The following is a 144,179-nucleotide window of genomic DNA, read 5'->3' on the forward strand; positions in this document are numbered from 1 at the left end:
GATGTTTGGGGCTTTGATTATATGGGACCTTTTCCTGCCTCTAATGGATACACACATATTCTAGTTGCTGTTGATTACGTTACTAAGTGGGTAGAAGCTATTCCAACTAGTAGCGCTGATCATAACACCTCTATTAAAATGCTTAAGGAAGTTATTTTTCCAAGGTTTGGAGTCCCTAGATATTTAATGACTGATGGTGGTTCACACTTTATTCATGGTGCTTTCCGTAAAATGCTTGCTAAATATGATGTTAATCATAGAATTGCATCTCCTTATCACCCACAGTCTAGTGGTCAAGTAGAGTTGAGCAATAGAGAGCTCAAATTAATTTTGCAAAAGACTGTTAATAGGTCTAGAAAGAATTGGTCTAAGAAACTTGATGATGCATTATGGGCTTATAGAACTGCATATAAAAATCCTATGGGTATGTCTCCGTATAAAATGGTTTATGGAAAAGCATGTCACTTACCTCTCGAACTAGAACATAAGGCATATTGGGCTATTAAAGAGCTCAACTATGATTTTAAACTTGCCGGTGAGAAGAGGTTATTTGATATTAGCTCACTTGATGAATGGAGAACCCAAGCTTATGAAAATGCCAAGTTGTTTAAAGAAAAAGTTAAAAGATGGCATGACAAAAGGATACAAAAGCGTGAGTTTAATGTAGGTGATTATGTATTGCTATACAACTCTCGTTTAAGATTTTTTGCAGGAAAACTTCTCTCTAAATGGGAAGGCCCCTACATCATCGAGGAGGTCTATCATTCCGGTGCCATAAAAATCAACAACTTCGAGGGCACAAATCCGAAGGTGGTAAACGGTCAAAGAATCAAACATTATATCTCAGGTAATCCCATAAATGTTGAAACCAATATTATTGAAATCGTAACCCCGGAGGAATACATAAGGGACACTTTCCGGAACATTTCAGACTCCGAAAAGGAATAAGTATGTGGTACGGTAAGTAAACTGACTCCAAAACAATTTTTAAGGCAATATTTCTCCGTTTTGGAATATTTAGAAAAATAGAAAAATAAGTAGCAGTCCGGGAAGGACACGAGGGCCCCACGAGGGTGGTGGGCGCGCCCCCTACCTCGTGAGCACCTCGTGCGCCTTCCGAACTCCGTTTTCTTGCACGTTACGTATTTTGGTCGGTAAAATTTCATTATATATTCTCCCGAACATTTTGACTCCTGTATCACGCAAATTTTCTCTGTTTTTGTTTTCGAGCTGTTGCTGCTGCAGATTAGAGCAAGATGTCTTCTCAAGAGTCAATCAGGGAGAGCCGGGTATCTAATCCGGCACCGGAACCAAGGGCAAACAGCGATGCTGACCACTTTGGGCCAGCAACGGAGGAAGAGATGGAGGCTGACTTGATGAGAGTAGATGCCATGGAGGATCAAGAAGTCACCTCTTGCCTCCGAACTGGGTTCACAATGGGGGAACCACAGAGCTCAGCTATTCCAAACTCGGTTATCCCTTCTAATGTTAGATTTCTTTCTTATGAAAATATGAAGAGGAGTGTCACTTGTTCTCCCGCAGCTATGCAACACCCTTGGGTGCAAGGAGCTTTAGCTGTCACAGGAAAGCTTCGTAAGGAAATAATGGACCTCAAACAGCAAGTCAATAAGCTCGAGGAGGAGAACCGCATCCTGAGGGGAATCATCGCCAAGAATATTACACCGACAACAAAGAAGGAGACATAATCACATTGGTATGGGCACTCCCCTTGGCAACTGCCAAGCTTGGGGGAGGTGCCCCGGTATCGTATCACAATCACAACTCCTATCTTTATCATTTTTCTTAGTTCGATCCTATTAGTAGTATCTTGATCTAGTAGAATAAAGTTTATGGCATGATCTAGTTTTGAGTTTTGCTTTATGATCTCTCTATGTAATCGAGTCCGTGAGCTATATATAATAAAGATTAGTGTTGAGTCAAGGGCTTGATTATTTTGCCATGATCTTGGGTGAATAAAAGAAAAGAGAAAAAGAATAAAAAGAAACAAAAAGTTCATATTGATCTTATTGAGAGTAATGACTTCACATAGAAAGAGTATGATGATTAAAAGTTGTTGGGAGTTGGCAGACATAGCTTTGGTCATTGTTGCAATTAATAGGAAGTAATAAGGAAAGAGAGGTTTTCACATATAGATACATTATCATTGACATCTTTTATGATTGGGAGCACTCATTAAAATATGACATGCTAAAGAGTTGATGTTGGACAAGGAAGACAACATAATGAGTTATGTCTTTCTTATATCTGAGATAAAGTATGTTGTCATGGATCCTCTAACTTGTTGAGCTTGACTTTCCCCCTCATCCTAGCCAAATTCTCAGCACCAAGTAGAAATACTACTAGTGCTTCCAAATACCCTTAAACCAGTTTTGCCATGAGAGTCCACCATATCTACCTATGGATTGAGTAAGATCCTTCAAGTAAGTTGTCATCGGTGCAAAGCAATAAAAATTGCTCTAAATATGTATGATTGATTGGTGTGGGAGAAATAAGCTTTATACGATCTTGTGATGTGGAAGTAATAAAAGCGACAGACTGCATAATAAAGGTTCATATCACAAGGGGCAATATAAAGTGACGTTCTTTCGCATTGAGATTTTATGCATCCAACCATAAAAGCGCATGGCAACCTCTGCTTCCCTCTGCGAAGGGCCTATCCTTTATTATTACCTTCTACCTTATGCAAGAGTCATGGTGATCTTCACCTTTTCTTTTTCATTTTATCCTTTGGCAAGCTCAGCATGTTGGAAAAAACATGATATATATATCTAATTGGATGTAGGGGAGCATGAACCATTATTGTTGACATTACCCTTGAGGTAAAAGGTTGTGGGGCAAAACTATAAAGCCCCTATCTTTTCTGTGTCTGATTAAAACTCCGTAACCACAAGTATTGCGTGAGTATTAGCAATTATGGAGGACTAAATGATAGTTGAGTATGTGGACTTTCTTTTTAGCTCTGACATAGACTCTTTCCGATGTTATGATAAATCACAATTGCTTCAATGACTGAGATTATAGTTTGCGGAGCCCAATAAGGTTTATGATTTATACTTTTGCATTGTGAATAGATCATCACTTGAACATAAGTAATCATATGACAAAATCTATATATGTTGTTGTTATGAGAATAATCATGATGCCTTCATGTCCACATTTTATTTTTATCAACGCCTCTACCTCTAAACATGAGGACATATTTATTGTTATCGGCTTTTCGCTTGAGGACAAGCGAGGTCTAAGCTTGGGGGAGTTGATACGTCCATTTTGCATCATGCTTTTATATTGATATGTATTGCATTATGGACTGTTATTTCACTTTATGTCACAATACTTATGGCTATTCTCTCTTATTTTACAAGGTTTACATAAGGAGGGAGAATGTCGGCAGCTGGAATTCTAGGCTAGAAAAGGAGCAAATATTAGAGACCTATTCTGTGCAACTCCAAAAGTCCTGAAACTCCACGGAACATCCTAAAATAAATAAAGAAAAATCCTCGTCAAAGATGAAGGCCAAGGGGCCCACACCCTGCTCACAAGGGTGCCCCCCCAGGGCACGCCCCCTACCTCGTGGGCCTCCTGGTGGCTCTCCGACGTCCATCTTCTCCTATATGAGGTATTTCGATGAGAAAAAAATGAGGAGGAACTTTTCGGGACGAGACTCCGCCGCCACGAGGCGGAACCTTGGCGGATCCAATATAGAGCTCCGACAGAGTTGTTCTGTTGGGGATACTTCCCTCCGGGAGGGGGAAATCATCACCATCGTCATCACCAATGCTCCTCTCATCGGGAGAGGGCAATCTCCATCAACATCTTCACCAGCACCATCTCATCTCCAAACCCTAGTTCATCTCTTGTATCCAATTATTCTCTCAAAGTCCGGGATTGGTGCTAGTAGGTTGCTAGTAGTGTTGATTACTCCTTGTAGTTGATGCTAGTTGGTTTATTTCGTGGAAGATCATATGTTCAGATCCTATATGCATATTATTACCCCTCTGATTATGAACATGAATATGCTTTGTGAGTAATTACGTTTGTTCCTGAGGACAAGGGAGAAGTCTTGCTATGAGTAGTCATGTGAATTTGGTATTCGTTTGATATTTTGATAAGATGTATGTTGTCTAGCCTCTAGTGGTATTATGTGAACGTCGACTACATAACACTTCACCATTATTTGGGCCTAGAGGAAGGCATTGGGAAGTAATAAGTAGATGATGGGTTGCTAGAGTGACAAAAGCTTAAACCCTAGTTTATGCGTTGCTTCGTCAGGGGCTGATTTGGATCCACATGTTTCATGCTATGGTTAGGTTTACCTTAATACTTTTGTTGTAGTTGTGGATGCTTGCAATAGAGGTTAATCATAAGTGGGATGCTTGTTCAAGTAAGAACAGCACCCAAGCACCGGTCCACCCACATATCAAATTATCAAAGTACCGAACGCGAATCATATGAACGTGATGAAAACTAGCTTGACGATATTCCCATGTGTCCTCGGGAGCGCTTTTCCTATTATAAGAGTTTGTTCTGGCTTGTCCTTTGCTACAAAAGGATTGGGCCACCTTGCTGCACTTTATTTACTTTTGTTACTCGTTGCTCGTTACAATCTATCTTATCACAAAACTATCTGTTACCACTTATTTCAGTACTTGCAGAGAATACCTTGCTGAAAACCCCTTATCATTTCCTTCTGCTCCTCGTTGGGTTCGACACTCTTACTTATCGAAAGGACTACGATAGATCCCCTATACTTGTGGGTCATCATACAACTCCTGATAAGGAATTTACTTGAGTCCTATTCGGCACATGCCGCGATACATACTTGATCCTTCTTCCTTCTGGGGTGGTAAGAAAAATCGACTTACTGGCGCAGTCAATGTTCCCTTCATACTCCGATAACCAATCCATGCCTAATATCACATCCAGTCCTTGTGACTCCAACACTATTAGGTCTGAGGGAAACAGGTAGCTACCAATCCTTAATGGTAACCGATCACACCAAAGGCTAGCCATATACTCTGCTCCTGGCGAGGTTACTAACATGGGTGTCCTAAGGGTTTGGGTTGGCATTTTAAACTTATCCACAAATCCCCTTGATATGTATGAATGCGATGCAACAGTACAAAAAGAACGATTGCAGTAAATGACTTAACCAAAAACTTACTTATTACTGCATCGGGTTGCGCTTCAATCTCCTCCACGCTAACGTGATTCACTTGTCCCTTGTTGCAAAGGTTGGGCTTCTTCCCAGAGCTTCCATTGCCATTTCCATTGTTTGCTTCAGAACATTCTATGGCATAATGTCCATTCTTCCCGCACTTGAAACAAGTAATGTGACTTAGATCCTTCTTAGCGGGTGTTGTGGGGTTGGTACGGTTTTGGTGGTTGCTTCCTCCATTACCATTTGCATTCCTGGGGCCACTATGGTTGTGCGTAATCCCTCTATTGTGGTTGTGACCTCCATGGTTATGTTGAAGGGGTCCTCCCGAGTTTGGAGTAAAACGGGGTCTCTGCTGAGCTCCAAAATTATACTTCCCGTGTCCATGCTTCCTCTTATGGTTGTCAATCTGCTGCTGCTTCCCTTCAATCATGAGAGCTCTATCTACCAACTGTTGGTAGTTATTAAAGGTTGCTACCATCAACTGCATGCTCAGCTCATCATTCAGTCCTTTGAGAAACTTCTCCTGTTTAGCTGCATCCGTAGCAACATCATCTGGGGCATAACGTGCTAGTTTGCTAAAGTCATCCACATATTGGCCAATGGTGCGTCCTCCTTGGCGTAAGTTGCGAAACTCGTGCTTCTTCATGGCCATAGCTCCTGCTGATACATGGGCTGTGCGAAAGGCCTGCTGAAACTCGTCTCATGAAACAATGTCGATGATGACCCACAAGTATAGGGGATCTATCGTAGTCCTTTCGATAAGTAAGAGTGTCGAACCCAACGAGGAGCAGAAGGAAATGATAAGCGGTTTCCAGCAAGGTATTCTCTGCAAGTACTGAAATAAGTGGTAACAGATAGTTTTGTGATAGGATAATTTGTAACGAGCAACAAGTAACAAAAGTAAATAAAGTGCAGCAAAGTGGCCCAATCCTTTCGTAGCAAAGGACAAACCTGGACAAACTCTTATATGATGTAAAGCGCTCCCGAGGACACATGGGAATATCATCAAGCTAGTTTTCATCATGTTCATATGATTCGCGCTCGGTACTTTGATAATTTGGTATGTGGGTGGACCGGTGCTTGGGTGCTGTCCTTACTTGGACATACATCCCACTTATGATTAACCTCTATTGCAAGCATCCACAAATACAACAAAAGTATTAAGGTAAACCTAACCATAGCATGAAACATGTGGATCCAAATCAGCCCCTCACGAAGCAACGCATAAACTAGGGTTTAAGATTCTATCACTCTAGCAACCCATCATCTACTTATTACTTCCCAATGCCTTCCTCTAGGCCCAAATAACGGTGAAGTGTCATGTAGTCGACGTTCACATGACACCACTAGAGGAGATACAACATACATCTCATCAAAATATCGAACGAATACCAAATTTACATGACTACTAATAGCAAGACTTCTCCCATGTCCTTAGGAACAAAAGTAACTACTCACAAAGCATAAACATGTTCATAATCAGAGGGGTATTAATATGCATATAGGATCTGAACATATGATCTTCCACCAATTAAACCAACTAGCATCAACTACAAGGAGTAATTAACACTACTAGCAACCTACTATCACTAATCCCGGACTTGGAGACAAGAATTGGATACAAGAGATGAACTAGGGTTTTGAGATGAGATGGTGCTGATGAAGATGTTGATGGAGATTGCCCTCTCCCGATGAGAGGAGCGTTGGTGATGACGATGGCGATGATTTCCCCCTCCGGGAGGGAAGTTTCCCCGGCAGAATAGCTCCGCCAGAGCCCTAGATTGATTCCGGCAAGGTTCCGCCTCGTGGCGGCGGAGTTTCGTCCGAGAAGATGGCTTATGATTTTTTTTCCATCGAAAGACTCCATATAGCAGAAGATGGCCACCGGAGGGCCACAAGGGGCCCACGAGGTAGGGGGCATGCCTTGGGGGGTAGGGCGCCCCCCACCCTCGTGGGAAGGGTGTGGCCCCCCTGGTGAGGTTCTTGCGCTCAGTATTTTTTTATATATTTGGAAAACATCATCCGTGAAGTTTCAGGACTTTTGGAGCTGTGTAGAATAGGTGACCAAAACTGTGTTTGTCAACCCTCAATAACTTCTATTCATCATACTCTTTCTATGTGAGCTCATTACTCTCCATAAGACTCATATGATCTCTTTGTTTCTTTTTATTTCTTTCTCTTTTCTTTTATTCCTTTAGGATCATGGAAAAATAATCAAGCCCTTGACTCAACACTAATCTTTATTATATAGCTCACGAACTCGATTACATAGAAGGATAATAAAGCAAAACTCACAACTAGATCATACTAAGAACTTTTATTCTACTAGATCAAGATATTACCAAAAGGATCGAACTAAGAAAAACGGTAAAGATAAAGTGATGGTGATACGATACCGGGGCACTCCCCCAAGCTTGGTAGTTGCCAAGTGGAGTGTCCATACCAGATACTCAATTCTTCTTTGTTGGTCGAGACGGTGGTGATTTTGTTGATGGCGTAGGCTTGCCGTCCTCCTTCCAAGGCATAGGCTCACCATCATAGAAGGATGACCGAGTCTCCGGGATCCACAAATCTGCAGCCAAACTCATCCTTTTGAATCTATATTCATACTCACAGTTTTGGTTTTGCAGGTCATAGATTTGAGCTTGAAGGTGCTCGATTTTCTTGTGAAGCTTGAAGATGGTCTCCCCGATGTTGTCGGCATCCAGCTTGTTTTTTTGGTGAATCCTATGATCATCATGTAGTTGGAGTTGAGTCCATGCTCCACCATCCCCTGACACTTGAAAACTTGTTGCTCCATTGCTTCAAGCCTCGTCTCCACGCTTCCGGTCCCCTTTAGTCCCTCGGCATCACGGATGTGCAGCAGCCCATCACGCATATCAATGGTTTGAGGGTGTTGCTGCACCTTCGAAAGGTAAAGGTTGATGACCTTCTCGAAGAACTTGTCCTTGGTGGCACTTGGAGATGGCATGATAACCTAGATCTGTCAGAAAAACAGCTTGAAACAAAGATAGGATATTTTTGCGTGATACGGGAGTCAAAACCCCCGGGAGATTATATAATGAATTTTTACCGACTAAAACATGTGTCATGTACGAAAATGGAGTCTGGAGAGCACACGAGGTGCCCATGAGGTAGGGGCGCGCCCAGTAGGGTAGGGCGCGCCCTCCACCCTCGTGGAGCCCTCGTGTCCTTCCCGGACTGCTGCTTATTTTTCTATTTGTCTAAATATTCCAAAACGGAGAAATATTGCCTTAAAAACTGTTTTGGAGTCGGTTTACTTACCGTACCACATACCTATTCCTTTTTGGAGTCTGAAACATTCCGGAAAGTGTCCTTTATGTATTCCTCCGGGGTTACAGTTTCGATAACATTGGTTTCAACATTTATGGGATTACCTGAGATATAGTGTTTGATTCTTTGACCATTCACCACCTTCGGATTGGTGCCTTCGAAGTTGTTGATTTTTGTGGCACCGAAACGGTAGACCTCCTCGATAACGTAAGGGCCTTCCCATTTAGAGAGGAGTTTTCCTGCAAAAAATCTTAAATGAGAGTTGTATAACAATACATAGTCACCTACATTAAACTCACGCTTTTGTATCCTTTTGTCATGCCATTTTTTACTTTTTCTTTAAACAACTTGGCGTTTTCGTAGGCTTGGGTTCTCCATTCATCAAGTGAGCTAATATCAAATAACCTCTTCTCACCGGCATGTTTAAAATCATAATTAAGTTCTTTAATAGCCCAATAAGCCTTGTGTTCTACTTCGAGAGGTAAGTGACATGCTTTTCCATAGACCATTTTATACGGAGACATACCCATAGGATTTTTATATGCAGTTCTATAGGCGCATAATGCATCATCAAGTTTCTTGGACCAATTCTTTCTAGACCTATTAACAGTCTTTTGCAAAATTAACTTGAGTTCTCTATTACTCAATTCTACTTGACCACTAGACTGAGGGTCATAAGGAGATGCAATTCTATGATTAACATCATATTTAGCAAGCATTTTACGGAAGGCACCATGAATAAAATGTGAACCACCATCAGTCATTAAATATCTAGGGACTCCAAATCTTGGAAAAATAACTTCTTTAAGCATTTTAATAGAAGTGTTATGATCAGCACTACTAGTTGGAATAGCTTCTACCCACTTAGTAACATAATCAACAGCAACTCAAATATGTGTATAACCATTAGAGGAAGGAAAAGGTCCCATATAGTCAAAGCCCCAAACATCAAATGGTTCAATAACAAGTGAATAATTCATAGGCATTTCTTGACGTCTACTAATATTACCAATTCTTTAACATTCATCACAAGATACGACAAACTTATGGGCATCCTTGAAGAGAGTAGGCCAATAAAAACCAGATTGTAGTACCTTATGTGCAGTTCTATCTCCAGCATGGTGTCCTCCATAAGCTTCGGAGTGACACTTGCGTAGGATCTATTCCTGTTCATGCTCAGGTACACAACGTCTAATAACACCATCTACTCCTTCTTTATAAAGATGTGGGTCATCCCAAAAGTAATGCCTCAAATCATAGAAGAACTTTTTCTTTTGCTGGTATGTGAAACTAGGTGGTATAAACTTAGCAACAATGTAATTATCATAATCAGCATACCATGGAGCAGTATGAGAAGTATTTATGACATTTAATTGCTCATCAGGAAAGCTATCATCAATAGGTAGTGGGTCATCAAGCACATTTTCTAACCTAGACAAGTTGTCTGCAACGGGGTTCTCAGCTCCTTTTCTATCAACAATGTGTAAATCAAATTCTTGAAGCAAGAGAACCCATCTAATAAGTCTAAGTTTAGCATCTTTCTTTTCCATAAGATATTTAATAGCAGCATGATCAGTGTGAATAGTTACTTTAGAATCAACAATATAAGGTCTAAACTTATCACATGCAAATACAACTGCTAAGAACTCTTTTTCAGTAGTAGCATAATTTCTTTGAGCATTGTCTAGAGTTTTACTAGCATATTGAATAACATTTAGTTTCTTATCAACTCTTTTTCCTAGAACAACACCTACAGCATAATCACTAGCATCACACATAATTTCAAAGGGTAAATTCCAATCAGGTGGCTAAACAATAGGTGCAGAGATCAATGCTTTCTTAAGTATTTCAAATGCTTCTACACAAGCATCATCAAAGACAAATGGTATATCTTTTTGTAATAAATTAGTCAGAGGCCGAGAGATTTTTGAGAAGTCCTTAATGAACCTCCTATAAAATCCGGCATGACCAAGGAAACTTCTTATACCTTTGATGTCCTTGGGACATGGCATCTTTTCAATAGCATCAACCTTGGCTTTATCAACTTCAATACCTCTTTCAGAAACATGATGCCCCAAGACAATACCTTCATTAACCATAAAGTGGCACTTTTCCCAATTCACGACAAGATTAGTTTCTTCACATCTCTGCAAAACTCGATCAAGATTTCTCAAGCAATCATCAAAAGAAGATCCATAGACGGAAAAGTCGTCCATGAAAACCTCACAAATCTTTTCACAAAAGTCAGAGAATATAGCCATTGTGCATCTTTGAAAGGTAGCAGGTGCATTACATAAACCAAAAGGCATACGTCTATAAGAAAAAGTACCAAAAGGGCATGTAAAGGTAGTCTTTGATTGATCTTTAGCCGACACATGTATTTGAGAGAAACCAGAATAACCATCTAGAAAGCCGTAATGTGTATGTTTGCATAATCTTTCTAGCATTTTATTGATAAAAGGTAAGTGGTAATGATCTTTCTTAGTAGCCTTATTTAATTTGCAGAAATCAATTACCATCCTATAACCTGTAATAATTCTTTGTGGAATCAATTCATCTTTATCATTAGGAACAACAGTAATACCTCCCTTCTTAGGGACACAATGGACAGGGCTTACCCACTGACTATCAGCAACGGGATAAATTATACCCACCTCAAGGAGCCTTAGTATCTCCTTTCTTACCACTTCTTTCATTTTAGGATTCAGCCGGCGTTGATGATCACAAACTGGTTTAGCATCTTCTTCCAAATTAATTTTATGTTGACATAGAGTGGGACTAATGCCCTTAAGATCATCAAGAGTATACCCAATAGCAGCAAGGTGCTTCTTCAGAGTTTTCAATAATCTCTCTTCTTCATGCTCTCAAAGGTTAGAGCTAATAATAACAGGATATATCTTTTTCTCATCAAGATAAGCATATTTAAGAGTATCAGGGAACGGTTTAAGCTCAAACTCGGGATCACCCTTGGGTGGAGGAGGATCCCCTAGGATTTCAACAGGTAAATTATTTTTCAGAATAGGTTCCTATTTAAAGAATACTTCATTTAATTCCCTTATTTCATTCATAAACATATCGTTTTCATGGTCTAGCAAATATTGTTCTAAAGGATCACTAGGAGGTACGACAATAGAAGCAAGACCAATAATTTCATCCCTACTAGTTAATTCTTCTTCACGGTCTTGTCTACTAAATTTAGAAAAATTAAATTCATGAGTCATATCATCTAAACCGACAGTAACAACATCTCTTTTGCAATCTATGGTAGTGTTAATAGTATTTAAGAAGGGTCTACCAAATATAATGGGATAAAAGCTATATTGTGGGGAACCAAGAACAAGAAAATCAGCATGATATTTAGTTTTCCCACACAAGACTTCAACATCTCTAACAATTCCCGTTGGTGAAATAGTATCTCTATTGGCAAGTTTAATTGTGACATCAATATCTTCCATCTCAGCAGATGCAATATCATGCATAACTTCTTTGTATAAGGAATAAGGTATTGCACTAGCACTAGCACCCATATCACATAAGCCATGATAACAATGATCTCCTATTTTACCAGAAATAACAGGCATGCCTACTACAGGTCTAGGTTTATCTTTATCACGGGGTTTAGCAATTCTAGCAGTTTCATTACAGAAATAAATAACATGCCCATCAATATTATTAGACAAGAGATCTTTAACAATAGCAATATTAGGTTCAACTTTAACTTGCTCAGGACGTGTATATGTTTTAATATTGCTTTTACGAACCACAGTTGAAGCTTTAGCATGATCCTTTATCCTAATAGGGAAAGGTGGTTTCTCAACATAAGAAGTAGGAACAATTGGATCATTATAAGTAATAGTCTTTTCTTCAACTTTAATAGGTGCAGCTACTTTTACTTCTATGGGAGGATGATATTTAAACCACTTCTCCTTGGGGAGATCAACATAAGTAGCAAAAGATTCATAGAAAGAAGCTACTATCTCAGAGTCAAGTCCATATTTAGTGCTAAATTTACAAAAAATATCGGTATCCATAAAAGATTTAACACAATCAAAACTAGGTGTCATACCTGACTCCTTACCATTGTCGAGGTCCCAATCTTCAGAGTTGCATTTAATTCTTTCCAATAAATCCCATTTGAATTCAATAGTCTTCATCATAAAAGAGCCAGCACAAGAAGTATAAAGCATGGTGCGATTGTTACCAGAAAGCCGAGCATAAAATTTTTGAATAATCATTTCTCTTGAGAGCTCATGATTGGGGCATGAATATAACATTGATTTAAGCCTCGCCCAAGCTTGAGCGATGCTTTCTCCTTCACGAGGCCAAAAATTATATATATAATTGTGATCACGATGAACAATATGCATAGGATAAACTTCTGATGAAATTCCAATTTCAATCGTTTGTAATTCCAAGACCTCATATCATCACATAGCCTATACCATGTCGATGCATCTCCCCTCAAAGATAAGGGGAAGACCTTCTTCTTAACAACATCTCCGGGTACACCTGCAAGCTTAAATAATCCACAAACTTGATCCACATATATCAGATGTTCATCAGGATGTTTTGTTCCATCTCCTAGAAAAGGATTAGCTAGCAGTTTTTCTATCATACCCGAAGGAACTTCAAAGCAAGCATTTTCATATTCATATTCATTTTCAGTAGGTTTAGTAGGTTGAGGAGCAACTCTTTTCTCTACTGGTCGGGGTGAAGATACCCCGAACAAGCCCGTCAGAGGATTACTTGCCATAGTAACAAGTGGAAGTAAATTTCATCACACTATATAAATTTTTCCTTACCAAATTCCACCTACCAAAGGCGCTTCACTCCCCGGCAACGGCGCCAGAAAAGAGTCTTGATGACCCACAAGTACAGGGGATCTATCGTAGTCCTTTCGATAAGTAAGAGTGTCGAACCCAACGAGGAGCAGAAGGAAATGATAAGCGGTTTCCAGCAAGGTATTCTCTGCAAGTACTGAAATAAGTGGTAATAGATAGTTTCGTGATAGGATAATTTGTAACGAGCAACAAGTAACAAAAGTAAATAAAGTGAAGCAAAGTGGACCAATCCTTTTGTAGGAAAGGACAAGCCTGGACAAACTCTTATATGATGTAAAGCGCTCCCTTGGACACATGGGAATATCGTCAAGCTAGTTTTCATCATGTTCATATGATTCACGTTTGGTACTTTGATAATTTGGTATGTGGGTGGACCGGTGCTTGGGTGCTGTCCTTACTTGGACAAACATCCCACTTATGATTAACCTCTATTGCAAGCATCCGCAAATACAACAAAAGTATTAAGGTAAACCTAACCATAGCATGAAACATGTGGATCCAAATCAGCCCTTACGAAGCAATGCATAAACTAGGGTTTAAGCTTCTATCACTCTAGCAACCCATCATCTACTTATTACTTCCCAATGCCTTCCTCTAGGCCCAAATAATGGTGAAGTGTCATGTAGTCGACGTTCACATGACACCACTAGAGGAGAGACAACATACATCTCATCAAAATATCGAACGAATACCAAATTCACATGACTACTAATAACAAGACTTCTCCCATGTCCTCAGGAACAAAAGTAACTACTCACAAAGCATAAACATGTTCATAATCAGAGGGGTATTAATATGCATATAGGATCTAAACATATGATCTTCCACCAATTAAACTAACTAGCATCAACTACAAGGAGTAATTAACACTACTAGCAACCTACTAGCACCAATCCCGGACTTGGAGACAAGAATTGGATACAAGAGATGAACTAGGGTTTTGAGATCAGAAGGTGCTGATGAAGATGTTGATGGAGATTTCCCTCTCCCGATGAGAGGAGCGTTGGTGATGATGATTGCTATGATTTCCCCCTCCGGGAGGGAAGTTTCCCCGGCAGAACAGCTCCGCCAGAGCCCTAGATTGATTCCGTCAAGGTTCCGCCTCGTGGCGGCGGAGTTTCGTCCGAGAAGATGGCTTATGAGTTTTTTCCATTGAAAGACTCCATATAGCAGAAGATGGCCACCGGAGGGCCACCAGGGGGCCCACAAGGTACGGAGCGCGCCCCCACCCTCGTGGGAAGGGTGTGGCCCCCCCAGTGAGGTTCTTGCGCTCAGTATTTTTTTATATATGTGGAAAACATCATCCGTCAAGTTTCAGGACTTTCAGAGCTGTGCAGAATAGGTCTCTAATATTTGCTCCTTTTCCAGCCCAGAATCCCAGCTGTCGGCATTCTCCCTCTTTATGTAAACCTTGTAAAATAAGAGAGAATAGGCATAAGTATTGTGACATAATGTGTAATAACAGCCCATAATGTAATAAATTTTGATATAAAAGCATGATGCAAAATGGACGTATTAAGCGATGGGATAGGTGACAGTGTAATGCTCCCACCATTCTGCTACGGGTCCATCAAGCTGATGTGAAGCAAAACACACTCTTTCCGCATCTGTTCATTCTGCAGTGGTCAACTCCCTTCCAATCTTGCAGAGCCAATCATCTGCAACTATCGGCCCGGTGCTACTGGAGAACACCGGTGGATTCAGCCTTAGAAAACGGGCTAAGTGATCAACAGGTGGTGGTGGTGGTGGGTTGTTGTTATTGTTGTTGTTCCCCTGATTCTGATTCTGGACTAGTATCTGCATCAAAGCATTCTGCTACTGGATCAACTGGGTGAGCTCCGGTGGGAAAGCAAATCCATTGTCGCGTCTCGGAGGCATCTGATGGGTTTAGAAAAGATGAGAAAACAGAGTAGAATGGGGTCTAGGGGGAAAAACACTACCCATATGCACATGAGACAAACACAATCATATCACTTCAATCAATTCAAACAAGGGCATACAATCGGTCTAACTATCGTTACAGAAGTGCTCGGACTATACTATATACATGGGGGAATACTACTACTGTTATGGTGGTCGCTGGAAAAATTGATCAGTAGAAGACTCCATAATATCTGCTCCAGCTTCATCAACAAAGTCATCATCGCTATCGTCGGGGCCCGAGTCGGTGTCGTCGATGATGATGTAGTTCTCCGGGCAGGTGGAATCGTCATCTTCTCCTCCTGGCGCGGGGTCTCCCATGAATACTCCTAGCTTCCTTGTCAGGTCGTCATTCTTCTCCACTAGTACAACGATTTCCTCCTCATAATCTTCACGAGTAGCCTTGAGTTCTTCCTCCAGCTCCATGATCCTTGTCTTTGCCTTCTTCAGATCTATCATGCCTGCGCACATCTGATTCTCCTGGCGACGAACATGCTGGTTTAACTCCTGGATGAAAGATGCAATAGATCTATCCTTCCTGGTGCTGATCATCTCCCAGTGTTCATCTCGGTGCCCACAAATCTGGTAAATAGTATCCTTGAGATCCTTGTCGTAAACTTCTCCAATGCGTCCCATGGTGATGTGGGCGGCCATGCTCTTGCCTAGACTCCAGGTGGGTGCATCAAAGGAAAACTCTATGGGCTCGGTGACTAGCATGACGGCGGCGGCGGCAGCGGCAGCAGCAGCGGCGGCGGCGAGTGGGACCGGTGGCAGCGGCGCGCAGCGCTGGCAGCGGTGCACGACGCTGGCGGCGGCGGCGGCGGCGAGGCTAGGGTTTGGCGGGGCTGGCGACTTGGGCCTCGGGGTCGCGGGCCTTCGGCTTATAAAGTAACCCGCGCGCAGTGTCCAGGTCGGACACGGCCCAGTAAGTCGGTTGACTTTCTTTTAAATAATTCCGCTCAGAAAAACGAATAAAAAAATATTAAATGGACTCCGAAAATCCTGAAAGAAATTTTCCCCGTCCTCTTAAAATCTACCGGACAAGGTGAACATTTATTTGGGCCTCTAATGCAATTTTAAAAAACACAAACTTTTCCTAATTCAAATAAAATAGCCATAAAAACTCCGAATAAAATCTTATTTGATTTTAATATGAAATCTCCAATATTTCTTTATTTTGGGGAAGTCATTTTATCCCCTCTCTTTTATTTTTCATAAAGGAAATATTCGAAGAGAAAATAATTAAAATCAAATGATCCTCTTCTCAAAATTTGAGAAAACTCAAATATGAAAATAACGAAATCCCCAACTCTCTCCGTAGGTCCTTGAGTTGCGTAGAATTTCTAGGATCAAACCAAAATGCAATAAAATATGATATGCAATGAGGATCTAATGCATAACATTCCAAATTGGAAATTTGGGATGTTACAAATGTTCCATCTCCTACAAAAGGATTAGCTAGCAGTTCCTCTATCATACCCGAAGGAATTTCAAAGTAAACATTTTCATTTTCGGTAGGTTGAGTAGGTTGAGGAGCAACTATTTTCTCTACCGGTCGAGGTGAAGATACCCCGAACAAACCCCTCAAAGGATTATGTTCCATAGTAACAAGTGACAGTAAATTTCAGCACACTATATACTTTTTTCCTTACCGAATTCCACCTATCAAAGGCGCTTCACTCCCTGGCAACGGCGCCAGAAAAGAGTCTTGATAACCCACAAGTATAGGGGATCTATCGTAGTCCTTTCGATAAGTAAGAGTGTCGAACCCAATGAGGAGCAGAAGGAAATGATGAACAGTTTTTCAGTATGGTATTCTCTGCAAGCACTGAAATTATCGATAACAGATAGTTTTGTGATAAAGTAATTGGTAACGAGTAACAAGTAACAAAAGTAAATAAGGTGCAACAAGATGGCCCAATCCTTTTTATAACTGAAAGTGCAACTATCCCTGGGTGGTTTTGGTAATTCCTAACAACATATAGCTCATTGAGCTAACATTATTCCAAGATTAATATTTCAGGAAAAGCTCAATGAATGGCATGGCATGGATGAGGAAAGTGGATCCCTCAAAATTCTAAGGACAAAAAGTTTGGCTCAAGCTTGAAGCTCAAGACTCTACATTTTATATTTTAGTGATCCAAGATCACATTGAGTCTATAGGAAAAGCCAATACTATCAAGGAGGGATGAGGTGTTGCTTAATGGCTTGCTTGCTCAAAATGCTTAGTGATATGCTCCAAAATCCTCAACTACCTTCCCACATCCACATATGACCTAAACCAAAAGTCAAACTCGGCCCCACCGATTCTTTCTATCCGGCGCCACCGATTTTCAAATGTCATAGCCACTGCCACAAACCCTAGGCAAATCGGTCTCACCGATAGGGATCTCGGTCTCACCGAGATGGGATTGTAATCTCTCTGTTTCCCTTTGTAACGTTTCGGTCTTACCGAGATGAGCGATCGGTCCCACCGAGATTGCAATGTAAACTCTCTGTTTCCCTTTTGTAACATTCCAGTCTCACCGAGATGAGCGAATCGGTCCCACCGAGTTTACCTGACCAACTCTCTGGTTAGCTTATTACCAAAATCGGTCCCACCGAGTTTGTGTAATGGTCACACCGAGATTATGTTATGCCCTAACCCTAACCATATCGGTCCTACCGAGTTGCATCTCAGTCCCACTGAAAATCCTAACGGTCACTAGGTTTGCTGAATCGGTCCGACCGAGTTTAACCATTCGGTCCCACCGAGTTTGGCAAATTGTGTGTAACGGTTAGATTTTGTGTGGAGGCTATATATACCCCTCCACCCACTCTTCATTCATGGAGAGAGCCATCAGAACATACCTACACTTCCAATACACATTTTCTGAGAGAGAACCACCTACACTTGTGTTGAGGTCAAGATATTCCATTCCAACCATATGAATCTTGATCTCTAGCCTTCTCCAAGTTGCTTTCCACTCAAATCTTCTTACCACCAATTCCAAATCCTGTGTGAGAGAGTTGAGTGTTGGGGAGACTATCATTTGAAGCACAAGAGCAAGGAGTTCATCATCAACACACCATTTGTTACTTCTTGGAGAGTGGTGTCTCCTAGATTGGCTAGGTGTCACTTGGGAGCCTCCGACAAGATTGTGGAGTTGAACCAAGGAGTTTGTAAGGGCAAGGAGATCGCCTACTTCGTGAAGATCTACCGCTAGTGAGGCAAGTCCTTCGTGGGCGACGGCCGTGATGGAATAGACAAGGTTGCTTCTTTGTGGACCCTTCGTGGGTGGAGCCCTTCGTGGACTCGCGCAACCGTTACCCTCCGTGGGTTGAAGTCTCCATCAACGTGGATGTACGATAGCACCACCTATCGGAACCACGACAAAAACATCCGTGTCTCCAATTGCGTATCCTCCAAACCCTTCCCTTTACATTCTTGCAAGTTGCATGCTTTACTTTCCGCTGCTCATATACTCTTTTGCATTCTTGCTTGAATTGTGTGGAGATTGCTTGACTTGTGCTAAGATAGCTAAAATCTGCCAAGAACTAAAATTGGGAAAAGGCTAGATTTTTATTTGGTTAAGTAGTCTAATCACCCCCCCTCTAGACATACTTTCGATCCTACAAGTGGTATCAGAGCTTTGGTTTCCATTTGCTTTGATTTCCATAGCTTTTGGCGGTCATAGCCTTGGTTTCACAACCTAGGAGAGTATGGCGTCTAGCGAGGGAAATTATCACCGTAGAGGTCCTTACTTTGATGGCACTAATTTTGCTAGTTGGAAGCATAAGATGAAAATGCATATTCTTGGACATAACCCCGCCGTTTGGGCTATTGTGTGTATTGGCTTGCAAGGTGAATTCTTTGACGGGAAAGAACCGAACCGTGAAGCCACCGCGGAAGAGTTAAAAATGTTGCAATACAACGCTCAAGCTTGTGATATCCTCTTCAACGGATTGTGCCTCGAAGAATTCAACAAAATCAGCCGTCTTGAGAATGCAAAGGAAATTTGTGATACTTTGATTGATATGCACGAAGGTACCGACTCCGTCAAGGAATCCAAATTGGATGTGCTTCAAAGTCAACTTGACTAGTTCAAAATGAAGGATGGTGAAGGTGTTGCTGAAATGTACTCTAGGCTTGCTCTTATCACAAATGAGATTGCCGGCTTAGGGAGTGAAGAGATGACAGATAGATTCATCATCAAGAAGATCCTAAGAGCCTTGGATGGAAAATATGATACCGTGTGCACATTGATCCAAATGATGCCAAATTACAAAGATCTCAAGCCAACAGAAGTCATCGAAAGAATTGTTGCTCATGAGATGTCACTCAAGGATAAAGAGGAACTTCACAACAAATCAAGTGGTGCTTACAAAGCCTCATGTGAAGCCCCCACATCATCGAGTGAGAAACAAACCTTCAATGAAGAATTGAGCTTAATGGTGAAGAACTTCAACAAGTTCTACAAGAGTAGAAGCAAAGAGAGAAGCTCCAAGTCAAGGTCCTACAATGACAAAAGATCTTCTAGTCGAGAGCGAAACTGCTATAATTGTGGAAGGCCCGGATACTATTCCAATGAGTGTACGGCCCCCTACAAGAGAAGAGAAGATTCTCCCAAGAGAAGAAGTAGAAGAGAAGAATCACCATCTAGAGAAAGAAGGAGTAGAGATGATCGTTATGAACGAAGACCCTCACGGAGAAGCAAGGATTCGGAAAGAAAGGACACGTCATCAAGGAGCTACACAAAATGAAGACATCAAGCTCATGTTGGTGAATGGGTATCCAGCTCCGACTCCGACAACCACTCCGAGAGAAGCTATCACTCTGACTCCGAATATACTCAAGATGAAGGTGTTGTCGGTCTAGCACTTGTGACAACCAACTCCTACGACATATTTGACTCACCAAATGAAGGAGTTGGAACATGCTTCATGGCTAAAGGCCCAAAGGTATCACACCCCGAGTATGTTGATTTCAATAGTGATGAAGATCACTTGTTAGGTGATGATGATTTACTTGTTGACAACTCTAGTGATGAATACTATGATGAAACATCAATTAATCATGCTAATCAAGATAAAACGAATGACAATGATAAGGAGAAGATTGAGTCTCTATCTAAAGAACTAAACACTCTTAAGTTAGCTCATGAAACTATCTTAGGAGATCATTGAGAACTTTTAAGGACTTATGAGAAATTACGCTTTGAAAAGCTCAACCTTGAGCAAGAGCATGAGTTCTTAAAAGCAATCAATGATGATCTTCGTAAGAGAAGTTCTTCTTACATTGCCAAGCGTTTACTCTTATCCACTTACATGCCTCAAGTCAAGTCTAGTAGCAAGAACAAGAAAGATTCTTCCTCTAATAGTAAAAATAATCATGCTAAATCCAATATTGTTGCTTCTAGTAGTTCTCTTGATTCCACTAATGATTCTCTTAGCCAAGTTACACTTGAGCAAGAAAATAACTTATTGATGGGAGTTATAGGGAAAGGTGTTTACAAGAGCCTTGCCAGAAGTAAGCAATTCGAGGAAATTGTACGCAAGCAAGGAAGGCACCGGAAGAATCAAGGTGTTGGTTTTGAACGAAAGTTCAATGCCAATGGAGTTGAGTGGGAAGAAGATCAATACCCCAAGACGAAGTTTGTTCCTAAACAAGAGAAGTATGATCCTAATTCTTTCAAAGGGACACAAGCTCAAGATGATCTTCCACCACAAGACCACAAGCAAAAAGGCAAGGACAAGCTTCAAGAGGAAATTGATGCATTTGAAGAAGCTCCTAAGGCCTTGGTCAAGTGGGTTCCCAAGACTACTTCAAGTTCCACTTCATCAAGTACAACTACAACACCGAGGATTCCCATCAAGATGGTGTGGATCCCGAAGAAGAAGAACTAGAGAGTTCTTGAGGGTGACTCCGCCAACATACTTCACTCTTATCATCTTGGCAAGAGCAAGTGCAATCAACTTCCACATCTTGCACTAGTTCAAGGAGTCACAAACCCTCTTGTTGGTAAGACAAGGGACAAGGTAACCTAAAAGCTTTCATAGACATCATCTTGTGTGTGCATCACTTTATGTCTATGGATATCCTTGTTTGTTCCTTGTGGGACTAACCCGTGTAGGTATTGAAAGTGCAACTCACTCCAATGGATAGCTTCAAATGATCTACATCAACATTGAGCATCCACATCTTCAACATCTACATGAAGTCATCATCGACAAAACCCAAGGTTAGTTCATACCTCTTAGGGGGGATCTCACATCTAGGGGGAGCTTTACTCTAAGAATTGAGCTAAAGCAACTCTAATGGTTTGAACACAACAATGCTTTATGTAAAAGTGGTAACCCCACTTGTGCTTAAACAATGAGTATGACCTATGATCAAATGTTCTCATTTGACTCCTAAGTCAATATACTCATATATAGATGACCTAGTCATCGCAAATTGTTTGATAGATGCTAGAATTGGTTGTGCATGCCTTGCCACATATTTCAATTGCCATTTTATTGTGTGAGCATGTTGATTGCATATTTTACTCATTCGAGGACATCCACTTGTTGTTTTGATTGATTGGTTTTCTTTTCTTTTGCCAAGTGGATGGACAAGAATGCCTAAGAACACTCTCTAGCTATCTATGCTTTTCTCGTCTCAAACTCTATTCATGCTACATCACAAAATTTGATCAAGTCAGATTCGAACCACTCTGTGTGAGGAGCACTCGGAGTCCCCGATTCGTCATAGACTTAAACTTACAAAACTTCTTTGTGCGTTTCGGTCTGACCGATTCATCCATTTCGGTCATACCGAGATCACTAAGTCGATCTAGGTTTTCAATCTCGGTGCCACCAATTTGAACCTTTCGGTCACACCGAGTTTCAGTAACTGATTGCAGTTATGAATCTCGATGCCACCGAGTTGTTCCACTCGGTCACACCGACAGGGTCGGGCTATATGTACCCACGGGTCAAATTTTGGAAAACTTTACGAACCTCCTCGACCTGCGCTTAGCCCACTCTGCCTCCAGGGTCTCCGGATCGTCTTCCTCGTCGCCAGCCGCCTCCTGCCACTAGTCTCCGCCGCCGTCAACAAGAATCATCCCCGCCGTTGCCGCCGTAGCGAGTTCATCGCCGAACTAGGGTATGAACTCGATCACTGTGCTATCCCTATCTGATTCCTAGCACATTGTGTTCGCCATGTATCGTGCCACGATTGAGATCATTCTTATCTAGTCAAAACACTCTGTAGTTTAGTCGTGAATTGAAAATTTAGGGTTAGGTTTCCGCTGAAACCATCTCGGACCCACCGAGTTGTGGAACTCGGTACCACCGATTCGGCTCAGGCCATTGCACATGTAATTTTCAGTCTGACCGAGAATTGCAAATTGGTGTGATCGAGTACAGGACTTTGTGAAACCCTAGCAGTCTTGGTGCCACCAAGCTGTGACTTGGTCTGACCGAGTTCACTAGTTTAGGTTCCAACAGCTGCTTCGGTATCACCGAGTTTACAAATCGGTTGATCCGAAATGCTTTCTGTGGAAAACTAAAACTAAGTTTTTGACTCATTCTTTTTCAAAAACCTCTGCATTTTGTGATGCTCATCCACTCTATCTCATCTATATTTATTCATAGGGTATGCTGTCAGTGTTTGCAATATTTCTGGTCAGAGTGACAGCCAGAACAGGTCAGAGGAGCAGGTTCACCTGAGTGAGGGCACTAGTCCCTCTAGCAGTTCAGATGATGGTAGCAGGAGCACCCCAAGCAACTTACCCAAAGCTGCCACCAGGGCCAGAAAGAAGAAGACCTCTGAATCTGAGGATGAAGACTATGTGGCAGTTGAGGATGAGGCCACTTCCAAGAAGAAAGTGGTTAAGAAGGAATATAGCACTGCTGCTGCCACCAAGCCAGGCATGAAGCAAAAGGTTCCTGCAAAGAGAATTCCAATGTCTAAGGCCAGAGCATCTACTCAAGTCCCTTTGGGATCTGAACCCAAAGAGGTTGCTGCAGAAGGGAAGAAGAGGAAGGAGAGGGTCAAAAAGGCCACTGCTAGAGTGCTTGGGAGATCCTCAATCATGAGAGATTCTGAAGAGGAAGAGGAAGAAGAGGTTGCTGCACCAGCACCCAAGGCACAAAAGTTGATGGGTGATGCTATAAAGTCAGGGGCTGCAACATCAAAGCCCAAAGAAGCACCCAAAGCAGCCTCCAAGCCCAAGAGTGCACCTAAGAGGAATACCAGGAGTATACCAGCAGCTAAGAAGAACAAGGGCCCAGTGCCTGAAGTTGCTGCTGATGAAGATGATGAAGGACAAGTCCTGAGGAAGCTCAAACCCAAAATCCCAGACCACAATGATGCTCATCCAGTAGCTGAGAACATGAAGATAAGGAAGGACTCAGGTCTGAGGCTATGGAGAGAGTCAGATCCATATGCCACCAGGAGAAGGACTGCTGTTGATTACAGGTTCCACACAAAGGAACAGCAGGACTTCTATGAGACAGTGTTGCTTGACAAGAAGCCCATAGTGTGTGACATGAGATGGGTCGACTGGGACTACATCAAGGAGAATGAGGATCACTATCCAGGTGTACATGATAGTTTCAAGGCTTGTGGAGTCGTTGAGTTTGTGGCTCAGAAGCTCACAAAATGGAATGATGGGCTCATCATGCAGTTCTACTCTACAGCTCATTTCTACCCAGATGGAAGGATTGTCTGGATGTCTGAAGGTACGAGGTACCAGTCCACGGTTGCTAAATGGGCGAAGTTGATCAATGCCCCAAAAGAGAGTGAAGATGACTTGGATGTCTATGCCAACAAGAAGAAGGATCACAACACAATGGCACACAAGTACAAGGAGATCCCAGATGCTGCTCTTGAGACACATAAGTTTGGATCTGTACATTACCTTCTGTCAGGCTTGCCAACCATCAACTGGATCCTCAGGCACACTCTCTTGCCAAAGTCAGGTGATCACAAGATGATCAGAAGCCATGCAATTAACTTGCTTCACATCTTGATGTCCCACAGAAGTTCAAAGTCATGAGCCTAATAGTTGAAACTATCAAGAGGACAGTTGCAGATCAGAAGAGGAGTTGTGGAGTATGCCCCACAGATCCAGGAGCTAATCAACTCCAAGATGGGCACTGGTACATATTTGCTGGACAAGGAGCACATGCCTATCTATCCAGACTTTGAGGACAACATTGTGGTTATGAATGAGGATGAACCATCTTCTGTGCACGCACAAGCCAAGAAGGAGAAGGCAAAAGCTGAAAAGGCTGGAAGGATGCCAACTACTGAAGAAGCATCTCAGTATCTCCTAAAGAGCAAGCAAGATCAGCTTGGCTACCTGATTGCATCCACTCTGAGGATTGAGAAGGGACTGGCCACCCTGACTCAAAACCAGGAGAGCTTGGAAAGAATCGTGGAGCAAAAATTCTATGACTTGGATGTGAAGGTAACTGAGATTCAGTCTGTTGTGGAGCAACTTCAAGATGATATGCAGGAGTGGAAGGGCAAGACAACCACTGATGCATTTGCCAGAGTGCCTAGAGTTCAGAGGTCTGCTACAGTGCATGTTCCAGACACCAGAGCCACGTCATCTGCACCAGCTACAGCTCCAGTGCAACCAGCTCCAGCACCAACTCCTTCAGCTCCATCCACATCAACTGAAGTCTTCGTCCAAGGAGCCATCTCTATGCCACCACCTGAAGACCAAGCTTGACATACGTTTTAGTGCTATGCATTTTCTATGAACTTTTTGGTAACTTGTTGCCAAAGGTGGAGAAACATGTATAGATCATAGGCTTCGAGAGAGAGAGCGTTGCTTTTTATTCTCTCTTGCTTTGATGGTTGAACTTTGTTTACTTTTGATTGCTTGAGATACTATGCTATTATCTGTGAGACATTGATGATCATGTGATTGATCATAAGCTATACTTATGCTTGTTAGATGATATTATCTTACTTATCCTTATATGATCATTCACTTTGCTTGGTGATGAGTGCATGTATTCAATCTTTATTATTTTGAGCGCTCCACCAAGATGTATGTGACATGGAAGAGTAACCCATGATCCTAACTCATTGTGCATTTGCAGTCCAAAGCAAATCTTAAGATATGCACAAATTTAGGGGGAGCTCTTGCTTTTCACATACTTCTCAAATCGACAATATCTTTCACTCTTATTATCATTTGTCGAAGCTTTGATCTATATGTTGTCATCAATTACCAAAAAGGGGGAGATTGAAAGTGCAACTATCCCTGGGTGGTTTTGGTAATTCCTAACAACATATAGCTCATTGAGCTAGCATTATTCCAAGATTAATATTTCAGGAAAAGCTCAATGAATGGCATGGCATGGATGAGGAAAGTGGATCCCTCAAAATTCTAAGGATAAAAAGTTTGGCTCAAGCTTGAAGCTCAAGACTCTACATTTTATATTTTAGTGATCCAAGATCACATTGAGTCCATAGGAAAAGCCAATACTATCAAGGAGGGATGAGGTGTTGCTTAATGGCTTGCTTGCTCAAATGCTTAGTGATATGCTCCAAAATCCTCAACTACCTTCCCACATCCACATATGACCTAAACCAAAAGTCAAACAAGGCCCCACCGATTCTTTCTATCCGGCGCCACCGAGTTTCAAATGTCATAGCCACTACCACAAACCCTAGGCAAATCGGTCTCACCGATAGGGATCTCGGTCTCACCGAGATGGGATTGTAATCTCTCTATTTCCCTTTGTAACGTTTCGGTCTTACCGAGATGAGCAATCGGTCCCACCAAGATTGCAATGTAAACTCTATGTTTCCCTTTTGTAACATTTCAGTCTCACCGAGATGAGCGAATCGGTCCCACTGCGTTTACTTGACCAACTCTCTGGTTAGCTTATTACCAAAATCAGTCCTACCAAGTTTGTGTAATTGGTCACACTGAGATTACGTTATGCTCTAACCCTAACCATATCGGTCCTACCGAGTTGCATCTCAGTCCCACCGAAAATCCTAACGGTCACTAGGTTTGCTGAATCGGTCTGACCGAGTTTAACCATTCGGTCCCATCGAGTTTGGCAAATTGTGTGTAACGGTTAGATTTTGTGTGGAGGCTATATATACCCCTCCACCCACTCTTCATTCGTGGAGAGAGCCATCAGAACATACCTACACTTCCAATACACATTTTCTGAGAGAGAACCACCTACACTTGTGTTGAGGTCAAGATATTCCATTCCAACCACATGAATCTTGATCTCTAGCCTTCCCCAAGTTGCTTACCACTCAAATCTTCTTTCCACCAAATCCAAATACTGTGAGAGAGAGTTGAGTGTTGGGGAGACTATCATTTGAAGCACAAGAGCAAGGAGTTCATCATCAACACACCATTTGTTACTTCTTGGAGAGTGGTGTCTCCTAGATTGGCTAGGTGTCACTTGGGAGCCTCCGACAAGATTGTGGAGTTGAACCAAGGAGTTTGTAAGGGCAAGGAGATCGCCTACTTCATGAAGATCTACCGCTAGTGAGGCAAGTCCTTCGTGGGCGACGGCCGTGATGGAATAGACAAGGTTGCTTCTTCGTGGACCCTTCATGGGTGGAGCCCTCCGTGGACTCGCGCAACCGTTACCCTCCGTGGGTTGAAGTCTCCATCAACATGGATGTACGATAGCACCACCTATCGGAACCACGACAAAAACATCAGTGTCTCCAATTGCGTTTGAATCCTCCAAACCCTTCCCTTTACATTCTTGCAAGTTGCATGCTTTACTTTCCGCTGTTCATATACTCTTTTGCATGCTTGCTTGAATTGTGTGGAGATTGCTTGACTTGTGCTAAGATAGCTAAAATCTGCCAAGAACTAAAATTGGGAAAATGCTAGATTTTTATTTGGTCAAGTAGTCTAATCACCCCCCTCTAGACATACTTTCGATCCTACAATAGCAAAGGACAAGCCTGGACAAACTCTTATATGATGTAAAGCGCTCCCTAGGACACCTGGGAATTATCGTCAAGCTAGTTTTCATCACGATCATATGATTCGCGTTTGGTACTTTGATAATTTGATATCTGGGTGGACAAGTGCTTGGGTACTGTCCTTACTTGGACAAGCATCCCACTTATGATTGACCCCTATTGCAAGCATCCGCAACTACAACAGAAGTATTAATGTAAACCTAACCATAGCATGAAACATATGGATCAAAATCAGCCCCTTACGAAGCAACACATAAACTAGGGTTTAAGCTTCTCTCACTCTAGAAACCTATCATCTACTTATTACTTCCCAATGCCTCCCTCTATGCCCAAACAATGGTGAAGTGTCATGTAGTCGACATTCACATGACACCACTAGAGGGATGACAACATACATCTCATCAAAATATCGAACGAATACCAAATTCACATGACTACTAATAGCAAGACTTCTCCCATGTCCTCAGGAACAAATGTAACTACTCACAAAGCAGATTCATGTTCATAATCAGAGGGGTATTAATATGCATAATGGATCTGCACATATGATCTTCCACAAAGTAAACCAACTAGCATCAACTACAAGGAGTAATCAACACTACTAGCAACCCACAGATACCAATCTGGGGTTTGGATACAAAGATTGGATACAAGAGATGAACTAGGGTTTGAGATGAGATGGTGCTGGTGTAGATGTTGATGGAGATTGACCTCCTCCCAATGAGAGGATCGTTGGTGATGACGATGGCGATGATTTCCCCCTCCCGGAGGGAAGTTTACCCGGCAGAACAGCTCCGCCAGAGCCCTAGATTGGTTCCGTCAAGGTTCTGCCTCGTGGCGGCGGAATCTCGTCCTGAAAGCTTGCTTATGATTTTTTCCTCAACGAAAGACTCCATATAGCAGAAGATGGGCATCGGAGGGCCACTAGGTGGCCCACGAGGCAGGAGCGCGCCCCCACCCTCGTGGCCAGGGTGTGCCCCCCTCTGGTATTTCTTGCGCTCAGTATTTTTTATATATTCTGGAAAGTGCTCCCGTGGAGTTTCAGGACTTTTGGAGATGTGCAGAATAGGTCTATAATATTTGCTCCTTTTCTAGCCAAGAATCCTAGCTGTCGGCATTCTCCCTCTTTATGTAAACCTTGTGAAGTAAGAGAGAATAGGTATAAGTATTGTGACATAATGTGTAATAACAGCCCATGATGCAATAAATATCGATATAAAAGCATGATGTAGAATGGACGTATCACACGGTGTTACGGGACGCAAGAGCACGGTACCCCATGCCTCAGAAGCTCCTACTCGCGCTCCTAGTGGCCTCACGAAAGCTGCGGCACTACTTTCAAGGCCACCCCATCAAGGTCGTCTCAGCCTACCCATTGGAGAGAGTGCTCAGGAGCCCCAACTCTGCTGGAAGGGTGGCTAAGTGGAACATCGAGTTGCAAGCATTCCAGTTGGAGTTCAGCACTAGCAGGGTCACCAAGGGAGCCGCGCTCACTGATTTCGTGGCAGAATGGACAGACGCCCTGGCTCTTGAAGTAGGCGAAGACCGGTCCCTCTTTCGGGGAAGCGAGGCACCCGATGGCTAGGTCATGTATTTCGATGGTGCCTGAAAGTGCAACTATCCCTAGGTGGTTTTGGTAATTCATAACAACATATAGCTCATTGAGCTAATGCTATTCCAAGATGATTATTTAAGGAAAGCTCAATGATTGGCATGGCATGGATGTGAAAGTGGAACCCTCAAAATGCTAAGGATAAAGGATTGGCTCAAGCTCAAAAGCTCAAGACTCTTCATTTTATATCTTAGTGATCCAAGATCACATTGAGTCCATAGGAAAAGCCAATACTATTAAGGAGGGATGAGGTGTTGCTTAATGAGCCTCTAGCTTCATGTGCTTAGTGGTATGCTCCAAAACCCTCAACTACTTTCCCATATCCACATATGACCTAAACCCTAAGCCAAACTCGGTCCTACCGATTCTTCCTATCCGGCACCACCGAGTTTCACTTGTCATTAGCCACTGCCAAACCCTAGCAATTCGGTCCTACCGATAGGGATCTCAGTCTCACCGAGATGGGGTTGCAAACTCTCTGTTTCCCTTTCGTAACTTTTCGGTCCCACCAAAAGAGCGAATTGGTCCCACCGAGATTGCAATGTAAACTCAGTGTTTCCCCTTTGTAACTTTTCGGTCTCACCGAGTTCCACTCGGTCTCACCGAAAGAGCAAATCGATCCCACCGAGTTTGCCTGACCAACTCTCTGGTTAGCTAATTACCAAATTCGGTCTCACCGAGTTTGTGTAATCGGTCTCACCGAGATTACGTTATGCCCAAACCCTAACCATATCGGTCCTACCGAGTTGCATGTCAGTCCCACCGAAAATCACCAACGGTCACTAGGTTTAAATTTTCGGTCCGACCGAGCTTATTGATTCGGTCCCACCGAGATTGGAAAACTGTGTAACGGTTGGATTTTGTGTGGAGGCTATATATACCCCTCCACCTCCTTCTCATTTGATGAGAGAGCCATGAGAACACACACACCATTCCAACTCATATGTTCTGAGAAAGAACCACCTACTCATGTGTTGAGACCAAGACATTCCATTCCTATCATATGAATCTTGATCTCTAGCCTTCCCAAGTTGCTTTCCACTCAAACCCTCTTTCCACCAAATCCAAATCCTATGAGAGAGAGTTGAGTGTTGGGGAGACTATCATTTGAAGCACAAGAGCAAGGAGTTCATTACCTACACAGCATTTGTTACTTCTTGGAGAGTGGTGTCTCCTAGATTGGCTAGGTGTCACTTGGGAGCCTCCGACAAGATTGTGGAGTTGAACCAAGGAGTTTGTAAGGGCAAGGAGATCGCCTACTTCGTGAAGATCTACCGCTAGTGAGGCAAGTCCTGTGTGGGCGATGGCCATGGTGGGATAGACAAGGTTGCTTCTTCGTGGACCCTTTGTGGGTGGTTGCTTCTTCGTGGACCCTTCGTGGGTGGAGCCCTGTGTGGACTTGCGCAACCATTGCCCTTGGGTGGAGCCCTGTGTGGACTCGCGCAACCGTTACCCTTCGTGGGTTGAAGTCTCCATCAACGTGGATGTAGGATAGCACCACCTATCCGGACCACGGGAAAAACATCCGTGTCTCCAATAGCGTTTGAATTCTCCAAACCCTTCCCTTTACATTCTTGCAAGTTGCATGCTTTACTTTCCGCTGCCTATATACTCTTTGCATGCTTGCTTGAATTGTGTGATGATTGCTTGACTTGTCCTAAATTAGCTAAAATCTGCCAAGAACTAAAATTGGGAAAAGGTTAAGTTTTTATCAGGTCAAGTAGTCTAATCACCCCCCCCCCTCTAGACATACTTCGATCCTACAAGTGGTATCAGAGCTTTGGTCTCCATTTGCTTTGATCTCCATAGCTTTTGGTGGTCATAGCCTTGGTTTCACAACCTAGGAGAGTATGGCGTCTAGCGAGGGAAATTATCACCATAGAGGTCCTTACTTTGATGGTACTAACTTTGCTAGTTGGAAGCATAAAATGAAAATGCATATTCTTGGACATGACCCCGCCGTTTGGGCTATTGTGTGTGTTGGTTTGCAAGGTGACTTCTTTGACGGGAGAGAACCAAACCGTGAAGCTACCGCGGATGAGTTGAAGATGTTGCAATACAATGCTCAAGCTTGTGATATTCTCTTCAACGGATTGTGCCCCGAAGAATTCAACAAAATCAGCCGCCTTGAGAATGCAAAGAAAATTTTGGACACTTTGATTGATATGCACGAAGGTACCGACTCCGTCAAGGAATCCAAGTTGGATGTACTTCAAAGCCAACTTGACAAGTTCAAGATGAGGGATGGTGAAGGTGTCGCTGAGATGTACTCTAGGCTTGCTCTCATCACAAATGAGATTACCGGCTTAGGAAGTGAAGAGATGACCGATAGATTCATCATCAAGAAGATTCTAAGAGCCTTGGATGGAAAATATGATACCGTGTGCACATTGATCCAAATGATGCCCAACTACAAAGATCTCAAGCCAACGGAGGTGATTGGAAGAATTGTTGCTCATGAGATGTCACTTAAGGATAAAGAGGAACTTCACAACAAATCAAGTGTTGCCTATAAAGCCTCATGTGAAGCCCCTACATCATCGAGTGAGAAACAAGACTTCAATGAAGAATTGAGCTTAATGGTGAGGAACTTCAACAAGTTCTACAAGAGTAGAAGCAAAGATAGAAGCTCCAAGTCAAGGTCCTACAATGACAAAAGATCTTCTAGTCGAGAGCGAAACTGTTACAATTGTGAGAGACCCGGACACTATTCCAATGAGTGTACGGCTCCCTACAAGAGAAGAGAAGATTCTCCAAAAAGAAGAAGCAAAGAATCATCACCAAGAGAGAGAAGGAGTAGAGATGATCATTATGAACGAAGATACTCATGGAGAAGCAAGGATTCGGAAAGGAAGGAAAAATCATCAAGGAGCTACACAAGACGAAGACATCAAGCTCATGTTGGTGAATGGGTATCCGGCTCCGACTCCGACAGCCACTCCGAGAAAAGTTATCACTCCGACTCCGAAGATACTCAAGATGAAGGTGTTGCCGGTCTAGCACTTGTGTCAACCAACTCCTACGACATATTTGACTCACCAAATGAAGGAATTGGAAGATGCCTCATGGCCAAAGGTCCTAAGGTGACACACCCCGAGTATGTTGATTTCAATAGTGATGAAGATGACTTGTTAGGTGATGATTTGCTTGTTGACAACTCTAGTGATGAATACTATGATGAAGTGTCAATTAAACATGCTAATCAAGATAAAACGAATGACAATAATAAGGAGAAGATTGAGGCTCTAACTAAAGAACTAAAAACTCTTAAGTTAGCTCATGACACTATCTTCGAAGATCATTGAGAACTTTTAAGAGCTCATGAGAAATTACGCTTTGAAAAGCTCAATCTTGAGCAAGAGCATGAGTTCTTAAAAGCAATCAATGATGATCTCCGCAAGAAAAGTTCTTCTTACATTGCCAAGCGTTTACTCTTATCCACTTACATGCCTCAAGTCAAGTCTAACAAGAAAGATTCTTCCTCTAGCAGTAACAATGATCATGTTAAATCCAATATTGTTGCTCCTACTAGTTCTCTTGATTCCACTAATGATTCTCTTAGCCAAGTTACACTTGAGCAAGAAAATAGTTTATTGAAGGGAATTATAGAGAAAGGAGTGTACAAAAGCCTTGCCGGGAGTAAGCAATTCGAGGAAATTGTGCGCAAGCAAGGAATGCACCGGAAGAATCAAGGTGTTGGTTTTGAACAAAAGTTCAATGCCAATGGAGTTGAGTGGGAATAAGATCAATACCCCAAGACAAAGTTTGTCCCTCAACAAGAGAAGTATGATACTTCTTTCAAGGGGACACAAGCTCAAGATGATCTTCCACCACAAGACTACAAGCAAAAAGGCAAGGACAAGCTTCAAGAGGAAATTGATGCATTTGAAGAAGCTCCGAAGACCTTAGTCAAGTGGATTCCCAAGACTACTTCAAGCTCCACTTCATCAAGTACGACTACAACTCCAAGGATTCCCATCAAGATGATGTGGATCCAAAAGAAGAAGAACTAGAGAGTTCTTGAGGGTGACTCCACCAACATACTTCACTCTTATCATTTTGGCAAGAACAAGTGCAATCAACTTCCACATCTTGCACTAGTTCAAGGAGTCACAAACCCTTTTGTTGGTAAGACAAGGGACAAGGTAACCTAAAAGTTTTCATGGACATCATCTTTTGTGTGCATCACTCTATGTCTATGGATATCCTTGTTTGTTCCTTGTGGGACTAACCCATGTAGGTATTGAAAGTGCAATTCACTCAAATGGATAGCTCCAAGAGATCTACATCAACATTGAGCATCCACATCTTCAATATCTACATGAAGTCATCATCGACAAAACCCAAGGTTAGTTCATCCCTCTTAGGGGGGGTATCACATCTAGGGGGAGCTTTACTCTAAGAGTTGAGCTAAAGCAACTCTAAATATGTGAACACAACAATGCTTTATGTAAAAGTGGTAACCCCACTTGGGCTTAAATGATGAGTATGACCTATGATCAAGTGTTCTCACTTGACTCCTAAGTCAATATACTCATACATAGATGACCTAGTCATTGCAAATTGCTTGATAGATGCTAGTATTGGTTGTGCATGCCTTGCCACATATTTCATTTGCCATCTTATTGTGTGAGCATGTTGGTTGCATATTTTACTCATTCGAGGACATCCACTTGTTGTTTTGATAGTTCGGTTTTATTTCTTTTTGCCAAGTGGATGGACAAGAATGCCTAAGAACCTCCTCTAGCTATCTATGTTTTCTCGTCTCAAACTCTATTCATGCTGCATCACAAAATTTCATCAAGTCAGATTCGAACCACTCTGTGTGAGGAGCGCTCGGAGTCCCCGATTTGTCATAGACTTAAACTGCCAAAACCTCTTTATGATTCTCGGTCTGACCGATACTCCACTTTCGGTCCTACTGAGATCATTAAGTTGATCTAGGTTTTTGATCTCGGTGCAACCGATTTGAACTTTTCGGTCACACCGAGTTTCAGTAACTGCACGCAGTTATGAATCTCGGTGCCACCGAGTCATTCCACTCGGTCACACCGACAGGGTCGGGCTATATATAGTCACGGGCAAAATTTGGAAATTTCTCTGAATCCCTTCGCCCGCGCGATAGCCTACTCTGCCCTCGAGGTCTCCGGATCGTCTTCTTGCCGCCAGCAGCCTCCAGTCGCTGGTATCCGTCGCCGTCAACGGGAATTCTGCCCCGCCGTTGCCGCCATAGCAAGTTCCCACCGAACTAGGGTATGGACTTGATCTCTGTGCTATTCCTCAATCTGATTCCTAGCACATTGTGATCATATTGATTCTTGCCACGTTTGAGAAATTTCTATCCAGTCAAAACGCCCGTAGATTAGGTTTGATTCAAAAATTCTAGGTTTAGGTTTCCGCCAAAACCATCTCGGACCCATCGAGTTGAAAAACTCGGTCCCACCGATTTGGCTTATGCCATTGCACAAGTGAGACTCGGTCTGACCGAGAATTACTTATCGGTGTGACCGATTTCTGAAATCAGTGAAACCCTAGCAGTCTCGGTGCCACCGAACTGTGACTCGGTCCTACCGAGTTCACTAGTTTAGGTTCCAAAACTGTTTCGGTATCACCGAGTTTGAAAATCGGTAGATCCGAGATGATTTTAGTAGGAAACTAAAACTAAGTTTTTGGATCATTCTTTTTGCAAAAATCTCTGCATTTTGTGATGCTCATCCTTTCTACCTCATCTATAATCTATTCACAGGGTCAGCAGTCAGTTTGCAGCATGTCTGATCAAAGTGATAGCCAAAATATGTCAGAGCAGCAAGTGGTGATGAGTGAGGGCACTAGTCCCTCCAGTTCATCTGATGAAGGCAGCAGGAGCACTCCTAGCAATTTGCCAAAGGCTGCCACGAGACAAAGGAAGAAGAAAACTTCAGACTCTAAAGATGAGGACTATGTGGCAGAGGAAGAGGCCACTTCCAAAAGAATTGAGCCAGCTCAAGGCACTAAGCCAGGTCTAAAAATCAAAAGGCCAGCAGGCAGGCAGCCCATGTCAAAGGCTAGAGCCTCAACTGAGAAGCCCACTCCCCAAGAGCCAGTTGCAGCTGAGGGCAAGAAAAGAAAGGAAAGGGTGAAGAAGACTGTTGCTAGAGTGCTTGGAAAAGCTTCCATCATGGAAGAAGAAGAGGAAGAAGAGGTAGCTGCACCAGCGCCCAAGGCACCCAAGCTAATGGGTGATGCCATAAGGTCAGGGGCTACTGCATCTAAGACCAAAGCTGCCTCCAAGCCAAAACCAAAGAGGAATACAAGGAGCATTCCTGCAGCTGAAAAGAACAAGGCCCCAGTGCCTGAGACTGTTGCTGAAGAAGAAGAAGAAAATGTCCTGAGAAAGCTAAAGCCCAAGATCCCAGACCACAACGATGCTCATCCTGTGGCTGAGGACATGAAGCTCAGGAGAGATTCAGGGCTGAGAAAGTGGAGAGAAGCAGACCTGTATGCTTCAAGGAGAAGGACTGCCGTGGACTACAGGTTTCACACCAAGGAGCAGCAGGATTTCTATGAGACTGTGATGTTAGATAAGAAGCCCATTGTCTGTGATATGTGTTGGGTTGATTGGACATACATCAAGGACAATGAGGAGCACTATCCTAGAGTGCAAGACAGCTTCATAGCTTGTGGAGTAGCCGACTTTGTTGGGCAGAAGCTCACCAAGTGGAACGAGGAGCTTATCATGCAGTTCTACTCCACGGCTCACTTTTATCCAGATGGGAGGATCACATGGATGTCTGAGGGTACAAGGTACCAATCTACAGTGGCTGAGTGGGCACAGATCATTAATGCCCCAGAGGAGCAAGATGAAGACTTGGATATCTATGCCAAGAAGAAGATGGACCACAACTCCATGTCCAATATGTACAAGGAAATTCCCAATGAAGCTCTTGACACCTTCAAGTTTGGCTCTGTGCATTACCTTCTGTCAGGACTCCCGACGATCAATTGGATACTAAGGCACACCTTACTGCCCAGGTCTGGAGATCACAAGATGATCAGAGGCCATGCTATCAACTTGCTACATGTGTTTGATGTGCCTCAGAAGTTCAAGGTGATGAGCCTCATAGTGGAAACTATCAAGAGGACTGTAGCAGACCAGAAGAGGAGCTGCGGATATGCCCCTCAGATTCAGGGGCTCATCAACTCCAAGTTGGGCACGGGCATATATTTATTGGACAAGGAACATTTGCCCATCCGTCCAGATTTCGAGGACAATCAAGTTGTCATGACTGAGAACGAGCCATCATCTGCCCAAGCATTTGCAAAGAAGGAGAAGGCAAGGAAGGAGAAAGCTGCCAAGATGCCTACCCAAGAGGAGGCATCTGAATACTTCTTGAAGACTAAACAAGAGCAGCTTGGTTACTTGATTGCATCCACGCTGAGGATTGAGCAAAGTCTAGCCACTCTCACTCAGAATCAGCAAAGCCTAGAGAGAATCATGGAACAGAAGTTCTATGACTTGGATGTCAAGGTAACAGAAGTTCAGTCTACAGTGGAGCAGCTCCAGGAGGACATGCAGGAGAGGAGAGGCAGGACTACCACTCATACCTTTGCCAGAGTGCCACGAGGCCCGAGGTCATCTGCCGTGCCAGTTGCTGACACCAGAGCCACCACCTCAGCACCAGCCATAGCCTCAATTCCACCAGCTCCAGCATCTACTTCAGCTCCAACTCCAGCGTCTACTTCAGCATCTACCGAAGCCTTTGTCCTTGTAGTGATCCGGACTCCACCACCACCTGAAGATCAAGCCTGAGCGTCGATCTAGTGCTATGCATTTTCTAGGAACTTTTTGGTAACTTGTTGCCAAAGGGGGAGAAGATGTATAGATCATAGGCTTCGAGAGAGAGAGTGTTGCTTTTCTCTCTTGCTTTATTTGGTGGTTGTTTTTCGAACTTGTTTGCTTTTGAGTGCTTGAGATACTATGCTTGTGAGACATTGATGATCATGTGTTTGATCATAAGCTACACTTAATGCTTGCTTAATGCTATTATCTTATCTATCTTGTGATCATTTATTATTCTTGGTGATGAGTGCATGTATTTCATTCTTATCATTCTGAGCGCTCCACCAAGATATATGTGACATGGAAGAGTAACCCATGACTCTAACTCTTTGTGCATTTGCAGTCCAAAGCAAATTTTAAATATGCACAAATTTAGGGGGAGCTCTTACTTATCACATACTTCTCAAAGCGACGATATAATTCTTGCTTATTATCATTTGTTGAAGCTTTGATCTATATGTTGTCATCAATTACCAAAAAGGGGGAGATTGAAAGTGCAACTATCCCTAGGTGGTTTTGGTAATTCATAACAACATATAGCTCATTGAGCTAATGCTATTCCAAGATGATTATTTCAGGAAAGCTCAATGATTGGCATGGCATGGATGTGAAAGTGGAACCCTCAAAATGCTAAGGACAAAGGATTGGCTCAAGCTCAAAAGCTCAAGACTCTTCATTTTATATCTTAGTGATCCAAGAGCACATTGAGTCCATAGGAAAAGCCAATACTATTAAGGAGGGATGAGGTGTTGCTTAATGAGCCTCTTGCTTCATGTGCTTAGTGGTATGCTCCAAAACCCTCAACTACTTTCCCATATCCACATATGACCTAAACCCTAAGCCAAACTCGGTCCTACCGATTCTTCCTATCCGGCACCACCGAGTTTCACTTGTCATTAGCCACTGCCAAACCCTAGCAATTCGGTCCTACCGATAGGGATCTCGGTCTCACCGAGATGGGGTTGCAAACTCTCTGTTTCCCTTTCGTAACTTTTCGGTCCCACCGAAAGAGCGAATCGGTCCCACCGAGATTGCAATGTAAACTCAGTGTTTCCCCTTTGTAACTTTTCGGTCTCACCGAGTTCCACTCGGTCTCACCGAAAGAGCAAATCGGTCCCACCGAGTTTGCCTGACCAACTCTCTGGTTAGCTAATTACCAAATTCGGTCTCACCGAGTTTGTGTAATCGGTCTCACCGAGATTACGTTATGCCCAAACCCTAACCATATCGGTCCTATCGAGTTGCATGTCAGTCCCACCGGAAATCACTAACGGTCACTAGGTTTACATTTTCGGTCCGACCGAGCTTATTGATTCGGTCCCACCGAGATTGGAAAACTGTGTAACGGTTGGATTTTGTGTGGAGGCTATATATACCCCTCCACCCCCTTCTCATTCGACGAGAGAGCCATCAGAACACACACACCATTCCAACTCATATGTTCTGAGAAAGAACCACCTACTCATGTGTTGAGACCAAGACATTCCATTCCTATCATATGAATCTTGATCTCTAGCCTTCCCAAGTTGCTTTCCACTCAAACCCTCTTTCCACCAAATCCAAATCCTATGAGAGAGAGTTGAGTGTTGGGGAGACTATCATTTGAAGCACAAGAGCAAGGAGTTCATTACCTACACACCATTTGTTACTTCTTGGAGAGTGGTGTCTCCTAGATTGGCTAGGTGTCACTTGGGAGCCACCAACAAGATTGTGGAGTTGAACCAAGGAGTTTGTAAGGGCAAGGAGATCGCCTACTTCGTGAAGATCTACCGCTAGTGAGGCAAGTCCTGTGTGGGCGATGGCCATGGTGGGATAGACAAGGTTGCTTCTTCGTGGACCCTTTGTGGGTGGTTGCTTCTTCGTGGACCCTTCGTGGGTGGAGCCCTGTGTGGACTCGCGCAACCGTTGCCCTTGGGTGGAGCCCTGTGTGGACTCGCGCAACCGTTACCCTTCGTGGGTTGAAGTCTCCATCAACGTGGATGTAGGATAGCACCACCTATCCGAACCACGGGAAAAACATCCGTGTCTCCAATAGCGTTTGAATTCTCCAAACCCTTCCCTTTACATTCTTGCAATTTGCATGCTTTACTTTCCGCTGCCTATATACTCTTTGCATGCTTGCTTGAATTGTGTGATGATTGCTTTACTTGTCCTAAATTAGCTAAAATCTGCGAAGAACTAAAATTGGGAAAAGGTTAAGTTTTTATCAGGTCAAGTAGTCTAATCACCCCCCCCTCTAGACATACTTCGATCCTACAGTGCCTTCGCGCGCCAGGGCGCGGGGGCTGGAGCAGTGCTCATGTCGCCCACTCAGGACAAGCTCTACTACGCCATGCAGCTCTGCTTCCAGCAGGGCGAGAAGGTCTCCAACAACATTACAGAATACGAAGGCCTCATAGTCGTCCTAAAGGCTGCAGTGGCATTGGGGGTAAAGCGCCTCACCGTCAGGGGCGACTCGCAGCTCCTCGTCAACTTCTCCAACAAGATATACGAGCCAAGGGACAAACACAAGGAAGCATACCTCACGGAGGTGCGCAAGATGGAGAAACAATTCCAGGGCCTGGAGTTGCAACATGTGCCCCGTGGCACCAACAAGGAAGCTGACGACATCACCAGAAGAGCATCCAAGAGACAGCCCCAGGAGCCTGGCGTCTTCGAGGAGCGGCTCTTCAAGCCATCGGCAACTCCACCGCTTTCAAGAATAGCTCAGCCTCGGGAGGAACTCTCGCAGCCGCCTGCCACAGGAGCCCTGGCCTGTGGCCCGACCTCGGGAGCGCGCCTACTCTTGGTGCTCGAGCCCCAGAAGGGATGCTGGATGAAGGAATTCAAGGAATACTTGATGCAAGGGATGTTGCCGGAGAAGGAGGAGGACGCGGAGCGCGTGGCCCAGCAGGCCACAGCATACTGCATCCGGGACGGTGAGTTATACAGGAAGAGGCCAAATAACGTTTCATTGTGTTGTATCTCCATGGAGGAGGGGAAAGAGCTGATAGCCGACATACACGGCGGGGACTGCAGGCACCATTCGTCATCGCGAATCCTCGTCGTCAAGGCATTTCGCAGCGGATTCTACTGGCCTACGACACTCAATGACGCGGCTGAGCTAGTGAAGTCCTGCGAGGCCTGCCAATTCCACGCCAAGTCGATCCATCAGCCAGCTCAGGGCCTCCATACCATTCCACTCTCATGGCCGTTTGCAGTGGGGGGGCTAGATATCCTGGCCCTGTTCCCTCGGGCACCTGGGGGCTATCGATACTTTTACGTCGCCATCGACAAATTCGCTAAGTGGGCGGAGGTTGATGTCAGATTTTGGGTTCCCGCAGATCCTTGAGGTTCGAACACTGGGGTGCACGCGGAGATTTCGCCTCCTACCTACCTGCACCCCTCCGCCATGCTAAGATCTAGACTTAGGAAAGAACAACACAAGAGACACAGGGTTTATACTGGTTTGGGCCACCGTTGTGGTGTAATACCCTACTCTAGTGTGTGGTGTGTGGATTGCCTCTTGGGCTGATGATGATGAACAATACAAGGAAGAACAGCCTCGCGAGGGTCTGTTCTTGGCTGGGGCAATGAACTGCTGGGAGGAGTTCAGCCACCTTTTTCTCTCTCTTTCTCTGCCCTGCTCTGACCGACCCTTCTAACGAGCCTCTTCCTTCCTACCTCTTTTCGTCCCCCCAGCTATGTGGGTGGCTGGTCCTATTTATAGAGGCCCTGGTCCTCTTCCCAAATATTGAGCGGGAAGGGAGCCAACAATGGCGGGCTAATTTGAAGGGGGACAGCAAGTATCAGCTATCCTGACAAAAGTAGTCTTCGCATGCGCAAAGCTCTGGTGATGACGCCATCTTGGGCTCCATGGTGACCTCCGTCTCGTAGTCCTCCTGGTCTTGGTCTCGTTGCACCGAAATGGCAACCTTTGCCTGATGCCTCGGTACTCTGCGGCTGCGCTTGCCCCCTTTGCACCAAAGAGGAAAGAAGGACGCCGCACGGGCTGGCACCCGCCTGGCGCCCCGAGTCGTCATGGCTTGTGTAATGGGCATCTCGTGAGGTACCTCGCCTTGTTCTCTCTGCCTTCTCGTGAGCCAGCCTGACGAGGTCGTGCCTGAGGAAGCTTCGCGTCGTCCGCCCCGCGAGGCTTGGCCCCTCGCGAGGGTCTTGGGTTTATGTTGGTGAAGATGGGCCGTGCTGGGCCCCCCCTTTGAGCAACGCCGCGGGCCGCAGGCAGGCAAGTCTAGGGACCCCCGTTCCTAGAACGCCGACAGTAGCCCCCGGACCCAAGGCACGCCCGGACTTGGCCGTGCAGGGAGGCGGAAGGGCAAGAGTGAAGTGCCGCGGGCCCTAATAGCCTGCGGCCTTGGGCACCATGTGGCGGTTGATTGGACGTGGGCGGCACCGTTCCCCCACGCCCTCCTTATCTTGTGCCGTGCTAGGCGGACCCGTAGTCGTACGCAGCCGTTCCCCTTTTATCGCTCGAGCACCCTCTGTCCTTCCTCCGCTCGAACTCCGGTTTCTGTTTTCAACTCAATCTCGAGCCTCCCTCCCCCCTTCCCATTGCCATGGCTCCCACGAAGAAGGGGAGAGGGAAGAAACCCGTGTCTCCGCCTTGCCCGCCGCCGTCAGCGGCCCCGCCGAGGGCTTGGGCAAAGTCAGCTTGGCTCTGGCCACCATCTTCAATGAATGCGGGAGGACGACGGCCTGGCCCGCGTCCCACTTCTCTATCGACAGGACAGCCACCGAGGTCCCGTATCTTGCCAATGCCCTGTGGGCGGGTCTGGTTCCCCCTTCTCTGATTTCTTCAACGCCGTGCTTTCCCACTATCAGATCCACATGATGCATCTGGGTCCTGAATCCATCACCCTCCTTTCGGTCTTCACCTTTGTTTGCGAAGCTATGGTGGGCATCCCTCCTTCAGTTGCCCTACTGCGCCACTTCTTCTTGTTGCATCTTGTTGACCCTACCCAATCCTGGGCTTGTGTGAGCTTCGTTGCCGCGCCTGAGACGGTGGCCTCTGGGATTTACTTCAAGCTTCCCCTGCCCGCGGTCGGGTTCCGCGAGTGGTGGCTGTATGTGGACACAGGGGTGCCCAGCCCCCTGCTATTGGAGCCGACCTCGCCTGTCGTCCCTAATTCGGGCTGGGGCCAGGAGACGCTTGAGAGCCCCCGGCTCGTCTTCGTCTGGCGCCGCTTCGCGCTCTTGAGGTCGCTTGGCGTGACAGCGCCCAAGGTGGTGAAGGAGTTCCGGTTATGCCGCGTTGCTCCTCTTCAATGCCACTCTCGCCGGATGTGGGCCTTCCGTGGGTGCGAGGATCGTATGAGGCTCCAGGAAGAGGAGCTGACTCCTAAGGTGCTGAGGACGGCGCTCTTGACCCTGGCTGGGGACCCCAGCCCCGGCAGCGTCCGGCAGGGAGGGGCCTTGCTGTACCTTTGCCAGAGCAGGGGCGACTTTGTGAAGCAGATGCCTATCTTTAATGAGTGGGGGCCGCGCCCCGCCGGCCTTCAAGGGCCTCGCGAGAACCCAGTGGTGGTGACTGCCCTACCAGTCGGCCAAGGCGACTCATCCTCGAGTAGCGGAGCAGGGAGGCACGAGGCGCCAGAGGCCGAGGGGGCTCCCGGCGCGGTGACAGCGCCGGGCAAGGCTCACGAGGAAGCAGCTCTTGGGGCCCGTGCCACTAAGGCTGAGGGTGGCGAGCAGCTGCCCTCAGTGCCTGTGACTGGGGCCCCTAAGGCTCCAGCTGCGTCTCTTGGGGAGGCGATTGGCAGCGCACACCAGGCAGGCACCTCTGCCGCAGATCGCCTTGCCGCTCCGTCTTCGTCGAAGGTTGATCCATGCGCCCAACTCTTGGGCCGCTTCCGCGTGAACTTTGAGGCTCTCCGGAAGAGAAGGGAGGCCTTGGGCGACGATTACCCTTGTCGCTTGCTGAAGCGTAGGAAGTACTTCGCCACTGATGAGTAAGTCTTTTCCTTTCCCAGCTCCCGATCCTTCTGTTACTTGTACTGACCCTTGCTCCGCAGGCCCCTTCCAGCCGAGCTTGCGGAGACGGCTGAGGAGCCGTCCCCTTGGCTTTGCCCCCTCCACCGTCCTCGAGCGCTCCGAGCAGCGGAGCCCTTGTGGTGAGGGCGATCGAAGAGGCGAACCATCCCGAGGCGAACCGTGGCCCCGCGCACCTCGCGATCCTCCTTCGCGGGCCTTCTCGTGGCATAGCCAGCCTGCCATGGGCCTCTTGCCTGGTCGTGAACTGCGATTGGCTGAGGCGCTTCCTGCGCTCTTCTCCTGAGGACGGGCTGGCCCCAGGCCGGGCTTCTGACGCGGCGTGCCCGGCCGTCGTGAGGGTGCCAGCCCCCAGCCCCCAGCCTGGAGGGGGAGTACTGACTCGCGTCCCCCGGCGCTTGCTCGGGGCGGATGATGGTGTGGAAGACGTGCTCGAGCGTGCCCGGGAGCGTCGCGCTTTCCGCCAAGGATTCCTTCGAAGGGAGACTGACGCAGTGAGCCTGCTTGGTGAGGAGCTTGCTGATGAAGACACGCGCCTTGAGGCCGAGGGCCTGCGCCTGGCTACAGAGAGGCGCGAGCTGGAGAGCGTCATCGCCCTTGCGCGCCGTGAGCGTGATCTTGATGAAGCAGAGGCCAAGGCGGCATTGGTGGCCTCTCGGGAGGCCTGGTCTCGGGCCGCTGAGGAGGCTCGGGAAGCTGACCGGCGGCGAATGGCTGCGGAGGAGCGGGCTCAAGAGCTTCTAGCCTGGTGCCACTCGCTGGAGGAGCAAGTGGAGCTGCGCGAGGCAGCCCTCGCGTCGATGAAGGTGGCCTCTGGCGACTCAGCAGAGCTCCAGAAGCGTGAGGAGGCGCTGACACTGGAAGCCGCCGAATGTACCCGCGAGTACGAGCGTCTAGAGACGAGGGAGCGCTTGGTGACGCAGGCGGAGGATGATGTTGCTGCACAGGAAGCCCTCGTCCTGGAGGAGGTCGGACGTCGAGTGGCGATGGCGCATTTGAACCTCGAGCACGAGTTCGAAGAGAAGCTGGGGTTGATCCGGGCCGAAGCTGAAGGCAGGACTGCTGCTTTGAGGGCCAAGCTGGAGGAGGCGGTACGGCGGGCCGATGCTTCCCGGGCCACCCTTGAGGTGGCGCGAGGTGAGTTAACCACCTCCCAGGATGAGGTGCTCCTTCTTCGCCAGTGGGTGGAGGAGGCTGAGGCCGTCGCGCGTCAGAATGCGGATGAGATACGTCAGCGGCGGATCTTGGAGCATGAGCATGGCCCCATGCTCACCACTCTCTGGGAGAGAGCCAACGCGGCCTTGGGAAACATCTGCGAGGAGGCCGTCGGTGAGCCGCACGCAATGAACTACGCGGGCAATCTCCAGTTCTTCACAGATGTGGTGACGCAGCTGGAGGCGCGGTCGACCAGGGCTGACAGGTTGGTGGAGGAGAGGAGCCGCGCCCTGCTCAGGCGCGCCTTTCCCCGCGTCTTCAGTCAGCTCCAGAACATGAATCCCCATTTTGATTTTGATGCCGCCATCGCCCCAGTCCCCCAGGCTGTCCGAGGCGACCTGGCGCACTGGGTGGAGGACAATGTGGATGCTCTTATCAGGGCCTTTGCCTCAGACAACGATGATGCGATCGTGGCGGCCAACGAGGGCGGCGCGATGGGCGGCCCTGGCACCGCTGGCGGCGATGTGGACAGCGATGGCGAGTTCAGCGGCGCCAGCAACGGCCCAGGTGGTGCTCCTGAGGATGCATTGGGGGATTCGTCCGACTGACTGTACATCGTTCCTGCTTCCTTACCCTGCATGAATAGAACTCAGGTTTTGGCCTGATGACTGTGAGAGCATTTTGGAGGGGGGGGCCTCATGTAAAACTTGTGTTTATCGTATCGGTAGAAGCCATATCGCCCATGCGCCCACGCCAAGTGGCTAGCTTAAGCAACGCGCTAGTCGGCTAGTATACCTTTGTTCCGCGCTAGCCCTGAGGCAGCCCGTGGGGGTTGTGGTATCCTGAATGTCCCCTGATTGAATCCGTAGGATCTGCAGTAAAACACCCTCCTGAGAGGACGCGGCGGCGGCAGTCTGGGCTGCGCGCAAGCTAGGCCTGACCCGGCTCGCGAGGGGAGGCGGCTGAGGCGAAGTGGTAACCAAAACGCGAGAAATTGCTCAAACGAGACTAAGCACCCCTCCCTGAACACACGCAAATCTCAAATTCGAATCCAACTTGAATCCAGTGGGGGAAAGTGACAACCAAGGGGAAGAGCAACGAAAGCAAACGAAAGGCCGCGTCCGGCACCTAGTCTAGTCTTGGACGTCTTCTCACCAGCGCGGAGCTAAGTGCTGCCATTGGGCGTGGGAGGGAGCCCCAGGGCCTGAGACCGGCACCACTGAGACTCCGGGGCGTGTACAGCCCCACTCATTATTACGTGAGAGTGTCACGGGGCGGCGAGCTTCACAGGCACTGGGCCTTCTTCACAGGTACTGGCCTTGCTTCATATCGCCAGATGAGGGCCCCGCCTTGCGCCACACTCTAGTGCCATCAATGACGACCGAAAACCAGGACGCCACCGATGGGGTAGAGCAGTTGCCAGCGGTTCCCCCGACGACCACGGGTCCTCCGCCGGGGGCAGGCCCTGGGGCACCTCCCCAGCGGAGGGCCTACCTCCTAAGAACACCTTGCTCCGAACGTCGCAGTGGTGATATCGAATCCCTGCCCCTCTCCTGCAGCCCCCTGCGTCCTCCTCCCGAGGGGTAGGAGGCTGTAGGAGCGGCGCAGCTGCCCGCAACCTGCACCTCCTGCGATCCATGGTTAGCGTATGCCTGCTGAAGAATTAGCGGTACCCGATAATCGCTGCTTCCAGCATGCCCAGTGGGACCGTCCCAAGACACCTGGAAGGGCTCAGCTTCTGGCGCCTCGTCCCCCCGGCTCGGGCTGAGGAGCGAGCCTGGCTCGCCCTCGCGTAAGTGTCCTTGATCCATCATGAGGGGCACGTATTCCTCTGGTGCCGCCACCCCGAAGGCCACGCCGTAGTGCTCTGCGCGCCACGCGGTCCTGCCCGACGCGCCTACCGTGGGGTGGTAGCGCGACTGTCCACTGGGACCGCGGGTCGCGTCGAGCCCTTCTTCTTTGCGGACCAGGAGCGGAGGCTGCGCCGCCGTCGGTCCGGTGCTGACAGCCTCGCTGGTGTTAGTGTAGCCTTGGAGCCCGCGGGCGCGCGCAGGGCCCCCGCGCGGGCCGCCCTGGGTTGGAGACGGGAGCTGGGTGCAGAAGGGGTGAGCCCCCGAGGCGGCGAAGCCCAGGAGCTCTGCCACCCGCTCTAGCAGCACGTCGCGGCCACCCTCCAGCAGTCTACACTGTAGTAGCTCTCGAGCCACCATGAGCGCGGCCCTCGAGTTCGCTTGCTCCCGGTGGGTGTACGATGTCGTGGTCGCGCCGTGATTGGAGGCCCTTGCTGCCAACCGCGCCTGCCGTGGTGTGAGAGCTGTCGAAGCCTGTCCGTGTCGCCCGCGGCCCGCAGCGCCCTGCGGACCGCGAGCTGCCTGGGGCATGGGCTCGCCTGAGGCGAGCGGCTCAGCACGGGCGGGCCATGCTGCCCATGGGTCTGGGTTGCCCTCCTGGTCGTCGGGCATGGTGATGACGGCGCGACGGGGCACGGAGCGGTGGAAGATGAATTCCGGCGCACCCCTACCTGGCGCGCCAAATGTCGGATTTTGGGTTCCGGCAGACCCTTGAGGTTCGAACACTGGGGTGTGCGCGGAGATTTCGCCTCCTACCTACATGCACCCCTCTGCCATGCTAAGATCTAAACAAAGGAAAGAACAACACAAGAGACACAGGGTTTATACTGGTTCGGGCCACCGTTGTGGTGTAATACCCTACTCCAGTGTGTGGTGTGTGGATTGCCTCTTCGGCTGATGATGATGAACAATACAAGGAAGAATAGCCTCGCGAGGGTCTGTTCTTGGCTGGGGCGATGAACTGCTGGGAGGAGTTCAGCCACCTTTTTCTCTCTCTTTCTCTGCCCTGCTCTGACCGACCCTTCTAATGAGCCTCTTCCTTCCTACCTCTTTTCGTCCCCCCAACTATGTGGGTGGCTGGTCCTATTTATAGAGGCCCTGGTCCTCTTCCCAAATATTGAGCGGGAAGGGAGCCAACAATGACGGGCTAATTTGAAGGGGGACAGCAAGTATCAGCTATCCTGACAAAAGTAGTCTTCGCCTGCGCAAAGCTCTGGTGATGAGGCCGTCTTGGGCTCCATGGTGACCTCCATCTCGTAGTCCTCTTGGTCTTGGTCTCATTGCACCGAAATGGCAACCTTTGCCTGATGCCTCGGTACTCCGTGGCTGCGCTTGCCCCCTTTGCAGCAAAGAGGAAAGGAGGACGCCGCGCGGGCTGGCACCCGCCTGGCGCCCCGAGTCGTCATGGCTTGCGTCATGGGCATCTCGTGAGGTACCTCGCCTTGATCTCTCCGCCTCCTCATGAGCCAGCCTGACGAGGCCGTGCCTGAGGAAGCTTCGCGTCGTCCGCCGTGCGAGGCTTGGCCCCTCGCGAGGGTCTTGGGTTTGTGTTGGTGAAGATGGGCCGTGCTGCCCCCCCCCTTTGAGCCACGCCGCGGGCCGCAGGCAGGCAAGTCTGGGGACCCCCGTTCCCAGAACGCCGACAGTTGAAGCCGTCCGCACCATCCCAGTTGGCTCTGCGATCAAGTTCATCAAGGACCTCATGAGCCGTTTTGGGGTCCCCAACCGCATCATAACTGATAATGGCTCGCAGTTCACTAGTAATCTCTTCAAGTCACATTGTGCTAACCTTGGAACGCAGATCTGCTACGCTTCGATAGGGCACCCCAGGAGCAATGGCCAGGCTAAACGTGCCAACGCGGAGGCCCTGAGGGGCCTCAAGACCAGGACCTTCAAGAAGAAGCTCGAGGCCTACAGCAGGGGCTGGCACGATGAGCTCCAGTCTATGTTGTGGTCCATCCGCACCATCGCCACCAAGACGACGGACGAGACCCCGTTCTTCCTCATCTACAGAGCGGAAGAAGTCCTTCCTCACGAGGTCAGGCATCACTCCGCACTGGTCCTGGCGTTTGATGAAACGCAGCAGGACACCAGGCGGGGGATGGACCTCGTGATGGGGGAGGAACGTCCCCGCGAAGTAGCACTACGGGCGGGAAGATACCAGTAGGCGCTGTGGCGGTACCACTGTCGCAGCATCCGCTCCAGGACGCTCGAGGTGGCTGACCTCGTCTTGAGGCAGGTCCTCTCCAGGGAAGGGCTGCATAAGCTCTCACCCATGTGGAGGGCCCGTTCAAGGTCTTCCATATCTCCAGGCCTGGCGCCGCATGCCTGGAGACACAGGACGGGGTACCCATCCAGAATGCCTGGAACATTCAGCACCTCCGGAAGTTCTACCCCTGAAGAAACGCCCAGCGCCTGTGAAGAAGGCCCGGCGCGTGTGAAGAAAGGCCCAGCGCCTGCGAAGAAGGCCCAGCGCCTGTGAAGAAGGCCTAGTGCCTGTGAAGATCGCCGCCTGTGACACTCTCACGTAATAACGAGTGGGGCTGTACATGCCCTGGAGTCTCAAGAGTGCCGCCCTTGGGCCTCGGGGACTCCCTCCCACGTCTTAGTGGCAGCACTTAGCTCCGCGCTGGTGAGAAGACGTCGAGGACTAGACTAGGTGCCAGACGTGGCTTTTTATTTGCTTTCTGGTGTCTCTTACTGGTCTCGCCCTTTCGCCTTCTGCCTTCATTTCTTTGGTCGACCTGTACTCTCTCTCGTGTTCCTCGCGAGGGGGCTGAACAGGTACCTTCGGAGCTTCCTTCTTCTGTTTTTTGCGAGGTACCCTCGTTCGAGCCCACAAGCTGGCGCTCCTCTCTATCTCTCTCTCAATCCCTGCCCCTCGGGTACCGCGATACGAAGCGTTGGGTCAAGGCCAGCGGCGCCCACGACCAAGCCTCGGGAGAACGATAAACCTCTTGATGAATTTTTTGCAGTTCCTAAGCGCCTATCAGGTCAAGGAAGCCTCGAAAGGCACCGGGAAGCAAGCAAGCGCCTCGTGAGGAGGAGGCTACTCCGAACAAGTCAAGCCATGTTATCCCTATGCAAAATGATGAAGTTGCAACACAGCACAGGTGCAACAAACATAGCATAGTGATTGAGATCATAGTTCGATACACGCCCCTCTGGGGCCCATTCTGGTTTCTTTTTTATGCAGGAAGGAAAGGAAGAACAAAATAAAAGCGGTGTCTGCCCCTATAGCGGTTCACGGGGGTAGGCTCCCGGCGCCGTCCTAAGCTCAGCCGGACCTCTCCTCGCGCTTCACGGAGGTGCGGCAACGAGACGACCCACTGCCGCACTCAAAGCGGGTGCGGCGGCTGGTCGTAACTGCCGCTACTGGGGTTGTCGCTGCAGGAAGAGCCGTTGTAGCTGGACGAGACATGGTCGGCCCCAAGGGAGGGTTCTCCCTCGTCCTCATCACGACCATCGCCAAGGCCGAGCACCTCCTCGCCGTCGTTGACCTCGGGGCAGCACCCGGCGCGGCGACCATCTTCCCCAAACACCCTCACATAGAGGGTCGCGTCACCATCATACTTGAAGTGGAGGGTGCACCGCCTGCCCAGGCCGCGCGCACGGGCAAACGTCTGCCAGCTGCGGGCAAGGGCTATGTTGCCCGTGATGGAGACCTCGACCGCGACCCAGGAAGCCCTGCTGCAGCAGTCGTCCGCCTGCAGCCAGAGCCCGCCTGGACCAGAGGCTGGCAGCTCGTCGGCGAAGAAACGTGGGAGCTGAAGCCAGTTGCCGGCCGGGTTGTCCGACCAGATGACGAACTCTGGCAGCACCTCCGCCGAGTGGAAGCGCGGCCAGGGAGGCCGCGCGACCATGGCACGTCTCCCTTCATCGACAGGACCTCCGTGACCGGAGCGGCCCCTGCCACGCGAAGCGGCACCGCCATGGCTGCGCGGGGCTGCGGCGGGGGTCGTGGAGTGCTTGCGGGGACGGCCGCGTCCATGCTTGGGCGCCGCAGAGTCGGGCCCCTCGCGAGGGGCCTTACCTTTCTCCGTGACAGAAAACCTCTTCGACGGCACCATTGGTGTTGCAACTGGTGATGGAGCAAAGAGCAAGAAGCATGCGGAATGGGAAGAGATGGGCAATGGGGGCTCCGCCCCCTCCCATTTATGGCCAAGGGGAGGCCAACCGCCGGCCTCCACGATCGAAGTTTATAATGATGGTTTTCCTTACATGCAGCAGGGACTTGTCAAGTCGGGCAGTTGCCGATGCAGCATGGGGAAGCAGAGACGCCCATGTCCAATCAACTGCCACGCGTCGATCAAGGCCGCAGGCTATTGGGGCCCGTGGTGCTCCGCACTTGCCCCTTCGACTTCGCCTCGAAGCCAAGCCCGAGCGCACCTTGGGACCCGAGGGCTACTGTCGGCGTCCTGGGAACGGGGGTCCCCAGACTTTCCTGCCTGCGGCCCATGGCGTGGCTCTGCGAGTAGGCCTGTATGGCCCATCTTCACCAGCAAGGACTCAAGACCCTCGCGAGGGGCCAATCCTCGCGAGGGTGACGACACAAGACCTCCTCAGGAGCGGTCTCACCAGGCTAGCTCGCGAGGGGTGGGGAGATCAAGGCCAGGCAAACCTCGCGATGTTCTAGTGACGTGAGCCATGACGACCAAGGCCAGGCGGGCGCTAGCGTGCACAATGTCATCGTTTCCTCTTTGGTGCTAGGGAATCAGGCGCAGGCGTGGAGTACCAAGGTGTCAAGCAAAGGTTTCCATATCAGTGCAACAAGACCAAGACCAGAAGGATGGCAAGACGGAGGTCACTGTGGAGCCCAGGACGGCGTCACCACCAGAGCCTTTTGCATGCGAATACTGCTTTTGTCAGGATAGGTTGTACTAGTTGTCCCCTTTCAAATTGGCCGTTGCTGGCTCCCTTCTTGCTCAATATTTGGGGAGAGGACCAGTGCCTCTATAAATAGGACTAGCCACTACTGTAGCTAGGGATGGATCAATTGGTCGGACCAAGAGAGGCGAGGACAACCACAAGTTCGCCAAGCACAAGAACACCTCTCCTCAGGAGGCTGTTCTTCTCCTTGTACTATTCATCCATAGCCCAAGAGGCAATCCACCACACCACACTGGAGTAGGGTATTACACCACAACAGTGGCCCGAACCAGTATAAATCTTGTATCCTTTGTGTTGTGAGTTCGTCGAGTTAGCCCGTAAGGCCTTAGTAAAGCCTGGATGTGGATTGGTAGGGGGAGATCTTTGCGCGCACCCCAGTGTTCGAACCTTGAGGGTTTTTCCGAAACCCGTGATCCAACAACTTGCCGGTAACGAGATTGAACTAGGTATTGAGATACCGACAATGAAATCTCGGGCAAGTAACATACCGATGACAAAGGGAACCACGTATGTTGTTATGCGGTTTGACCGATAAAGATCTTCGTAGAATATGTAGGAGCCAATATGAGCATCCAGGTTCCTATGTTTGTTATTGACCGAAGACGTGTCTCGGTCATGTCTACATAGCTCTCGAACCTGTAGGGTCTGCACGCTTAACGTTCGGTGACGATCGGTAATATGAGTTTATGTGTTTTGATGTACCGAAGGTAGTTCGGAGTCCCGGATATGATCACGAACATGACGAGGAGTCTCAAAATGGTCAAGACATAAATATTGATATATTGGAAGCCTATATTTGGACATCAGAATAATTCCAGGTGAAATCGGGATTTTACCGAAGTGCCGGGGGGGTTACCGGAACCCCCCGGGTGCTAATGGGCCTTGATGGGCCCTAGTGGAGAGAGAGGGGGGCTGGCCAGGGCAGGCCGCGCGCCCCCTCCCCTTGAGTTCGAATAGGACAAAGAAGGGGGCGGTGCCCCCCTTGCCTTTCCCCTCTCCCACTCCTTCCTTCCCCCTCCTAGTGGAACTAGGAAAGGGGAGTCCTACTCCCACTAGGAGGAGGACTCGTCCTCTTGGCGCACCCTCCTAGGGTCGGCCGGCCTCCCCCTTTCTCCTTTATATACGGGGGCAGGGGGCACCCCATAGACACACGAGTTGATCATTGATCTTCTAGCCGTGTGTGGTGCCCCCTCCACCATAATCTACCTCGGTCATGTCGTAGTGGTGCTTAGGCGAAGCCCTGCATCAGTAGCTTCATCTACACCGTCACCACGCCGTTGTGCTGACGAAACTCTCCCTCGAAGCTCTACTGGATCGTGAATTTGTGGGACGTCACCGAGTTGAACGTGTGCAGATCGCGGAGATGCCGTACGTTCGGTACTAGGATCGGTCGATCGTGAAGATGTACGAGTACATCAACCGCATTGTCATAACGCTTCCGCTTATGGTCTACGAGGGTACGTGGACGACACTCTCCTCTCGTTGCTATGCATCACCATGATCTTGCGTGTGCGTAGGAATTTTTTCGAAATTACTATGTTCCCCTACAGTTTTGAAGGTAAACATGAATGATCACACAATCTTCTTCTTCAAGACATGCTTGCAATAAGCCCAACACTCACATGACCAATCTTTGGATAATTCCTTACTAGCACCTTGGTCAACTCATAAACTCCTTGAAACCAACACATGGACTTCAAGCAATGCCTATGGACAAATCCTTCCAATATAACTCAAAGCAACCATTAGTCCATAGAGAATGTTATCAATTACAAAAACCACACATGGGGGCACCGCATGTCCTTTCAATCTCCCCCATTTTGGTAATTGATGACAATCATTTTCAAGAGAGTTTATATAAGGAATTATGCATCACCATGCAATGCAACAATCAATAATGCATGCGTATGATATGCAAATGCTTAGGACCAAAACCAAAGCAAGAAGAAATAACTCTCTAAACTTATCCACAAAACTCTGTGAAACTTCTCCCCCATTGGCATCGATTGCCAAAATGGGCGAAAAGCTTAGAAGGCCAATATAAAAAGTGTTCCTCCATAAATTGTGTATTTCTCAACAAGAGAGTGAAATGCAAAACACATATCCAACGGTAAATACTTGGAGGAAGACAGACTATATTGAGGCCCAAAGATTGCAAAAGAATGATATGCCACAAAGACATAGCAAAGAGAGAAACAAGCAATCATGCAATCAAAAGATACCAATTGAAGCAAGCAATCAAAGGATATCAATTGAACCAAGTAGACCAAAGATCCTATGAGCCACAAGAATAAAGGATATTATGTTAAGAGCAAAGGAGTGTTCTAAAGAAACTAGAGAATTAGATTCCCATGATTTGTGCACACATAAGAATTTTGGTATTTAGATACACAATACACAAAATAGGATCCCCCAAAATCAATAGAAACTCACAACAAGTGCAAGTGAGCATATATGAAACAAATCCTAGCACTTGCAACAAACAAATGGTTGAGCAACATGTAAAAGAGGCAACTTAAGAATAGGCTCAACCAAAATGATGTGTGTGAGTCATGACAAAGCACTTGAGAAGACTAATATAAGGATGAGCATAAAGCATCAATATAGTCTTGGATAAATGAGATACACGGTGCATGACATGTCCTCCCCACACACACCCAACAAGCAAATGGGTTCACAAGCTCACTAAAATGTGAATTAACAACAAGGCTTGCGACAACCCATGGTGAAGATAGAAAATGAAAGCCTCATCAAGACGAGGGATACCAATTAAGATGGCGAAAACCTCGTAAAGACAAGCATGAGGAAAATAATCTTCACCACACAAGAGTGCAATAAGATGCAAAGATATAAGATCTGCACTCAAGAAAAATCCTTTCACGGAGCCACCTAGGAAATACAAAGGAAAGAAAGGTGGACATGAAAGAATAAGGAAACCCATTAAAGATGTAACTTCTCTCAAGTGTATAAGATTATAGGTAGATGAAATGATGTCAATCCACAAAGAAGGATGCACACAAGAAATGGTTACTCAAGGAAGAATAGGATACCCAAACAGAAGTCATAAAAGACATTGATAAGATCTTTGCTTGAAAAAGCATAGCACAAGGCTAAATATTTTCTTATTTTATATGAAATAAATCCACACACGAACATCAAAGACATCACAACTAGCAACAAGAGATCATTGTTGGGATGCTTTGAGAAAGGAAACATGTATCACAAGAAAGAAATAATTACATGCCATGACGCAACCTACACAAGGTTGATCCAAGAAATGTGTGCATGAAGAAGATGATGATACTTGTTACCGAGATATCAATGGAAGGATGTAGTAGATACCAATCAAAGGTAGTTAGTAGTTCATTGATCATTCTAGCTTGACTCCAATAAGCACATGGTGACACCACTTTCCTTGTGAGTGAGCCAAGCATCCAATGCATCTCCAATTGTTCCTAGAACAACAACACAAACAAAATGGTACCAAAACTCATTGGGACCAAAGAGTTAGAAACATCAATACATAGGACAAATTCCACATAAATATGTGCACATAGATATGAAATAGAATTTCATGCACATCTCATCCAATTTGAGGCTTGGTGGAGTTTCCCCTATATAATGGATCAAAGAAATAAAGCATGCCAAAGAAAATATATGAAGTAAATATGCATGCTCAAGACTTTCAAGGACCGAAACCAAATGAAAAAGAAATACCAAGTGAAAAAAGAATACCAAATGGAGAAATCATCAGTTGGAAGATATCATTAAAAGATACATCAAGGAATGAGATATCCATTAAACACGAAAAAAAAGATGTCAAACCCCAAAAAGAGAGGTTGGTTCCAAACAAACCAAGCTCTCTACAAATTTTCATGATGGCACAAAGTACCAAAAAGAAACGGCTTGCCTTCCACCAACACGCTTGATAAGGATCACAAGATGAGTGTTCTATAGAAAATACGATAGCTCCCCCAAGAGTAGTGCATTATAGAGAATTTGCATTTGAATACAAAATGCACAAGGTGGGATCACCACTTTCACTATATCTTGAAAACACTAGACAAGATCAAGAAATTAACAAGATCCACAAGTGATATGGAAGACAACGGGAGTTGACACAATTCTTGGCAAGAGATAAGTCAAATAAAAGAAAAAGCCAATGTAAAGATGATCAAAATATTCTACCACACATAAGTGAGTACCAATTGTCAAAAGATAAGAAGTATTTGGAAATAGTTCCCGGTGGTAGATAACAAGGATATCCAACATCATCTTCACAACAAACACAAGCAAATTGCAACTTGTAGAGCTAAAATGTCACCTAGGAACAAGATAATTAATAATATCAACTCTAAGTGACAATATCTCAAATGTACACATTTTCTAGGCTTGTAATATGCACATAGCATATTACTCCCCCATAATGTGATACCAATGAAAACTTAACAAGAGGCGATAAGAGGATCCAACAAGATATAATCGGTGGACTTTTTAGAATTTGAATTTCTCATGAGAGATATACCACCTAGCGACTAGATAATCTTGTAATATCAATACTAGATGGTATTCCTCATGTACACACATTTATAGAATTGTGAGGTGTACAAATCACATCACTCCCTCAAAATGGGATGCTCCATTAATCTCTCAACGAGCCAACTAGGATACAAACAAGGAGCATAAAGGCTCAACACACGACTGACATGTACATGATGTGCAAACCAACACACACATACTTGATTGCTTAAGATAATCAAGTTGGAAGCACAACATATACAAACACATGCAAGGAACAAAACCAAACATGCAAAGGGGCAAGTAACTTTCAATGTAAACAATTTAAGCACGAGTTACCGCAAGGAGGAATATTGGATATAAGATAGAAACTTGATAATCCGAATGACTTGGCTTGAGACAATATGAATAATGAAAATCCCCTTCACTCTTCATAATGTAGCCAAGTCTCCAATACCCTCCGTAGACACCTATTGATCAAGTTTGAGCTAGTTGGTCCCCAACCAAGTTGGGTCCTAAGAGGTTAGTCACAATAGGCTTGGCTACCCAAATAGTTCTTTGCTTAACACCACTTTGAGTACCAACAAACTTGGCAAACACATTGCCAACCTTATCCTTCCCAAGAGAATAGATATCATCAATAATAATTGGGTTGGATGAGTGACCACTAGTGCATTAAGAAGCGAGGTGACCTTTCTCACGACATAAGTAGCAATGTCTACTCTTCACTTTATTCTCACTTGATTTCTCAACTTGAGAAGCATTAGCTTGAGTATTCTTGGGAAGAGGCCTTTCTTAAACTTGTGGTTAAGCATGAGATTTAACTTGTGGCCGCTTCCCTTGTTGCTTGTCACTAATGGCCTTCTTCTTCAATGGGCAAGATCTAACATGATTCTCTTCAATTTTGCACTTGAGGCAAACAATCTTGGCTGAATTCTTGACTTGTTCTTGGCCCTTCTTCTTGTTCATCTTGGACTTCTTCTTCTTATTGGAGTTGAATCCAAGTCCACCTTTGTCATTGGGGGATTTTTGCACACTCAAGATATTGTTGAGTGTGGATTTCCCTTCATGACACTTTTCCTAGTCTTTATTCAAAGAAGTGACATGGGCCTTGAGCTCTTTGATTTCCTCTACATGGTTAGTCTCAACACAAGCACTAGAGGAAGTGTAAGCTTCATCGTTAGAGCAACAAGGCAAGGAAAGCAATTCCTCACAAGATGTACCAATATTGTGAGTAGATGAATTACAACGACTAGCACATGGCAATATAGCATTTTGACTTGAAGTAGTGCTAGTATCCACATGAGGCTCACTAGATGTTACCTTAGCAATCATGCCCTCATGAGATATCTTTAGCACATTATGGGATACTAGAAGATCATCATGAGAGCTTGAGAGTTTTTCATGGATTTCTTCCAATTTCCCATAATTGCTAGATAGCAACACAAGTTGAGCCCGAAGCTCAACATTCTCCTTCGAAATGGATGCTTCAGAAGTAATAGAGTTAGTAGCACAAGCATCATCAATAATAGCAAGAGGAGAAGGCAACTTGGCAAGCTCTTTTGAATATGAAGCTTTAAGTTGTGCATGAGACTCGGTGAGTTTGATGAGCTCACTCTTAATGACCCTTGAGCCATTTTCGAGGTGCCCAAAGTCCTCAAGAAGTTTAGCATGTGCAACTTCAAGCTTCTCATTTTTAGTTTCAAAATCATTGGCCACCTCAAGAGCTCTATCACAAGATTCCTTCACTCTAGATAATTCTAGAGCAAAGGTCTCCTCAAGAGATTCCTTGGTGGTTTGTTCAAGTTCAAGAGCTTGAGAGAGGTCCGCAATCTCATTAGCATAATCACGCTAATGACCTTCCATTTTTTGAATGGTGACCTCATGCTCCTCGAGATGAGATTCCAACTCCTCAATATATTTCTTGCCCTCAATGGCAATGGACATGATTTCCATGTAGTTGGAACGAGCAATTTTATTTTTATGAAGAGCTTTAAAAATCATTTCCCCCTTAATTTTGAAGGAGGCAACCTTATCATTCTCTTCATCATTATCCTCATCATCATTGGCATTAACATCATCATCAAGAGACATATTGGGGTTCAAAGTAGGAGATGAAGGAAATATGCCCTAGAGGCAATAATAAAGTTGTTATTTATATTTCCTTATATCATGATAGATGCTTATTATTCATGCTAGAATTGTATTAACCGGAAACTTAGTACATGTGTGAATACATAGACAAACAGAATGTCACTAGTATGCCTCTACTTGACTAGCTCGTTGAATCAATGATGGTTATGTTTCCTAACCATAGACATGAGTTGTCATTTGATTAACGGGATCACATCATTAGAGAATGATGTGATTGACTTGACCCATCCGTTAGCTTAGCACGATGATCGTTTAGTTTGTTGTTATTGCTTTCTCCATAACTTATACATGTTCCTATGACTATGAGATCATGCAAATCCCAAATACTAGAGGAACACTTTGTGTGCTACCAAACGTCACAACGTAACTGGGTGATTATAAAGGTGCTCTATGATAACCCACAAGTATAGGGGATTGCAACAGTTTTCGAGGGTAGAGTATTCAACCCAAATTTATTGATTTGACACAAGGGGAGCCAAAGAATATTCTCAAGTATTAGCAGCTGAGTTGTCAATTCAACCACACCTGGATAAATTAATATCTGCAGCAAAGTGTTTAGTAGCAAAGTAATATGATAGTAGTGGTAACGGTAGCAAAAGTAATATTTTGGGGTTTTATAGTGATTGTAACAGTAGCAACGGAAAAGTAAATAAGCGAAGAACAATATATGAAAAGCTCGTAGGCAATGGATTGGTGATGGAGAATTATGTCGGATGCGATCGATCATGCAACAGTTATAACATAGGGTGACACAGAACTAGCTCCATTCATCAATGTAATGTAGGCATGTATTCTGAATATAGTCATATGTGCTTATGGAAAAGAACTTGCATGACATCTTTTGTCCTACCCTCCCGTGGCAGCGGGGTCCTATTGGAAACTAAGGGATATTAAGGCCTCCTTTTAATAGAGTACCGGACCAAAGCATTAACACATAGTGAATACATGAACTCCTCAAACTACGGTCATCACCGGGAGTGGTCCCGATTATTGTCACTTCGGGGTTGCCAGATCATAACACATAGTAGGTGACTATAGACTTGCAAGATAGGATCAAGAACTCACATATATTCATGAAAACATAATAGGTTCAGATCTGAAATCCTGGCACTCGGGCCCTAGTGACAAGCATTAAGCATAGCAAAGTCATAGCAACATCAATCTCAGAACATAATGGATACTGATACGTCCATTTTGCATCATGCTTTTATATCAATATTTATTGCATTATGGGCTGTTATTACACATTATGTCACAATACTTATGCCTATTCTCTCTTATTTTACAAGGTTTGCATAAAGAGGGAGAATGCCGGCAGCTGGGATTCTGGCTGGAAAAGGAGCAAATATTAGAGACCTATTCTGCACAGCTCCAAAAGTCCTAAAACTTCACGGATGATGTTTTCCAAATATATAAAAAAAACTTTGAGCGCAAGAACTTCACCGGGGGGCCACACCCCTGCCCACGAGGGTGGGGGCGCGCCCTACCCCCTGGGCGCGCCCCCCTACCTCGTGGGCCCCCTGGTGGCCCTCCGGTGATCATCTTCTGCTATATGGACTCTTTCGATGGGAAAAAAATCATAAGCCATCTTCTCAGAAGAAACTCCGCCGCCACAAGGCGGAACCTTGGCGGAACCAATCTAGGGTTCTGGCGGGGCTGTTCTGCCGGGGAAACTTCCCTCCCGGAGGGGGAAATCATCGCCATCGTCATCACCAACACTCCTCTCATCGAGAGAGGGCAATCTCCATCAACATCTTCATCAGCACCATCTCATCTCAAAACCCTAGTTCATCTCTTGTATCCAATTCTTGTCTCCAAGTCTGGGATTGGTGCTAGTAGGTTGCTACTAGTGTTAATTACTCCTTGTAGTTGATGCTAGTTGGTTTAATTGGTGGAAGATCATATGTTCAGATCCTATATGCACATTAATACCCCTCTGATTATGAACATGTTTATGCTTTGTGAGTAGTTACTTTTGTTCCTGAGGACATGGGAGGAGTCTTGCTATTAGTAGTCATGTGAATTTGGTATTCGTTCGATATTTTGATGAGATGTATGTTGTCTCTCCTCTAGTGGTGTTATGTGAACGTCGACTACATGACACTTCACCATTGTTTGGGCCTAGAGGAAGGCATTGGGAAGTAATAAGTAGATGATGGATTGCTAGAGTGGCAGAAGCTTAAACCCTAGTTTATGTGTTGCTTTGTAAGGGGCTGATTTGGATCCATATGTTTCATGCTATGGTTAGGTTTACCTTAATACTTTTGTTGTATTTGCGGATGCTTGCAATAGAGCTTAATCATAAGTGGGATGTTTGTCCAAGTAAGGGCAGCACCCAAGCACCGGTCCACCCACATACCAAATTATCAAAGTACCGAACGTGAATCATATGAGCGTGATGAAAACTAGCTTGACGATATTCCCATGTGTCCTTGGGAGCGCTTTACTTCAAATAAGAGTTTGTCCAAGCTTGTCCTTTGCTACAAAAAGGATTGTGCCACCTTGCTGCACCTTATTTACTTTTGTTACTTGTTGCTCGTTACAATTATCTTATCACAAAACTATCTGTTACCACTTATTTCAGTACTTGCAGAGAATACCTTGCTGGAAATCGCTTATCATTTCCTTCTGCTCCTTGTTGGGGTCGACACTCTTACTTATCGAAACAACTATGATAGATCCCCTATACTTGTGGGTCATCAAGACTCTTTTCTGGCGCCGTTGCCGGAGAGTGAAGCGCCTTTGGTAGGTGGAATTTGGTAAGGAAAAATTTATATAGTGTGCTGAAATTTACTGTCACTAGTTACTATGGAAAGTAATCCTCTAAGGGGCTTGTTCGGGGTATCTTCACCCCGACCAGTAGAGCAAAGAGTTGCTCCTCAATCTATTGAACCTACTGAAAATGAAAATTCTTACTTTGAAATTCCTTTGGGTATGGTAGAAAAACTGCTAGCTAATCCTTTTTTAGGAGATGGAAAAAACATCCTGATGAACATCTAATATATGTGGATGAAGTTTGTGGATTATTTAAGCTTGCAGGTGTACCCGGAGATGTTGTTAAGAAGAAGGTCTTCCCTTTATCTTTGAGGGGAGATGCATCGACATGGTATAGGCTATGTGATGATATGGAGTCTTGGAACTACAAACGATTGATACTGGAATTTCATCAAAAGTTTTATCCTATGCATCTTGTTCATCGTGATTGCAATTATATATATAATTTCGGGCCTCGCGAAGGAGAAAGCATCGCTCAAGCTTGGGGGAGGCTTAAATCAATGTTATATTCATGCCCAATCATGAGCTCTCAAGAGAAATGATTATTCAAAATCTTTATGCTCGGCTTTCTGATAACAATCGCACCATGCTTGATACTTCTTGTGCTGGCTCTTTTATGATGAAGACTATTGAATTCAAATGGGATTTATTGGAAAGAATTAAACGCAACTCCGAAGATTGGGACCTCGACAATGGTAAGGAGTCAGGTATGACACCTAGTTTTTGTTGTGTTAAATCTTTTATGGATACCGATATTTTTCGTAAATTTAGCACTAAATATGGACTTGACTCTGAGATAGTAGCTTCTTTCTGTGAATCTTTTGCTGCTTATGTTGATCTCCCCAAGGAGAAGTGGTTTAAATATCATCCTCCCATAGAAGTAAAAGTAGCTGCACCTATTAAAGTTGAAGAAAAGACTATCACTTATAATGATCCTATTGTTCCTACTTCTTATGTTGAGAAACCACATTTCCCTGTTAGGATAAAAGATCATGCTAAAGCTTCAACTGTGGTTCATAAAAGCAATATTGAAACATATACACCTCCTGAGTAAGTTAAAGTTGAACCTAATATTGCTATTGTTAAAGATCTCTTGTCTAATAATATAGATGGGCATGTTATTTATTTCTGTGATGAAACTGCTAGAATTGCTAAACCCCGTGATACAGATAAACCTAGACCTGTGGTAGGTATGCCTGTTATTTCTGTTAAAATAGGAGATCATTGTTATCATGGATTATGTGATATGGGTGCTAGTGCTAGTGCAATACCTATTGACTTATACAACGAAATTATGCATGATATTGCACTTATTGAGTTAGAAAATATTGATGTCACAATTAAACTTGCTAATAGAGATATCATTTCACCAATGGGAATTGTTAGAGATGTTGAAGTCTTGTCTGGGAAAACTAAATATCCTACTGATTTTCTTGTTCTTGGTTCCCCGCAAGATAGCTTCTGTCCCATTATATTTGGTAGACCCTTCTTAAATATTGTTAATGCTACCATGGATTGCAAGAGAGATGTTGTTACTGTCGGTTTAGATGATAACTCATGAATTTAATTTTTCTAAATTTAGTAGACAACATCGTGAAGAAGAATTACCTAGTAAAGATGAAATTATTGGTCTTGCCTCCATTGTCGTACCTCCTAGTGATCCTTTAGAACAGTATTTGCTAGACCATGAAAATGATATGTTTATGAATGAAAGAAGGGAATTAGATAAAGTATTCTTTAAACAGGAACCTATTCTGAAACATAATTTACCTGTTGAAATCCTAGGAGATCCTCCTCCACCCAAGGGTGATCCCGTGTTTGAGCTTAAACCTTTACCGGATACTCTTAAATATGCTTATCTTGATGAGAAAAAGATATATCCTATTATTATTAGTGCTAACCTTTCAGAACATGAAGAAGAGAGATTATTGAAAATTCTAAAGAAGCACCGTGCTGCTATTAGGTATACTCTTGATGATCTTAAGGGCATTAGTCCCACTCTATGTCAACATAAAATTAATTTGGAAGAAGATGCTAAACCAGTTCGTGATCATCAACGCCGGCTGAATCCTAAAATGAAAGAAGTGGTAAGAAAGGAGATACTAAAGCTCCTTGAGGCAGGTATAATTTACCCCGTTGCTGATAGTAAGTGGGTAAGTCATCTCCATTGTGTCCCTAAAAGGGGATGTATTACTGTTGTTCCTAATGATAAAGATGAATTGATTCCTCAAAGAATTATTACTTGTTATAGGATGGTAATTGATTTCCGCAAATTAAATAAGGCTACTAAAAAGATCATTACCCTTTACCTTTTATCGATCAAATGATAGAAAGATTATCCAAACACACACATTTTTGCTTTCTATATGGTTATTCTGGTTTCTCTCAAATACCTGTGTCAGCCAACGATCAATCAAAGACTACTTTTACATGCCCTTTTGGTACTTTTGCTTATAGACGTATGCCTTTTGGTTTATGTAATGCACCTGCTACCTTTCAAAGATGCATGATGGCTATATTCTCTGACTTTTGTGAAAAGATTTGTGAGGTTTTCATGGATGACTTTTCCGTCTATGGATCTTCTTTCGATGATTGTTTGAGCAACCTTGATCGAGTTTTGCAGAGATGTGAAGAAACTAATCTTGCCTTGAATTGGGAAAAGTGCCACTTTATGGTTAATGAAGGTATTGTCTTGGGGCATAAAGTTTCTGAAAGAGGTATTGAAGTTGATAAAGCCAAGGTTGATGCTATTGAAAAGATGTCATGTCCCAAGGGCATCAAAGGTATAAGAAGTTTCCTTGGTCATGCTGGTTTTTATAGGAGGTTCATTAAGGACTTCTCAAAAATCTCTTGGCCTCTGACTAATTTATTACAAAAATATATACCATTTGTCTTTGATGATGATTGTGTAGAAGCATTTGAAATACTTCAGAAAGCATTGATCTCTGCACCTATTGTTCAGCCACCTGATTGGAATTTACCCTTTGAAATTATGTGTGATGCTAGTGATTATGCTATAGGTGTTGTTCTAGGACAAAGAGTTGATAAGAAACTAAATTTTATTCAATATGCTAGTAAAACTCTAGACAATGCTCAAAGAAATTATGCTACTACTGAAAAAGAGTTCTTAGCAGTTGTATTTGCCTGTGATAAGTTTAGACCTTATATTGTTGATTCTAAAGTAACTATTCACACTGATCATGCTGCTATTAAATATCTTATGGAAAAGAAAGATGCTAAACCTAGACTTATTAGATGGGTTCTCTTGCTTCAAGAATTTGATTTACACATTGTTGATAGAAAAGGAGCTGAGAACCCCGTTGCAGACAACTTGTCTAGGTTAGAAAATGTGCTTGATGACCCACTACCTATTGATGATAGCTTTCCTGATGAGCAATTAAATGTCATAAATACTTCTCATACTCCTCCATGGTATTCTGATTATGCTAATTACATTGTTGCTAAGTTTATACCACCTAGTTTCACATACCAGCAAAAGAAAAAGGTCTTCTATGATTTGAGGCATTACTTTTGGGATGACCCACATCTTTATAAAGGAGTAGATGGTGTTATTAGACATTGTGTACCTGAGCATGAACAGGAACAGATCCTATGCAAGTGTCACTCCGAAGCTTATGGAGGACACCATGCTGGAGATAGAACTACACATAAGGTACTACAATCTGGTTTTTATTGGCCTACTCTCTTCAAGGATGCCCGTAAGTTTGTCTTATCTTGTGATGAATGTCAAAGAATTGGTAATATTAGTAGACGTCAAGAAATGCCTATGAATTATTCACTTGTTATTGAACCATTTGATGTTTGGGGCTTTGACTATATGGGACCTTTTCCTTCCTCTAATGGGTATACACATATTTTAGTTGATGTTTATTACGTTACTAAGTGGGTAGAAGCTATTCCAACTAGTAGTGCTGATCATAACACTTCTATTAAAATACTTAAAGAAGTTATCTTTCTAAGGTTTGGAGTCCCTAGATATTTAATGACTGATGGTGGTTCACATTTTATTCATGGTGCTTTCCATAAAATGCTTGCTAAATATGATGTTAATCATAGAATTGCATCCCCTTATCACCCTCGGTCTAGTGGTCAAGTAGAATTGAGTAATAGAGAACTCAAATTAATTTTGCAACAGACTGTTAATAGGTCCAGAAAGAATTGGTCCAAGAAACTTGATGATGCATTATGGGCCTATAGAACTGCATATAAAAATCCTATGGGTATATCTCCGTATAAAATGGTCTATGGAAAAGCATGTCACTTACCTCTCGAACTAGAACACAAGGATTATTGGGCTATTAAAGAACTTAATTATGATTTTAAACTTGCCGGTGAAAAGAGGTTATTTGATATTAGCTCACTTGATGAATGGAGAACCCAAGCTTACGAAAATGCCAAGTTGTTTAAAGAAAAAGTTAAAAGATGGCATGAAAAAAGGACACAAAAGCGTGAGTTTGACGTAGGTGATTATGTATTGCTATACAACTCTCGTTTAAGATTTTTTGCAGGAAAACTTCTCTCTAAATGGGAAGGCCCCTACGTTATCGAGGAGGTCTACCGTTCCGGTGCCATAAAAATCAACAACTTCGAAGGCACAAATCCGAAGGTGGTAAATACAAAGAATCAAACATTATATCTCAGCTAATCCCATAAATGTTGAAACCAATGTTATTGAAACCATAACCCCAGAGGAATGCATAAGGGACACTTTCTGGAACGTTTCAAACTCCGAAAAGGAATAGGTATGTGGTACGGTAAATAAACCGACTCCAAAACAGTTTTTAAGGCAATATTTCTCCGTTTTGGAATACTTAGAAAAATAGAAAAATAAGCAACAGTCCGGAAAGGACACGAGGGCTCCACGAGGGTGGAGGGCGCGCCCTACCCCCCTGGCGCGTCCCCCTACCTCGTGGGCACCTCGTGTGCTCTCCGGACTCCATTTTCTTACAGGACACGTATTTTGGTCGGTAAAAATTCATTATATAACCACCCAGGGGAGTTGACTCCGGACTCCGTTTCGATCTGTTTTCTGTCAGGGTTGTCAAGGCCAGGCACTATGTCGTCTCCCTCCTCTTCCAACCATGAGGGCAATGATGCTTGGCTAATTAAGATAGAGATGAAGAGAGAAGAACCTATGGAGATCAACAAGGATGAAGGGATCAAGAAGGCCATGGAGGACCAAGTTCCAGCAACAGAAGACACCCTTCAACTGGATCACAATCTTCTTACCCCAATAGAAATCGAAGCCTTCAAGATGATTGAGTTGGCTCGTATACAAAATAAGTATCTCACACGTGAAAATATTTTGTTGAAGGAGCATATCATCGCACTCAAGGGCATTATCCGCAAGCTAGAAGACCTCCTACGCTCGATGTGCGATTATCCATCATCAACAACTCCACCTTCTCCTCCAACAAAGAAGAATTGAGTATCTGGTATGGGCACTCCACTTGGCAACTGCCAAGCTTGGGGAGTGCCCCGGTATCGTATCACCATCACTTTTATCTTTACCGTTTTTCTTAGTTCGATCCATTTGGTAATATTTTGATGTAGTAGAATAAAAGTTCTTAGTATGATCGAGTCATGAGTTTTGCTTTATTATCCTTCTTTGTAATCGAGTCCTTGAGCTATATAATAAAGATTAGTGTTGAGTCAAGGGCTTGCCTATTTTTGCCATGATCCCAAATAAAATAAAAGAAAAGAGAAAGAAACAAAAAGAAACAAAGAGATCATGTGAGTCTTATGGAGAGTAATGAGCTCACATAGAAAGAGTATGATGAATAAAAGTTATTCAGGGTTGACAAACATAGTTTTGGTCATCGTTGCAATTAATAGGAAGTAATAAAGAAATAGAGGTCTTCACATATAAATATACTATCTTGGACATCTTTTATGATTGTGAGCACTCATTAAAATATGACATGCTAAAGAGTTGACATTGGACAAGGAAGACAACATAATGGGTTACGTTTGAGATAAATTATATCGTCTTGGATCCTCCAACATGTTGAGCTTGTCTTTTTCCCTCGTGCTAGCCAGATTCATTGCACCAAGTAGAGATACTACTTGTGCTTCCAAATACCCTTAAACCATTTTTGCCATGAGAGTCCACCATACCTACCTATGGATTGAGTAAGACCCATCAAGTAAGTTCTCATCGGTGCAAGCAATAAAAATTGCTCTCTAAATATGTATGATTGATTGGTGTGGTAGAAATAAGCTTTATACAATCGTGTGATATGGAAGTAATAAAAGCGACATACTGCATAATAAAGGTCCATATCACAAGTGGCAATATAAAGTGATATTCTTTCACATTAGGATTTTGTGCATCCAACCATAAAAGCGCATGACAACCTCTGCTTCCCTCTGCGAAGGGCCTATCTTTTACTTTTATCTCCTACACTGCAAAAGAGTCATGGTGATCCTCACCTTCCTTTTTACATTTTATCCTTTGGCAAGCACAATATGTTGGAAAGATCCTGGTATATATGGCTAATTGGATGTGGGTTTTCATGGACTATTACTGTTGACATTACCCTTGAGGTAAAACGTTGGGAGGCAATACTATAAGCCCCTATCTTTCTCTGTGTCCGATTAAAACTCCATACCCATAAGTATTGCATGAGTGTCAGCAATTGTGAAAGACTATATGATAGTTGAGTATGTGGACTTGCTGAAAAGCTCTTATACATTGACTCTTTCCTATGTTATGATAAATTGCAATTGCCTCAATGACTGAGATTATAGTTTTTCAGTTTTCAATGAAGTTTACGATTCATACTTGATATTGTGATTGAATTATCACTCTAGCATAAGATATCATATGACAAGAATTATATAAGTTGCTGTTCCAAGAATGATCATGATGCCCTCATGTTCGTATTTTATTTTTATCGACACCTTCATCTCTAAACATGTGGACATATTTTTCGATTTCGGCTTTTCGCTTGAGGACAGGCGAGGTCTAAGCTTGGGGGAGTTGATACGTCCATTTTGCATCATGCTTTTATATCAATATTTATTGCATTATGGGCTGTTATTACACATTATGTCACAATACTTATGCCTATTCTCTCTTATTTTACAAGGTTAACAAAAAGAGGGAGAATGCCGGCAGCTGGGATTCTGGCTTGAAAAGGAGCAAATATTAGAGATCTATTCTGCACAGCTCCAAAAGTCCTGAAACTTCATGGATGATGTTTTCCAAATATATAAAAATCATTAAGCGCAAGAACTTCACCAGGGGGGCCACACCCTGCCCACGAGGGTGGGGGCGCGCCCTAACCCCCTAGGCGCGCCCCCTACCTCATGGCCCCCCTGGTGGCCCTCCGGTGACCATCTTCTGCTATATGGACTCTTTCGATGGGAAAAAATCATAAGCCATCTTCTCAGATGAAACTCCGCCGCCACGAGGCGGAACCAATCTAGGGGTTTGGCGGGGCTGTTCTGCCGGGGAAACTTCCCTCCCGGAGGGGGAAAAAATTTCCATCGTCATCACCAATGCTCCTCTCATCGGGAGAGGGCAATCTCCATCAACATCTTCATCAGCACCATCTCATCTCAAAACCCTAGTTCATCTCTTGTATCCAATTCTTGTCTCCAAGTCTGGGATTGGTGCTAGTAGGTTGCTAGTAGTGTTAGTTACTCCTTGTAGTTGATGCTAGTTGGTTTAATTGGTGTAAGATCATATGTTTATATCCTATATGCACATTAATACCCCTCTGATTATGAACATGTTTATGCTTTGTGAGTAGTTACTTTTGTTCCTGAGGACATGGGAGAAGTCTTGCTATTAGTAGTCATGTGAATTTGCTATTCGTTCGATATTTTGATGAGATGTATGTTGTCTCTCCTCTAGTGGTGTTATGTGAACGTCGACTACATGACACTTCACCATTGTTTGGGCCTAGAGGAAGGCATTGGGAAGTAATAGGGAGATGATGGATTGCTAGAGTGGCAGAAGCTTAAACCCTAGTTTATGCGTTGCTTCGTAAGGGGCTGATTTGGATCCATATGTTTCATGCTATGGTTAGGTTTACCTTAATACTTTTGTTGTATTTGCGGATGCTTGCAATAGGGCTTAATCATAAGTGGGATGTTTGTCCAAGTAAGGGTAGCACCTAAGCACCGGTCCACCCACATACCAAATTATCAAAGTACCGAAGGCGAATCATATGAGCGTGATGAAAACTAGCTTGATGATATTCACATGTGTCCTCGAGAGCGCTTTACTTCATATAAGAGTTTGTCCAGGCTTGTCCTTTGCTACAAAAAGGATTGGGCCACCTTGCTGCACCTTATTTACTTTTGTTACTTGTTGCTCGTTACAATTATCTTATCACAAAACTATCTGTTACAACTTATTTCAGTACTTGCAGAGAATACCTTGCTGGAAACCGCTTATCATTTCCTTCTGCTCCTCATTGGGTTCGGCACTCTTACTTATCGAAAGGACTACGATAGATCCCCTATACTTGTGGGTCATCAGATACTAGGGATCAAACCCTAACAAAACTAACTCAATTACATGATAAATCTCATCCAACCCATCCCCGTCCAGCAAGCCTACGATGGAATTACTCACGCACGGCGGTGGGCATCATGAAATTGGTGATGGAGGAAGGTTGATGATGACGATGGCGACGGATTCCCCTCTCCGGAGCCCTGAACGGACTCCAGATCAGCCCTCCCGAGAGAGTTTAGGGCTTGGAGGCGGCTCCGTATCGTAAAACGCGATGAATCCTTCTCTCTTATTTTTTTTCTCCCTGAACATGAATATATGAAGTTGGAGTTGAGGTCGGTGGAGCACCAGGGGGCCCACGAGACAGGGGGCGCGCCCCCCACCCTCATGGACATGGTGTGGGCCCCTGGCCTTGATTTTCAGGTCATTCCAAGAACTTTTATTTCTGCACAAAAATAACACCATGGCAATTCTGCTGAAAACATCATCAGTCCGGGTTAGTTCCATTCAAATCATGCAAGTTAGAGTCCAAAACAAGGGCAAAAGTTTTTGGAAAAGTAGATACGTTGGAGACGTATCAACTCCCCCAAGCTTAAACCTTTGCTTTTCCTCAAGCAATTCAGTTGACAAACTGAAAGTGACAAAGAAAAACTTTGACAAACTCTGTTTGCTCTTGTTGTTGTAAATATGTAAAGCCAGCATTCAAGTTTTCAGCAAAGATTATGAACTAACCATATTCACAATAACATTTAGGTCTCATGTTTACTCATATCAATGACATAATCAACTAGCGAGCAATAATAACAAATCTCGGATGATAACACTTTCTCAAAACAATCATACTATGATATAACAAGATGGTATCTCGCTAGCCCTTTCTGAGACCGCAAAACATAAATGCAGAGCACCTTTAAAGATCAAGGGCTGACTGGAAATTGTAAATCATGGTAAAAGAGATCCAGTCAAGTCATACTCAATGTGAACTAATAGTAATGGATGCAAATGACAGCGGTGCTCTCCAACTGGTGCTTTTTAATAAGAGGATGATGACTCAACATAAAAGTAAATAGATAGGCCCTTCGCAGAGAGAAGCAGGGATTTGTAGAGGTGCCAGAGCTCGATTTTGAAATAGATATGAATAATATTTTGAGCGGTATACTTTCATTGTCAACATAACAACCGAGAGATCTCGATATATTCCATGCTACACACACTATAGGCGGTTCCCAAGCATAATGGCTTGTCCGAAACAACGGGTGCCTCGTACTAACAACAATCCTGGGGGAGTTTTGTTTGCAATTATTTTGATTTGATTTGCTTAAAGCATGGGACTGGGCATCCCGGTGACCAGCCATTTTCTCGTGAGTGAGGAGCGGAGGCCACTCCTCTTGAGAATAACCCGCCTAGCATGGAGGATACAGACAACCCTAGTTGATACATGAGCTATTCGAGCATACAAAATAGAATGTTTATTTGAAGGTTTAGAGTTTGGCATATACAAATTTACTTGGAATGGCAGGTAGATACCGTATATAGGTAGGTATGGTGGACTCATATGGAACAACTTTGGGGTTTATGGAGTTGGATGCACAAGCAGTATTCTCGCTTAGTACAAGTGAAGGCTAGAAAAAGACTGGGAAGCGACCAGCTAGAGAGCGACACAGTCATGAACATGCATTAAAATTAATCAACACCGAATACAAGCATGAGTAGGATATAATGCACCATGAACATAAATATCATAAAGGCTATGTTGATTTTGTTTCAACTACATGCGTGAACATGTGCCAAGTCAAGCCACTCAAATCATTCAAAAGAGGATACCACCCTATCATACCACATCACAACCATTTTAATAGCATGTTGGCACGCAAGGTAAACCATTATAAGCTCCTAGCTAATTAAGCATGGCATAAGCAACTATAATCTCTAATTGTCATTGCAAATAGGTTTCTTTCATAATAGGCTGAATCAGGACCGATGGACTGATCATATTTACAAAAACAAGAGAGGCCGAGTTCATACCAGCTTTCCTCATCTCAATGAGTTCATCATATATCATCATTATTGCCTTTCACTTGCACGACCAAATAGTGTGGATAATAATAATAGTGCATGTGCATTGGACTAAGCTGGAATCTGCAAGCATTCAATTCAAGAGAGAAGACAAGGCAATATGGGCTCTTTGTTAGATCAACAATAATCCATATGAAAGCCAATCAACATTTTCATTATGGTTGCTACCTCTTGAGCACTGCGTTGGTTTTCCCTTGAAGAGGAAAGGGTGATGCAGCAAAGTAGCATAAGTATTTCCCTCAGTTTTTGAGAACCAAGGTATCAATCCAGTAGGAGGCTACACGCGAGTCCCTCGCACCTACACAAACAAATAAATCCTCGCAACCAACGCGATAAGGGGCTGTCAATCCCTACACAGTCACTTACGAGAGTGAGATCTGATAGATATGATAAGATAATATTTTTGGTATTTTTATGATAAAGACGCAAAGTAAAATAGAAAGCAATAAAAATAACTAAGTATTGGAAGATTGATATAATAGAGAATAGACCCCGGGGCCATAGATTTCACTAGTGGCTTCTCTTGAAAGCATAAGAATTCATGGTGAGTAAACAAATTACTGTTGAGCAATTGACAGAATTGAGCATAGTTATGAGAATATCTAGGTATGATCATGTATATAGGTATCACGTCCGAGACAAGTAGACCAACTCCTGCCTGCATCTACTACTATTACTCCACACATCAACTGCTATCCAGCATGCATCTAGAGTATTAAGTTCATAAGCAAAGAGTAATGCTTTAAGCAAGATGACATGATGTAGAGGGATAAACTCATGCAATATGATGAAAACCCCATCTTGTTATCCTCGATGGCAACAATACAATACGTGCCTTGCTGCCCCTACTGTCACTGGGAAAGGACACCACAAGATTGAACCCAAAGCTAAGCACTTCTCCCATTGCAAGAAAGATCAATCTAGTTGGCTAAACCAAAGTGATAATTCGAAGAGACTTGCAAAGATAACCAATCATACATAAAAGAATTCAGAGAAGATTCAAATATTGTTCATAGATAAACTTGATCATAAACCCACAATTCATCGGTCTCAACAAACACGCCGCAAAAGAAGATTACATCGAATAGATCTCCACAAGAGAGGGGGAGAACTTTGTATTGAGATCCAAAAAGAGAGAGAAAGCCATCTAGCTAATAACTATGGAACCGAAGGTCTGAGGTAAACTACTCACACTTCATCGGAGAGGCTATGGTGTTGGTGTAGAAGCCCTCCATGATCGATGCCCCCTCCGACGGAGCTCCGAAACAGGCCCCAAGATGGGATCTCGTGGATACAGAAGGTTGCGGCGGTGGAATTAGGTTTTTGGCTCCGTCTCTGGTAGTTTGGGGGTACGTAGGTATATATAGCAGGAAGGAGTACGTTAGTTGAGCAACAGGGGGCCCACGAGGGTGGAGGGCACGCCTGGGGGGTAGGCGCGCCCCCTACCTCGTGGCTTCCCTGTTGGTTGCTTGACGTAGGGTCCAAGTCCCCTAGATCATATTCGTTCCGAAAATCATGTTCCCGAAGGTTTCATTCCGTTTGGACTTCGTTTGATATTCTTTTCTTGCGAAACCCTAAAATAGGCAAAAAAAAGTAGCAATTCTGGGCTGGGCCTCCGGTTAATAGGTTAGTCCAAAAAATAATATAAAAGTGAATAATTAAGCCCAATATTGTCCAAAACAAAATATAATATAGCATGGAGCAATCAAAAATTATAGATACATTGGAGACGTATCAAGCATCCCCAAGCTTAACCTGCTCGTCCTCGAGTAGGTAAATGATAAAAACAGAATTTTTGATGTGGAATGCTACTTGGCATAATTTCAATGTAATTCTTCTTAATTGTGGTATGAATATTCAGATCCGAAAGATTCAAGATAAAAGTTCAATATTGACATAAAAATAATAATACTTCAAGCATACTAACTAAGCAATTATGTCCTCTCAAAATAACATGGCCAAAGAAAGTCTTTCCCTACATAATCATATAGTTTTGTCATGCTCCATTTTCGTCACACAATAATGCTCCCATCATGCACAACCCCGATGACAAGCCAAGCAATTGTTTCATACTTTAGTAATCTCAAACTTTTTCAACCTTCACGCAATACATGAGCATGAGCCATGGATATAGCACTATGGGTGGAATAGAATATGATGATGGGGGTTATGTGGAGAAGACAAAAAAGGAGAAAGTCTCACATCAACGAGGCTAATCAATGAGCTATGGAGATGCCCATCGATTGATGTTAATGGAAGGAGTAGGGATTGCCATGCAACGGATGCACTAGAGCTATAAATATATGAAAGCTCAACAAAAGAAACTAAGTGGGTGTGCATCCAACTTGCTTGCTCACGAAGACCTAGGGCACTTGAGGAGGCCCATTGTTGGAATATACAAGCCAAGTTCTATAATGAAAATTTCCCACTAGTATATGAAAGTGACAAAACAAGAGACTCTCTATGAAGATCATGGTGCTACTTGAAGCACAAGTGTGGAAAAAAAGATAGTAGCATTGTCCCTTTTTTTATTTGGCCTTTCTTTTTTCTTTTCTTTTTTTGGGACAATGCTCTATTAATGATGATCATCACACTTCTATTTATTTACAACTCAAAGATTACAACTCGATACTAGAACAAAGTATGACTCTATATGAATGCCTCCGGTGGTGTACTGGGATGGGCAATGAATCAAGAGTGACATGTATGATAAATTATGCATGGTGGCTTTGCCACAAATACAATGTCAACTACATGATCATGCAAGGCAATATGACAATGATGATGCGTGTCATAATAAACGGAACGGTGGAAAGTTGCATGGCAATATATCTCGGAATGGCTATGGAAATGCCATAATAGGTAGGTATGGTGGCTGTTTTGAGGAAGATATAAGGAGGTTTATGTGTGAAAGAGTGTATCATATCACAGGGTTTGGATGCACCGGCGAAGTTTGCACCAACTCTCAATGTGAGAAAGGGCAATGCACGGTACCGAAGAGGCTAGCAATGATGGAAAGGTGAGAGTGTGTATAATCCATGGACTCAACATTAGTCATAAAGAACTCACATACTTATTGCTAAAATATACAAGTCATCAAAAACCAAGCACTACGTGCATGCTCCTAGGGGGATAGATTGGTAGGAAAAGGCCATCGCTCGTTCCCGACCGCCACTCATAAGGAGGACAATCAAAAGAACACCTCATGTTTCAAATTTGTTACATAACGTTTACCATACGTGCATGATACAGGACTTGCAAACTTCAACACAAGTATTTCTCAACTTCACAACTACTCAACTACCACAACTTTAATATCACTACCTCCATGTCTCAAAACAATCATCAAACATCAAACTTCTCTTAGTATTCAACACACTCATAAGAAAGTTTTTACTAATCTTGAATACCTAGCATATTAGGATTATTTAAGCAAATTACCATGACATTTAAGACTCTCAAAATAATCTAAGTGAAGCATGAGAGATCAATAGTTTCTATAAAACAAATCCACCATCGTGCTCTAAAAGATATAAGTGAAGTACTAGAGCAAAACTATATAACTCAAAAAATATAAGTGAAGCACATAGAGTATTCTAATAATTTCCGAATCATGTGTGTCTCTCTCGAAAGGTGTGTACAGCAAGGATGATTGTGGTAAACTAAAAAGCAGATACTCAAATCATACAAGACGCTCCAAGCAAAACACATATCATGTGGTGAATAAAAATATAGCTCCAAGTAAAGTTACCAATGGAAGTAAACGAAAGAGGGGATGCCTTCCGGGGCATCCCCAAGCTTTGGATTTTAGGTGTCCTTAGATTATCTTGGGGGTGCCATGGGCATCCCCAAGCTTAGGCTCTTGCCACTCCTTGTTCCATAATCCATCAAATCTTTACCCAAAACTTGAAAACTTCACAACACAAAACTTCAAGTAGAAAATCTCGTGAGCTCCGTTAGCGAAAGAAAACAAAACACCACTTCAAGGTACTGTAATGAACTCATTCTTTATTTATATTGGTGTTAAACCTACTGTATTCCAACTTCTCTATGGTTTATAAACTATTTTACTAGCCATAGATTCATCAAAATAAGCAAACAACACACGAAAAACATAATCTGTCAAAAACAGAACAGTCCATAGTAATCTGTATCTAAGGCAAGATCTGGAACCCCAAAAGTTCTAAAATAAATTTCTAGACGTGAGCAATTTATCTATTAATCATCTTCAAAAATAATTAACTAATAGCACTTTCCAAATAAAAATGGCAGCAGTTGTCGTAAGCGCTAAAGTTTCTGTTTTTTATAGCAAGATTAAAAAGACTTTCCCCAAGTCTTCCCAATGGTTCTACTTGGCAAAAACACTAACTAAACACAAAAAACACAACCAAAACAGAATCTAGATAAATTATTTGTTACCAAACAGGAGAAAAAAAGCAAGAAATAAAAATAAAATTGGGTTGCCTCCCAACAAGCGTTGTCGTTTAACGCCCCTAGCTAGGAATAATAGCAAAGATAGATCTAGGTATTGCCATCTTTGGTAGGAAATTCTTCAATGAGGCATCTATCATCCTTAAAAGTTTCTTTCTTTTTATTAATTACCAATATTTTAGGAACAAGATCGAAAAATTCATTTGTAACAATTGGTTCCTTAATGATAGCAAAAAGATTGGGATGAATACTTATAGATTTGAGATCCGCAGTTGCCTTACTAGAGGACTCACCCTTATTTTTAGGAACATACATAAGCTTGGAAATTTTAGTTGGAGGACTTGGAGTATTCTTTATGGAAGTAAAAGTGGTTCCCAAGTTGGTAATGATACCCTCAAGTTTATCGATTCTAGTGGAATCTTGATTTATTCTTTCATTAACTATGGGTTCCTTCTCCTTAATATTTTTCAAAGTGACTCCTACTTTAGATCCATATTGGGTAATTTGGTTGTGGATCTTTTTATCCAAATTTTCAATTAACTCTATGGTAGCCACTTTATTTTCAATAATTTCAAGTCTTCGCAGTACATGCTCCAAAGTTAACATAGTTCCATTAACCAAAAGAGGTGGTGAGCCAAACAAATCTATCATAGCATTATAAGAATCAAAAGTATGGCTACCCAAGAAATTCCCTCCGGTAATGGTATCAAGGATATATCTATACCAAGGATTAGCGCCTACATAAAAATTGCGGAGAAGAACAGAAGTAGATTGCTTCCTGGTAGATCTATTTTGAGCATTGCAAATTCTATACCAAGCATCTTTTAGATTTTCTCCCTCCCTTTGTTTAAAATTGAGAACTTCATTTTCGGGAGATAACGGAGAAGATAAAGGACTAGCCATGACGACAGGGCAAGCAAACAGAAAAGAGGCAAATAGAGAAAGAGAGGGAGGATAGAGAGAGAGAGGGCGAATAAAACGGCAAGGGTGAAGTGGGGGAGAGGAAAACGAGAGGCAAATGGCAAATAATTTAATGCGGGAGATAAGGGTTTGATGGGTACCTGGTATATTTACTTTTGCGTAGACCTCCCAAGCAACAGCTCCATAAATCCTTCTTGCTACCTCTTGAGCACTGCGTTGGTTTTCCCTTGAAGAGGAAAGGGTGATGCAGCAAAGTAGCATAAGTATTTCCCTCAGTTTTTGAGAACCAAGGTATCAATCCAGTAGGAGGATACGCGCGAGTCCCTCGCACCTACACAAACAAATAAATCCTCGCAACCAACGCGATAAGGGGTTGTCAATCCCTACACGGTCACTTATGAGAGTGAGATCTGATAAGATAATATTTTTGGTATTTTTATGATAAAGATGCAAAGTAAAATAGAAAGCAATAAAAATAACTAAGTATTGGAAGATTGATATAATGGAGAATAGACCCGAGGGCCATAGGTTTCACTAGTGGCTTCTCTCGAGAGCATAAGTATTCACGGTGGGTAAACAAATTACTGTTGAGCAATTGACAAAATTGAGCATAGTTATGAGAATATCTAGGTATGATCATGTATGTAGGCATCACGTCCGAGACAAGTAGACCGACTCCAGCCTGCATCTACTACTATTACTCCACACATCAACCGCTATCCAGCATGCATCTAGAGTATTAAGTTCATAAGAACAGAGTAACGCTTTAAGCAAGAAGACATGATGTAGATGGATAAACTCATGCAATATGATATAAACCCCATCTTGTTATCCTCGATGGCAACAATACAATACGTGCCTTGCTGCCCCTACTGTCACTGGGAAAGGACACCGCAAGATTGAACCCAAAGCTAAGCACTTCTCCCATTGCAAGAAAGATCAATCTAGTAGGCCAAACCAAACTGATAGTTCGAAGAGACTTGCAAAGTTAACCAATCATACATAAAAGAATTCAGAGAAGATCCAAATATTGTTCATAGATAAACTTGATCATAAACCCACAATTCATCGGTCTCAACAAACACACCACAAAAGAAGATTACATCGAATAGATCTCCACAAGAGAGGGGGAGAACTTTGTATTGAGATTCAAAAAGAGAGAGAAAGCCATCTAGCTAATAACTATGGACCCGGAGGTCTGAGGTAAACTACTCACACTTCATCGGAGAGGCTATGGTGTTGATGTAGAAGCCCTTCGTGATCGATGCCCCCTCCGACGGAGCTCCGGAACAGGCCCCAAGATGGGATCTCGTGGATACAGAAGGTTGCAGCGGTGGAATTAGTTTTTTGGCTCCGTCTCTGGTAGTTTGGGGGTACGTGGGTATATATAGGAGGAAGGAGTACGTCGGTGGAGCAACAGGGGGACCCACGAGGGTGGAGGGCGCGCTTGGGGGGTAGGCGCGCCCCCCTACCTTGTGGCTTCCCTGTTGGTTGCTTGACGTAGGGTCCAAGTCCCCTGGATCATGTTCGTTCTAAAAATCACGTTCCCAAAGGTTTCATTCCGTTTGGACTCCGTTTGATATTATTTTCTTGCGAAACCCTAAAATGGGCAAAAAATAGGAATTCTGGGCTGGGCCTCCGGTTAATAGGTTAGTCCTGAAAATAATATAAAAGTGAATAATAAAGCCCAATATTATCCAAAACTAAAGATAATATAGCATGGAGCAATCAAAAATTATAGATATGTTGGAGACGTATCAATGGTCTTCTCCTCTCGACCCCTAAAGAAAAGAAACAAAACTATTTACACGAAAAAGCTCCCAACAAGCAAAAGAAGAACGAGAAATCTTTTTTTGGTTTTCTTTTTAATTACTACCACTACAGGCATGGAAAGTAAACTAACTAAAAGCTACAACTATTTTTTTGGTTTTTCTTAAGGTTTATTAAGGCACACAAGAAGAAAGCTAAAAAGGAAATAAACTATCATGGATGATACAATGAAAAAGTATGAGCACCGACAACTAGCATGAGTGTGTGAACATGAATGTAATGTCGGTGAGAAATGCGTACTCCCCCAAGCTTAGGCTTTTAGCCTAAGTTGGTCTATGCCCATGGATCAAAGTGGCCCTCTCCGGTGTAAGGAGGAGTGTCCTCTGGGTGCCACTGGTTGGCGATCTCCTCTGGATCCCACTGGTAAACCGACTGTCGATAAGGGTCCAGGGGTGGTTCTGGCTCAGGCTCTAGAGTTGGTGTCACGCTCCAGTATACATAAACATCCTCCGGCAAAACAAGGTACTTGCCTGAAAATATGTTAAACAAAGAGGGAGCAGGTAAGGTAATAGTCTCAAAGTTATTCTTACCAAAAACCAGTCTATAGTTAAGCATCTTTTTCTTATTCTTAACAATAAAATCATGCGCTATCATGCTCTTATAATCTAGAAAAATATTAGGCATCAACTTTTCCTCTTTCTCATAATGCTTAATAGGTATGTTAAAGTGTGCAGCAAGGCGCGAGGCAAAGATGCCTCCTAAGATGGGGCCCTTAGTACGGTTCAGATTTAACCGTTTAGCAACAATAGCGCCTAAACTGAAAGTAGTATCCTGAAACAAGGCATGACACAAAATAACAATATCCGGGGCACTAAGGTTTCCACAGTTCCCGCGGCCAATTAAGCATCTACTAGCAAATATTGCGAAGTAACGTAATACAGGGAAATGTATGCTAATGATTCTCGCATCGGAAACTTTCCTTGTTTCCCCTACAACAATCATATCAATAAATCCCTCCACATCATTACGATGTGTTTCCTCTATGCTGACCTCAAAGGGTATCAAACAGACCCGGCACAAATCATAAAGTGACATCTCCTTATGCACATCATATATAAATAAAACTCCACCGAAGGTGGTGATATACTAGCATGGAAATGAAAATTTTGCACAAATATATTGGTGAGTAAGAGATACTATTCACGCTGGTCATGGAGGAAGACGGTGAGGCCTGCATTCTCAGCCAAATGATAAAAATCTTCATGAATCCCGACCTCTTTCAAGAACTCATCACAAGGCCATTCACATGGTCGAACCTTCGCAGTACGAGGGAGATTATACTTGGGCTTCTTGTCCACTTCATCTTGCTTATCCTTCGAGCTTTGGCTTGATGAGCCCCTCAAAAATCTCTTTATCTTTTTCTGAAAATTTCTGAAATTTTTAGTAACTTAAAATAAAAGTGAACTAAACTCAACAGAATTGATAGCAACTACTCCTACAAGTGCCTAGAGACTATACCGTGCATTAGAACTACTTGAGACCATATAAATTTGACATGCAAGCTCAAGAACAGGGTCACCTAGGCAGAAAAAATTTGCAATGAATAAAGCACTAGAACAAAAACTAATTGGACCATTGGAGGAGTCACATACCAAAGAACAATCCCCCAAAGAAGTTTTGTGAATGAAGCTTTGAGCTAGGAGATCGAAAATGGCAGCAAGATGAGCTAGAACTTGTGCTTGAGCTGGTTGATGATTTTTTGGGAGGAAGAAGGAGTGTGCGGTGGCTGGAATAAGTGGAGGGGGCCACCAGGGCCCACGATGCAGGGGGCGCGCCCAGGGGGTGGGCGCGCCTTGGACCCTCGTGGCCAGGTGCTTGCTCCCCCTGGTGTATTCTCAGTGCCAGATATTCTCAAATATTCTAGAAAAAATCATATTTTTTCGGGGCATTTGAAGAACTTTTATTTTCGGGGTATTCTTTTATTGCACTGATAATTCAGAAAACAGACAGAAAATACTATTTTTGCTTTATTTAATCTAAACTAGCAGGGCAACCCGCGCATTTGCGCGGCTAGATTTCATATATAATGTTATGTATGTCATTTCGGATAATCACTTGGTTCTGGTGTAGGCGTGATCTATGCTGGTACATGCATCTATTTTTTGGTCCTTCCCAATGTACCACTTCTTAATTACTTCCAATAACCATGGACTTGATCTGCTAGTGATGACTAATTAATGAATTCTCCAACTGATACATGTTATGCATATCAAATTCTTTTCTCGTACTGCCAAAAACTGTTCTCGTTGATAAATATAATGCAGATTTATTGTTTTCAATTAGAAAGGTGATACACGCACACGGGTAAGTAGATGCATGTTATGATATATTTTCCTTTTCTTGCATCGCTTAATATTCCATGCTATCAAATGAAAATCAGGGTTCCACTTTTTTGCTGATGTTTCATTTGTACTTTGATTTTCATATACAAATCAGTATAGCTGGCCATACAAATTTTTCTAGATCTATATTCATAAGAACTTTATCTAACTCTAATTTCTTACACCAATTCTTTTACTCCCTCTTGTTTTTCTATTTCAAATTTCACATGTAGAAGGTGATGCTTTCTAATCCACCCAGATATAATCGCCTTCTATGAATGCACATTACATGCATATAAAAAATTAAGTGTTATCTATTGATTTTGCAGTGAAATCAACTGTCCACTTCCTTTTGATTTGTATACATCAATATAGCTTATTAGAATTAGCTATCGAGTCCCCGAGACTACATGGTACGAAAATCGCACTGCCAACCTTTTGTTGTTATTTGGAAACTCGTATGTAAAATATAGTTAAATCCTCGATGGTCGGACTTGCTGGCTTATTTCTATATTGTCATTTCTTCATATTCTTATGGGACTGTCTATATCTATACTACTTATAAAAGAGCAAACATTATCTTCTCTAAGTACACCCCATAAAACGTACACGGGTACATTACCACCGCATGATTAGTCTCATTAAACTCAATCTAACGGCTAGCCTTAACCTAATTTGTTCTCTGTGTGCACTTAGCAATTTACATTGACTGACCGTACTCCACCGCGGAGGAAAATATGAAAGTCCACATCCGGTCAATTAGGAAACTATAATCATGGACACTCCTATTAAGAAACTAATCACGGGCACATATAATTATTAGGAAACTAATCACAAACGCATCTTATTATTAGGAAACTAATCACGGACGCATCCTATTATTAGGAAAATAATCACGCGCATCCTATTAGGAAACTAATCATGGACGCATCTAATTATTAGGAAACTAATCACGGACGCATCCTATTAGATAACTAATCATGAACGTATCTAATTATTAGGAAACTAATCGCGAGCGCATCCTATCATCTCGGGAATCGCAATCGCGAGTCGCCTGCCGTCACCAACCCACCACCCACGCGAGCCACAGCGGGAGACACGCGAGGAGGAGCTGTGGCTTCCTCCGAACACACACACACACATGTCGTCGCCGCTTTCGTCTTCTGCCTAGAGGCCCGGTCACTTTTCTACTGACTGCAACGACTTCGTCCACGTCCTGGCATGCTCTTCGGGAACCATCGGCATCCGCGTCGACTTCAGCTCCGTCCACAGCACCCACACTGACAACCACCCACCATCAACGCCCTTCAAGTGGGGGCAACGCTGAGTATCCTGAACCAGTATAAGCGGGCCAAAAATCGAGTGGGGGGGCGCCCCGGTGCATGGAGGGCGCCGCCTCAAAGCTGGACGACTAATTCACCTGCGTCGACAACGCCGCCCAGGTGCTGAGAGGACACGGTCGCGCGGCCGCTCACAGGCCTAAACGACGGAGACGCTCGCCTACACGCGAACGCGTCGCACGCACGCACTAATCAGGTAAGCACCGAGTGTAGTTTTTTACTGTCATCGCTACCTCACCGGTGGTGACACATCTAGAAGTACAGGAACTAGAGATGAGGCAATGAGAAACAGAGGCACGCTGGAGCACACACAGTTGGGTTTCAGGCAACCAATGCCTTCTTTCTTTCTTTATTTTTTCACTGATTTTCGCGTACCTATAATAGACATCCCTGTTTTTTTAAGTACTGACTACCGGTTATTACATGGCCAACTCACGACTACACAGTGAACTCACAGAAAAATTCGCTGAACCAAGACCTTACTTGCAGCCATGAAATTACGTGAAAAAACCCAGAAGTTTGCATAAGTTTTAATGGAAAAAAATAAAGTTTGCATAAGTTTTACTAAAAAAACCTGAAGTTTGCATAAGTGTATTTGTTTGTCGAGCAGATACATGGCAACTGTAATTTTATATGAGCATTTTCATACCGTCCTTATCTATAGTTGAGTTAACATGTTTTCCTGATAGAAAACTTGGACCACATACAAGAGAGCAAAAAATGCATGTTGATTATGATGATGACGAATGTAGGATATTTTGTGGTCATGGTAAATTCTCATATCATTTATTTTATTTTATTATTGCACTCTACATTACATACTACGCACGACCACTTTGGTAGAGGTGACGAGTTCGCATCATACAGAGAGACCAACCATGTTTCTCGGAATATCTTGAATCATGATCTTTATGACTTCATATCTACTACTTATAAGAAGAACATTTTTTTTATTTGACTATTTCCTGACTTGAGAGGTAAGGTATGTTTTATCCACTAGAGTTGCTAAAATTGAAAGCATGTCTGCAGTTTTTTTCTTTCTAAACCGACATTTGTTGGCCTTTTTTGCCACTATTATTCTTACAAGTGGTAGCCTACGCATGTTGAAGACCATTTCCAAATTATTTATCTTTATATCATTATTAATATAAACTGAGAGGATATTTGTTATATTGTCAAAATTTTAGAATGGTGAGCCCTTAAAGAAATGTGTAGTACTCAAGTAACTGTTCTAAGTTGTCGTATTAATGCTTTTGTCCAGTGAATAACAAGTATAATTATGCAATTTATCACTGTAATTTTTATTTGTTTACATGTTCTATTTTCATAATAACGCAAGTCACTTTTCTAGCTTCCAGAAATTACGACACTTGTGTGCAATAGTAGAATCGAATGGTCCAACTAGTATTTTTTGTCTTGTTTCACAGCTGATTTTATGCAGTCAAGACATCTCTACACTTCTCTATGTGACAATGGCTTCCGCTTTTCAACAAACCATAGAGGTCTCTTCCCACTATTGTGGTTGACACTCAATTGTAATAATAATTCTTGACTGGAGTTTGTTGGCACTGAAATGGTTCCTTAACTTGTCCTATGTGACATTTTCATGTGCGATTATACTTGCATAAATGTGTGCATATGGAGAATCATGATGAATCTTCTAAATAATTTTGAGTTCTATACATTGGGAACACTGGGTGGTCTTTTAATACAGGAGACATGTTGATTATGGAGAAACGATATTTCAAATTGTTTGTACGAGTAGGGAATAAGAGATTGTGTATTTTATAGGGAAAATTCAAATTTATGAATAAGTTGTCTTGTATTAATTAAGTTTAGTATAGTGTGTTCATCCAAATAGACACGTGTTGCACGTGCACACTTATTAGTTCAAATAGACGTGCGTTGCACGTGCACACTTACTAGTTTATTCTAATTGTCCACGTCGGCTAACCATAGATAGAAAAACCTACCTTTATATACGGCTGAAACACTATTTTACACTCGAGCCGGTGAAATGTTGTTCAAGGTGACCCGCAATTCAGATAAAAAAAGTAACCTACAATTTTTTTTGCATTGACTGAATATGTTGCCTATAACGTTTTCGCTAAAAGCTTCTCTCTAGGCCACTTTCATCTTAGCCTTCATGTATTGTGTTCTTTTCAATATATATATTTTTAGCAATAAACATACATCTATAGTTTAACCACTTAGCAAAAAATGCATTTGGTACTGTGCATATGTGTAATTTATCTGTACCCTTTATCTACCTATCAAAAAATACATGTGCTATGAATTATAAAAATATATCTTTTAGTTTGAAAACTTATCCGTACAATTTAACAACTTAACAAAAAAATTACATTTAGTCCCGTACATGCTGATATCATAGCATGAATCCAGTACAGACATGTTTCAACATGCATGCAGTACTATGGCGGACAGCTTTGGATTGGCTTTAGTCTACCTTCGATTTGAATTGACATATACATGTGTATATGTTTTTTTCTGTGTGTAGTTTCAAATTCTGATCAGAACAAAATGTGAAGACTTTTTTGCTGATGTCATCATGACATCATCACATGCAATGTTGTGTGACCTGCCGTTTTGTCTTACCGTGAGGTATCAACATGTCCTTTTTTTAAGCTGACATGTGGTCCGTGATGCTTTGATCCTCTGCCAATAGTCAATCTGGCTCCCGTTTTCTAGTTGTAATTAGCTCAGCCAATAAAAATGTCGTTTAGTCATATAACATGCATTGGTATGTATATGGTCATGACTACTGATATATCTTTTGACCGGCTATTGCTTCCTAATTTTGTTACATCCGGACTCCTATATGTCTTTTATATGCTATGCATATCTTAGTCTGTTTCACTTTTTTTCAGCCAATAAAAAAATGTTGTTTAGCCATTTATTTTTTGGGTGTTTTAGCCATATAACATGCATGTGTACGTCTATGGTCACGACTAATATTTATTTTTGTCCGGCTGTTTGCTTTCCATGTTTTGTTACATCTGGAGTCCTATATATCTTTCAATGCTACACATCTTAGTCCATTTTAAAAAATTGATCTGTCGTACTTGCCTATTCAAGCAGCAAACCGATCTGTCTAGTCCTTAGTTTGTACGTTGGCTAACATACAGAGTAGCTACAGAAATCAATCTATTTCAGTTTTTTTCATGTAATACTTGTCCAATCTTCACCGTTAATTCATCTTTGTTTTTAAAGTGTCAAATCATCATCATTCGTTTTCTATCGTTTTACGTATATAATAGATAGATAGATAGATAGATAACATAAAGTAAAAGGAGGGTATAGAAGGTTGTGCCTTCTAACTTCATCCATCTCATGCTCATCAAAAGAAATCCACTAATAAGGTTCATCAAGTCTTGTTAACAAACTCATTCCGAATAACATGGAATCGGAGAAATTTTAAATAACACTATGTTACCCCAACAGGAAAAGGCACATCCCCAATAATAAGAATATCATATCTCTTTGTAACAGTAGGAAGAGGGAATTCAAAACCTCCAATACTGATTGTTGAAATTTTTTTAATAGAATTGATATTGTGGACTTGAGGTTGTTTCCTCGGAAAGTGTACCGTATGCCCATTACCATTAACATGAAAAGTGACATTGCCTTTGGTGCAATCAATAACAGCCCATGTGGTATTCAAAAAGGGTCTTCCAAGGATAATAGACATACTATCGTCCTCGGGATTATCAAGAATAACAAAGTCCGTTAAAATAGTAACGTTTGCAACCACAACAGGCACATCCTCACAAATATCGACAGATATAGCAGTTAATTTGTCAGCCATTTGCAAAGATATTTCAGTAGGCTTCAACTTATTCAAATCAAGTCTACGGTATAAAGAGAGAGGCATAACACTAACACCGGCTCCAAGATCACATAAAGCGGTTTTAACATAGTTTCTTTTAATGGAGCATGCTATAGTTGGTACTCCTGGATCTCCAAGTTTCTTTGGTATTCCACCCTAAAAAGTATAATTAGCAAGCATGGTGGAAATAGCTTCCGGTATCTTTCTTTTGTTAGTAACTATATCCTTCATATACTTAGCATAAGGATTCATTTTAAGCATATCGGTCAAATGCATACGCAAAAAGATAGGTCTAATCATTTCAGCAAAGCGCTCAAAATCCTCATCATCCTTTTTCTTGGATGGTTTAGGAGGAAAATGCATGGGTTTCTGAACCCATGGTTCTCTTTCTTTACCGTGCTTCCTAGCAACAAAGTCTCTTTTATCATAACTGTCGTTGTACAAAAATAGGGGCGCATCTTTGTACCCCTTTCCCTATGCACGGGCAGTCAAAGCCGTGCCCACAGCCACACCAAGCAGAACGAGGGAGGTGAGCCAAGGTAAGATCGAAGCCCGAGACAATCAAAGCAACGTCAAGGCCAAGACCACAAAGAGCAGAGAGATGAAGCAAGTTCCCCCGGCAAGACCCTTGCCGGGTGGCCTCAGCAGCCCCGGCAAGACTCTTGCCGGGACAGCTCGCCCCGCACCAACAGAGCGAGCCACCCTTGAGCCCATGGCCCCAGTGGCATCATCAGCGTGGGCCCAGGGCTCGGGAAGGCACCCCTGTGGTGGCATGTAGATCTTTGTGAAGACATATTCAAGATCAGATTAGAAGACGACGATTCTCGGCAAGATCCTTGCCAAGGAAGGCCACCAGACCCCCGGCAAGATCCTTGCCGGGGACGACAACACGCCACGGCGAGACCCTTGCCGGGCCACCCGGCAAGGCCACTGCCAAACCCACGTCAACCAAGCTTCCACCGCTGTTCACATGCAGCTGCCAGCCCAACCAGCTGGGTGGGCACCTGCGTGGCAACATGCAGCTCCCAAGCCAACTCATCAAGCGCCTGCGTGGCGGCATGCAGATCTTTGTGAAGGCTCCACCACCACTCCAACTTATCTGCCTGCCTGCCTACATGGCACCGCACACATCCTTGGCTGAGGCGCGTGTCGAAGCGAGGAGGAGCGGTGATGGACGGGATGGGCCTCGCCCCCGTCCCCGATAAAGCAAGAGGACACCTAAGCGATGCATTAAATGCACCTTGTCATGTAATACGAGGAATAACCTCATGCCACTGTAGACCTTTCCACCTCCTGTGTGCCACTGTGGCAACCCCTTTTTCCTATAAAATGAGGCCCGAGGCGACGGGGGGGGGGGGTCGGCTCTTTCGAACCACACGCTGACCACAGCTAGTTCGAGAGCTAAAGAACTCTCAGAAATACACCCACCAAAGCAGGACTAGGGTTTTACGCATCCTCGCGGCCCGAACCTGGGTAAACGATCCTTGTGCTGTCTACTAGCCTTGCTCTCCTCGCAACCCTGCGCCCCGGCAACCGTAGTAGGGATTCTTGTGATACCATAGGTGTCTTTCCACACCGACATCTTTGGCGCGCCAGGTAGGGGGCGCAATTGTGAGAATCTGGTCTAGTAGTTAGCCTAGCAGTTCTTTGTCGCCATGGCCCCTAAGAAGAGGATGGCCACGGCGGTCAATTCGTTGGGAGCCGAACGACCCGTGTCGGTGCGGACGAGCAGTGGACCGGTCACAGACAGGACCCGGGCCATGGCCCACGAGCACCAGCATTGCCCAGGCAGTCAGAGCCTGGCGAGCGGCGTCGTTCGCGCGCCAGACAATCGGCTACACGTCGCCGGATCCAAGGATGGAGTTGGGCCCCCCGCAGGCGGCGCGGGGCCCTCCAGGGGCGTCGTTGTGCCGACTCCGGGCGGCGCGGTGACCTCAAGGACACCTACACCGACGACCACCGCGCGTTCCTCCCATGGTGTGCGCGTCGAGCAGTGTCACCACGATGGTGACCCTGGGCACCGCCGTGGGAAGAGCCTTGTGCATCATCGGCAAGATGAGGGGGTTCAGCACGCTCGCCGAAGCTCTGGCGAAAATGGCACGTGGCCGCTGGGTCGTGATGGAGCTCCTTCTAACGTAGTTAGAAGTTGAAGCGCGCCGCGATCCACGCAGCTGTCGCCGCCGCCCACGCCAGCGGAAGCTTTGGCACGTGCACAGCTGCTCCTCAACTTCCCTCCTGCTGCGGAGAAGCTCGGCGAATGGAGGGCCACCATCTAGAGCCTCGTCGCCGTCGCAAACAAAGACGATCCGCAACCGGCGGGGCCCTCGGGCCGGCGCTCTACCGAGCCACCACATGCTGGCGCTGGGAGGACCGGGGGAGCTGCGGCCATGGTGCACTCTCCTCCTCCTTGCCAACCGTCGCGGGCGTCAGCCTGTCGCGACGATGCTTGTGATAACATCTTCATAGCATCGTCCGACCCGCGGACCCTCCGCGGCCAGCGCCAGGTCCTTCGGGAGCGAGCTCACGAAGACGCTTGAACCACCGTCGAGCGCCGGTGCGAAACGCGCCACCAGTCGGACAAGCGGGCGGGACCCGCTATGGACCACCCGGCAGAGGGGGGCCCCGGCGGCCTACCTTACGAGGTGGGCTGCCCGGCTTCTACCCGTGAGCTGAGGCAGTTCCAGTGGCCGTCCCACCGCACGTTCAAGCCTGACGTCAGCGAGAAGTACACCGGCAAGACCCATCCGTCCGAGTTCCTCAGCATCTACACCATCGCGATGCAGGCCGCTGGGGCTCGCGACGACAAGGTACTTGCCAACTATTTCCCGCTGGCGCTCAAGCCCAATGTGATGTATTGGTTGATGCACTTGCCGATGGATTCCATTTCTTCCTGGTCAGATCTGTGCCATGAGTTCGTTGGCGCCTTCACAGGAGGCCACCAAGCTCATGGCCAGGCCACTGATCTGCATATCATTCCCCAGAAGGAAGGGGAGACCCTGCACAAGTACATCCAGAGATTCAGTCGGGTGCAGTACAACATCCCCGACGTTCATCCTGCCGCTGTGATTAGCGCGTTCCACCAGAACGTACGCAATCGCAAGATGCGCGAGGAGCTGGCGATGACCAAGGTTAAGGATGTGGCCGAGCTCTACGTTCTGGCCGATAGGTGCGCCCGGGCTGAAGAGGTGTAACACCCCAAAAAATTTAACCATGATTTGTTGATTAAAATTTTGCCATGGTAAATTTAGTTTTTTATTTTCTAGATTTTTCTTTTAGAACCACTTTTTTCTTCTAAATTGTGGAGTTTTCACCCCAAGTGGAAACCTTTCAAAAATATTGTTGGACTTGTATATCTTCCCAAGACCATTTCTTTTTATCAGTGGAATTACTTCTACAATTATTTTCCTTGAGCTTTATTTCTTTAAATATGATTTTTCCTAAGTTTTAGGGTTCCATTTGCACTCAACCCTTTAAAATACTTCTTTAAAATCCCCACCAAAATTTGGGGATGTCATGTGATGTTCCCACATCACTTTTATGCAAAAATCTCTTTTAGTCATTTGGAAATTTTGAGCCCTACCTCAAGTTTTCAAATTTGGATCAGTTTGTGGTTTGCAATGCAACCTATTTAAATATTTCTTTAAAAATTCCACCAAAGTTGGGAGATGTTGGTAGTAGTGTATAATTCAACTTTATGCAAAAACCCATTGGAGTTCTTTGAAAAATTTGAGCAAATCACCCTCTTTTGCTCTCTGGCCCAGTTTGGTATTTTCTACTGCAACCCTATTTTGTTTTGCTCTAGTGCCCATGAGATCTTTCCTGCTTATAGTCCACCCTACCAAACCCTTAAGTCCAGGAGATTGGACCCATTGGAATATTTTTGGTCCATGCAATAATGCCCTTTACTTTCTGTCCAGATTTGGTTTTCTCAAAAACTTGCACTAGGGAGTTTTTGTTTTTGTCAAACTAACCTTGACACCCTCTTTATCATCTAAAGAGACTATGATCTGGAGTTTTTGGCCACCAGAAGAGATGCCTAGAAGCCCATGGCATTCTGTCAAGCACCTTGTGTGCATGGCCAGATTTGACATAGTTTTAGTTTGCACGTTGGACCTGCTTGCTTTGCCTAACCAGCATGTCCACTAATCTCCTAGCCACCACTAACATAGACATGTTAATCCCTAGCCTCATCCAAGCCTCCCAGCATGCCTTGTCATTTTGCCGAACACATGGCGTGCGTGCTCTGGGCGCGGCCAGAGCGCGCGTTTTGCACGTGCGTGCGCCTGAGTCGCCGCGTCCTGCTGCCGCCTCCCCGCGCTCGTTCTGATCCCTTCCCACTCACAGCCATCGCACCCCGACCCCTCCCTCATCGCAGAGCCCCCTGGCCACCTCCTGACACCCCACAGCACCACCACCGCAAGCCACCACCGCTGCTCTGCCGGCCTCTGCCATGGACGGCGTCACCCGAGCCACAGTCGCACGCCAGCTCGCCCCTGAATAGCTCGAGCTCATCCAGTTGCTCCTCCAAGCCACCCCCTGCATCGCCACGTCGTCTAGGGCCACAGTAGCAGCTCACCATCGATCTTATCCCTGGCCGCCGCGGAACTGACCTTGGCCGCCTATAAAAGGATCCCCCGAGCCCGTCCAGACCTTCATGCGACCTCAGGCCATCCCTCTAGAGCCCCCACAGCCAGCAATCGACAAAGGGAGGCCTTCTTCCCCATCTCCGGCCAGTTCGGCCGCCACCATGCTCCGGTGCCATGCATCGCGAGCAGAGCCTCCCCTGTCCATCCAATGCCACCGTCCGACTCCCCTAGACCTTGCGGAGCCACCCCACCTCTCAAACCCGATCGGGAGCCACCGTAGCTAGAGACCCCGATCCACCCGAAGCCACCGTCCGCCGCGGAGCTCGCCGCCGGCAACCCCCTTTGTCCCCACGACCCTCTCGACCACTGGGAGGACCGCCCTGGACTGGCGGATCCATCCCTGCCCTCGGAACCCCGTGGGGAGCCGCCGTTCGTCGACGGCGATCGCCGGAGCCCCGCCTCCGCTCGGACAGAGGAGGAAGGAGGCGTGGGCGACTGGTCAATCCTGACCAGTGGGCCCGATGGACCCACTGTTAGTGACCCAGCCCCACCGAAGCGTGTTTTAAGTGGAAGCGCATTCCACCAAATACGCCTTCACTAGAGGAAAACGTAAGTGATGTCGAACCGTTTTCTTTTTTCTGATTTTTATTAAAAACAATTTTTGACTAAACTTTGACTGGCTGTAACTTTTTAAATATAAGTCTGATTGATTTGATTCTTTTGTTTCTCAAATTTGGTCTAGTTTATTTTCATATTTATTTGAAAAAAATTCAAACAACCTTTTTGTACTGTTTTGAAACTATGTGTTAATTCGAATTTTCTTAAATAGGATTTTGGAGAGGGAAGCAACTTCCAAAAAGTGCACCCCCACTTGCATACTCTTGAAGGCAAGCATTCTGAACCCTGGCATACTATTGTGGTGTGTTGTTTGATGCGGTTACAACACCACCTTGACACGGAGTATTCCTTATTTTATGTGATGACATGATCATACTCATGAGTGCATATTGATGATTCTGTGTTGTTGGAATTTGATATGTTTGTGATAGTAATCACCCTCGTGTGCCTTTCATGCCTACCGGAAGGAATCCGGGAAAGTCTCTGTCTTGGGTAGACACGAGCTTGTCTCTAGTTCTTCTTCGAGACGGTTATGTCTGGTAGGGCATGGTGAGGTATGATGAGTGGTGATTCTGTCTGATTGGGTGAAATATATTTCTTATGCTAATCATGCAGGAAATGCTTTAACCTCCTGACTCGACCATAGATCGAGTCTTGTTCTAGTAACCCCCATACTTGTTTCGTACTACCACTTGTCCCTGCCATAGGTAGGGTACGGTTCAGTAAGTTGTCAATCCCTTCCTAGCACACACCATACAGAGAGGCCATGGTGGAAGATACCGGCTGCATCCGGTAGGCATGCCACCTGGTCCGGGGGCATGGGTGTTTCCGGTTGGAGTCGAGGGGGTAGCTCCCCTAGTTTGCGCGCGTTATAAATTTTGTGATCCCATGCTAGTCGAGGTTGTAGCCTCCCCACTTAGAGTTTCGCTTAACTGGTGTCGTGGGTGATTCCAGACACCGGTAAGTTAGGCTGGTATGTGCGGTCAGGTGTGTTTTCAACTAAAAGACCATAGACAAAATTAGTCCTGATGGACTAAAGGAATCCATTGCTCGTGGGTAAAGAGTACACCCTCTGCAGAGATTATATCTATTCGAATAGCCGTGTCCATGGTTAAGGACTACAGTCTGGGATGGGTCAAATGTCGGTCTTAGTGTCGGTCTTCGGAGGAAAATCTGCTAAACCAGAACATGGATCATGACTTGTGACTTATGATGATTATGATTACTATTTATTATGGACTAACCATTTACATTATTTGAATTATTGAGTATCCCTGGGACGGTTCTACCTCCTGGATATTCACTATGACTACTCTCATATAAGCCCTTTATGTGGTGTCGCGGAGACGCCCGACTGTGGCATGCTCATTATTCATTTACTTTATAAGCCCTTTATGTGGTGTCGCTGAGACGCCCAACTGTGGCATGCTTGTTATTTACTTACTCTATAAGCCCTTTATGTGGTGTCGCACAAACGCCCGACTGTGGCATGTTTGCTACTTATTTCCTTTATAAGCCCTTTATGTGGTGTCGCTCAGACGCCCGACTGAGGCATGCTTTATATTATTACACTTTCGAGGCGTCGCTTCAGACACCCGATCGGTGCATTCTATTTTTACTCCCTTATTGCATATTAAGTTGTATATGAATAACCTGCTTGCATCATGGATTTTTATTTTGTGACTGACATTGTGATCATAAAATATTTCAGAGCATGATTATCAATTGTTATATTATACATGTGTTCATAATGTTTGTGAGTACATTCAAAGTACTCACTGGCTTGTCCCTGGCTATTGTATTGGCCAGATTTCTTGCATGGAGAGGAGCATTGCGATGACAGCCCTGGAACCTACGCAATGGTGATAGCAGCCTCGCGAAGATAGGAGTTATCCAGGTCAGCTGTTCCTGAGGGAAATGGATCCCATAGACGACGATGAACCATAAACCGCTTCCGCCATCAACCACTAGAAACCATTCGTTGTACTCATAGGCCAGAATGGTCTTGTACTGCACATTTTGTATTTTGCTTGGAGTTTCTGTATCAAGTTGGTGTCTCATCAGCTAACAGTAATCCTGGGGCTGGTGAGCACAAGGGCCATTTTCTGGGAAATTAATATCCCAAAAGTCTGGTCCTGACAAGAGGGAAGGAAGTACCCCGGCGAAGACGCCAGCGCGGAAACTGACTCTACTGATGAAGACGCCGCCACCCCAACGAAGAAGAGCCGACGTCGCAATAGGAAATGCAAGTCAAGGCTGTGCTTGCCGTTGAGGGATCTGACAATACCGGTGCCGACAAGAAGGTCAAGGTAGACGCCCCCAGCAAGGAGATTGCTAGGTGCGCCGCCTGCCGGGCCCTGGCGGCTACCGACAAGCCAGGAAGCTCCGGCAAGAAATACTAGAAGATCCACCGCACCAAGGTCCACGACCTCCAGAACTGCCGACAAGTCGAGATGCTTGCTGAGAAGAAAAAGGCTGAGTACGAAAGGCAGGACAAGGAGAAGGACCAGGATGGTGCTCAGGGATCCGGCAAGAAGCGTGGCGGCCAAGGAGGCCGCCCCGGCAAGGACAACCAGCAAGAGAGGCCTGCCCGGGGCCGCGACAAGAAACAAGAAGACGATGATCACGACGAGGACGACGAGTCTGGTCAGCAAGGGTTCCAGAAGGCTACGGAGGCCATGTGCGTCGATGGCGGCGCCTCCCTCATACCTCTCACCGCCAGCTCAAGCAGTGGGCGCGTGAGATTACAACAGCAGAGCCGTCGTTCGATGCTCAGAAGCCGCTGAAGTGGTCCAGCACGCCCCTCATCTTTGACGCCGAGGACCACCCTGACCGCACTACCGCGGTCGGGTGTTTGCCATTGTTGGTCTCGCCAACAATACGCAACCTCAGGGTGAACAAGATGTTGGTTGATGGCGGGGCCGGCCTGAACCTGATCTCGCCTGTCGTGATCAAAAGGTTGCAAATCCCTGATGGAGACCCCGAGGAAACGGGCACGTTTCAAGGGGTCAATCCAGAGAGGAGCCAGCCGAAGGGAAAGGTCCCACTGCCCGTGACATTTGGAGGAGAGTTGAACTACAGGACGGAGAGGATCGTCTTCGGCGTGGCCGAGATCCCCTTGCCCTACAACGGGTTCCTCGGCCGCCCGGCATTGGCCAAGTTCATGGCGGTGTCACACTACGCCTACAACATGCTAAAGATGCCCGGGCCGTTGACCATCATCTCCGTACCCTCTGACAAGAAGGACGCGCTGATCTGCGCCGACCAACTCTACCGGGAAGCAGTTGCAGCAGCTGTCGTCAAGGCACCTACTCCTGCCGCTGTCGGCTCGGGAGGGAAAAAGGAGCCCGACAAGACCTCTCGCACCCACTTCGGCAAGCGCACCTCCTCGGAGTGTTGTGCTACCATTGAGGACGTGTCAGGGAGCTCTACCGACAAGAGCAAGAGATCTAGAGCCGAGCCGCCGCAGACCAAGAAGGTGCCCGTCGGGGAGGATGGCACGAGAGGGGCCTTCATCATAGGCTCCACCCTCGATAGCAAATAGGAAGGCGCGCTCGTCACCTTCCTGCGGGCAAATGTCAACGTGTTTGCATGGCGAGCGTCCGACATCCCCGGTGTTCCCAGGGAGGTGATTGAGCACCACCTAGCTGTCTGCCCCCACGCGCGGCCCATCAAACAGAAGGTCAGAAAGCAAGCTCTGGAAAGGAAGGAGTTCATCACGGAGGAGATCAGGAAGTTGGAAGCGGCAGGTTTGGTGAGAGGGGTGCTCCACCCAACGTGGTTGGCCAATCCAGTAGTGGTGCGCAAGGCGAATGGGAAGTGGAGGCTGTGTATTGATTACACAGATATTAATAAGGCTTGCCCTAAGGACCCCTTCCCGTTGCCGCGCATCGACCAGGTTGTTGACTCTCGACGCCTACTCAGGCTACCACCAAATCTTCATGACAAGAGAGGATGAAGAGAAGACGGCATTCATCACCCCATGTGGTACGTATTGCTTTTTACAGATGCCTTTCGGGCTGAAGAGTGTCGGCTCAACATTTGCAAGAGCAGTCCAAATTGGTTTTGAACCTCAACTCCATAAAAATATGGAGGCCTACATGGATGACATAGTGGTCAAAACCAAGGACGGTCCAACTCTTGTGCAAGATCTGGAAGAGACATTTGCTAACCTGCGCAAGATCAACCTCAAGCTGAACCCTGAGAAGTGCGTCTTCGGCGTAACGTCCGGCAAGCTTTTCGGATTCTTTGTGTCGCAGCGTGGGATCGAGGCAAACCTAGACAAGATCAAGGCTATTGAGCAGATCGAGGCACCCAAGCAGATCAAGGATGTGCGTCGGCTCACCGGATGCGTTGCCTCCATGAGCCGGTTCATCTCCAAGTCCGCCGAGCGTGCCCTTCCCTTCTTCAAAATCTTGAAGAAGGCTGGCCCAATAGAGTGGACACCAGAAGCCAAGGCAGCACTGCAGGATCTGAAGAAATACCTTTCCTCCATGCCGATACTGGTTGCGCCTAAACCACAAGAGCCATTGCTGCTGTATCTGGCGGCGACGAATCAAGTGGTCAGCGCCGCACTGGTGGCACAGAGGGAGGTCGACGAGGAGGCGGCAATGGCGGCAGAACCAGCGGATGGCAAGCCAAAGATTCCCCCGGCAGGGCCTGGTGCCGACAAGGCGCGGCCCCCGGCGGAGTCTGGTGCCACCAAGGCAATGCCCACGCAATCGAGTGAAGTGGTGCCAAAGAAGAAGATGATGAAGCACCCGGTTTACTTTGTCAGCTCCCTCTTGCAGGGGGCTAGGTTGAGGTATTCCGGCGTGCAAAAATTGCTCTTCGGCCTCCTTATGGCCTCGAGGAAGCTGCGTCACTACTTCCAGGCCTACGAGATCACTATGGTCACCCGCCTCCCGTTGCAATGGATACTGCACAACCCGGACGCAACCGGAAGGATTGTGGAATGGGCCTTGGAGCTGTCAAGTTTCGGTTTAAAGTTTGAAAGTACCTCGACAATTCAGAGCAGAGTCTTGGCGGAATTCATCGCAGAATGGACCTCGACGCCTGACGAAGAAATCCAGGAGACCACTCTCCCCGGCAAGGAAGCAGACTGCGACTGGATCATGTACTTTGATGGGGCTTTCTCGCTGCAAGGCGCCGGTGCAGGTGTGCTACTCGTCGCACCCACCGGAGAACACCTCAAGTACGTGATCCAGATGCACTTCCCCAGGGAGATGTCCACCAACAACACCGCTGAGTACGAGGGATTGCTTGCCGGTCTCAGGATCGCGGCAGACCTCGGGGTTAAGAAGCTCATCATCAGGGGCGACTCGCAGCTCGCTGTCAGGCAGGTCAACAAGGATTATCAGAGCCCATTGATGGAAGCCTACGTAGATGAGGTGAGGAAGCTGGAGGAATGCTTTAACTGTATCCAGGCGGAGCACGTCCCCCCGAGCAGAGAACGACATCGCCGATTACCTGTCAAAGCATGCCGCATTCAAGCTACCTGTGGAACCAGGTACCTTTTTGCTCCGGTTAACTCAACCATCTGTCGAACCATTAGTGGGGCAAAACAAGCGGAGGAAATCAGGTCCCGGCAAGTACTTTCCTACCGAGCCCCCTGGGGCTGCCGGCAAGGGTGCTGCCGCAGACGCTGAGCCTGCCCAAGAGCGACTGGCTCCGACAGCGCGTCAAGCCCTGGCCATAGAGACAGTCGCTCTCATGGCAGAAGAAATGCCTTTGGTCCTTGCCGTCGAGCCCTAGGCTCCGGCAGAGAAAGTAGATACATGGGAGCTTCCTGAGGAGCAGGATGAAGCAGAGAAAGTAGCCTGTCGGTCCGCCCTGTACCAGTTCGTCGATGGCATCCTGTACCGGAGGAGGCCAAACGGTGTGAAACTCAAGTGCATCCCCCGGGAGAAAGGACTGGACCTTTTGGCGGAGATACATGGAGGCATATGTGGCTCCCACATAAGGTCAAGGGCCCTTGCCGGGAAGGCATTCCAGCAAGGTTTCTTCTGGCCCACCGCCCTCCAGGATGCGATAGCACTAGTAACCAAGTGTGAAGTGTGTCAGTTCCATTCAAAGAAGCTTCATCAGTCGGCTCAAGCCCTTCAAACAATCCCTCTCTCCTGACCATTCTCGGTCTGGGGGCTCGATATACTGGGGCCTTTCCCCCGCGCTATCGAGGGCTTTAAGTACTTGTACATTGCAATCGACAAGTTCACAAAGTGGCCGGAAGTGGAAGAAGTGAGGAAGGTGACTGACTGCTCAGTCAGCCGTCAAGTTCTTCAAAGGACTGGTCTGCCATTTTTGTGTGCCAAACAGAGTCATCACCAATAACGGCACGCAGTTCACAAGCCACACCTTCATGCAGTACATCCAAGACCTCGGCAGCAAGGTCTGTTTTGCTTCCGTGGCACATCCACGGAGCAAGGGCCAAGCGGAGAGGGCAAATGTTGAAGTGTTGCAAGGCCTGAGAATGAAGACCTTTGACAAGCTGCACAAGAGTGGAAGGTGCTGGATTGATGAGTTGCCGGCGGTTCTTTGGTCAATCAGGACGATGCCAAATCGAGCCACCGGCCAGACACCTTTGACCTGGTATACGGGGCAGAAGCAGTTCTCCCCACGGAACTCATATACGGGTCAACTCGAGTGCTCGCTTATGATGAGCTTGAGCAAGAGTCGTTGCGCCAAGATGATGCGACGCTCCTTGAGGAAGATCGTCTTCGGGCGGCTGTGAGAGCGCCGCGCTACCAGCAAGCCTTGCGCCGCTATCATAGCCGCAAGGTTCATGCCTGAAGCCTTGAGGAAGGCGACCTAGTTCTTCGGCGCGTTCAGTTTGCCAAGAATTCCAACAAGTTGACACCGAAGTGGGAAGGCCCTTATCGGGTAATGCGAGTCACCAGGCCTGGCGCAGTCCGCCTGGAGACCGAAGATGTCGTCCCAGTGAGCAACTCCTGGAACATCGAGCATCTTCGCAAGTATTACCCATAAGGCGCGGCTTGCCGGGCCTCCCGGCAAGCCACCTTTTGCACAAGCTTTGCCGACAAGGCATGTGACCCTTTGTACAAAGCCAGGCGCAGACCCTGGGCATAAATAAATGAACCACTGGCGCCCTAAGTTATAGCATGCATGCTAGGTCGAGTCTCTTCCTTGGTTAGGGTTGATAGTGCTTAGCGGCGACTAACCCCTAGCCTAGAGGTCGAGTGCGTGTCTGTCTGTTCCTTTTTTGTCCTCCTTTGGTTCGCAGGGCACATGAACACTTCTGCTGAGCTACTCGGAAAGAAGGAAACGGACCGCGCCCCAACCCCGGCAAGCCAGAGTTGTCGGGGGCTGCAAGCACAAGGATCCAACCGCGAGCAAGATGAGATTGCAAGGGCTGCGGATCCAGATAAGTCTTTTATCCTCTGTCATGCATTTCGGAACCGGGCTGGGGCATGTGAAACCTCATTTTTATCCCTAGGCTGTCGTGCTCCCCTTTTCCTATACCTAGGGATTATTTCCTGGGTCCGGATTTGGTCGTAGCCGCGGCGGCAAGGAGGTGGGACGAGGAGCCTAAAGCCCACTTCATCCCTGCCTCCGCCAAGAGCACGAGAACGGTCGAGTGGAGTGGGGGACGGCAAGGCCTGTTGCCGGGCGAAAAACGTTTATCTTAAAACAATAACAAGGATTCGCTCCTTGTCGCGGGATTTACCCGCGAACGAAAAACCCGGCAAGCATCCCTTTTTCATTAAAAACATCGCATACAGGTACAGTTCGTGCGAGATGAAAAACATGAGCAAGGGGATTACAAGTTTTAAATTTAACAAAGGCCCGCAGGCTTACAAACTAAAAAAGAGATAAGATGCCCGTAATCCCTTTCTTGTCCCTCTCCTCAGGAGGCAGGTCAAGGAGGCGAAAGGGGAAAAGGGGCGCCTAGGCGAGCTAGAGCAGAAAAGCACCAAGAGAACATCTCGGTGGCCACCCACGGGCGGGCCGGTGATGACGGTGCCGGGAAAGGAGCTGGAAGATGAGGCAGCAGGACCGGCAATACGCGATGAAGGCATCAGTGCCTGTGTACTCCGAGTTGATGGCCTTGCCGCCCGCCCTCTTCCTCTTCCGGAGCCTCCCGACGCCAGCCGCCCAAGGAGACAGCCCCGCAAGGTTCAAGGAGCTGGCCCTGCCCCCGGCCAGCTTCTGCCGGAGGAGCGGCCAGGTGCAGATGTTGCTGCTTCCGCACCCACCCAGGCGCGGGGCTTCCGACGCCTAGTCGGACTCGTCCCCGCTGTCCGCCCGCTGTCCTCCTCGTCGCTCTCGCTCGAGGACGAGCTTCCATCATTAGAATTTCCATCAGAGGAGCTCTCCACGCAGCATTTCAGACGAGTTCCAAACTCTCTGAAGACCTTGACGGAGAGCAGGCCGTCCTCCATTAACTTGAAGTAGAGGACGAGCCCCGCCATCAGGCTGTGGATGCGAGCGAACGTCTTCCATCCACGGCGGAGATACATAACTCGAGGAGCCGGGAAGTCGACGACGACCCGCGTGCCCCCGTTCCCGCAGCCCCTCATGTGCAACCTGAGGGTCTGGGGCGGGGCACGCTCCATCACCCAAGCGAACAAAGTGGGGAGACGAAGACGACGACGGGGGGCCGGCGGAGCCTGATGAAGAACTCGCAAGGCTGGTCTTCAACTTGGCCCTCCATCGGGAAGGGCATCATTGGCAGGGGTGAGGCCGGCGCGTCGCCCCGTCCTCCTCTTCCCTGAGCGCTACGTCCTCTGCCCCGGCCTCGCCCCCTCCCCCTTCCCCTCGCGGTCGGTTCCACCACCACGGGTTCAGAAGGGGGAGGGACGCGCTATCGAGCGGCGAGCCTCGCCGCCACCATCGAAGGACCAGGATTCCCTTTCTCCATGGCGGGTGAGAGGAAGGAGCAGAAGCAGAGGGAGATAGAAGATGGAAGAATGCGGGGTGCCATTTCCCCCCTTCCTCCTCTTTATAAAGGAACGGGGTTGAGGCTCGGCCGCCCTGCTCGGCCAATCCAGACACCGGAGGCACGGGGAATCAGGATCGACCCGCTGCCCCAACCAGCGACGTTCCGGTTTCTCGCCTCCACCGTTTGCCACCACAAGCGCATGAAAGATGCGTGGCAGACGTGCAGAACTGAGGGGACGGGTGAGGCGACCTCTCCCCACCCCATGATCGTGGGGAGTGGATGCCTTGAAGACCGCACCCCGACCCCGCTCAGTAAATGAGCCGCGCCTCCATGCCTCCCTCTTTTTACGGGGAAGACGCGAGCGGCCTCTTTACAGTGATGTGACGCATGTGTGTGGAAACCGCCCCACGCATGTCGCCCACATCACGCACACCCCTCCATGCCGCGCCACGCATGCGGGTCGTGGGAGGCGGAGCGCGCGAAGAACCTTACCACGGTAAAAGCCGCCCCACCTACCCGTGCACCGTTTTGGGCCTGGCCCAACAATGCATCGCGCTTCTGTGCGGTCCAGGCCCGGGGGCTCCTGTCGGTGTACAAAAATAGGGGTGCATCTTTGTACCCCTTTTCCTGTGCATGGGCAGTCAGAGCCGCGCCCACGTCCACACCAAGCAGAACGAGGGAGGTGAGCCAAGGTAAGATCGAAGCCCAAGACAATCAAAGCAACGCCAAGGCCAAGACCACAAAGAGCAGAGGGATGAAGCAAGTTCCCTCGGCAAGACCCTTGCCGGGTGGCCTCAGCAGCCCTGGCAAGACTCTTGCAGGGACAGCTCGCCCCGCACCAACAGAGTGAGCCACCCTTGAGCCCACGACCCCCAGTGCCATCATCGGCGTGGGGCCAGGGCTCAGGAAGGCACCCCTGTGGTGGCATGTAGATCTTTCTGAAGAGATATCCAAGATCAGATTAGAAGACGACGATTCTCGGCAAGATCCTTGCCAAGGAAGTCCACCAGACCCCCGGCAAAATCCTTGTCGGGGACGACAACACGCCACGGCGAGACCCTTGCCGGGCCACCCGGCAAGGCCACCGCCAAACCCACGTCAACCAAGCTTCCACCGCCGTTCACATGCAGCTGCCAGCCCAACCAGCTGGGCGGGCACCTGCGTGGCAACATGCAGCTCCTAGGCCAACTGATCAAGCGCCTGTGTGGCGGCATGTAGATCTTCGTGAAGGCTCCACCATCACTCCAACTCAGCTGCCTGCCTGCCTACATGGCACCGCAAGCATCTCTGGCCGAGGCGCGTGTCGAAGCGAGGTGGAGCGGCGACGGACGGGACGGGCCTCGCCCCCCGTCCCCGATAAAGCAAGAGGACACCTAAGCGATGCATTAAATGCACCTTGTCCTGTAATACGAGGGATAACCTCGTGCCACTGTAGACCTTTCCACCTCCTGTGTGCCACTGTGGCAACCCCTTTTTCCTATAAAAGGAGGCCCGAGGCGACGAGGGGGATTCGGCTCTTTCGAACCACACACTGACCACAGCTAGTTCGAGAGCTCAAGAACTCTCAGAAATACACCCACCAAAGCAGGACTAGGGTTTTACACATCCTCGTGGCCCGAACCTGGGTAAATGATCCTTGTGCTGTCTACTAGCCCTGCTCTCCTCGCAACCCTGCGCCCCGACAACCGTAGTAGGGATTCTTGTGATCCCATAGGTGTCATTCCACACCGACAATAGCGTTGATTCTTTGATTGTGGGTTATCAAGATCAATAGCAGGTTCAATTTCTACGTCATTATTATTGCTAGGTTGAGCATTAACATGAGCATCATCATTAACATTATCACTAGGTTCATGTTCATTACCGGATTGTGTTTCAGCATCATAGATAGAAATATCACCAGGATTCTCAGGTGTGTCTACAACAGGTTCACTAGAAGCATGCAAAGTCCTATCATTTTTCTTTTTCGTCCTCTTAGAAGGACTAGGTGCATCAACGTTATTTCTCTGAGAATTCTGCTCAATTCTCTTAGGGTGGCCCTCAGGATACAAAGGTTCCTGAGTCATTTTACCACCTCTAGTTGCAACTCTAACAGCAAAGTCATTATTCTTACTATTTAATTCATTGAGCAAATCATTCTGAGCTTTAAGTACTTGTTCTACTTGAGTGGTAACCATAGAAGCATGTTTACTAATAAGTTTAAGTTCACCTTTAACATTAGCCATATAATCACCCAAGTGTTCAAGCATATCAGCATTGTGTTTCAGTTGTCTACAAAAATAAGCACTAAAATCTTCTTGTTTAATCATATAGTTATCAAATTCATCCAAACATTGGCTAGCAAACTTAGCAAGAGGGATTTCAGCTTTATCATATCTATAGAGAGAGTTTACCTTTACTACCTGTGTCGGGTTATCAAGACCGTGTGTTTCTTCAATAGGTGATGAATTAAGACCATGTATTTCTTCAACAGGAGGTAAATTCTTAACATCTTCAGCTTTTATACCTTTTTCTTTCATAGATTTCTTTGCCTCTTTCACATCTTCAGGACTGAGAAATAGAATACCCCTTTTCTTCGGAGTTGGCTTAGGAGTTGGTTTAGGAAGTGTCCAATTATTTTCATTGGTCAACATATTATTCAATAGAATTTCAGCTTGATCAACTGTTCTTTCCTTGAAAACACAACCAACACAACTATCCAGGTGGTCTCTCTAAGCATCGGTTAGTCCATTATAAAAGATATCAAGTATTTCATTTTTCTTCAGAGGATGATCAGGCAAAGCATTAAGTAATTGGAGAAGCCTCCCCCAAGCTTGTGGGAGACTCTCTTCTTCAATTTGCACAAAATTATATATTTCCCTTAAAGCAGCTTGTTTCTTATGAGCGGGGAAATATTTAGCAGAGAAGTAGTAAATCATATCCTGGGGACTACGCACACAATCAGGATCAAGAGAATTAAACCATATCTTAGCATCACCCTTTAATGAGAACGGAAATAATTTAAGGATGTAATAGTAGCGAGTTTTCTCATCATTAGTGAACAGGGTAGCTATATCATTTAATTTAGTAAGATGTGCCACAACAGTTTCAGATTCATAGCCATAGAAAGGATCAGATTCAACCAAAGTAATTATATCAGGATCAACTGAGAAATCATAATCCTTATCAGTAATAAAGATAGATGAAGTAGCATAAGCAGGATCATATTTCATTCTAGCATTTAGAGATTTTTCTTTCAACTTAGCTAATAGTTTCTTAAGATCACTTCTATCATTGCAGGCAAGAAAGTCTCTAGCAGTTCCTTCATCCATAACATAACCCTCAGGCACAACAAGCAATTCATATCTAGGGGGGAATCTTCATCATCACTTTCATCAATATTATTAGTTTCAATAATTTCATTCTCTCTAGCCCTAGCAAGTTGTTCATCAAGAAATTCACCAATAACATGTGACACATCAGAATTAATAGCAGAAGCAGGTTTAGGTGTCTCAAGCTTACTCAAAACAGAAGGTGAATCAAGTGCAGAGCTAGATGGCAGTTCCTTACCTCCCCTCGTAGTTGAGGGAAAAATCTTAGTTCTTTCGTCTTTCAAGTTCCTCACAGTGACCAGCAGATATAAATCCCAAGTGACTCAAAGAATAGAGCTATGCTCCCCGGCAACGGCGCCAGAAAATAGCCTTGATAACCCACAAGTATAGGGGATCGCAATAGTTTTCGAGGGTAGAGTATTCAACCCAAATTTATTGATTCCACACAAGGTGTCAAGAATATACCCCCCAGTGTGACCCGGCCAGAGATATGACCCGGCTAGGACTTAATGTTTTATTGGTGGCCCGGCAGACTGTAACCCGGCAGACACAGTCATGTAACCCGGCAGACATAGTCATGTAACCCGGCAGACACAGTCATGTAACCCGGCAGACACAGTCATATGAGCCAGAAGGTTAAGCAGACAGTTAAGCCGGACAGTTAAGCCAGATAGTTAATCCAGACAGTTAAGCCGGATAGTTAAGCCAGTTGGTAAGCCAGATTGTAGATTAACAGTTAAGAAGCCCGAAACGTTAAAGAAAGCCCATGGAGAGAAGCCCGAGTTGGACTCTACATGTAACCCGCCCCTTCAACATATATAAGGAGGGGCAGGGCACCCCAAGGGGGGGAGGTGGAATAATCATTAAGTCTAGACACAACTAGGAGAGTCGGAGTTACGGCGACTCCCTTATGATGATAATGAGACCTAGCCACAAACAGCATGTAGGGTTGTTACCGGATGATGTTTCCCGGGGCCCGAAGCTGTCTAAATCTTCGTCTTGTGTGTTACGTCTCTCGATTCTGATCAACCCCTTCAAGCTACCGCATAGATGCATTGGTCTCACGACTAAGTCCTCACACTAGGACATCTGCCGTGACGTTTCCATGACAGTTGGCGCCCACCGTGGGGTCTGCGCACGGTGGTGTTGAGTTCTTAGAGGGATCTTAACTAGGGTTTCGAGAAGTTTGCAAATTTCGGGATGAAGGAAAGTCGGTTTTTGAAGGAGCTACTCCGGCCCTGATCAAGATCAGAATTTTTTTATTTATGGAGTTCATCCGGTTGACTAGTTATCGGAAAAGATCCCTAAGGTTTTGTTTTTGTTCAGTGGTGGTTCACCAAAATCCGATGGGTGCAATTCAACAAACAGGCACAAGGCCAGGTTGTTTCAAGCCGCCATCGTGGGTTGCCTCTGCTGTCTTTTACCATGAATCGCTTCCACCGTGAACCGCCGGCGCCACTCCGGCTCTCCATGAGAATTGCCGAAGCCGTCGAAACAGCAAAAGGAAAAGAAAAGCCACGGGCTTGGACTTCTCCATCAAACTACCACATTGACCCGCCGAGCCTTACTCCAAGCCGGGCGCCCACCGCCACCAAACTTCGACCGAGCGGCCTACGTCGATCCACGGCTGTCGTCAGTCTTAATTTGCCGGAAGCGCCTGCAAATCTCACCATTGAGACCCGCAGCCGTATCTTCAAGGAGCCGGCTGCTCCTGCAGCAGAGGTCATGGGGTACTTTGTGCCGCCAGTGCCTTGAGTCGGCCATGCTTCGCTGACCCACCCCAATTTCAAAGTCACACTTACCATTTCCACCTGCGCTGCCGGCGAGTAGCCGTGAGTCGCCACTACGGCCAGGCAAGCGCCTTCAAACTGCCACCTCATCAAAGCCGACCGCCCTTGCCGGCGTACCATTCAGCTGCTGCAGCCGCCTCTACTTCGCCGAGCTGCGGCCGCCCCGGCCTTGTGCTTGAGTTGTCGCCGCCTCGCGCTGATCCAAAGAGCCACCCCGGGCCTCCTCCACGGGGACAACCGGCTAAGAAAAGAAGATGTGAATTTTCTAAAAGACTCCTACGACCCGGAAACAGAGACGAGTACGACCCACGATGGTCTAGCCGTCCAAGTTACACACCCGCCTGGCATCGCCCTCGCCGGAGCGGCCTTCACTCCAAACCGACTCTGAGCTGCTGAGCCGCCGAGCCAGCCCTCCGCCTTCGATTCCGCACCTGAGTCACCTAGTTGAGCCGACAGGATCTCCTCTGTTGTTGCGGTTTCGTCTGAGCCGCCGGTCCATTCCGAGTCAATCTTATGGTCTTAAACCGGATCAACTCCGAGTCACAGCCGAGCTACCTCCATCGCGCACTCGCCGGAGTGCCGCATTGTCTGGTCGAGCCACCTCTGGGACATGTAGAGCCGGCCATGCTCCGCTATGAGTCGTCGCCGAGTGCTACGACCAGCCTGCTTCTGCCACAGAGCCGTCGTCGAGCACCGCATTCCATTAGAGTTGTCTGCTCGCCGCACTACCCTGCATTTGAGTCGGCCTCAACCTCACTTTAATGCGGGTGAGTCGCCCCCGCCTTGGAGCTGATCCTTTGAGCCGCGTTTCCACCTCTGCTGCGGGAGTTGGTTGTCAGAGTACCACTTCTTGAACCTTTCCACCAGCAAGTATGTATCCGTGTCACCATACGCAACGGAGAAGATAGCCCTGATGGTTCCAAAGCTGATGCTACTCAAATGATTACCTTGGAGTTTTCTAGTACCAGCCTCGGATTTGATCAGTACAAGGTGGTCAGGCTCCTGCTACATCGGCAAAGATATGCCCCCTATGGCAGTGCGAGAAGCCTCCTGGGCGGGTCACACGCAAATCCGTCTGCCTTGGGTCGCGCCCTCGACGAGCCGCCACGGCCTTACGGTGCAATCAACAACTGTTTCGGCCTCCTCTACAAGTCGCCATCATTGGCCGCCGCGTCGAAACCGCTTGTCGCAAGGGGCGTTTCTGCTCTGCTTCTAAGCCGCCTTCGCATCAACCCAGCACTGCCGTCGCAGTTCGCCTTAAGTCCCCACCGCCTCGTTGAGTCGGCTGTGCTTAAATCGTTGTTTCTTCTACGACGCTCGACCCGCCACTGTTCAACCCGCTTTCGCCTTAAGTCGCCGAGCCAACAGGACTGAAGCGGGATGCTCCTTCCAATGGGCTGTGTCAACCCTTATTGGTAGGATCGAGCTGGATTCCTTACCAAGCAGCCGCATCAAGCAGTCGCTGGAGAGCCGCTTTGCGCCGAGCATCCGTTGGAGAGCCGCCCCGGCCTGAGCTGCTCGCTTCGCCTTGCCGTGAGCTCACCTCACATGCGCCTTCTGCTGACTCCGCCGGACTCGGCCTTGTCGCGCGATGATCTTACCATGGGTCAGACGCCTTTAGTTGAGACGGCATTGCTTTTGTCAGCCGCTGACCCGCCAGCTTCACCTTCGCCTACTTCCGCAGTTGTTGTGACCATGGCATCGAGACGCCGTGGCAAGTTAGCTGCCTCTGTTGAACCCCCTCTATTGCTCGTCTTGAGGCGCCATGGGCTATCAGACACATTAAGTCACATCCAACACAGCTGCTGCCGCCATTTCTACAGGCTCCAAGCCACTGTTCACCTCGCCAGAGTTATCCGCCTTCAAACCATCTCACAAGCCGCCGGTTGTTTCTGCTCCTGTTCAGCCGTGCATCACCAAGTCGCTGCCACATCCAAATTGCCCTACCGGGCCACTTCAGGCGCAAAACCGTCCGCGAGCCGAGCCGGCCGTTGTGTGATATCGTCTCGCTTTTGTTGTGCACCTCTTTTCCTTGGTGCACCTCGTGAGCCAGCCCTGCGTGCCTCTAAGCCACCGCCATCCATCGCGGCAGCATGGCCTCACCCTGAGCCCTGTTTTGCCGCCCGTGAGCTAGCGATCAGCCCGCCAACGCCTCCCACCATTCAGGTCTCGCTCAAAACTCCTGCTCTGTATGTACGATGACCCGTCCACACCCCGTGCACCCTTGTACCTGCTGATGAAGGAATATGTGTGATCGGTTGAAAGAAAAGTCAAAGTGGATACAAAAAAGGGGGTCAACATGACCCGGAGAATCAATCTTGAGCTGCCCGGTTCCATGCTTTAAGCCGCCATCTCCACTGTGGCCATGAGAGAATGGTTAAATCACAGTTAAAGTGATTGGAGGTGATCTATGGATGCTATATACGGCTCATTTTTCGTCCAGACAAATCAGGTGAAAGCTGTCCAATCAATTTTTATTGATACACTTTTTTTAGAACAATTACTCTCGTTTGTGCAATTTCTTATGCAGAACTATTCATCATTACAAAAGAGGCCATTAAGCTATGGCCCTTGCCTACACCAGACGGGCTAATGGACAGGTGTAAGTGCATCTAGTCCCACCCCTAGTTGGTTTTGGAGTATTGACGACAAACCTAGTTGAGGGACTAATGTGTTTGTGAAAATTGCAGGATAACACAGGTAGAAGTCCCTCATTGATTCGGTTTTCCTACCAGAGATGACCCCTAAAAATGTATGAAGACATTGAAGTCAAAGGTGGTATATGAAGACATTCACATTGAAGACTATGACAAGAGAAGACATCGCATGAAGCCTATGTTGCTCGAAGACTTAGATCTTTCGTAGTTCTTTTTCTTCTTTGTTGAGTCATAGGAACCACTGTACTGTTAAGTGGGGTCCAAGAGAACCATTCAGAATGACTGAAGTGATGCTTAAACAAAACCTATGTCTTCGAGTGAAGACTATGAGAGCGAATCTTGTCCAGAGTCGGACAAGTCAGCTTTGCTTGTAGCCCAAGTAAAGTTGTCGTGTGAGTTTGAAATCTGATCGTTGGAACATGTGTCAGTTCCTTAGTGACCCAGGGTCATTTCAGACAAATCAGGTTGGGTTGCCTTGTGGCTATAAATAGCCCACCCCCTACAACCATAAACGGTTGGCTGCTCAGAGTTAGTGTACGGCTTCTGTCGTTTGAGAGCAACCCACCTCGAAGCATTTGAGAGAGACTTCCTTGCGAGGATAAAGCCCTAACCACCCAGAGCCAAAGAGAATTAGGCATCACTTAAGTATTCTTGTGTGTGTGATCTGAAGACTTATTACACTTGAGGACTGTGCATCCTCCAACCGGTTAGGCGTCGCGTTCTGAGCATCCAAGAGACATTGTGGATCACCGGTGAATGAAGTCTGTGAAGGTTTGGGAGTCTACCTTGAAGACTTACCAGAGTGATTGGGCGAGGTCTGTGTGACCTTAGCTCAAGGGGAATACGGTGAGGACTGGGTGTCCTGAGCTGCGTGTTCAGGACTGGGTGTCCGGGACTGTGTGTCCTCAGGTTTAAATACCTAGCCGCCCTAACCAGGCGTAGAGTTGTCACAGCAACTGGAACTGGTCCAACACATCATTGTCTTCAACAAGTCACTGGTTTCATCCTTCCCTTCTCTTTACGTACTGTTACTCCTTGTGAAGACATTGTATGATTGCACTATCTTTTATCTTCACTGAGTGACTGCGTGTTCTGTTTGGCTTCATAATTTCTTCCTACTTGATCCTTACTACATTGCTGCTCTTAGTCATTGTGCTTTCACTCTATTGAATACCTGACTATGGCTTGCCTAGTGTAGTCTACCTTCCGCTGCAGGGTAATAGGTTTATTTCAGTCGTTTGTCTTCATAACTTCCACGTTTTGAAGACTTTCATAAAAATCGCCTATTCACCCCCCCTCTAGTCGATATAACACACTTTCAATTGGTATCAGAGAAAGGTACTCCCTTGTTCTGTGTGATTCGGTTTAACCACCTGGAGTTTTAGCTATGTCGACTGCAGGGATAATTAAAGTCTCCGTTGCGTGCCCCGTCTTCGATGGAACTGAATATCCCTACTGGAAGAATAAGATGTGCATGCATCTTGAAGCCATTGATGTCAACCTATGGTATGTCGTCAAGAACGGCGTTCCCAAGGCTGGAGAAGGTGTCACTGCTGCTGACGTCAAGAAGTTCGTTCAACTGGACTCCACTGCCAAGAATATCATCTGTGGTCATCTGACCAAAGGACAGTATGGCCGTGTGAGTGCTTTGGAAACATCTAAGCTAGTCTGGGACTGGCTCTCCAAGGTCAACGAAGGCATCTCAACCCAGAGAGATCAGAGAATCAGTGTCCTTCGCAACCTCTTCAACCGCTTCAAGAGAAATGACAATGAGAATGTCCAGTTCACATTTGATCGACTCACTGACATCACGAATGAGCTTCAAGCCCTTGGCGCTACTGAGATCACCAAGCATGAAGTCGTCAAGACACTACTGAGATCACTTGACAGTTCGTTTGACACCCTAGCCCTGATGATTCAAGAACATCCTGATTTCAAGACACTCGAGCCGTCTAACATACTTGAGAGGCTCAACACACATGAGTTTTAGCTTTCTGAGAAAAGAGATATCTACGGTCCAAACTATGGGCGAACTCGTGCCTTGAAGGCAAAAGTTGTCTCCTCATCTGTAGAAGAATCTGACAGCAGTTCTGATGATCCTGAAGACATTGGAAGGGAACTTGCTATGCTTGTCAAGAAGTTCCAAAAATTCACCAAGAAGAAAGGCTTCAGAAAGTCTTCCCGATCAAGCTCAAGGAATGATGAAGTTCCTGCTCATGACTACAAGAAGAAAACATGTCACAAGTGCAAGAAACCTGGCCACTTCATCTCTGAGTGTCCGCAGTGGGACAATGAGAATAAAAAGAAGAAGAAGAGCAAGGAATATGACTCTGACGACAAGAAGAAGAAGAAATACTCAAAGTCCTCTTCCAAGTCTTCTTCAAAGTCTTCATCACACAAGAAGAGCTCATCTGGCAAGGCACGTGCGTTTGTTGGCAAGGAAATGGATTCAGAGGAGGAGTCCGCTTCTGAGGAGGCGGAGGTGGAGTCTGAGGAGGAGTCCGATTCTGGCGTCGCAAGTCTAGCTACAGCATACTTTGCCAAGTCCATCTTCAACACTGAAGACAATGACCTCATCACCGACACCGATGCAAATGATAAGGACTACTCCGCTCCTACCTACTGCTTCATGGCACGTGGTGCCAAGGTAAACACACGCACTACTCACTATCAAACATCCAGTGACGATGACTCTGATTCTGATTCAAAACCCAGCTACAAAACACTTGCTAAAATTGCAACTGAACAACAGAAAGCCATGGAACATATTCAAAAACTGTTAGACAAAAGCGATGATCTGTTAGGCGCTGAAATGACTCATTCGGAGTCCTTAATTGAAGATATAAAAAATCTTCACGTTAAGTATGAGGAACTTGAAAGTCGTCATGAAACGCTCTCAACAACTCATGAAAAGCTTTCCTATGATTATCTTCAAAGGAAGCAAGATCTTGAGAAATTGGGAGCGGCTCATGAAGATCTTCAAAAGGAAAATGAGTCATGTCAGGACCCCGACTCGATGTCACATCGATCTAGCCGGTAACACCTCATATCACTTTGCGGCCTCACGCACGGTATCCCCACGGGTGTCGCCTTACCTTTGCCCGGGACCGTTTGCGCCTTTTGGCTCACGTATATGATAGTGTCGCTAGCATCCATATGATAAGGAGCCCGGGCTGACATGACTAGTCGTAAACCCAAAGTGGCACAGACTTACAGGGACAGGCATCCATGACCCAGCTTCGAACGTGTCGGTCATCAGCAAGTGGGTCCGGGCTGTAGCACTGGGCTAGCAGGACTCCGGTAAACCGGGCTGTAGCGGGCTAACAGGACTCCGGTACTCAAAGTGTGACATTTCCCCGAAGGGACAGACACAGGAACGAAGAAGGACACATGCCGGCCAGCCTAAGTGTTCCGGAGCAGTAGCAAGCTACCATGGCTCAGTGGAAACACTAGGAGACATTTCCCGGTAAGAGAGGCTACTAAAGATAAACAACTAGATGGTCAGATCCCACACATACCAAGCATTTCAATAACATACACACAATATGCTCGATATGTGCAATACAACATGGCATCACAAAATGACTCTACTACTCAAGTAGTTTATTCAATAGGCTCCGAGGAGCGAGATATTACAAACATGGGTCTCGTGACCCAACACTCAGAGCATACAAGTCAAAGCACAAGCGGAAGCTATCATGTCTGAGTACAGACAACTATAAATGAAAAGGCTGAGAAGCCAGACTATCTACCAGATCCTGCCGAGGGCACAAGATCGTAGCTGAGGTATCAAGCTAAACGTCGAAGTCCACGTGAAACTACTAGCGAGACCGAAGTCTCTCTGCAAAAACATAAAATAGGCAAACGTGAGTACAAATGTACCCAGCAAGACTTACATCAGAACTATCTATATATGCATCATTATCAACAAAGGGGATGGTAGGGTTTGACTGCAGCAAGCCAGCTTTGACTCGGTGGCTATCCTAAACTACGTCTGCAAGCGACTCTTTTGAGGTGGCGCACACGAGTCCACATATTCACCATATCAATACACCACTATGGATCCGCTCCCGTCTCCCTACGAGAACGCCATCCATAGCACTCACGCTTATCTTGCGCATTTTAAAGTATCCACTTTCACTTGTCTATGAACTGATATAAGCAACCCAGAAGTCCTTTTCCGCGGACACGGCTATTCGAATAGATGATATTAACCCTGCAGGGGTGTACTTCTTCATACATGTTTCCACCACTTAGCGTCTGCACACGACATGTGCTCGGCAGACTTCAAGCGAAAGCCGACGTGGGTGTAGACCACGACCTACCTAAACACTCAAGTCTCTAGTCCAGGTTTATCGCCTATTCGGGTTCCATCCATGAGGAGATCCGGCCGGAGTTTCGCTCACAGCCCCAAACGATGTGAACAGGGTTCCGTGACACCAAACGGGCGCCCGGTTTACCCGGCCACGTGCCTACCGCATCACAGCCCACCCCTACGGTCAGCGCTGTCCACGGCCTCCAGCATACTACAAACACCAGAAACTACTTGCAACTCCTGGACAGAGGACAAGGGTGAATAAGAAGTCGAGCGGGGTCATATTTCAGGGCCCAATGTATGGTAGTAACTGAATCATGGATCACAAACACAGAACTCAGTTCCTGAGGACGGCTACAATGAGACAACCCACCATGTACTCCTACATGGCCTCTCACCGCTACCTTTACCAAATCGTGTTCACACACTTAGCTCACACACAGTAGGACATGTTCACACGCCTCTGATTCATCCCCGATGAATCAGACCTGACTCAACTCTAAGCAGTAGCAGGCATGACAAACAAGCATGAATGAGTAGGCACAACAGGGCTCAAACAACTCCTACTCATGCTAGTGGGTTTCATCTATCTACTGTGGCAATGACAGGTCATGCAAAGGATAAAGGGGTTCAGCTACCGCAGCAAGTAACAGATAAATCGGTGTTGTCCTAATGCATTAAAAGAGAGCAGGGGCGAGAGAGTAGGATTGTATCGGAATGAACAAGGAGGTTTTGCTTGCCTGGCACTTCTGAAGATAACATTGAGTCTTCATCAGTGTCAACGATCACATCATCGGTACCACGTCTATCGAGAGGGGACAAATACCGGCAACACAGAAAAACACAATCAATGCAATGCACAATATGATGCATGATCATGACATGGCAAAATGAATGTGTTTTGAGCTAATGCAACTAGCAATAGATTAAATGAAGTTGGTTTGAATACAAGATTCAAATTCAAACTCCATATGTGATTATTTAAATGCCCTTTATATGATTTGTGCTAAACAGCACCTATAAGTTGTTCTAACATGCATGAAAATGGTACAGATGGATTCCTTGAATTTTTCTGATAATTTTTCATATATAATTTATTTAATTTGGAGTTACGGTTAATTTTCTATGATTTATTGAAGTTTTAGCTATTTTCTGAAATTAATAAATCATTTTAGATTTATTTAAATTCCAGAAAGGAATTATTGCGTCAGCACTAGGTCATGCTGACCTCAGCATAGTCAACAGGGGCTGGTCCGGGTCAAACCTGACCAGTGGGGCCCACTGGTCAGTGACAGGGGGTTAACAGGGGTTTATTCAGTTTAATTAAAAGATTAGGGGGGGGTTGGGCCCACTGGTCAGCATCTAATAACTAACTAATATTTAGTTTAACATTAATCCTAGCCTAATTAGCCGGGCGGGCCCGCAGGTCAGTGAGAGAGAGAGGGGGTCAAACCGGGCAGTGGGTCAACCCACGCCGGTCAGCGGGTCAGCGGGCGCCGGCGTTTAGCCGCCGGCGAGCCCGACGCAGCGGCGCAAGTGCAATTCGCTGTTCCGGCCACCAAAAGGGTCGGGGAGGGTACCTACGGGGAGCTGGGGATGGGCTGAGGCTCTTGGTGGAGGGACTTGAGCTCGGGGCAGTCGGAATCGACGCCGGCGGCGAGCTATGCGGCGGTCGGAGCTCGGGCACGCTCGGACACGGCGTTTTGGGGCACGGGAGGAGGAGTGGGTAGGTGCTCTGGGTTCCCGGGAACGCGACGAGGACGACAGCGTGCTCGGACGCGACGTGCGGGGCCTCTAGCCGCGGCGACCTCGTGGCCGGCGGCGACGAGCTCTCGGGCTCGGCGGAGCCCGTGGTTAGAGGAAAGAATCGGCATCAGGGAGAGGGGGGTTCGGTGCGGGGGCTCACAGCGATGGCGATGGGATGCTCGGCGAGGTCGGGGACGGCCCGGAGCCGGCGAATTCGTCGACGGCGACCGGCGGGTCCGAAGAGGGGAAGAACGGCGGGGCGGCGCCTCGGGGCTTCTCCGGTCGCGTGAGATGGCGGGGAGGGTGAGGATGGAGTGGCGGAGCTGGTGGGCTAGTTGGGGGAGCGAGGGAGGCCCTGTGGCCGCGGTGGTGGCGAGCGGCGGCGACGGGCACGCTCGGTGGTCGCGAGGGAGAGAAACAGAGGAGGGGAGAGAGGACGGGAGTGAGCGGTTGGGTTCGGGAACGCGCGTGGCGTCTCCAGAGAAAGCCAGGGCGTCGAGGAAGCACGCAGGCAGGGAGGAGGTGGCCTGCGCGTGGCCAGCAGGAGGCGAGCACGCGCCCCTGTCCTACTGTCCAAGGAGGAAGACGACAGGGGGCAGCGGTGGTGGGCTGGGCCGGCAGGGCGCTAGGTGGGCTGCGCCAGGTGAGTACTGTTCTCTGTTATTTTTTTTTATTGTTCCTGTTTTCTATTATTCTTCAGTCTTTAGGGATTTATTTAAAATACTGAAATAGATCCAAAAATCATGAAACTAGTAATGGATACTGTTTAGGATATATAGCACAGTAAACATTTTAGTTTATGATTATTTGAGCATTTAAAATATTTAATAGCATTTAAATGCCCAAATGCAAAGTACATATGATTTAATTCAATGACCAAATATGTCATGGAAAAATGTGCAACACCTCTGGTTATGGTTCTAGCATTTTCCAGAAATGATGAACATTTTTGAAAGCCATTTGGACTCATTGAGAATATTTTAGTTGAACCTAGTTGAATTCATTTGGTGCTAGGGTTTAGTCAATCCCCATTTCAAGTTCATTCAAAAGTTAAACATGATGCACACATGAGGCTAGGCTAGAGCAATGCCAGAAGCTAGGGATGTGACAAGTCACTTCGCTCCAAACAGATCAGTTCCGCTCAGGAAGGATTTGAACCACCATGTCTTAAGTGCATTGAGCGTGATAATGCTACTACTGTTGCTGAATGTTCTATTGCTGCTACTGTTGCAATATCTTCAACTGTTGATGTGGGAACTAACCCCTCTGCTGAGGATTCCACTGCTATTGCTGATGAGAATGCTAGGTTGAAGACATTGCTTGAAACAGGGATGTACAGAAGTCTTAAAGGGCATCAGACACTATGTGATGTCCTCAAAAAGCAGATCTTGAACCGAAACCCGAGGAAAGAGGGTGTTGGGTTCGTAAGGAAAATGAATGCTGATGGCTCTTACTGGAAACCTGAGCAGTACCCCAGAACCACATGGGTTGCTGCAAAGGAATCTTCAGCAGATCTATCCAATCTATCTGGCTTCTCTTGTGCAAATCCCATTGTCATTGATGAATCCTTTGATGCAAACTATAAACTGTTTAAGAATCAAAATGGTGAAGTGTTTGCCAGGTACATTGGTACTAACTGCAGGAATGGACCGCCTATGAAGAAGATCTGGGTTCCGAAAAAGTGTCTGGAGAATCTTCCTGTGAATGTCATCATGACACCACACGTGAAGAAGACAAACCTCAGACCACAGACTTCATACGGTCCAAAGGCTTCATACAGACAGAGGACTCACCTGAGTCGCACTAACGCAAATGTTTTGCAGAGAAACCGTACTCAGGCCTATGAATATGAGCGCGGTTTATCAAACCGCCATGTTCATAAGACCAAGAACTATTCTGCTTATTCTTATGAGTACTATTGTCCGCCTGCAAGACTTTTTGCTAGGGCTCCAAAGCCAAAATTCTCAGATGCTGCACTTAGACTTATTGCTTCTAAGCCAGCCTTGAAGATGTGGGTGGCTAAGAAAGCTTAACTCTCTTTTGTAGGGAAAGGTCTCTAGCAGAAAACCAAAATCGTCTGACGCTATTGCTGGGGACCTTAAACATCTTGTAGGGCGCAAGATCAAATGCCCGAATGGTCTTACTATGTACTTCGTTCCTGAATCACTTGCTACTCTCCCTATCAGTCCTAATCTGGATCTAAACTTTCATAACCCACTGGTTCGTCAAATGTTTTTGCTTCACAATTCTCTTCGTGAAGCCTATCCCCCTAACTGCACTGTAGGGTACGACACCAGCGTCTTCATAATGGATTATTGATAGTGGGTGTACCAACCACATGACTGGCAAAAGAAGCCTTCTTATGGACTCAACCTTACGTCCATCCGACAAGAGTCACATCACATTTGCTGACATTGGTAAAAGTAAGGTATTGGGTCTAGGTAGAGTTGCAATCTCAAAGGATCAACACATGGATAAAGTCATGCTTGTTGAATCCCTTGGCTTAAACTTAATGTCTGTCTCAATGCTTTGTGATTTGAACATGATCGTAATATTTGGAAAATATCGTTGCCTTATACTAATGGAATCTGACAAGTCTCTAGTGTTTGAAGGGTATCGGAAAGATGATTTGTACGTGGTAGATTTTTCGGCAGGACCACAGCTTGCCGTATGTCTTCTAGCAAAAGCTTCAGAATGCTGGCTCTGGCATCGGAGGCTAGGGCATGCTGGCATGAGGAACCTCAACACCCTTGCAAAGAATAAGCATGTCATAGGCATTGAGGGCGTCAAGTTCAAGAAAGACCACTTATGCGGTGCCTATGAAGCAGGGAAGATGACGAGGGCCAAACATCCCTCGAAGACAATCATGACAACCACTTGACCCTTCAAACTGCTCCACATGGATCTTTTCGGTCCCACTCATTACTCAACTCTTCCTACTACTGCTTGCCTCTATGTCTTTGTTATTGTTGATGATTATTCTAGATATACTTGGGTGCACATAATCCTTTACAAGACTGAAGTGCAGGATGTCTTCAGACGCTTCGCCAATCGAGCTATGAACAATTATGGCGCCAAGATAAAGCACATCAGAAGTGACAATGGCACTGAATTCAAGAACACTGGCCTTGATACATATCTTGATACCTTGGGCATCACACATGAATTCTCGGCCCCGTACACGCCACAGCAAAATGGCGTCGTCGAACGCAAGAACAGAACACTCATTGAGATGGCCAGAACGATGCTAGATGAATACAAGACCCCAAGAAAATTCTGGCCTGAAGCCATTGATACTGCATGCCATAAAATCAATCGTGTTTATCTTCACAAGCTTCTGAACAAGACATCTTATGAGCTCCTTACTGGCAAGAAGCCAAATGTCAGTTACTTCAGAGTATTTGGTGCCAGGTGCTGGATCAAGGATCCACATCACACTTCAAAATTTGCACCAAAAGCACATGAGGGTTTTATGCTTGGATATGGAAAGGATTCGCACTCCTACAGAGTCTTCAATCTCTTTCTCTATAAAGTGGTTGAAACAGTGGATGTGAGATTTGATGAGACTAACGGTTCACAAAGAGAGCACCTGCCAAATGTGCTAGATGAAGTTCCATCCAGCGAATCAATCAAGCTAATGGGAACTGGAGAAATCATACCCTCTGAAGCTCAACCTGAAGAGGAACTTATCATCTCCGCACCCGATCAACCTAAAGACAATGCTCAGTCTGAAGACAATCACACTAACAATGACAATGATCAGCAAGAGCAAAATCTTCGCCCTGTACATCCTCGTGTTGCCAATGAAGTGCAGATTGAGAGAATAATTGATAGCATCAATGCACCTGGTCCGCTTACTCGTTCAAGGGCGACTTAGCTGGCAAATTTCTGTGGGCACTTCGTATTCGTCTCAATAACAGAACCCAAGAAAGTTGAAGAAGCCTTCATGGAACCTGAATGGATTCAAGCTATGCAAGAAGAGCTTCAATAGTTTGAGCTGAATAATGTATGGGAACTGGTTAAGCGTCCTGATCCTCGGAAGCACAACATAATTGGCACCAAATGGATATACCGCAACAAGCAAGATGAGCATGGTCAAGTTGTCAGAAACAAAGCTCGCCTCGTTGCTCAAGGATATACTCAAGTGGAAGGCATTGACTTTGATGAAACATTTGCTCCTGTGGCTCGACTTGAAGCCATACGCATACTGTTGGCCTATGCAAATCATCATAACATACTTTTATATCAAATGGATGTGAAGAGTGCTTTTCTCAATGGCAAGATTGAAAAAGAAGTGTATGTTGCACAACCGCCTGGCTTTGAAGATCCAAAACATCCTGACATGGTATACAAGCTCAACAAGGCACTGTATGGCCTCAAACAAGCCCCTCGGGTTGGTATGACACACTCAAATACTTCCTGAAGAGCAAAGGCTTCATACCTGGTTCCCTCGACCCCACTCTCTTCATGAAGACATATGATGGTGAACTGTTTGTGTGCCAAATATATGTGGATGACATTATCTTCGGCTGCACCAATCAGAAGTACAGTGAAGAGTTTGGATATATGATGCAAGAGCAATATCAGATGTCCATGATGGGAGAGCTGAAGTTCTTCCTCGGTCTCGAAATACGACAGCAACGCAACGGCATCTTCATATCTCAAGAGAAGCATCTCAAAGATTGCCTGAAGAAGTTTGGTATGCAAGACTGCAAAGGCTTAACGACGCCAATGCCAGCCAAACATCATCTAGGTCCCGACGACAATGGTAAAGAGTTCGATCAAAAGGTATACCGCTCCATGATTGGTTCTTTACTTTATCTATGTGCATCTAGGCCAGATATTGTGCTTAGTGTTTGCATGTGTGCTCAATTCCAAGCGGCACCAAAGGAGTCGCATCACTTAGCTGTGAAGCGAATTCTTCGATATTTGGCTCACACCCCAACTCTAGGATTATGGTATCCAAAGGGCTCAGAGTTTGATCTGGTTGGATTCTCGGATGCTGATTATGCTGGTGACAAGGTGGATCGCAAGTCTACATCAGGCACATGTCATTTTCTGGGACGATCACTTGTATGTTGGTCTTCAAAGAAGCAGAACTGTGTATCTCTCTCCACTGCTGAATCTGAATACATTGCTGCTGGATCTTGCTGTGCTCAGCTTCTATGGATGAAACAAACACTCAAGGACTATGGCATTCATCTGAAGCAAGTGCCACTCTACTGCGACAACGAAAGCACCATCAAGATTGCCAACAACCCAGTTCAGCACTCGAAGACAAAGCACATTGAAATTCGTCATCACTTTCTCAGAGATCATGTTGTGAAGGAAGATATTGATATCATACACGTCAACACTGAAGAGCAATTGGCAGATATCTTCACCAAGCCCTTGGATGAGAAGAGATTTTGCAAGTTACGGTGTGAGCTAAATATCTTGGAATCCTCAAATGTCCTGTGATTAGGCACACATCCTAACACTTATGCATATTGATGACTTAGATGTGCAACACACGAAGAAAAGTATATCTTCAATCAATGAAGACATACATTCTAAGTGTGAATACATTAATGTGGAATTTGACTTCAGAGCGCCACGATAATTGTGCGTCGTGTCTGGGTCTAATACTTCCTATACGGTGGGTAACGCCACCACCAAACTTTCTGTTTGAAGTGCTTCACTCATGGTGTTACATTAGCTATGTCTTCATATTTGGTTTGGCTTCAATCTCAACATGTCTTCATGATTATCTTCACTATGTTGATTATATATATACATATACTAGTGTTCTGTCCTCTACAGCATTCACTTATAGCTATGTCTTCTTGTTGAATCTTTTGAACTAAGTGAATGTGATCGGACCCTAACCTCTCTATGCTTTCTATATCAAACTCTATCTCTCCAAATCATATGCATTCTATTGAAACTATCAAATGTCTTCTTTGCGTCCTTGTCAGCAGAAGATACAGAGACAACCATTAAGTCTATTTTCAATGCTCATTCCTTCACCTGAAACCCGGAGAAGTGGGAACGACCACCCGACAATCCAGGCGTGCATGGGACGTGGAACAACCCCCGATATGCTGCATGACGGCCCCGTGCCCATCAGATGTGAATCGCCAGGGGCACCTATGTAATAACACAGTGCCGCCCCTGTACCTATAAATACACGCCTCACCACAGTCATTATCTCTTCTTCCACTCTCGCACGAACCCTAGCGCCACCGCTAGCACTCGACGATGCCGGCGACGAAGCGCTTAGCTGCCGCAACCTCTCCGGCGCCGTCTTCATGCCGACCGCGGACATCATCCTCTCCGCCGTCGCTGTAGGTGTCCTCCATCGCCAAGTAAGGGCACGGAAGATCGAACTGCTCGGCCTCCTCTTCCACTCCATCTAGCAGTTCTTCGTGTGGTAAATAAAACCTCCTTTTTACTCCCCCCTTTGATCCTACAGCTTTATCACTTTCTACCACAAGCAGTTTCTATTCACACAAGTTGGATCCCTTTCATACTGCATCTCATAACATGCCTAGTATATTCAGTTATGCTTCACAAAGTAGTTAGATTCCTCACTTGTACTGATTCGTGGATTCGTACAAATTTGGAACCAACTCCTTATCTATGAGTGAATGTCTTCGCACGATGAGGTCAATGTCTTCTAAACTGATTTATCTTCAAAATCTTCTGAGAATGCATATGACCTCTTCCCCTTCCCTCGCACCTTAATGCTGTCACAGGTACATGTCCGTGGGAGAATCCTTTGGTTCTCATAGTCTGCATTCATTTGCGGAATTCTTACAGCATCACATAAATTCTCCCGAAGCCAGTTCCTGTTTGTCTAGCAAGCGAAAACCTTTGAAGCCTCTGAACGTATTGAAGCCTTTCAGATTAAGGTTCATGGCTTCAAAAAAATCAGCAAGGAAGGGTGGCAGAAAGCATCGAGGAGAAACATCAAGAGATCTGCCCGATGACCTCTCAGAACTGTACAAGACAGATCCTGAAGAGGATTACAATCAGGGCAAGACACGAATCCAATGGATTCGACGCTATTGGGCAGAACAGTGGTTCAAGTACAGATTTGTGACCAAGGAATATGCTGAAAAGAATGCCATCAAGCGACTATGGGGAGACATCCTCTACAAAAATCTTCAACCCAGAACCAGAGATGAAGCCATTGAACAAGGCTTCTATCCCTGCATGGTCCGTGGACCACAACCTACGGATGCTGACCCATCGTCCCTGCTATGGTGTCGTGACGACATTCTGTTCAAGCGCAACTTCCAGTTTGCCCAGAACTCAGCAAAGCAAAACAAGAAGACATTGGGACTAGACTTCAACCCTGGTCCTTCTGCTCCAAGGGCTGACGGCACACGTGATGCAGAACCCAATGTCGTCGGTCCTTTCTACAACCTTGAAGGTCTCATCACCCATATCTTGGTTCAAGGGACTACCGTGAACGAGCCTGCAGATGACACTGAATCAGATGAAGTGCCTGCAGCACCGAAGCCAAAGAAGCAGCCAAAAGCTTCAAAGCCTACCTCTGCTCCAAAACTCTCACGGGCGAAGCCACTAGCAACTGCACCTCCTGAAGACAGTGTGCAGTCTGAAGATTTGTCACGCATCTCCAAGCCCCAGAAGGTCAAGATGCCTCTGCCACACACCGGCCAAGAGCTAACAGCTGCTGCCATTCTGCGCAATGATGCCATTGATCTGTCAAGTGATGAAGATCTTGCAGATGACGCTCTTGAGCAACTCATCAAGAGCAAAGAAGAAGCAGAAATCTTCAATGATCTGCCTCTCTTTGATGTAACAATCATCCACAACTTCATTGATGAATGGTTTGACACGCCAAACATCAGCTTCGAAGATCTGCAACTACCCATTGGCCTCAGTGTCACCTTCGATGGTGCAATTGCTTCAGAGTTAGCTATCGCCCAGCGCATTGTTGAACTGAAGCAAAAGATTGACTATGAAAAGGCTCAGTTCAAGAAGCATATGGCCAAGCTCAGCGTGCAAGAGGTGAAGAACTTCAAGATTATGTTGCACGAGCTCAAGGAAGCCTTTCTCAAGAAACATGCAGAAGCTCAAGGTTCTCGTGAGCGCATGAAGGTTCTGGCTGACAAATGTGTGCAGGCCTACAATGAGACTGAGAAGCGCAAGGCCCTTGGGCGTCCTGGCATCGACCCCGGGATGGCAGCAAAGAAGATGAAGAAGCCCGCTATGGCTGAACCTGACGCACCAAGGCAGGAAGCAGATCCCATTGTCTTCCCAACTAGAATGACTGGCTCGAAGCCAAAAAGCCAGTCAACCGCTTCAGAGCTCAAGAAGACAAGGACTGCTGAGGCTGAAGCCAGGAAGAGGAAACATCCTGAAGCCTCTCCTGCTGCCCCCTCCAAGAAGAAGAGGAAGACCAAGAAAGATCGGGCTGCTCCCACAGAGCCTTTGATAGTTGAACCCATTTCCATGGTTCGTCCTAACGCTGAACGCCAACTGACAATCCATGAGCCTGCTTTCACAGAAGCTCATGAAGCTGAAGACTTTCCAGCAGCTGATCCCATAGCTGCTGAAGACATTGGTCAACATGACCATGTAGAAGATGGTGTAGTCCTTCCTTAGCTCGAGAACAACGAACTCATCAGCATTGGTCGTCCTCTGACGCCAATCGCTCAGGATGCTTCATGGGCTGATCGCCCACAAGAGGAAGAAGACTTTGAGGCCCAGCCAACTCCAACTACACAGGCATCGCCTGTGTTGCGCAGGCTTCACAAAGGACCTAGGCCTCCAGTCTCTGCGTCTGAAGCTGAAACTGCTGAAGACATTCCGGCTGCATCAGCCGATGAAGAAGAAGTCCCACAAGCTGCTACTCCCCTGTCCCACCAAGAAGCGGTTCTCGAGGAGAACGTGATTGTGACCGACCCTCCAGCTCGTCAAGTGGAGGTTGAAAATCTTGAGGCTGCCACCACCACCACCAATGAAGCCACTGACGTTGTCATGGCTGAAGCTAATGTGGAGCCCTCCCCAACAAAAGCATCAGAAGTCAGCGAAGCCACTGATCCCACTGCTTCTGTTCCTGCACCTGCTGTCGGTCCCTAGTTCGACTATCATGTTGAGCACAGGCCTCAGGTACAGAAGCCAATCCCAAGATTACCCAGGTTCCTAGGTCCTGCATCAGCACCTGGATCCTTCAATATCAATGGCTTCAGAGCAGACAACACATTCTTCAATAGCTCCAGGAACCCCTACTCAAGGGAAAGGATATCATCTGATCGGTTCTGGAGCTATCCGCAGCGAAGCTATTACTCATGCATTCTATACAATCAAGGTCGCATCTTCCCCCACAAGTGTCTTGACATTGAAGCTATAGCTGGTCTGCCCTGTCTGGAAGAAGCTCTTGATTGCTTCAAAGAAGTTGGATTGCTGCCATTCGTCATTGACCAAGAGCATTGGAATTAAGAGTTGCTGCTCCAATTCTATGCCACACTTCACATCCGCGGGTATAACAGAGATCCGAAGACTTGGGTCCTGGAGTGGATGACAGGAAACGTTCATCAAGAAGCCAAAGCCTTTGACATCATTGAGCTCACTGGTCTGCCCACTCCCAGAGATCTCTACGAATCTGGCTGTCAACTTCACAGTGAAGCTGTGGAGAGCATCTTTCAGAAGCCTGAACCTAACATGAGTCAGATGCTCAGTATGATGAAGCCATTACCCCAAGATGCTGCATATCCCAAAGAGTTCTTTGTTGAAGACCTAGAGTATCTGCCAAGGACTATTTATCACATCATAAGGCGAACTCTCTGGCCCATCAAAGGGCACTCTCCACATGCCAAGCTTGAAGGTGCAATGAAGACTTTGGTCTTCTATATTCTTCATGTAAAATGCTTCAATGCACAAGACTTCTTCATTCGCCAACTTGCTGCATCAGGCTCTGATCTGTTTGGCTTGAAGTTCTACGCCCCTTGGGTCATGCGGCTGATCAAACTTCACCCCACTATCTCATATCAGCCATATGCTTGCAATCATCGGATTTTTCTGCCTGATGTGGATATGTCGATTGAAGCCATCTATCCTGAGCCTGCCAAGGAACCCCTAAGTCTTCAGAATGCAGAGCATCAGAGTTTTTCTCAGAACATTGAAGGAGTTGAAGCAGTCGCTCGTGTGTATCCTTTGGCTGGCACTACACGTGCACCGCATCCTGCTCTCACTGAAGCCACTGACAGTACAACTGCTCCACGACCCAAGAAGCGCACTCGTGTTCTCAATGACCGAGAGCTTCTTGTGGCTCTTCATCAGAAACAGGATAGGCATCATGACTGGCTGAAGCGTCAAATGCAAAGCCTCTTGGTGGATGTTAATCACATTCACAATCTTGCCACCAAGAATGCTTTTGTTGCCCATGAAACTTCTCGTCGCACATGGAAAGGGCTGACACTGATGTGTTCTGAAGATGATCTTCAAGAGGATGGCTTCACTGAGCGCTTCAAGTTTGACTCCACACCTCCTCGAAGGGCAGTGCTGCGACGAACTCCATCTCTTGAAGACTCTGAGTTCTCTTCCTTTGCTGCAACTGTAAATGCCAGAGTGATCGAGGATGGCGACGATGCTACTTCACCGCCGCCTCCTTCAGCATGCTTTGACACTGCTCCAAGCTCTTCTGCACCGCCAAACACCACCGACGACCTTGCTGCATCACCTACTCTTCATGGGAACGAGTAGATGTTCTATGTCTTCGAACCTTTTTGGTCCTTACTGACAAAAGGGGGAGAAGCATACGAGTTTGATAGTCTTCAAGCGGGTCCATATGGGCGGGTGCTTTATATTTTGCTTCGTGTTTACAACTCTCGTTTTGATACATTTGGTTCTTTGATTGTAACACTTAAAACTCGATGGTCGTCTGCTACTTATTTGCCACCTTGTGATGCGATGATAAATTCCGCATGTATGACGATAAATTCCGCACTTAGATCATTTTGCAGACGTCCATTTTCCATTATGCATATCATTATCTTCACATACCTTCACATGCATAGTGGATTGGCATCATAAGTTGAAGAGGATCTCCACAAGCACAACCTGCCATGTGCATTTGCATTCCAAAAGCAAATTACTTATATGCACATCTTCAGGGGGAGCCCTTGCAACTTAAGAAGACAATTCCTTATCCTTTACAATTTCACATATTATATTCCCCGTTGAAAAATTCAACTAGTTTGTCATCAATCACCAAGAAGGGGGAGATTGTAAGTGCATCTAGTGCCACCCCTAGTTGGTTTTGGAGTATTGACGACAAACCTAGTTGAGGGACTAATGTGTTTGTGAGAACTGCAGGATAACACAGGTAGAAGTCCCTCATTGATTCGGTTTTCCTACCAGAGATGACCCCTAAAAATGTATGAAGACATTGAAGTCAAAGGTGGTATATGAAGACATTCACATTGAAGACTATGACAAGAGAAGACATCGCATGAAGCCTATGGAGCTCGAAGACTTAGATCTTTCGTAGTTCTTTTTCTTCTTTGTTGAGTCATAGGAACCACCGTACTGTTAAGTGGGCTCCAAGAGAACCATTCAGAATGACTGAAGTGATGCTTAAACAAAACCTATGTCTTCGAGTGAAGACTATGAGAGCGAATCTTGTCCAGAGTCGGACAAGTCAGCTTTGCTTGTAGCCCAAGTAAAGTTGCCGTGTGAGTTTGAAATCTGACCGTTGGAACATGTGTCAGTTCCTTAGTGACCGAGGGTCATTTCGAACAAATCAGGTCGGGTTGCCTTGTGGCTATAAATAGCCCACCCCCTACAACCATAAACGGTTGGCTGCTCAGAGTTAGTGTACGGCTTCTGTCGTTTGAGAGCAACCCACCTCGAAGCATTTGAGAGAGAATTCCTTGCGAGGATAAAGCCCTAACCACCCAGAGCCAAAGAGAATTAGGCATCACTTAAGTCTTCTTGTCTATGTGATCTAAAGACTTATTACACTTGAGGACTGTGCATCCTCCAGCCAGTTAGGCGTCGCGTTCTGAGCATCCAAGAGACATTGTGGATCACCGGTGAACGAAGTCTGTGAAGGTTTGGGAGTCTACCTTGAAGACTTACCAGAGTGATTGGGCGAGGTCTGTGTGACCTTAGCTCAAGGGGAATACGGTGAGGACTGGGTGTCCTGAGCTGCGTGTTCAGGACTGGGTGTCCGGGACTGTGTGTCCTCAGGTTTAAATACCTAGCCGCCCTAACCAGACGTACAGTTGTCACAGCAACTGGAACTGGTCCAACACATCATTGTCTTCAACAAGTCACTGGTTTCATCCTTCCCTTCTCTTTACGTACTGTTACTCCTTGTGAAGACATTGTATGATTGCACTATCTTTTATCTTCACTGAGTGACTGCGTGTTCTGTTTGGCTTCATAATTTCTTCCTACTTGATCCTTACTACATTGCTGCTCTTAGTCATTGTGCTTTCACTCTATTGAATACCTGACTATGGCTTGCCTAGTGTAGTCTACCTTCCGCTGCAGGGTAATAGGTTTATTTCGGTCGTTTGTCTTCATAACTTCCACGTTTTGAAGACTTTCATAAAAATCGCCTATTCACCCCCCCCCCTCTAGTCGATATAACGCACTTTCAACAGGGTCAATTATAAGTCACCAAGATTCAACATATTCCAGCAATCCACTGGTCATATCATGGTCAAGCATGGAGAGTCTCAAGCCAACTCCTCGAGTAGTCTTAAGACTCGGGGGCTACGAGACTACGATGACATGAATTAGCAAATATTGTGAGATTCAAAACCCCGGGTCATCGGAGGGAAGATAACCCAGTCCCGGAGGCTACCGCCACATTGGTAAAAAATTAAAGACCGTCAGAAAATTTCCGGCTCACAATGATGCTTTGGTTTACGATCCGGCTCAAGGTAAACCTGTCTCCCACAAAGCTTTGAAGCTCTAAATATCCGGTTTGAAATTCCGGTTTAAAAAGAATTCATCTCTTGCAAGTTCGAGTTTTCAGAAGAAAAAAATTACAGGGACCAAAGAGAGTTTGTTGCACAGCACTACTCAAACATAGGCACCCGGCGAGCACAACTCAGAAATATATAACTTGGGGGCTTCTGGCTTATTGAGCTAAGCTATGATTACCCTTTGATCCGGCTCATAGCCACATTTACAGGTCATTTAGGGGCTTCCTGTTCAAACATAGGTCGTGTTCGAACCAAAGAGAACATAGTTGTCGGTACCCTCTTGATCGGCACACTGCCAAACTCACTAGGGGGCTTCTTGATCGTATTTGAATCATAGCTTAACCCCTTTTGGGTCCGACTTGGATCGTATTCAAATCAGGGTCGTTAAAAACCTCTCAAGGTCATTTGGGGGCTTCCTGTTCAAACATAGGTCGTATTCGAACCAAAGAGAACATAGTTGTCGGTATCCTCTTGATCGGCACAACGCCAAAGCCACTGGGGGCTACATGATCGTATTCGAATCCTAGCTTAACCCCTTTAGAACGGTTTCCTGATCGTATTCGAATCAGAAGCCTTAAATTTTTCTATTTTTTTAGTTTTTGCAAACAATCTTTGGCTTTGTCTTGAGACCTTTTTGTTCATATCTGAAGCATATATGTGGTTTCGATTAACCCGTCTTGACTTTGGATGATAAGTCGCCATATATGACAATCATAAACATTTGGAAGTTTTTGGCTTCTAAGGATTGGGTTATCACCCTTACTGCACAGGTATCCTAAACCGGCAGTACGATTCAATATCACAGGAACCGGTTTTCCAGACCGGATTATATTATTCAAATCTTTAATAGCCAACATGGCTGGATTTTTATTATGGTTATCAATAACCAATATTACGATTGAGGATTTCAAAGTCGCTTCAGCGCAATGGATATAATTTATTCTACAATGGAAAGAATAGTCCTGAGTCGCTGCAGGCTGACAACCCGGCACTTGGGGGCTACATTATTCAAATTGAGATTACATCAAATATGTAAGTCCCATGTCACTGCCATCATGCACCATGGCACTTGGGGGCTAATGCAAAGTCATTTTTACTGGCCTTATTGAAGACCCGACTCATCATATCATAATGAGCCGGCCCTTGGGGGCTACACGTTGCTGTTCAAGTCTACATGATCATATCTACAAAGTCCTGCTCATTATTGCATAATGACCCGGCCCTTGGGGGATATACTGATTGAAGTTTTTATGAGCATAAAGCAATTTCAAGTCCCAGGTTACTGCACGCATGACAACCCGTCACTTGAGGGCTACACATGTGGAATACTCAGTTTTGACTAGTGATTGAGATAAACAACATGGATTTCTTCAAAGTGATAATATTTTTGTTAAAGCAAGTCTTAAGTCATTACTTTGTTCTGCTCAAGACTTGGGGGCTATAGGTAATATGGATATGAGGGAGAGAAATCTTCAAAATTCTCGGTTTTGACCCGCCATCGGCAACAATTATAACTTGGCATTATCTATTTATAACCCGACAAGTCTTTCATCTTTAAGCCGGGTGAAGGTCACATGAGTATTTAAAAGACCAATATTTTTAAGCATTGGGAGCTGAGTCAAATGAATTATTCTTCACAGTCTTTCTTTGTGACAAACCAATGTCAGCAAATTGATTATGAAGTTGGCGATTGACCCGGATTTTCTAGAAGAAGAAAATTACAAGGACTTAAAGATGTTCAAGTGCCGCTTACAAGAATATTTAACCCGGAGCATAACCTGTTAAAATTGTTCTTGTGTTTTGTTTACAGGATCAGTTTAACATGGATAAATCCAATTTAAACTGGGGGGCTAATGTCTGGGATATACCCTGCAGTGTGACCCGGCCAGAGATATGATCCGTCTAGGACTTAATGTTTTATTGGTGACCCGGCAGACACAGTCATGTAACCCGTCAGACATAGTCATGTAACCCAGTAGACAAAGTCATGTAACCCGGCAGACACAGTCATATGAGCCAGAAGGTTAAGCAGATAGTTAAGCCAGATAGTTAAGCCGGACAGTTAAGCCAGACAGTTAAGCCGGACAGTTAAGCCAGTTGGTAAGCCAGATTGTAGGTTAACAGTTAAGAAGCCCGAAACGTTAAAGAAAGCCCATGGAGAGAAGCCCATGGAGAGAAAACAGAATAGTTAAGTCTTAAGTCCGAGTTGGACTCTACATGTAACCCGCCCCTTCAACATATATAAGGAGGGGCGGGCACCCCAAGGGGGGAGGTGGAATAATCATCAAGTCTAGACACAACTAGGAGAGCCGGAGTTACAGCGACTCCCTTATGATGATAATGAGACCTAGCCACAAACAGCATGTAGGGTTGTTACCAGATGATGTTTCCCGGGGCCCGAAGTTGTCTAAATATTCGTCTTGCGTGTAGCATCTCTTGATTCCGATCAACCCCTTCAAGCTACCGCATAGATGCGTTGGCCTCACGACTAAGTCCTCGCACTAGGACATCTGTCGTGACGTTTCCACGACACAAGGGGAGCCAAAGAATATTCTCAAGTATTAACAGCTGAGTTGTTAATTGAACCACTCGTGGATAACTTAATATCTGCAGCAAAGTGTTTAGTAGCAAAGTAATATGATAGTAGTGGTAACGGTAGCAAAAGTAATATTTTTGGGTTTTATAGTGATTGTAACAGTAGCAACGGAAAAGTAAATAAGCGAAGAACAATATATGAAAAGCTCGTAGGCAATGGATTGGTGATGGAGAATTATGTCAGATGCGATCAATCATGCAACAGTTATAACATAGGGTGACATAGAACTAGCTCCAGTTCATCAATGTAATGTAGGCATGTATTCCGAGTATAGTCATACGTGCTTATGGAAAAGAACTTGCATGACATCTTTTGTCCTACCCTCCCGTGGCAGTCGGGTCCTATTGGAAACTAAGGGATATTAAGGCCTCCTTTTAATAGAGTACCGGACCAAAGCATTAACACATAGTGAATACATGAACTCCTCAAACTACGGTCATCATCGGGAGTGGTCACGATTATTGTCACTTCGGGGTTGCCGGATCATAACACATAGTAGGTGAATATAGACTTGCAAGATAGGATCAAGAACTCACATATATTCATGAAAACATAATAGGTTCAGATCTGAAATCATGGCACCTGGGCCCTAGTAACAAGCATTAAGCATAGCAAAGTCATAGCAACATCAATCTCAGAACATAGTGGATACTAGGGATCAAACCCTAACAAAACTAACTCGATTACATGATAAATCTCATCCAACCCATCACCGTCCAGCAAGCCTACGATGGAATTACTCACACACGGCGGTGAGCATCATGAAATTGGTGATGGAGGAAGGTTGATGATGACGATGGCAACGGATTGCCCTCTCCGGAGCCCCGAACAGACTCCAGATCAGCCCTCCCGAGAGAGTTTAGGGCTTTGCGGCGGCTCTGTATCGTAAAACACGATGAATCCTTCTCTCTTATTTTTTTCTCCCCGAACACGAATATATGGAGTTGGAGTTGAGGTCGGTGGAGCACCAGGGGGCCCACGAGGCAGGGGCGTGCCCCCCACCCTCATGGACAGGGTGTGGGCCCCCTGGCCTTGATTCTTTCGCTAGTATTTTTTATATATTCCAAAAATAATCTCCGTTGATTTTCAGGTCATTCCAAGAACTTTTATTTCTGCACAAAAATAACACCATGGCAATTCTGCTGAAAACAGCGTCAGTCCGAGTTAGTTCCATTCAAATCATGCAAGTTAGAGTCCAAAACAAGGGCAAAAGTGTTTGGAAAAGTAGATACGTTGGAGAGTATCACTCTACAGGCGTCTCCGATGGTGTTTGTTGAGATGGCATAGATCGAGATTAGGATTTGTCACTCCGATTGTCGGAGAGGTATCTCTGGGCCCTCTCGGTAATGCACATCAATATAAGCCTTGCAAGCAATGTGACTAATGAGTTAGTTGCGGGATGATGCATTACGGAATGAGTAAACAGACTTGCCACTAATGAGATTGAACTAGGTATGGAGATACCGACGATCGAATCTCGGGCAAGTAACATACCGATGACAAAGGGAACAACGTATATCATTATGCGGTTTGACGGATAAAGATCTTCATAGAATATGTGGGAGCCAATATGAACATCTAGGTTCCGCTATTGGTTATTGACCAGAGACGTGTCTCGGTCATGTCTACATAGTTCTTGTACACGTAGGGTCCGCACGCTTAACGTTCGGTGACGACCGGTATTATGAGTTTATGTGTTTTGATGTGCCGAAGTTAGTTCGGAGTCCCGGATGTGATGACGGACATGACGAGGAGTCTCGAAATGGTCGATACATAAAGATCGATATATTGGATGACTATGTTTGCACATCGAAAAGGTTTCAAGAGAGTTCGGGCATATACCAAAGTACCGGGGGGTTACCGGAACCCCCTGGGGAGTTAATGGGCCTTAATGGCCCATAGTGGAGAGGAGGAGGAGGCGGCCAAGGTGGGGGCGCCCGCCCCAAGCCCAATCTGAATTGGGAGGGGGGCCGGCCCCCCTTTCCTTCTCTCCTTCTTCCCCTTCCTTCCCTCTCCTACTTCAACTAGGGAAGGGGGAATCCTACTCCCACCGGGAGTAGGACTCCCCCCTTGGGCGCTCCTAGGAGGCCGGCCCTCTCCCCCTCCTCCACTCCTTTATATACGGGGGAGGGGGCACCCCATAGACACACAAGTTGATCATTGATCTCTTATCCGTGTGCGGTGCCCCCCTCCTCTATAATCCACCTCGGTCATATCATCGTAGTGCTTGGGCGAAGCCCTCCACCGGTAGCTTCATCATCACCGTCATCACGCCGTTGTGCTGACAAAGCTCTCCCTCGACACTCAGCTGGATCGAGAGTTCGTGGGACGTCACCGAGCCGAACGTGTGCAGATCGCGGAGGTGTCGTACTTTCGGTACTAGGATCGATCAGATCGTGAAGACGTACGACTACATCAACCGCGTTGTCATAATGCTTCCGCTTACGGTCTACAAGGGTACGTGGACAACACTCTTCCCCTCTCGTTGCTATGCGTCACCATGATAGATCTTGCGTGTGCGTAGGAATTTTTTTGAAATTACTGCATTCCCCAACGGTGGCATCCGAGCTAGGTCTATGCGTAGATGTTATATGCACGAGTAGAACACAAAGGAGTTGTGGGCATGGGTATATACATATTGCTTGTCATCACTAGTTGTTTCTAGATTCGGCGGTATTGTTGGATGAAGCAGCCGAGACTGACATTACGCATACGCTTACGCGAGACTGGTTCTACCGACGTGCTTCGCACACAGGTGGCTAGTGGGTGTCAGTTTCTTCAACTTTAGTTGAATCGGATTCAATGAACAGGGTTCTTCCTGAAGATCAAAAAGCAATCACTATACCGCATTGTGGTTTTTAATGCATAGGTAAGAACGGTTCTTGCTCAGCCCGTAGCAGCCACGTAAAACTTGCAACAACAAAGTAGAGGACGTCTAACTTGTTTTTGTAGGCATGTTGTGATGTGATATGGTCAAGACATGATGCTAAATTTTATTGTATGAGATGATCATGTTCTGTAACATAGTTATCGACAACTGGCAGGAGCCATATGGTTGTCGCTTTATTGTATGAAATGCAATCGCCATGTAATAGCTTTACTTTATCACTAAGCAGTAGTGATAGTCGTAGAAGCAATAGTTGGCGAGATGACAACGATGCTTCGATGGAGATCAAGGTGTCAAGCCGGCGACGATGGTGATCATGACGGTGCTTTGGAGATGGAGATCAAAGGCACAAGATGATGATGGCCATATCATATCACTTATATTGATTGCATGTGATGTTTATCCTTTATGCATCTTATTTTTCTTAGTTCGGCGGTAGCATTATAGGATGATCTCTCACTAAATTTCAAGGTATAAGTGTTCTCCCTGAGTATGCACCGTTGCTATAGTTCGTCGTGTCGAGACACCACGATATGATTGTCGGATGTGGGTTTCCGGCAAACCCTTAAGGTTCGAACACTGGGGTGCGTGCGAAGTCTTTCCCTCCTACCGATCTACGCTCTAGCTCGCTAAGATCTTGCGGACTAACTCGACGAACTCACAACACAGAAAGACACGGGGTTTATACTGGTTCTGGCCACCGTTGTGGTGTAATACCCTACTCCAGTGTGGTGGTGGTGGATTGCCTCACGGGCTGATGATGAATAGTACAAGGGAAGAACAGCCTCCTCAGGTTAAGGTGTTCTTGTGCATATGAACTTGTGGTGTGAGGATCTGATTCCATCTGATTCCCTCCCCTCTGTGGTGTCTAGTCCTATTTATAGAGGCCCTGGTCCTCTTCCCAAATATCGAGCGGGAAGGGAGCCAACAACGGCGGGCAAATTTGAAGGGGGACAGCTAGTACAAGCTATCCTGACAAAAGCGGTCTTCGCCTGTGAAAAGCTCTGGGGTGACGCCGTCTTGGGCTCCACGATGACCTCCGCCTTGCCGTCCTCCTGGTCTTGGTCTCATTGCACCAATATGGCAACCTTTGCCTGATGCCTCGGTACTCCTCGCCTGCACTTGCCTCCTTGGCACCAAAGAGGAAATAAGGACGTTGTGCGCATCGGCGCCTGCCTGGCACCCACCTGGCACCGTTCGTCATGGCTCATGTCATGAGAGCCTCGTGAGGTTTGCCCCGCCTTGATATCTCCGCTCCTCGTGAGCCTGCCTGGCTTGGCAACTCCAGAGGAGGTCTTGCGTCATCCGCCTCGCGAGGCTTGGCCCCTCGCGAGGGTCTTGGGTGCCTTGTTGATGAAGATGGGCCGCACGGCCTGCTGCTTGGCCACGTCGTGGGCTGCAGGCAGGCAAGTCTGGGGACCCCCATTCCCAGAACACTGATAGTAGCCCCCGGGCCCAAGGTGCGCTCGGGCTTGGCTTCGCGGTGAAGCCAAGGGCCAAGTACAGAGCACCGCAGGCCCCAAAAGCCTGCGGCCTCGGTTGACGCCTAGCGGTTGATTGGACGTGGGCGTCTCCGCTTCCCCATGTTGCCTCAGCGACTGCACAACTTGACAAAGTCCCTGGTATATTCATGATGCCTCTTCCTCACGAGGCGCTTATTTCCCCGTGTCCATCTTGCCTCGGTGGCCTGCATTCGCTCAGGAACTGCAAAAACTTGTCAGGAAGTGTGCTAAAAGATTTGCCATTCACCCAAGCCTCGACTTGGCGCTTTGTATCACGGTACCCGAGGGGCATGGATTAGGAGAGATGCACCAGCTTTCAGGCTCGAACGAGGGTGGCTCGCGAGAAGGCAGAGAGGAGAAAAATGCTCGCGAGGGCACCTGCCTAGCCCCCTCGCGAGGTATGCGAGAGAGAGAACACAAGCAAACCAGAGCCAGAAAATGCGGTAAGAGGCTAGGGGATCAAATCAGCAAGGAACACCAAAAGCAAACTTCGATCAAGAAAAGGTGAGCCAACTACGGACAGCAAATGAAAAAGCCGCGTCCGGCACCTAATCTAGTCTTCAAGTCTTCTCACCAGCGCGGAGCTAAGTGCTGCCACTCTGCCGCGATGGCGGTGGCGGGCCGGCCTGGCACTGCGGGGGATAGCGGCCATGTGAGTTGCTGCTCCTGTCAAAAACAACGACGGCGAACCGGCAAGATGAGGCGGCAGCGAGAGGAAGGGAGAGGCCATGGATTGGGCGAGAGGAGAGAGGAGCGTGGGCGCTGGTGATGGGGATCAAGCGGGTCTGGGTTCGCTGCAGGAAGGAACGAGAGGTGAGGAGGGGAGATGGGATCGGGCTCCTCGTCCCTGTGTGGCGGCGCGAGGGAGAGAAACGAGGGGGATCGAGGGACTGGCTAGGTTTAGCAGTATAGGTGGGTTAGCGTGGGAGGCCCTTGGCCAAATGGGCGACGGGGAAGCAGGCCGCCTAACCGCGGGATCTGCTCTCTTAACCTCTCTCACGTACACTCCTTAAAAGAAAGAGGGAGACAAGAAAGAAAGAAAAATAGAGAGAAGAAAAAGAAGAAGAGGGATTTAGGGAACGAATTTGAACATGCAGGTAATTTAATTGGACTCACAAAAATATGCTCGGTCTGAGAAAATAGGTAGGGAGCCCAATTAACAAAACGGAGATGTTTTGTAGATGTTTGGGGATGTTCCGGATCCAACGGTGACGACTGCCCGGGTCGGGTCCGGGATAGCTTTCGGGCGCGCGCGCGAGGAGGGTCGCAGGCTGATGAGAGAGGTTAGGTAGGGCCTGGCGATGAGTGGTAGTGGGCTGAGATGAGATGAGAGGAGTGCAGCCCGGCAACTATTTCCGGAGACCGAAAACGTCCGACGTTAGACCGACTATATTGCCGCTATAGTTAACCGTTGGGGCGTCAAACAAACTCCGAATGCGATGAAACTTGACAGGCGGTCTATCTACACTATAATAAGACCACACGCCAACTTTCATCCCATTCCGAGAACATTTTCCAGCCACTTATAAAATAATATTTCAGACATGCCGCGGGCGCGTGCAAGTGTGACTGGGCTCAGAACGGACAACAGAAGGAACTGGGGAACCCGGACGGATGCAAGTTTTGAAAACATGATGATGCAATGCACATGATGACATGACAAGATGCAACACGCAAGAAAATGACATGGCAACGACGGCGAATAACTGGGAGACAACGGGCACAACGGTCTCGGGGTGTTACAACACTCCACCACTACGAGAGGATCTCGTCCCGAGATCTAGGATGGCACCAGAGGGAAAACGGAGGAGGAAGAGGAAGAGAGGAGGTAAAACTAAGTTGCTCCTTTGACAAACGAGTGAGACCAAAGAACCTTGAAAAAGGTTAAACCATTTCAAGAAAAGAATACAACGGAGATAAATGAAGTTGAAAACACTCTGTTAGCAAAGAGGAACAAGGAAGAACAACTTTGGGCAGCACTCCGGTTGAGAAGAAAAGGAATAGAATAAGAACTTGGTAAGATGAGGAGATACTTGACGAAATCACAACATACTGCCTTCGGAACAAAAGAATAGACGATAAATAATTGAAATAGGAGAATGGAGAAGAAAATGCCAACTTCTTCCACAAAAGAGCTTGAAAAGGCATCCTTAGGGGAAGGGTCGAACGGAATTGTTGGAAAACCAACAACGAAAAGAATAAGCTTGAAATGGTCTTATGGAATACATCTCAAATTATGAGGTGACAACCTGCCACTCACGGGAAAAAGAATTGGATTGATATGAACAAGGAGACGAGAAAATATTTCACCGGGAGGGTAAAAGAAGAACTTGGGTCACTTATGAGCACCATAGATAGCAACAATCCTTAGGGAAGGCTTTAGGTGAAACATGACACAAGATAGCTCCAACTAGTTGGTTGGTGGATTTAAAATACCTCATTCTTAATAACATGTGAATCATGAAACATGAACTCAAATTATCAAGAATGACATAATACCACCTCCAATGATAAGGTAGAAAGAATTGTACTCCGGATTGCAAGATGAAGAATGCCTGAGCTCCTCTGAAAAGAATGTTGATGAACCCTTCAAGAAGGAATTAAATCTTTGATGAACCATCATGTTGAGCCTCCATGAAGACCTCCGGAAAACAAAAGGAAGAACAAACGGAAGGAAAGAGAAGTTGAAAACACAAGGTGAAACCTTGCAATGATTTAGATGAATCTTCGTGGTGGCATACTTGAAAGAGCTTGGAACTCCGGGAAAAGAAAGGAATAAAGCATCTCAAACCGAGAATGTGATATGATGAACCACTCTGAAAAGAAGAAATTAGAATGCTTGGATGAAACAAGAATAAGAATTATGTTATGCGTATCCTTCACCAATTTAGATTGATGACAAGCAATGGATTTGGCATACTACTTATTCTCGTAGAAAGGATTAAGGTAGATATGGAGCAAACTTGAGAAGGTATTGAACGAACCACCGGAAGGGTTGAAACAACGAATAAATTGATATGGTGACCAAGGAAGAGAACTCTTGAACGGACCACCGTAAGAATTGAAAATGATCGAAGTAGGGGTGAATCACCGGTAAGAATTAGCAAATGAACGAAGGTGCTTGAGACAAACTAGATACATGAGAACGAAGGGATCACGAACTGAATAGAGAATATTTGAATGATGCACCGGTAAAATTGGAGAATGACAACTCAAAGCTGAGAATGAATACACCTGAATTGATCGACTCCGGATAATCAAACTGAGAAGACTCTTGAATTGCTCCGGATAGGTGAAAAGAATTCTCACAATCAAACAATTATGAGAGGATGGCCTCGAACTAAAACCACGAATCTCTGAGAGAACGGATAAGATTTTGAGGAAAACTCTTCTTCGGTCTTCAAAATCCGAGAAAGACGATGAGAAACACCACCATGAATTATTGAGGCACTTCGGGAGAATCCCAAAAAAACGAAGAGGTTGAACCAACCATGAAAAGAAATTAACCGATCTTGGAGAAAGGCATTTGACTCATGATAACTCATTCTTATGTCAAACTTCGAAAAGAATTTGAGAATAACTCCGGAAAAAAAAGAGTCAGGTAAGATCCTGGGAAAAGACCTGTGGGTTAGGGCCCACTCAAAAGATACACAGTTGAACGATTCAAAAGAGAGTAAGCACAGGTTGAATTAAATGACTTGAATGAGCGAACATCCTCGAAAGAGCTTGAACGAATGTAGAGTGAAAACACGAATCTTCGAGATATCTTCAGCACTCCCGAATAATAAATAGCGAGAAGTTGACTGATAATGAGGTGCACCGGCATGAGAAAGCATTGAAACGAGGAAAAAGGTATGATCAACAAAACTTGACTTGAATCCACCAGAGAAGAAAAGAACGAAGAACGATGAACTTGAAGCTCCGTTAGAATCTTTTTGAGAATCACCGGATAAGAGCATTGACGGAAAAAAATGGAGAGGCTTCACATCAATAACATGATAAGTGATTAAGAATTCTGATTCCTTGAAGGAAACAAGGGAGGGAGGGCGGGAAAAACAAAAGCAACTTGGAGACGGATGAAACAAACACCGTTGAGAAGAACTGATACTTGGTCTTGCGGATGTTGAAATGATCAGATCCACTTGAAGAGAGGCACGCCGGTTAAAAAGGATTGACAAAACAATCTTGATGATCAAGAGGATTGGTATTCACATCGGAGTATGAGAACACCATTTAGGAAAAGGTATGGAATCAACATTTGACTTCGAAGCAACTCGAATACCACAACTCAAAACAAAACAAAGGATTGGCTTGCAGAATAAGCCGAAACAAGCATATGATAGAGATTTCGTCTGAAGTTTTTGTGGTGGGGCCTACACGGGCTCGATCGTACAGCACCATCATGTACAAGGTAGTGCACATGACATACGAAGCGTCCCCGAGTCAGCATAGCCAAGGACTCTTTAAGACACAATGAGACCACTGTAAAACCAACCATGAATAGGTGGACCACAAGACGTCGAACCCCAATTTCATATCATATATCCATCGGAAAGATATCCTAAGAGCTACTTGAATTCCCACTTATAAACTCCCGAAATTTTCCGGTTATGCAATCTGGTGTTGGGGATACAGGGGAAGCATAATATCTCATCCAAAACTAACAAATCCTACATCCAGCTGTATCCATCCTTCAACACATAACCAAGAAACCTTCGGAAATCGTCTACCTCAACCTTCGAAAAGCATCTGTTATACGAGTTATGGCAATACTCCCGAACTCCCGCCCCAGTACTGGGTGGCGTCGAGGTTATCTCACCAACAACTGCATAAAAGAGATTTTCGATGTCGGCGAAACTAAACTCAGGTATTCCAAAACTGCAACGATAAAATTGTGACGACAACACCTTGGAGCTCAACTCCCCGGGACACTGCCACAACCCCTAAATGTCAGGAGGCACCAAGAACAATGTTCTCGTCACAAAATCATCGGAACGATTCCAAGATACCCGCGTGATCCTAAAATTTTTTAGTGAAATTTTAGAAGAGAAGAGTCAAAACTCTACGTCAGGGTGCCTCACCAGCGCGACGAAGGGTATGGGGCGTAAAAAGAATTCCTAACTCTCCGATATATATAATCCTAAATGACTCAAAACATTTTTCTAGACTCAACAACGCCAGCTATTCGATCAAGCAGGGGGCTCCTAAGGTCGGGGAAGGCTCTGATTACCAACTTGTAACGCCCTCGATGCAGCTATATCTCCTACGTGTCGAAGCACGACTTAGAGGCATAACCGCATTGAAAGCAATGTCGCAAGTGAGGTAATCTTCACACGACCCATGTAATACATAAGGGAAAGAGATACATAGTTGGCTTACAATCGCCACTTCACACAAATACATGAATAAAGCATTACATCAACCAGATACAAACAAGGTCCGACTACGGAACCCAAAATAAAAGAAGACTACCCCAAATGCTACATAGATCCCCGATCGACCCCAACTGGGCTCCACTACTGACCAACTAGAACGAAACAACACAAAGGACAAGATCTTCATCGAGCTCCTCCTTGAGCTTGGTTGCATCATCTGCACGATATCATCGGCACCTGCAAGCTGGTTTTGGAAGTATCTATGAGTCACGGGGACTCAGCAATCTCACACCCTCGCGATCAAGACTATTTAAGCTTATAGGTAGGAAAAATGTATGAGGTGGAGCTGCAGCAAGCGACTAGCATATTTGGTGGCTAACATATTCGCAAAAGAGAGCGAGAAGAGAAGGCAAAAGCATGGTCGAGAAACTATGATCAAGAAGTGATCCTAGAACAACCTACGTCAAGCATAACTCCAACACCGTGTTCACTTCCCGGACTCCACTGAGAAGAGACCATCACGGTTACACACGCGGTTGATGTGTTTTAATTAAGGTAAACTTCAGGTTTTCTACAATCGGACATTAACAAATTCTCATCTGCCCATAACCGCGGGCACGGCTTTTGAAAGTTCAAATCCCTGCAGGGGTGTCCCAACTTAGCCCATCACAAGCTCTCACGGTCAACGAAGGATATTCCTTCTAGCGGGAAGACCCGATCAGACTCGGAATCCAGGTTACAAGACATTTCGACAATGGTAAAACAAGACCAGCAAAGCCACCCAGATGTGCCGACAAATCCCGATAGGAGCTGCACATATCTCGTTCTTAGGGCACACCGGATGAGCAAGACGTCGGGTGGGCCAGCCCAGAGTTGCCCCTGGTAGCTCCGGACATCGCTTAGTTGGACCAACACTTAGAGAAGCACTGGCCCGGGGGGTTAAAATAAAGATGACCCTTGAGTCTGCAGAACCCAAGGGAAAGAAAAGGCTAGGTGGCGAATGGTAAAACCAATGTTGGGCATTGCTGGAGGAGTTTTATTCAAGGTGAACTGTCAAGGGGTTCCCATTATAATCCAACCGCGTAAGGAACGCAAAATCCGGGAACATAACAGCGATATGACGGAAACTAGGGCAGCAAGAGTGGAACAAAACACCACGCATAAGGCCGAGCCTTCCACCCTTTACCAAGTATATAGATGCATTAATTAAATAAGAGATATTGTGATATCCCAACAAAATATCCATGTTCCAATCATGGAACAAACTTCATCTTCACCTGCAACTAACAATGCTATAAGAGGGGCTGAGCAAAGCGGTAACATAGCCAAACAACGGTTTGCTAGGACAAGGTGGGTTAGAGGCTTGGTTCAACAATATGGGAGGCATGATAAGCAAGTGGTAGGTATCGCAGCATAGGCATAGCAAAAGAGCGAGCAACTAGCAAGCAAAAATAGAAGTGATTTCGAGGGTATGGTCATCTTGCCTGAGATCCCGCAAGGAAGAAGAACGAGTCCATGAAGAAGACAAACGGACGTTGTCGAACGGTTCCTCACAAACGCGACGTTATCGGAACCAACCCGAAGAAGCAACACCGGAAAGAAGCACACAACATAGTAAACAACCATCACATAAGCATGGCCTGATGCACAAACAAGTATGATGCATGTCCGGTTTAATGAAGCATGGCATGGCAAAGTGCACAAGCAAAACTACAGGTTAAGTGGAGCTCAATATGCAACGAGTTGCATATTAACGAAACACCACGGGACTTATTTAGTTCTCTCTCGTTTAGGTACCCAACAATATTAAATGTTGTTAAACATGGCAAGTGGTGAGGCATAACAAAACTATACCATCTAAACAATTTAAATGGGGCCGGATATAACAAACAACAAACCCGGTAAATCCCCATATGCATTAGTAATTTAAAGCAAACAACAATTTTAAACATTTAAATGTTATTATCATGATGCGAATGACATGTGCAAGTTTTATGCGGTATTTATGGAAACATTGATAAGAGCATATTAAGAAGCATTTGTCATCGTGGCAGAAAAGAAAAGGAGTGCCATGGCAACGATAACAAAACGGCGCCACGGCAACTTCCCGGTTTCCGGTAACTCGATTGAGATGCCGGTGCAAAAGGAAAAGTGACGGGGCGTGTCATGCAAGGATGGTGGGGTGCTCCCGGATACCGGGTCCCCACGGGTTAGCGGCAAACGAGGAGGACCGAGCAAGTGACAACTCGGACACGGTGCAGACAACGGGTGCATCTCATACAACACATGCAAACGTTCTCGGACGGTCGTCTCGGGGTTATACCTTCGAAGCGTGCATTATCGAAGGGGTTCGAGTTCAAAGCGGTGTAGGGGAAGTAGACGTTCTCGGACGTCGAGGGAAGTAGTGGTTCACGCGACGGTAGTCGAAGTAGTCGTCCTATCATTCATCGGCGATCATCGGAGCGGTAGTGGAAGTAGAGGCTCACGACGTCTTGTCGAAAATCACGGTGGCGGTAGTCGTACACATGTCATATAGGAACTTGGTCTTGCGAAGAGGTACTTGATGGTAGTGGTACTTGACGCGTTCGAGGGCCATCATGTCATGGTACTTGGAAAAATCCTCGGAGAAGGTGCTTGACGGTCCGGGTATGGTTCTTCGGAGACGGTAGTTGTTCACGTTGTAGTCGGACTTGAGGAGTGCACCGGTAGTTGTACGTTGGTCGAAGAGGAACTTGGCGCAGCTAGGGTCTTTGCGGATCATCGTTGTACTTGGTGTCCAAGTGAGCTCCGGGGTACTTGACGGATTGGGGACGGAGGCGTTCGGTCCAACAAGGGCCACATGCTCATAGAAGTAGCAAAAATGGTGTTGCGCGACCGCGGGCACAGGACGGTTGAAGGGGTGGCGAGGCAAGCCTCGGCTTGTGGCTATGGCAGCAACGAGGAGGAGGATGAAAGGGAGCAGAGGAAGGGGCGAGGCGTGACAAAGTTGGCCAGAGAGGACGGCTCATGCAGCGACTGCAGTAGGAGCTTGGGGTCGTCCTGGACGGCAACGACCGAAGGTGCCGCAGAGTTGGCCTCCACTGGTGGCGCGGGAGTGCTTCATGCGACATGAGGAGAAGCAGAGGTGCGAGGTGAGGGGCTTGGTAGCCGGCGGGGGCGCATGCTCGCGATGGCGGCGGCGGGCCGGCCTGGCACTGCGGGGGCTAGCGGCCATGTGAGTTGCTGCTCCTGTCAAAAACGACGACGGCGAACCGGCGAGATGAGGTGGCAGCGAGAGGAAGGGAGAGGCCATGGATTGGGCGAGAGGAGAGAGGAGCGTGGGCGCTGGTGATGGGGATCGAGCGGGTCTGGGTTCGCTACAGGAAGGAACGAGAGGTGAGGAGGGGAGATGGGATCAGGCTCCTCGTCCTGTGTGGCGGCGCGAGGGAGAGAAAACGAGGGGGATCGAGGGACTGGCTAGGTTTAGCAGTATAGGTGGGTTAGCGTGGGAGGCCCTTGGCCAAATGGGCCACGGGGAAGCAGGCCGCCTGACCGTGGGCTCTGCTCTCTTAACCTCTCTCACGTACACTCCTTAAAAGAAAGAGGGAGACAAGAAAGAAAGAAAAATAGAGAGAAGAAAAAGAAGAAGAGGGATTTAGGGAACGAATTTGAACATGCAGGTAATTTAATTGGACTCACAAAAATATGCTCGGTCCGAGAAAATAGGTAGGGAGCCCAATTAACAAAACGGAGATGTTTTGTAGATGTTTGGGGATGTTCCGGATCCAACGGTGACGACTGCCCGGGTCGGGTCCGGGACAGCTTTCGGGCGCGCGCACGAGGAGGGTCGCGGGCTGACGAGAGAGGTTAGGTAGGGCCTGGAGGTGAGTGGTAGTGGGCTGAGATGGGATGAGAGGAGTGCAGCCCGGCAACTGTTTCTGGAGACCGAAAACGTCCGACGTTAGACCGACTATATTGCCGCTATAGTTAACCGTTGGGGCGTCAAATGAACTCCGAATGCGATGAAACTTGACAGGCGGTCTATCTACACTATAATAAGACCACACGCCAACTTTCATCCCATTCCGAGAACATTTTCCAGCCACTTATAAAATAATATTTCAAACATGTCGCGGGCGCGTGCAAGTGTGACTGGGCTCAAAACGGACAACAGAAGGAACTGGGGGAACCCAGACGGATGCAAGTTTTGAAAACATGATGATGCAATGCACATGATGACATGACAAGATGCAGCATGCAAGCAAATGACATGGCAACGACGGCGAATAACTGGGAGACAACTGGCACAACGGTCTCGGGGTGTTACACTATGATATGCAAGGGATAACAGAAATGATTCCCAAGCTCTTCGTAATGCTGAAATCGACGAAGGTAGAAATCAAGAAAAATATCAAGTGTTGATGGTAGACAAGACCACTAGTTTCAAGAAAAGGGCAAAGGGAAGAAGGGGAACTTCAAGAAGAAAGGCAAGCAAGTTGCTGCTCAAGTGAAGAAGCCCAAGTCTGGTCCTAAGCCTGAGACTAAGTACTTCTACTGCAAAGGGACTGGTCACTGGAAGCGGAACTGCCCCAAGTATTTGGCGGATAAGAAGGATGGCAAAGTGAACAAAGGTATATTTGATATACAGATTATTGATGTGTATTTTACTAGTGTTCGTAGCAACCCCACGGTATTTGATACTGGTTCAGTTGCTAAGAGTAGTAACTCGAAACGGGAGTTGCAGAATGAACATAGACTAGTTAAGGGTGAAGTGACGATGTGTGTTGGAAGTGGTTCCAAGATTGATATGATCATCATCGCACACTCCCTATACTTTTGGGATTAGTGTTGAACCTAAATAAGTGTTATTTGGTGTTTGCGTTGAGCATGATATGATTTGATCATGTTTATTGCAATACGGTTATTCATTTAAGAGAATAAATTGTTGTTCTATTTACATGAATAAAACCTTATATGGTTACACACCCAATGAAAATGGTTCGTTGGATCTCGATCATAGTGATACACATATTCATAATATTGAAACCAAAAGATGCAAAGTTAATAATGATAGTGCAACTTATTTGTGGCACTGCCGTTTAGGTCATATTGGTGTAAAGCGCATGAAGAAAATCCATGTTGATGGTCTTTTGGAATCACTTGATTATGAATCAGTTGATGCTTGCGAACCATGCCTCATGGGCAAGATGACTAAGACTCCGTTCTCCGGAACAATGGAGCGAGCAACAGATTTGTTGGAAATCATACATACTGATGTATGTGGTCCGATGAATATTGAGGCTCGCGGCAGGTATCATTATTTTCTAATCTTCACAGATGATTTGAGCAGATATGAGTATATCTACTTGATGAAACACAAGTATGAAATATTTGAAAAGTTCAAAGAATTTCAGAGTGAAGTGGAGAATCATCGTAACAAAAAAAATTCTACGATATGATCGCAGAAGTAAAATATTTGAGTTACGAGTTTGGCCTTCAGTTAAAACAATGTGAAATAGTTTCACTACTCACGCCACCTGGAACACCACAATGTAATGGTGTGTCCGAACGTCGTAACCGTCCTTTATTAGATATGGTGCGATCTATGATGTCTCTTACCGATTACCACTATCGTTTTGGGGTTATGCATTAGAGACAACTACATTCACGTTAAATAGGGCACCATCTAAATCCATTAAGACGACGTCGTATGAACTGTGGTTTGGCGAGAAACCTAAGCTGTCATTTCTTAAAGTTTGGGACTGCGAT

The sequence above is a fragment of the Triticum aestivum genome, chromosome 2A (assembly GCF_018294505.1).
Source record: "Triticum aestivum cultivar Chinese Spring chromosome 2A, IWGSC CS RefSeq v2.1, whole genome shotgun sequence".
Taxonomy (NCBI): domain Eukaryota; kingdom Viridiplantae; phylum Streptophyta; class Magnoliopsida; order Poales; family Poaceae; genus Triticum; species Triticum aestivum.